The sequence below is a fragment of the Chenopodium quinoa genome, unplaced genomic scaffold (assembly GCF_001683475.1).
Source record: "Chenopodium quinoa cultivar QQ74 unplaced genomic scaffold, ASM168347v1, whole genome shotgun sequence".
NCBI lineage: Eukaryota > Viridiplantae > Streptophyta > Magnoliopsida > Caryophyllales > Amaranthaceae > Chenopodium > Chenopodium quinoa.
Window position 1 is genome coordinate 3,530,358 of NW_018744626.1, and position 115,357 is coordinate 3,645,714.

Here is a 115,357-nt window from a genome sequence, read left to right on the forward strand (position 1 = left end):
TTATCTTTCAATTTTCTGCTTTGTCATCTTAACTTTTTAGAAATTGATTTTATTGCTTGTATAGCAAGTAAAATGAGACAGAATAAGATATAATTGTTGATTGATTTGATGGTAAATTTTGTACTCACGTTGATAATTACAAGGTTGTAGCCTTGCAAGTTGCAATACAAATGCTTTGCAAGGTACTTTTTGGGGAATACGGAGTAACAATTTCATTTAAAAAAAAAAAACTAGTTCTTTCTAGTAAGTACCTAACCTAAATGTACATTTGTTAGCATATCGAACGATTAAGTACTTTGACTTGAATACTTTTGAATTGAAACTTTGATTGATGATGAGCTTGTTTGTCTCTTCATGAATAATTTGAATTTCATACGGTTAACATATTGAAGAGTTCGTTGCAATTGAGTCATATTTTCCTCTAAACCTAGGATATGCAATTGAACAAATTACGATTTCAATTTAGAACAAATACAAATTTATGAGCTAGCCTTAGGCTCGGACTTGAGTTTTTACAATTTTGTTAAACAACCCCAATTTCGATCTCCCAAAAAATCATTTTTAAATTAGGAAAATCCCAAAGTAAATGATAGAAACTAAACCCAAAAAATAAAAATAAAAATAAAAATAAAAATAAAAATAAAAAAAAAAGTTGGACAAAGTTTAATGGTTTATTGTGAGTTTAGTATTGTACAATCATATTTTTCCATGTTTTAAATTATGTGTAAATAAACACATCATTGAATTAGAGTTTAGCATCAACAGATCAGTTGGCTCATGATCGAGCTTGCTTAATACCTTTCATTCAATATTCATATATAAAGTAACAGTTATAAAACTACAACTAGTGTTGAGGCAAATTGCCGTTTATCTTACTAAAAATTAATAATGATGCAAGATTGCAAGATATAAAAACAAGGCATAAATGTATTCACAAGCTGCGGTGTGTTCGTTTAAAACTAAAGTATGTAACTACTTCATAAAATCATAGCAGATTTTTTTTTTTTTTAAATATGAATAAACTAATTTGCTATGAAAAAAATGAGTAGGCCGGTGTTGGTGGTAGGCGAAGATGTTGTATGTAAGGAGCAGAGCAAGAAAAAGAATCGAATCTGTTATTTAATTCTTCATACACAATTAAATAATTTATAGATAAGACCATTAACACATTAGTGTTTATTTTTTTTTATTACTCCCTCTGTTTTTTTTTTTTTTTTTTTTTACTTGCATCAGTTTGACCGGTATATTTGTCGAGACACAACTTTGACCATTAATATCTTTAATTGTTAATTAGTAAAAAATTATATTATGAATCTAGACATTATAAAGAATCTAATAATATATCATATAATAACATTTATTTATTTTATAGAGGTGAAAAAATTAAGTCAACCATGGTTTATGAATAATGCAAAAATCAAAGTGATGTATTTTTAAAAAAAAAACAGAAAAAGTACCTTTTTGCAGTTTTTTATATGAGTAATTTGATTCTACCTACAACCAAGCAAAGCTTGTTTAGTGTTGAAAAATATTGCACATTTTAACTTAAAGGCTGAAAGCAAGTTTAATCTCCACTAGGAAAATTTTAAGGGTGGGTTGTAGACTTGTGGGTATCGCTTACCTTTTCTCCTTACTCTCAAATTGTCTATCTCACAAATAATAGACCAAAAAAGTTTAAGAGTTAAAGTTTGTTTGGTCAGGTCATGGTCATTTTCCTTACACTTTAATAAATAAAAAATAATAAAAAAAAAAAGTCATTATGATTCGATTTATTGTTATTCTGTTATTCAAATGAAAACTATAGCAAAGCAAATATTCAACTAAGGGCCTGTTCTCATTGACTGAACTCAGCTGGACTGAACCGAACTGAATTGAGCTGAACTGAACTGAACTGAACTGAATTGAAATGAATATTTTATAAAAGAAGGAAATTAGGAGCTGGACTGAACTGAACTGAACTGAACTGAGCTGAACTGAACTGAATTGAATTTCAACGTAAGAGAACAGGCCCTAAGTTATATACTACGTAGTATGAGAAAAAACAGCTAGTAAACATTCAACCTTGTAAAATTAATGTTCTTATATAGTATATAAGCTTATATTTGTAGGGATTAACTCCTCCATATAAGATCCCGCTTATATATCTTATCCTTTCATCATGTTTCTAAACATTTGATAAGCTAAGATTAGAATACAAAAATCACGATAACGAAGTAGGTTTAAGTATGTCATTCATATTACGTACTAAAGAAAACCATATATGTAAATGAGACTTGCAAGTTATTTATACAATAAAGCAATCACCTTTGAAAATACAAAACTATCACAACCTCACAATATAAATATTCTTAGTAAAAAATCACCTCAAATATCTTATTAAAATTGCCAATATATATATGATTTAATGTGATTTCCTTTTCATAAAAAGAAAAATAAAAGAAGAAAAAGAAATAAAAATTAATGGTGGACGTCGATATCAGCAGTAGCATCCATACATAAATTGATAGGGCAAACACTTTGAATGTGACTTAAAAATGCGCAATAGTTCGTCGCATCTATAGCTTAACTTATTATTGCGTAACCCAACTACCTTCTGATTTCTCCAAAGGATAGCTCACCTTTTAATTAAACTATTTAAGCATGTCTCTTCTTCATCATCTTCCACCTTACTTTTCTTATAATCTTATTTGTTATGTACACGTACCAACTTATTATTATTTTTAATTTTATTTTGGACTGAAATACTATTTGAACATAAATTTAAATACGAATTTAAAGTGTAGACAAATTGAATCACCACCTTTCACAATAACTTTATTCAACTCTAATTTACATTCTAACAGGTCGAACTGCACGTATAGTAGGTGTCTTTATGTTTTTTTGTTTGAAAAATATATGAAGTAGATTTTTTATGTCAAATGAGGGACATAGACTGAATGATGGTTGAAATATCATGATTGGTTCCTTAATTTTTTTTTTTACAATATTTACCAATGATAGATAAACGATTACCCGCCGAAAATTGATACTTTAATTTATACCATATCAAAGGATCAACTCAACTGAAAAATGAAGTTTTTGGTTAATATTCCACAATTGAATTCATAATAATATTCTATCATATATATTAGTTAACGTTTCTTGATCAACAAAATATTAAGCATTTACTTCACTAGTATTTACTCTTTAGTTGACAATTAGTTTGTTAATTGACATAAGGTAAGATACAAGTTATTATTTTAATTGAAGTATAAAATTCTCAAGTCGACCAAGTAAACAAGAAATAATAATTTGATACGTTGTTAATTTGTTTGAAAATCAAGGTAGTTGGTTATCCTAGCTAAATTACTAATTATAACATAATTTATACATCTTTATAAATTTTTAAACACACGTGTAAGCTGTAAGGGTGACTAGGTAAGATGTAGCATATTTGTGGCTACAAATGGATGTACATGTCATCTTATTTATTTTAAACCAAGGTTGACTTGGAGTATTTAATTAACCTTTATACTCCGCAATACAATAGAAATTACAATATGTCATTAGAAAGACTTATCTTTTCTCAAGAAATTAAATCTAGAATAAGCTTGGTTAATACGGAAAAGGGCCAATATTAATCTATGAGGCCACACTAATTGCCACTTAATGAAATAATTAGCATTGTTTTAATTAAGATACAATTATATGACAATGTGAGATATGTATGGGAACCTATCAAGTTCAATCCCTTTCAAAAATTTGCAAAATAAGTCCTCTAGAAATAAGATTTGTAGCTGTTTAGACTATTATAAGCTCGAGACCATCCGAATTATGTGTTAACCATCTCTCTTTTCTATGAGTAGTATATAATGCGGAAGTTTCGAAACTGTTGATCATTTGTTTCGAGACTGTCCATTTGTCTCCTCTCTCTGGGGTTCGGTTCATCACTTTTTGTCTCTTCCGATGGCTCGGGATAAGCGGTTCTCCGTCTGGTTTGTTGAACTGGTGGTTTTCTTGCAAGTTTCGAAATCATGGGAGATTTTGGTCTATCTGTTTTCTTTCCTTTGGGCTATTTGGATTGCTCGGAATCATAAGGTATTTCGTCAAGCTGTGATTTCTCCGGATTTGGTTCTCTTCTTTATGCAAGATTGGGTTTCTCGAAGCATGGCTGCGTTTGATTTCAAAACTTCTATCCGTTTATCTAGTTCTCGTTCTACTACTTCTCCAAGTCCAGTTCCTCTCTCTCTTTGTCTTAATGGTTCTGTTGGGTTAGATTATGATATTACTTTGATTTTTGATGGTGCTTTCAAGTCACAGGATCAAACTGCAGGAGCGGGTTGGATTTTTAGATACACTACTTCAGATTTGATCATCGGAAGGGGTTCAAGAGCATTTTTCTCTTCCTCTGCTGTTCACTCAGAATTACAGGCTTGTCTTTGGGCTCTTCGAATAGCTGAACGACGGGGGTTTTGTCGGATTTTGATTTACACGGACTGCTCGAGTTTGGTATCTTTTCTTCAAGGTAAAAGTAGTGTGGACATTTCCTGCTTATGGCTTCTACAAGATGTTAAGGATGTCATCTCCAGACTTTCGGCCTGCGAACTTCGCAAGGTTCCTCGTCAGTGGGTTGCTCCAGCTCATTGGTTGGCTACCAAAGCTCGACAGCGCCTTTTTTTGTTTTGGTCTTTTTAAGTTTTCTGTTTCTTGGTTTTGTTTGAAGTAGTTTTTTCTCAGCTTGTCTTGTCAAAAAAAAAATATATATATATATATAAATAATGCGGAAGTTAAGATTGGTGTCAATCCCTAACCTAGTACTCGTATCGTTATACTTTGTATTATAATTGTAAAAAAGAGAACGTATTCCGTATAATGAAAAACTTTCACACGATTCATGTACATTGTTAGTCGCACGTTACAATACAAATAATCACCGAATAATTTCATGTCAATTGGTTTTGGAGCACACGACTAAAGATGGTACAAATTGACTCTGTAAATTCATTAATATTCCAAATTCTTCTTAATGGGGAACAGGATACTAAAGGAGCCGTTTAGCAAAGATATTAATAAAAGTTAATCATAAAACACAACCATAAAGTATATATAAATATATAATCCAGCTAATCTTAGCATCAACCTCGAGATCATTAATTCTAATTTAACATCAAAAGCTATGGATCAGATATTATATTTGATTATCTAACCTTTTCTGCAAGTAAGCAAGCAATCTTGATTAATTAAAATATATAAATAAGCAATCTTATTTAATCACATACTTAACTTTAAGGTAAAGTTCAGTGAGCTCAAAAAAAGAAAATCAAAAGATAAGAGAGTCAATCCCCTCCAACAAAAGCAAGATTACATAAAAGGGGATCACCAAAAGATGGTAATAATTCCAAAAAAAAAAAAGAAAAAAAAAAGACAATTTTTCAAACCACAATTGAAGAGGGGTGCAAATGATTGAATTCTTAAGTGAGTTGCACACTCTCTCAACTTATCATGATATATATGTGGTATGAATATATCATATATATATGTATAGTATTTATAAGTAGATTTATTACATTTTCAGGTTGATATCCCAGTATGGCCAGAAGAGAGGAGAAGGTTGATCATCTCCAGGAAGCCCATAGTTGTTGCAAGAGCTGGTGGCAGGCGGGCCGGGATAATCGACATCCCCGATCTTCAAGAAGACATGGGAAGAAGGCAGAAGGCTCTTGCTCAAGTAGTCTTCATCATCTTGAGATATATCAGAGTGGTCTGCTTCAAAAGCATAGGAATCACCAGGCTCGCCGAAGGGAGAGTGGCTAACATCCACATAGTGTGGGCTATCAGAGTCGATTATATCGCTCTTACCAGAGCTCAGGTCTTCCTGTTTGCAGCCAAAGACTGGTGCAAGGTGATCCTCACTCTCAGAAGCAGATTCAATAACGGGTTCTTCTTGGACTGTTTTGGATGCTGCGTATGTTTTGGGTGATTCGGGTTGATCTCCCTCCGTTTTCTCCTTCAGAAGCAGCTTGTCTGTCAGATTAACAACCTGCAATCAATGACAGCAATGAAAAAAGTTATTATCATTCATAGTGTTAACTGCTAATCATGTCAAATTAAATTCCGAAAGGAAAGCTTAATTTAGTTGTGGATTGAACTTGGGTAGCAACTTATCATAACTAAACTTAGTTACCTCAAACTTATTGTAAAGTTGATCATACGAATCTTGCAAGAAAATATCTAGCTAAGAATATGTCAAGGTTAACAGGATTAGATACCTCAGCTTGAAGTTTCTCCTTTTCCTGAAGAAGATTCTCATAATCAGCCTTCAGGTTGTTAAAGTTGGACTGCAAACTGTCAAAATCTTTCTCTAGTTGCTTAGTCTTCCACCTAGCTCTTCGGTTCTGGAACCAAATAGCAACTTGCCGCGGCTGCAAGCCAAGGTCCTTGGCTAGCTGAACTTTCCTCTCAGGTTCAAGCTTGTTCTCAACCTCGAAGCTCTTTTCCAAGAACTGGACTTGCTCAACTGTCAGTCGCCGTTTCTTCTCTGGCTGATGAAAGTAATCGTCGTAATCCTCATCACCATTCTCTTCTTGATCATATGTGCAAAAGAATGGCCTCTCTGACCTTTTTCCTCCACAAACATCTTCGAAACTAACCATGGAGCTCGAACCTAATAATAAACATCATCACAAATAATATGAATTCAGTCATTCAGATCACATCTCAATAATTCCATATATGGTCCATCAAAACAAATTGGCCCATTTTTGGTGTAGTATGACAAAGTGGGAGCACAACTACCTTTCCAAAAATAGCCTATTGCTAATAATTATCAAACAACAAACCACAAATATAAAACACTCAAACAAAGGTAATGATCAAATTCCAAGCATATTGGGGGGCGGCACTAAAGACATGAGATCGAATTCCGTCTATTCATAATAATTATGTACACACACAACCCAAAGTTGACCAAGTTCCTTACTAAATTTAACTTTTTTTAAGGACTAAAATTGATCAGATAAACAAGATGTTGACTTTCGAAGAACAAGTACAGTATGAGAAATAACGTGACATAAATCAAACCCCCGAGACAAGAAAATTTCAGAGAAAGTATATAAAATTAAATAAAACTAATAATAACTCAGTAAACAGCTCAGAAGCAGGAACAAAAAGCAGAGCATCATTGTTATCTTTCTGCCATAAAGCATCATAGATCAGGTTTTTGTTCCCTTAATCCAAAATAGTCATACAACAATCAAATAGATCATAATTAACAATATCATAATCTTGATTTAATAAAAATAAACAGACCCATCTCATTAAAAAACTCAAAAAATCAGATCCAGAAAATAAAAAAATCAAAATCAATCAAAACTCTCATACAGGCATTTCAACAAACAGTTGGAAGGCAAAGGAGAAAGAAGATATACCCAGAAAATTAGAGGTAGACCCAGAAATGAAAAGTGATTCGGGAGACTGAGAAGAACGAGGTAGCCTCGGATTAAACAGCAAAGAAGCTCCAACACCAACACCGCCGGAAGAACCACCACCAAAGACCCTTCCAACACCGGCGCCCGCCATAACTTCTGCCTTCTAAGTAAGAATTTAGCTAAAAAACTTGGGAATTCTAAGAAACCATGATCGATTAATTAAAGGGTTCTAAGATGAATCTGGAAATTTCAATTTGATGGGGGGAAGAAGAAGAAGATGAAGATGAAGGGATTTTCAGAGCTTATGACGGAAAAAGCTGGTTATGATGAGTTCAGTGATGTGGGAAGTGTGAGAACCCGGAATTCGCACCCCCATCACTCAGTACAAGGAGCTTCAAAATGGAGGAGAGAGAAAATCAGTTGAATTTCTGTAAAAGTTGTGATTTTTCTGGGGAAAAAATGAAGAACAGAGCAAAAGGAAGAAGAAGAAAGAAGAAAGAAAAAAGGAGGTGTTTTGATTATGTTGAAATTTTTGGGTATTTGATTGGAAGATAGGAAGGGGGGATTATAAATTAAAATAGTACGTCAAAAAAAATTAAAAAAGATGTGGGGGCCATTTATTTTTGGCTAGGGGGAGTGGACGTGGTTTGATTGAAATGACAATTTTGCCCTTTGATTGAATCATTGGGAGGAGAGAGAAAGAGTGGAATAATTAAGGGGTGAAAATTTCTGTCCATATGACTCATTAGATTCTTTTTATTCTCCCTTTTTTTGAAGGGTATTCCTTAATTGGTAAGGTTAGGGTTTACTTGGGTGAGTTGGGACCCTATTAATATCATGTTAAGGTCAAGTCGTATCGAATCAAGTTGGGTTGGATTAGATTAGATTGGATTAAATGTTAGGGCATGTTCTGTTCACCTTAAAAAAAAATATTAAGTAAAATAATTTTATTTCAATAAAAATAAGATCAGTTCAGTAAAATTAATTTCAGTTCAGTAAAAATAATTTTAGTTCAGTAAAAATAAGTTCAGTTCAGTAAAATTCAGTTTTCTTAAAGAAGAATTATAATAGAAAATCAGCAAAAATAATTTCAGTTAAGCAAAAATATTTTCAATTCAGTAAAATTAATTTAAGTTCAGCAAAAATAATTTCAATTCAGTAAAAATAATTTTAGTTTAGCAAAATTAAGGTGAAGATAGGGCCTTAATTACGATTGTGAGTCCTGACCTTAGATTTTGTTAAATTAACAATTTTAACATGTTATTGTTGGTGTGAAAATTGGAGAGTAAAGATATAGGAGAGATTCGCTGGTTTGAATTTTGTCACATGGAAATTTATTTTGAAGTTATTGTGGTTCATCAATTTTATTTTATTTTATTTTTTTTAGGAAAATGGAAACTAATAATTCCACCTTTGCTATTTCTGCTCAAAACAATCCCACCTTTTTAAAATCTGGAAACAATCTTACCTTTGACCTCCATCTGCTCAAAACAAGCCTTTTAACGATTTGTGAAATTAGTAACCGGTTTCAGAAAGTGGCTTGCCATGTGTCACCTTATGATTGGTTTTTTAAAAAAAAATAACTAAAAAAATGTCTTCATCCCTCTTCCCCAATTACCTCCCCTTCGGATCTTTTAAAAAAAAAAAAAAAAATTACCTCCTTGCCGGAGCTTTCCCCTCCCCCTGTCGAACCTAGCTACCCTGCTGGAGCTCCTCCCCTCCTCCTGACGGTCCCAGCCGCCCTTCCCCATCCTTGCCAGCCCTGCTTCCTTCCCCGCTGGCAAAGTCCCACCCTTTTTTCCCATCAATGAATAACACCTTACCTCTAACTTCTTTCTGTTGATGAACGGAAGCCCCAACCCCTAACCCCGTTTCCCAGTGACGATTAACCCCAACCCCTAACCCCTTCCCTATGAGTCTATGACAAACAACAACCCTTTCCCCAAACCCCTTTGCTGTTAACTTTCATCAATACAGATTACTTTTACTTTAAAAAAAATAAATAAATAATTGGAAAATGTTTTGTCATTTGTGCAATTTGATTAATGGGTATGAATCTTATTGTTTTTGTTCATGATAAAATTAGCAAATTGAAATTTTATAGTCTTTTGTTTTGTGAAAATCGATGAAGTCCTGGGTTCAGGTGAGGGAGTATGGTAGGGGGGTTTGTCGGACTAAATGAAGTGGGTTAAGTTTTGTAGGCGAGGTTAAGACACTACTAGAAAACAGGTAAATAGCGATGGACTGCTTCCGACGGACCTATTTTTCCGTCGGAAAAGTCGAAAATTCCGACGGATTTCTTTTCCGTCGGATATTTCCGACGAATTTAAGAATTTCGTCAGAAGTCCGTTGGAAATTTGCGACTGAAAATAATTCCGTCGGAAAGTACCATTTCCGACGAACTTTCCGTCGGAATAATAATTTTTTTAAAAAAAATATCCAAAAACCCTACCCTATCTTTTTCCGCCTCTTATTTCTCTTTCCCCCTACTCTTATTTCCGCCTCTTATTTCTCTTTCCCTTCTCTCTCATCTCTTCTCATTTCTGGTTTTCCTTCAACCCTATTTCTCTCTCATTTCCTCTCCTCTTCTCTTCTCATTTCTCTTTTCCCTCATAAATTCGTGGTGTGCAATTCACGATACTTGGTACAGAGATTAATTTTCTTGATTAAATCCTTCAAGATCTTCAACTTATTGTCAATTTGTCATCATAAATCTCTTTCGTATCAGAGTATTCATCATTATCAGCCACGTATTTCCTCAAAAATTCATCGAATCCGCCTTCTTCACCTTCAGATCTTTCAAATTCTTGAAGATCTGCATCGTATGTTCTACGCTCAGCCACCAGTGATTCAGAATTTCAACCCGCAACAACAATGACGACCGCCACAACATCAACCCGCAACAACAACGACGACCGCCACAACATTAACCCGCAACAACACCAACCCGCAACAACAACGACACAACAATTACAAAGTCGACAACCACCGTCTCGAGCCACCCACTCTCAAGGTTTTTGTTTTGTAGATCTAGTTTTAATTTAGGTTAGATTGTAGATCTAGTTACTTTTTTGTAATTGTTATGTAAATTTATGAATTTTATTAAATAATTGTATATGAATTTTTCGATTTTGTTGTTAATTTTTAGATTTATGGGCTAATTTTTTTTTTTGGTGTTAATTTTCAATTTTGGGGGATTTTCGTTTTGTTGGGGTTTGATTTTCGCGTTTATGGGTTTAATTTTCGTTTTTTGGTGTTTAATTTGCTGGGTTTGTGGTGGTGGTGTGTGGTGTTAAATTTACTGGGTTTGTGGTGGTGGTGTGTGGTGTTTAATTTACTGAGTTTGTGGTGGTGGTGTTTAATTTACTAGGTTTGTGTCGGTTGTGGTGGGATAAGGGTTTGTGGTTGGGGTCGGTGTGCGGTGGTGGTTCTGGGTGGAGGCTGGTGGTTCCGGGTGGGGGTGGTGGTTCTAGGTGGAGGCTGGTTGTTCTGGGTAGGGGTGCAGTTTTTTTTTGTTTTTTTAATAGAATTTTCGAAGGAATTTCCGTCGGAATTTTCCGGCGGAATCATATTCGTCGGGAATTTCCGACGGACTTCCCGGCCAGAATATGCCGTCCGACAGAAATAATTCCGTCGGAAAACCCTTTTCCGGCGAAAATTCCGTCGGAATAGGTCATTTTTACGACAACACATATTGCGACAACCGCTTCCGACGGAAAACGGGGGGTTTCCGACGGAAAATGGGGTGTTTCTGATGGAAATTTTCCGTCGGAATTCAGCTGTTTTCTAGTAGTGAGATTTTGTACTTTTGTGGTTGGATCAGGTGGTGGTGTAGTGGTCTTGATGACTGATGAGGTGGTGGTTATGCAAGGGTGGTGGTCGTCTAGGTTTTTTTCCATGGAAGAGGTGGTCTAGGTGGGGATGTAGGAGGAGAAAGATAGAATATTTTTTTTATTACTAGGTTAACAAGTTATAGGTAAATAGAACTGTTTTGAGCATATAAGGGTCAAAACACTTTAAAAGTGAGGAGAAAGGGTAAAGAATCTCCATCCTCAAATTGTCTCTAGTGGAGATTGAACTCCCAACCTCAAGGTTGGAAAGGTGACAATCCTTACAACTAGGGGTGTGCAGGAATGGACCTGGACCGGAAAACCGACCGGGACCGGACCAGAATTGGACCGGACTGGCCCTAACCGGTTGATTCCAGTTCAGTCTTCGGTCCTCACAAATTAGGGATTCCGGGTTTCCGGTCCGGTCCGGGTAAAAACCGGAATATTCCGGTCCGGACCGGAATGTGTATTTTTGTAATTTTTTGGGTGAAAATTTTAAATTTTATGTTTAAATTTCTAAAAAATATAGGTACAAAACTTGTAATTTATAAATTCTAGGTGTAAAATAGGAAAACACGCAAACAAAAACAAGACGTTAAAAATATATGTATATATTAAGATACTAAAATGGAAAAAAAAATAAAAAAATAATGTAACCGGTCCATTCTGGTCCAAAACCGGACCGAACCGGAATAAAAAGGTCTAGACCGGAACCCGGACCGGTTGATTACGGTCCGGTCCCGGTCCCCAATAAAACTCGATTCCGGGTTCCGGTCTATTCCGGTCCCGATCCGGTCCGGTCCGGTTTTGGACCGGTGCACAGCCCTACTTACAACTAGACAAGGCTTAGCTTGGTATAAACTATTTCTTTTTTATAAAAGAAAATTTGTAAGTAAATTACAAATTGCAATCTAAAGAGTAGTACACTATGCTAACTTGTTAATTGAATACATCCCCATTTTCTATCCAAAAATAAAAGCCTTAGAATGATTTCACTCGTTTTCTTTTTCATTCCTCTCTCCAAATCTTTCTTCCCAATTTCTTTGATCTAAGCTATTCTCACACAAAAACTTATCCGACGTAGTCTCATAAATTTTCAATTGTTTGACCGACCTTCTCACGGTTTTGTTTGGAGGATAATGCATTTTCTGATGAGATTATTTGGTTGAATTTCCAAAACACAATCATCTATAAACAAATTAGGTGGTGCAATTGCCAAATATCTGTTTCCATTTTTCTAGATTATGGGCCTGTTTTTTTCAGCTTATTTTCAGTTCAGTTCAGTTCAGCTTCAATAAGTTCAATTCAATAAGTTCAATTCAATCCAGTTTATTTCAGTTCATTTATTAATTTCCTTCTCTCATAAAATATTCAGTTCAGTTCACTTCAGTTCTTAATTTCCTTCTCTCATAAAATATTCAGTTCAATTCAGTTCAGTTCATTTTAGCTCCAATTAGTTCAGTACAATGAATTAGAACATGCCCTATGTGTAATTCGATAGCAAAGCTTATTGTGGTATTCCATTCTCAGCTACAAGGAGGATTCTAACTACCCAAAAAAACCCAATTGAACAACGAAATAACTATGACATTATTTTCTACGAGTAGTAGTTTTGGTAAGAAATGGGAAAGATGATCCATTCACGAATTACAAATTTTTATATGTAGCTAGTCATACCGTGTGATCGGGGTTACTTGAGTTACTTAGTTAGGGGTTACTCGGTCAGGGGTTATTTCAAGGATTCGGTCAGGGGTTGCTAGGTCAAAGTTTACTTGAGAGGTTCTTAGTTAGAGGTTACTTGAGGCGTTTGATCAAGAGTTACTCGAGCTGTTACTTGGTCAGGGGTTACTCGAGCAAGAGTAACTCAAGTAACCCTTGGTTGATAACTCGAATAATCCTGGCCACATGATTTCACGATTAGTTATACTCTTTATACGAGAATTTAGAAATTTCAGTGCATGGGAGTGATAGCTCAGTGGAGCCACTCTCCTTTTTCATGGCTTAGACCCGGGATCGAGCCATACTCTAGGCACTCTCAATCATAGATTGCTCCTACTGTGATAGGAAGGTCTGTGGGGCTCCGCTTAGCTTAAAAAAATAAATAAATAGAAATTTCAATACAAACAGCCGCAGTTAGCAATGTGAGTTCTTTAAGTGATTACATTTGTCAAAATTAACATTTACTACCAGCCAAAGAGCCATCTATCATATTTACTACCCATTTTTAAAAAAATTTATATTACTACCACCCAAAATCACATAATTAAAATTTCACTACCACTTAACGGAATCCGTTAAGGTTCCGTTAAGTTTATTCAAAAAAAAAAAAAAAAAGATTTTTCAATAAAAATTAACCCAACCAACCCTCCCTTCAACTGCCACCCCTTCTCCCCCCCTGTCGGCGACCGATGGTGTAATCCCCCGTATTTTTAAATATTTTATAAATGAAATTTTATTTTATTTATAATATTTATTTGTACTTTTCCGGAATTTAATTACAAAAGTTTCAAATTATTAATATTGGTCGAAAATTATTTTAGCACAAACTATTTTATGAACCTACGTTCTACAATTCATGATCATACAAACAAAGCCTAGTCCATTTCATTTACCCAATTGGCCCATTAATTTTATGAGGCCCAATCCTCTTACTTACCCTACAACATTCTCTCCTATAAATACTCCATTAATCCCTAAAAATTTCCCACACAAAAGGTTAGTCTTATTTTCTTTCTCCTGAGTTTTATTAATTTGTGTAATTATAATTATTGATTTGTGGGTTTTGATTTTATTGTTTGAAATTAATTTAATTAGTATCAAATTGTATTTTGATGATTAAACTTTATAATTTCAGATTTTATAAATGTCATAATTTTCAAATTTTGTAAATTTTATAACCTAGGGTTTTTAATTATTGAAAATCATGATTTTAGGGTTTTTTTATGAACAATTGATTTAGGGATTTTATAGTAATGATGTTTTGAAAATTTGGTGATTATAAGTACTGATTAGTTTAACTTAATTGCTGATTATTTTGAACACGTAGATTCGTGTTTTAATTTTTAGATTTTCGTTCGTTAATATTAATCCCGTTTTAATACCGATCAGATTCTGAACTCATCTAATTTTGATAAAAAAAAAGTAGTGTTTTCCATGTGAAAACAACGTTTTAAAAAAGACTAATTACCTTTGGTAGTGAGCACCACCCTTTCGTGGCCAAACTCAGCCTCTAAATATGATTTTCGGGCAGTTTTTTATTTTAACGAAGTTTTTTATACTTAAAATATTATCCTTGAGTTTGATTAATAAAATTAATTATGTTTAAAGTTAATTAAGCATAAATATATTTTTTTATTGAAGTTTTAAGTGCTAGAAATAGTTCATAAGTACTACTTTTGATGTTTTATAAAGAGGGTTTAATCACCCATTAAAAAGGGAGATTATTAGAGGTTTTTAAATAATTTTAAGATTTTTATTAAACTTTAAACTTGTTGTAATTTCATGTATAAGAGTGTATTTTAAGGTTTTTATGAAGAAAACTTAAAGAACTATATATAAGCCTTTAATTTTAACTAAAGGGAGGGTTTTAAAGTGTTGTTTGATTTGGATTTTGAAGGTTTTAAAGTAAGTTAGTGTTGCTGTAAATTTGACTGATTGGGTATTGATTGAGATGTTATTGTTTGGTTTAGGAGAGGAGTTTATTGAAGGTGATTTCTAGTTTTTAAGTGGCCAACCGAATTGTTTACACGAGGTACGTACATGTCTACTTCGTTGTAAGTAGTATCATGTTTAGGTACCAAAGAAAAGAACTTAGTTTCATGATTAGAGAATACTTGGATGAAAATTGTTTGGTTATACATTTAATTAATTCACGTGCTTATATTTATGAGACATGTTTTGGTGAATTGATTATGTTTGTATGGAATTATGGATGCAAGCATGTTGAATTATATTGGATTAATTGTTTGTATGGAATGTTGATACAAGCATAATTTTATTAGATTGGTTTGTCAACCACATTTGGATTATTAAAGGATTGGAATTGAATGGTTAAGTGGAATGAATTTATTAATTATTCCACAAGGTTGTTATTTATTTTATTACTCAATCATGACTTGTTAGTATGTTGAGTAAAGGTGGATTAAGCCGAAATGGCTAGGTGAGTTGACTATGTTCAACAATTTGGATAATTTGGAAGTTTAATGAAATTAAAAGTCAATTTGTGATGTGATCACCCTTGTTCTAAATAAGATTAAAAGTAAATTGATGTATGATTTTTATGTATGGTCTATTTGATTGAGTCGGCTATTAATTAAAATTGTAATCACGTAAAGTGAAACATGGATGAGCAATAAAACTCTGGAAAGCGTGCACTTCTAGAGTATTGAAAATTATGGGTTGGGGTACACGGTGGTTTCCCGTGGCTTTCCGAGGCTTGTTTGATCAGCATGTCCTCTTCTCTTTTGGTATTTACATTTTAATTTTATAATGAAAGTTAGATGGGATCCTAGACTAACTTTTTGAGAATGGAGTCGCGCCCATTCTTACATCGCGCTAAACTTTTATTTTAAATGGTCATTTGGGACCAAAATGATTTGGTGGATTGGACAACCTCGTCTATTGCTTACTCCAAATTAAATTAATTAAATTAAATATAAAGAGTCAAGTGTTTGGAATTGATTAGCAAGTATGTTGAGTCGATTGAATTGTTTAAGTGTGGAGTCTTGATTAATGAATTCGAGTTGTATATTTATTTACTTTAACTCGTTGAGCATGTTAGATTTTGTGAGTTGTAGCTTGTATGTACTCAGCTTTGCTGATTGCGTGCTTTTGTGTGTTTTCTTTTGGTCATGGCTTTCGCCTTTCAATAACCCTGTGATGATCCAATTATTAAACTTGTATTATTGGGGAGCAGTATTGCACAGGTTAGCTTGATGATGTGAAGTTCGGTGATTTGACATACGCATTGTCAAGGGATTGGTGTGATTGAGAGTATTCGTTCTTTGTGTTAAACTTATTTATGTTTTACTATTCTAATTATGTTTTGGGATTTTGATTATTGGTTTTTAAATAAGGGTCTTTATGGTTCCAATTTGTAAGCTTTGACTTATTGATTTTCTAAATTATATTATTTTAATATTTAAGTTGGATTTCCGCTGCAATACTTTGATAAAGCCTTAACGTTTTAACACGTGGCGATAACATGCCAATGGTTCTCCTCTATTTTTATTTAAAGTAAGTGGTTTGGAAAAAGGGAGAATTATTGGGGTGTTACAGGCGGCCGGCACCGAGAGCTTCGGCCAGCGCGAACCCACTCCCCTCCCTCTCCCCCACCCCTACGCAGCCAACGAACCCCCCTTCCCTTTCCCCGTTCTCGCTGCCCAACCCCCACCCCGAATTGAATTACTTCCATTAATTCCGGTGTTTTCGACCTCGATTCCTAGCACTGAAGCGTCGAAAATGGATCGAAGAGCCATTGAAGTGATTTGATAGAAAATTTTGATTGAAATTAAATCACAATTGAAGCAATTAGGGTTTTGAAAAGGGAGGAAATTTTTGTGCGGCGATGGTTGTTTACGGTTGACGGAAATGGAGTCCAAGAATTATCTTGCATCAATGGGGGCATTCATCTTAGCTTGTATCAATAGCAACGACGTGTATTCAGCTTCAATTGATGGTGGTGCGGGGCTGCTGGTGGAGCGAAGCTTCTTGCGGTGGCGCTCGCTGCAGTGTTGTGGTGGGGGTTGAAGTGTGGGCTGAGCTTGGTGATGTTGGAGAGAGCAGGGGATCGGAGTTGTGGTGGTTCGACATTGTGGGTGACGGTGTGAATGGAAGGGTCGGGGCAGCAAGTACGGGAAAAGGGAGGGGGTTGGTTGCGTAGGTGGGGGAAAGGGAGGGGGTGGGGTCGCGCCGGCGCCGGTAGGGGGGAGGGGGTGACAGTTGAGGGGACGGGTGGCAGTGAAGTGGAGGGGTGGCTGCAAGGTGGTTGAACGGTGGCTAAACCCAACTAACGGATTTAGTAACAGTCTTAGTCTTTGGTAGTGAAATATATATTTTAGGGATTTGCATTGTGTGGTAGCAAAATAAAATATTTTTTTAAATGGGTAATAAATCTGATACGGGGTGCTTTCGGTGGTAGTAAATGTCAATTTTTCCTTTAAGTTTTTTGTGACAAAATTTCCCAATTTCCTCTGTAAATTTCATAATATTTCACTACTAATATTCCTTTAATATATGCTCAACAAAAAAACTACTTTAATATCCTTTCATACCATATTATGTTTTACTCTTATTTGCAATTATCATAGACATCTTGATCTTTGTGAAAACAAAAAGAGTAACCATTAAATGGAAATAAATGGAATACAAAAGTAATTGCCAAGCAAATTTAAAAGTAAAAAAAGCATAGTCAAAGCATGGAGCCAGTTAGACCTATGTAGCTGATGATAAATTGAGGTAATGGCCTAAAATGAATTTTAAGTGTAATTTTAAGCACATTTTATATGTTAAATACCTATATTTGTATAAAAGTAAATATTATAAAAAGTTGATATTGTAAAAGTATCTTATAATACGAATTCAGTGAGATCCCACATGACCATAGTTTGATTAATGTATAAAACAAGAGTGATAAATAGTGCAAAGTTCCAATTGTTACAATATCATTGAAACGGAGGATATATGAAAAATAAATATATAATCTCCATAGGAACCCAATCTCATCTCCAAAGAGCATATATTTTTATTATCGTCCATTACCACTAGAGAGGAGGTATTGTGAATTTGTGAGAATGGAAATTTAGAAGAGAATTGGACACTTTAGGGCGGTTTAATTTTCTGAGTGGTCATGGACTCATGGGAATGATCATGAAATTTTTATTACAATTATGTATTACCGATTTACCAAAAAGATATTATGGGATTTCACTAAGGACTTGTTCTAATTTACTAAGCTGAGTTAAGCTGATCTGAACTGAATTGTTTATGAGAGAAGAACATTAGAAATTAAACCGCAGTGAGCTGAACTGAAATTAAGCTGAAGAGAACAATTCTTAAGATTATCCACTTATTAAAAAGTAAGATGAAAAATCCAACTCTATTTGATCAAGGGCAAATATGTCATTTGAGGCAAAGTCTAGAATTGAGATTGACAACGAGGCAACAGGCTGAGTTAGACTAAACAAAGGAATCTGTCCAAATCAGTCACTATCATTCGTTCAAGTGGTGGGCTCATGATAAGTTCATTTATGGGCCCAACCTTTTTCTTGGGTCACTGTACTTGGTTTACCATTTTTTTGGTTTACTTCTAGATTAAGCCAGCTAGATCCAGCCCACTGTGTTGGGCTATTGACCCCTCACCCGATAAGCCCAACTTGGAGTATAAAATACACTTACCCATAAAGTCAAAAACAAATCCAATTCAACCTCTCATTAATTATAACATAAATTACTGAACTAATGTTGTTATTGTCGTAATTATGAATATTGTGATTTATGGATAAGAAAGATAATTTACGTGTTTGTTAATAAGTTAGGATATAAATTTAAGAGAGGCTAGAGGCGAGTCTAATACTATCTCCATTAAATGTTATATGCAACTTTGGAATCTCACAAATATTGTAATATCTAAAGTTGTACATGACATTTAACGAGGTAGTTTATACGAATTCTTTTTTTTTAAAAAATTTACCTGATAACTTTTGTGAACCTGTCTGGCTATCTACCTTTTCTGAGGTCCATATGTCCAACATAAGTTTGTGAAAGGGTAACTTCCAAAATAGATATCAACTAATGGTTTGATCAATAATTGATAATTAGTGGAATTTCTACCCCATTAAGATTTAGGGATCAAATTCAACTACAGCACTATTGGAGAATGGAGAGCGTCTTCTCTATTTATGTCATGGGTTGGGCATTCCCACTTTGTTAGAATTTGGGCTTGTATATGAAGCCCAATGAGAACTTTTCAAACATAGAATTAATAGCAATTTATTTGATTGGTGTTCTAAAAACCACACACAATTTTGGTTTTAGGATTGGGCTTTGTGCGTTGATATTCAAGCTAACACAAACTTTAGAGCTATTAAAAACGAGGATGCCCTAGTTTCTCATGGTGAGAAACAAATTTTGTTTTTCACATGGCATTTTCGTAAATAAACCAACAACTTTATTCAACTGTGGAGCCACATTAATGAAAAAATTGTTGATTTATTCACGAAAATGCCCCATGAGAAACAAAATTCGTTTCTCACCATGAGAAACACGGAATTTCCCATTAAAAACTGACTCGCTTCAAGATACAAGTACTCAGAAATCCGTTTTTAAATATTTGCATTACTTTAATTTATGCACTATTCACATACTCTATTATAAAATGAATAAAAATGTCACTCCGTATTATGTATTACTATGTCCTTGGATTTGTTACGAAATCTATTTTCATCATTTTTTTAACAAATATTTATTAATACACAGTTAGAGATATTAATAATCAAAGTTATATCTCGTCAATTAGGCAGGCTAAAGTGATGACTATGAGTATACACAGTTAGAGATATTAATAGTCAAGTCCTAATTGAAGTAACTTGTACACCTACTATAAGTATATGACTATCGGAACTCAAGAGGGCTAGTGATACTAGAAAAACTCCATGTTAAGTTGTGAGGCTAATATAGCGTGTGTTTGACAACAACTTTTGAAGAAGATTTAGTGTTTATTGTTTAGTTAGAATAATTACTACTTAATCCGAATTGTAGTGTTTTGCCAAGTAGTGATGATTTATATTTAAATACGTGTTTCATAAAAGCTAATAAAACTATCTTGTGAAGTATGTCTGTCAAAAGCTACTAAAAATCCCTTTAAACTATCACCATTAAAATTTATTCTAATTTGCCATTTCAACTACTAGTTTGTATCAAACATCTTGACAAAACAACTGCTTTGACGTTTATCTATAATAGCTAAATAGCAGGTTTTCAAAAAAAAAAAAATTAATAGCTAAATAGCAGACGACTAACTTGTACACCCACAACTATCAACTAGTAAAACAAGTAATTTAGCCCGACACTCCTATAATTGCAAAATGCTAATGATATATTATGTCTAAATATTTATTGTTCAGTTGTTAACAATTTAACATGGATCTTCATAATCTTTTTAGGAGATACATTACAAACTTGTAAGAAACCAATTTCTATTCTAGTCTGAATTTGAAAAATAATAAATGAATAAGCGTTGCCATGAATTTTAAGAAATAAAGTGAAGAAGCGTTACTATGAATACTGACATGAATGTATCATTGTTCGTTGCCAATTGAATAGGATGTTAAGTTCATCCTCAGTTGAAATAAGGTAAAAACATCCTCAGTTGATGCCTTACCCAAATGTTACATTAAAACCTGTTGTACTGTACTAGTACATTATGCCACAAATGCAATTGTTTAATTAGCAAGCTATCTATCATCAAATTCATAAATTTTAAGAAATTGATTCTAAACTTAATATTTAAGGAGGTACATGAATCATGAATGTTCTAGAGTCACTGATATGCACACCACTGTAAATGGCACAAAGTGTGGGACAGTCCACAAATATGGGATTTGTGCGATTCTTATTGTTGATTTTATATTGGGATACAATTTGCAACTTTCTCCTTTGATATTGTTGATCCTTCACACTCTAATTTAATTATGTGGCAAGATTGATGGATGGGGTGTTCTCTACATAATACTATTGTCATATATGCATGTATTATAGCTTTGCCCTAATAACCATATTATAATTTTGGTTGAATATAATTTCCATTTTGATAAAAAAAAAATTGCAGATATGGAGATTAAAATAAATCAAGGAAATATGAGGTAGTAATTTCTACCACAGTTAACAAATATAAGGTGGTAGAAATAAATAAAAAAAAAAGTATAAAGACTGTAGAAGCTAAATATATCCCTAGTTCGGTTAGTTGTAGAATTATATGGTTGAAATTAATCATATCTTCATTTATTGAATGATTTTGTATACTTGTATTTGCTAATCTAAATTTATGAAAATTCTACAGTAGTCATCTTTAAATATATTATAATAGAATATTAAGATCAAAGCAAGATGTTAGATAAATTCAATTTCATTATTACTAGTATCAATGTATATATTTGTTAATTATACAAATATCAACCCCCACCCGCAACCACTCCCCACCTCGACTCTCATTGATCACCTTCTTGAAGTTGGTTAAAACTCGCTAATTAGTTAAACATCACGTACTCCCAAATCTTTTCTTCAACCCCTTTGTCCTTGAGATAGTATATGGACCACTATGAAATAACAAGCAAGCTAAGATAGATACTTTGAGTGTTTAAACCACAATATATGGTTCAAAGAACAAAGAATTGAATGGGACTATGGAAATATCCCATGCCATTGGCAATAAACTTTCATGGACAACAGTTTATAAATAAATTGACCAAAAATAAAAATATATATCGACTGAAATTTGTAATAGGCCAGGGAACATAATTCAGTGGTTGCAACTTGCAAGATTTGCGTACTAAGGTCGGTGCATCAACTTGCATTGGTGAGTAAAGTGACAACACTAAATTTGGTCTACGTAACTTACTTATAATTATGCATGTACGTACCCTACAATTTAAATTTATAGATCACTAATTTTTTTATGAATATTTCTTCATTTGTTTTTAGGCTATTTGCACTAGAAATATACAAGTATAGTTGAATTATAAGTTTTTTGAAATATTATATAAATAATGTGTCTATATGACTATATATGTTGATTTTTTTTTTCCCCTCTAAAATGATGTTGATGGTTTGTTTTTATAAATTAAAGATTGAAGGAACTAAACCTTAGGGTTTCATTTATTGCGTGCCTGCGATATTTTATTCATATAAAAATGATTATTTAAAAAATTTATCAATATCGTATCATGTGAAAACTAACCTTACATCTTTGAAACAAACACTTAATATGTGTTGGTCATATAAAATTCAATAAGTGAGGCATATAATTCATCAAGTAGAGAGATATCATGCATCCATGCAATAATTAAGGCTTAACTCACGTAATAATGATTCTTAGCTCAAATCTCATAGGTCTAAAGTTCGAAATTTATCAAGTGAGGATGTTTGGGGCAAGAATCAATCTCATTACATTTCCCCCTAGCTACATCAAATGCTTGGTCCGCATGTACTAGACCAAGAAATTGTGACGTTAAGGTTAAGATATGTTCGAACTCTGCTTCTCTAGTTTTCCTTATTAAACATAAATTTTATAAAATAGAGAAGATATCAATAGAACCCTAGCCTCTTGTAAAACCAGCATGATTTAATCACTAGTTTGCAACGTTAGCCTATATCAATATAGATTGTGATATGTTTCAAAAAAAAAAAAAAAAAAAAAAAAACACCTATAGATTGTGATAAGAATTCCAATTGTTAGCCTAGATACATCTAACATCTGATGTAACATAGATCCAGAATAAGGAATTCATCACATATTCACATGGTATGATGCTAATTGCTAAGGTACCAATAGTTTCTAAAAGGTGAAAAATTCTCTTTCAAGTCTTTCAGCATCATATTCCCCACCATTTTACAATTTGTGCAACAAGATAAGCTTCATGTATATCTTCAAAGGTTCCAAATTTTTTTGTAAGTATTTTCTGGATCATTTTTTTTGGTTTATTTGAATCCCTAAATACTCCGTTTAATTTTTACCCTAATACCAGATGAATCAGGTAATCACAATCAAGACAAGCACCTCATTTTTGTAAAAACACATTTTTGTCTGCCTACCAATTAACTCCTAACTACTCAAATGAACATACATTACTTTGTACATTGTATACATATATTTTTTTTTTTGGTATAGTATATAGAAAGCAGATAATGAGAATCGATCACAGAACATATGAAATCGGAAGAAAAACTCTAAGTAACTAAGTTATCCCTCATTATCATTATGTACATACTATATTGCAGACATTTAATCATCTATGTTGTGTAGGTGGTTAACAGTTGGCCACTCAAAACATAATCAATAACATAGAATTTAAAAAACACAAATTAATATTCTTAGTAGGAAGTGTTGGAACCCAATGTGTATCACTTGTGAGTGTCCCACATTGGAGAAAGAGGAGAGGTGGCTCCACTTTATAAGGTAAAGGAGTAACTCCTACTGTTGCCAATTGGTTTTAGTATGGAAGTTCCAAAGCCTTGTTTGTAGACCAAACTCTCATCCTCTTTATTTGGGTTGTCCAGACCCATTTCATATTGTTTCGAAATTTAATATGGTATCAGAGCCCGGGTTGTCCAGGCCCACTTCATATTGTTTCGAAATTTAACAGGAAGAATTTTAACAAAAAGAGTAGAGATGCAAAATGATGTGAATAAGATGAGAATTCATATTATCCAACCAAATTTGAGGTTGAAGTTGAAGATTGAAGGAACAAGTATAAGTGATCATAGTGATGTACTTTTGAATATAACGGAAAGCAAATAAAATTTAACTCATTGGGAGAACGTGGCTGAGTCTTATACGAGGAAATGAAGTATCGAGGTAGATTGATGATGGATTGATTTAGACTATAGTGACTCACTTCTAGAAATAGTACCACCATTTCGTTTCTTAATATTCTTACACTTATGCTATGCTAATTTCAATTTACTTGAGTTGATATTAATTTATTTCAAAATTAATCAGGTCATAATAGATCAGACTATATCTTCATATTTGTTTTTATTTATCGTTGAATATCTTTATTTTCATAGTAATAATAAAAATAACTATGTCATCATATTTATCGCTGAATATCTTTATTTTCATAACAGATCAGATAATATCTTCTAATTTGTTTTTGCAATTATTCCCAAAAAAAAAAACTACAAATTGTAAACTAATTCAAATTCTATTATCTTTGATATAAAAAATGATATATATTGCTATAATGGCTACATATAATAAGAAGCTAAAAGTGACAATAATAAATGAAATAAAACATAATTTTTTTTACATCAATTAAACATAATTTTAAGGAGTGATTTTCTCATAAAATTCTAAATTAATACTACAAGTTTTAAAAATGTATATGTGCTGATTTAGTTAGTGGCAGAAAGAATGACCGTACCTATTGATAAACGGGCCTGGACTTGTGAAGTGGACTCTCTTTTGGTTTGCGGGTGCGGCCTAGACCCGTATTTAACAGAGTTAGGCCTATGGTATGGGACTTCTAATGGCTTGAGTATATTGTCAGGCCCATGGTTTGGAACCTTTATTGGCATTAAGTATTCTGGGCCAAATTGAATTGGATTAAGTGATTCTTGAGTTAAAGGGATCTTACATGTGAGGGGAAGTGTTGAAGTGTATCCTATCAAATAACACATGTAAGTATCTCATATTGAGAAAAGAAGAGAGAGTTAAGCAATTTATAAAGCTAAAAAGCTATTCCCCTGATCCCCTCATTGTCATATGGTTTTGAGGTGAAACCTCCTTGATCATGTAAAGTAGACGACACTTATGACGGGTGTGGCCCATGTCCGTTTATCAACTAGCTACTAATATTGTTTGAAATATATAGACTTTCCAAACCCTTTCAATAAAAATAAAAATATATCCAAATAACACATGTAAGTATCCCCCACACTTTAGTTATAAGGCTAAGAGAATCCTCCTCCTATTGCCTTATGGTTTTGGAATGGAATTTCCTCCACTCTTGTGAAGTGAACACTCTCTCTTGATTGCAGGTGTGGCCCAAACCCGTATTTAACAAATATACATAAAAGTTATCCATCTCTCCTCTTCTTGACGACGCCAATGTGCATGGGACACCTATCCCTGTAGTCATTGCATAATTGCAATGTAGAATAATTAATGAGCAGATGATGAATTAGTAGGCTGAAAATTGTGAATGGGAGCTTGGCTGGAAATTAAATGTGTGAAAGCTACAAGAGTTACCACGGCGGTGCAGTTTTCTATCCTGCCCGTATAAACCATATCAAATTAACATACTCCGACATTTTTTCTGGTCGAATCATCCAAACAAATCATTCCATCGTTTTCAGGTAAGTGTTAGTGTTAACAAATTGTTTTGAGGAAAATGTACAAATTCCATAGAAGTGGTCCTTTGATTACTCACAAATTTACGTGAATGTGATGGAGAAATACAAGCAAACTTAAGCTTTTAAGCAATTAGAAATATTTTTTCCTAGATAATAATAGCTAATATAATGTATACAAGTATTGTATTCTTTTAAAAATAAAACAGTATACTCTATTACATATAAGTTTATTACTTAGTTTATAATGAGTTAATATTAGAAACACTCATAACAGTGTTACAACCAATTAGGATATGTTCCGCAAAATATAGATGTGAAGGTAGCTGTAGCTGTGGAGATAACTGTGAGTTGTGTATGTAGCTGTTAGCTGTCAACAAGCTGTTAGCTGTGAAAAAAGATAATCTAGGTATGATTGTTCGGTAAAGTAGTGGTTGACTAGCTGTTACATTTAAAAATCAATATTTTATTTTTAAAACTATACATTAAATTCTCAAAAGCTACTTCAAAAGCTACCTCTAACTTCAAAAGCTAATAATCCTAACTTTTAATAAAAGCTACTTGAACCATTACTTTGCCAAACACTCACATTTTTTGTTGAGTAATGATTTGACTTGGTCAAACCACCAAAAGCTACCTAAAAGCTACTCAAAAGCTAGCGCCGAACACGCCCTTAGTCTAAACATCTAATCTATATCTATAATTATAACCTCCCTATGGCCGCTTCTCAACATGCTCCCAGTCCCCCTGAATTAACTGATCAATTGATCAGATCGAATAAAAAACCTAAACGAAAAATAACTCATGAAATTTTTGGGGAAAATGTTGAGGAATCAGATCAACCCATGGAGGTTGAAAATGTTATCCTAAATGGCCAAAAGCTAAGCATCCCATTCCCTGCATTGAATGCGCAAAACCATCATGCTGCTCCAAATGGTTTAGCCATACACCAGAGATCTTTTAGAGATTTGCTGCGTAATACTCAACTGGAAAATCATGCTGGAATCCAATTTGAAGTGGAAGAAGAGGAGGAGGTATCTGATGATGATGAACCTCCGGATGATGTGATCGATAGTGAACATTGTCTTGTCATCCTCCTTACAAAAGCAGAGAAAAGTGCAATGCGTAAGCCATGGAGGAATACTCTTATAATCAGAATGTTTGATGGCAGTTTGGGATACATGGGTCTAATGAAAAGACTTAAGAAAAAATGGCAATTGAAAGGGGACTTGAATTTGACAGATATTGGATGCAAGTACTTTATTGCCAGATTTTCGAATGCTGATGATTACAATCATGTATTAACCCAAGGTCCCTGGTTAATTGATGATAAATACCTTACTATAAGGAAGTGGACACCGAATTTTATCCATGAAGAGGCCTCAATTAATGTTTTAACTGTTTGGGTTCGAATTCCGAATTTATCAGTTGAATATTTTGATAAAGAGTTTCTAAAGAAAATTGGGGCAAAAATTGGGAGGGTAATTCGAGTTGATCGTTCAACTGCCTATGCTGAAAGAGGCCAATTTACAAGATTGAGTGTTGAAATTGATCTGTCAAAGCCTTTGCTAGCAAAATTCTGGTTAAAAGGAAAAATATGGAGAATTCAATACGAAGGTATAAAAATGGTGTGCTACAAGTGTGGAGTGATGGGGCACTCTGAAGATCATTGCCTTCAAAACTCCCTAAATGATCAAATGATGGTTGATGATATCAACGAGCAATTAGATGAGGTTGTTCTTGAAAAAACAGTTCCTGTTGTTAGACCTGAAGAGCAAGATGCCTATGGGGACTGGATGCTCGTCAAGAAACCTGGTCGGAAAGGGACTCCGAGGCCTGAAAAAGCAGGACAACCGGTGGGCAAGGGTAACGATGGAAATTCAAAGGATCAAGGTCAAAGATCAAGAACTGATTTACATAGAAAAAAAGGAAATTCTGGTGGAGGGTCTAGATTTGAAGCGCTAAATCAGCAGGATATTGAGGAGAATCTTTTGAATGAAACTAGTAATGCTAAAGTTGTGCAAGTAGTAGATATCACAAAGGATACTAGTGAGATAGCTGAACAAGATCATGAAAATCTTTCTAAGAATAATGAGATTTATATGGAAACAGCAAAATTAGGAGAAGAATCACAAAATCCTCTAGATAATTTTCAAAAAAATCTATCCTTTGCTTTTGGAAAAGATAAATCAAGGGATATCTCCCAAAATAAAGAAAATATTTATTTTAACAAAAATAAAAATAAAAAAAGATGCACCTAGAAGCCAAAAACAGAAAGAAGCAGTAAAGACTCCTCTTGCTCCACTCACCAACATCGAAGCAAACGTAGAAGCCACAAAAAATACCCCGAGCCTAAACACAGAAAAACAAAAGCCCTTATACAATATACACTCAAAGAGAATTGTATAGAAGTAGAGCAGGAGGTTTTTTCAGAGGAAACACAGAATGCAGGAGCATATTCCAGATTTTATGTTACCCCAAATGTCGAATGTAGTCAAGCTAGCAGTGCCACCAGAAATGGGGAAACCGATGGAGATTCCTTACATGGGTATAACAAACCCCCTGATCCATGTGATGGAAGTCAATATCGAGTCTTGGAGGGAACCAATTCCGGAGCCAATGGAATTGGTAATCACTTTGAAAATTCCAGTTGAGGTTAACCGAATCCTCAATATGATTCGTGCTGCTTATGTAAGTTCTTTACCTCAAATTCCTGTTTCTATGAATGATACTATTCCGAAGTTAGCTCCAAATAGTCCCCCCATTACCAGCATGATATGGAATGTACAGGGTGCGGGGAGTAGAGAGTTTATTTTTGCCTTAAAGGATGTAGTAAATACAAACAGACCTATGGTTCTAGCTCTGGTCGAAACCCATATGGGTGGACATCAGGCGACCAAAATTGCAAATATTTTGGGATATTCTGGTCACACTAGAGTCGATTATGAGGGCTTTAGTGGTGGTATCTGGATATACTGGAAAGCTGAATTAGTTACGGTAGAGCCAATTATTAAACACAGGCAATATATTACTATGGATATTAAGAGGGTGGGAGAAACCCCTTGGTATTTTACAGCCGTTTATGCTAGTCCAGATCCTACTAAAAGAACTGAACTTTGGCAGCAATTAAAAGATTTTGCAGTAAACAATAATAAACCATGATTATTAGCTGGAGACTTTAATGAGACTCGGTTTTCGTGGGAAAGAAGTTCGAGCTGCCATGAGACCTTTAGACGCTCTGCTATTTTTAATGAATGGGTTCAAGACTTAGACCTGTTAGAAGTCGAATTCAGCGGCCCCTCTCACACTTGAGCTAGAGGAAATTCTGTCAATACTAGAATAAGTGCTAGACTCGATCGTGCCCTTTGTAATAGTGAATGGAGTTTAAAGTTTGCAAATGCTGCCTCTCGCAATCTCCCTGCTATCCACTCAGACCATTTCCCTGTACTTATATCGCCTAATGGCTTTGCTCCAATCTCGAATGTCAATAAACCCTTTAAATTTCAAGCTGCTTGGTTGACTCACGAAAATTTCAGAGAATTTATGGAAGAAAATTGGGATAAAGAAGCGCCTCTCATCCCTCATCTAAAAAGACTTGCTGATAATTTGCAGGACTGGAATAAATTGGTTTTCCATAATATCTTTAGAAAAAAAAAAGGATTCTAAATGCTCGAATTGCAGGAGTTCAAAAGAGCTTGGCACAACAAAAATCCAGAGATTTGATTAAATTAGAATCGAAATTGCGAAAGGAGCTTGATGAAGTTCTCGAACAAGAGGAAATTCTATGGTACCAAAAGTCGAGGGTTGATTGGATTCGAGAGGGAGATAAAAATACTACCTTCTTCAATCTAAGTACTATTGCTCGTAGATGGAGGAATAAGATTAATGCTATTAAAGAAAATCAGAATGGAGATTGGGTACATGATTTGGATCGAATAAAGGAGGTTATTGTCAACTACTTCCAAAATTTGTTCACTGCCGAGGGTGCCATTGAAGAAGGGATCCTGCCCACTGATATCTTTCCTGAGTTTACTACAAGGGACTGGAACACCTTATCCCGCCCTTTTACTAAGTGTGAAATTGACAAGGCTCTTGATGAAATGGGTGCTCTAAAAGCGCCTGGTCCCGACGGCTTTCAAGTTTTATTTTTCCAAAAACATTGGGATTTGGTTGCTAATAATGTATATGATGTTACTCTAAAGGCTCTCGAGGTAAAGGGTCTTCTAGAACATTTGAATGAAACCTTCTTAGTCCTTATTCCAAAGGTGGATGCCCCAGAACTAGCTTCTCAATTTCGGTCCATCAGTCTTTGTAATGTGGTGTATAAGATAATTACAAATACCATCGTCAATAGAATTAAACCAATGATGCCTCACCTCACTTCTAGTACTCAGACTAGTTTTGTTCCCGGAAGACAGATTACAGACAATATTGTAATTGTTCAAGAGGTTTTGCATACTATGAAGAATAAGCAAGGTTCAAATGGCATGATGGCAATTAAAATAGATTTTGAGAAAGCTTATGATAGACTCCGGTGGGAATTTATCCATGATACCCTCCTTGAAGTAAAATTCCCACCACTGATCATTGAAGTTATTATGGAATGTATTACTTCTACTTCTATGAGAGTTCTCTGGAATAGAGAACCTACTCAATCTTTTAAACCGGGAAGGGGTATTCGCCAAGGAGACCCTCTCTCTCCGTACCTTTTTGTGCTATGTATGGAGCGGCTCAACCAAGTTATTGAAGAATCGATCATTAATAACAAATGGAAGCCAATTAAAGCAAGTAGGAGTGGTCCCAAGCTCTCGAACCTCTGCTTTGCTGATGATCTAATTTTATTTGCAGAAGCCACTTTAGAACAAGCAAATATAATTAAAGGGTGTTTGAACAATTTTTGTGCAGCATATGGTCAGAAGGTGAGCAATGCCAAATCCCGTATTTTTTTCTCACCAAATATGGAGTCAACCTCAAAAAATGTAATAGCAAGTGCCTTACAAATGGAGATAACAGATGATTTTGGTACTTATCTAGGCATGCCTACGATAACTAGCAGGGTTACAAAGGATACTTTTGCCTACTTATGTGAAAAAGTTGACAGAAGATTATCCGGTTGGAGATCTAAATACCTATCTCTTGCAGGAAGAATTACCTTAGCAAAGTCTTCTATTTCCACAATTAGTTCGTATGCAATGCAGACAGCAAAGATCCCAAGGTATATATGTGATGATATTGACAAAAAAGTTCGCAAGTTCATATGGGGGGGCAATGAAGACCAACGCAAAATTCACCTCATATCGTGGGAAACTTTGCAACTCAATAAAAATCAAGGTGGCCTGGGTATGAGATCTTCGAGAGAAATGAATGATGCCTTCCTTACTAAACTTGGTTGGAGGGTTTTGACGGAACCACACTCCTTGTGTTCAAGTGTTTTGAGAGCTAAATATTGCAAGAGGCGATGTGACATTGACATGTTTGAAACAAAGAGCAATATTTCTAATGTTTGGAGGGGTATTACAGAAAATGTGAAGGTCTTAGGACTTGGAGCCCGAGTGGCCATTGGACATGGAAACAGAACGTTATTTTGGGAACATAAGTGGGCTTGTTCGGACAAACTTAGAGAACTTGCCACAGCTCCTATCCCACAGGAACTAGAGGGGGCAACGGTTGAGGAGCTTTGGGATAAGGAGACATGGTGGAAGTGGGATCTTTTTGGTGACCTTCTGCCAGAACATACTCTCAAAGAAATTGCAGCTCACCAAGTTCGAGATGACCCTTCGATGGGTGATTTATTGTATTGAGGTGGCGGTGCTAACGGAAAATTTACTATTAAATCTGTGCTACAAATTATTCGAGGGGAGGTGAATGTGCCGTTGGATGGAAGTTGGGAGCTAGTATGGAGTATTCGAGTTTAGCAACGAATAAAAGTTCTATTATGGCTTGTGTTGCACGATAGACTCATGACTAATGAAAACAGATTTAAGAGAAATCTAACGGATGATCCTAAATGCAAAGCATGCCCTAAACATGATGAAACTATGCTCCATATGCTAAGAGATTGCAAGGTAACACGGGATATTTGGAGACAAGTTGGGGGTCCTGCCAACTCTCCTCAATTTCGAACAGGCTCTTTGAAACAGTGGATAGTGCGAAATATTAAAATTCAAGAGAGGAAGGAACTATCACCAGAAATTTGGCCAACATATTTTGCTTTGGTTATATGATGGACTTGGAGATGGAGAAATAATGTTGTCCATGATCGTGACGATGAAAATCCTATTGATATAAGAGCTTTTTTATTAGCAAAATTTGAAGAAACTTGGAGAGCTGTAGGGGATTTCGAAAGCCACCCAAATGCAACATCGAGACAACGTACTGAAGCTTATATTCGATGGCTACCCCTCCTGTTGGATGGCTGGTTTTAAATACGGATGGAGCAGCAAAAGGGGTCCCTGGTCATGCTGGAGGAGGTGGCTTAATTCGTGATGCAACGGGTAAGTTAGCTTACGCTTTCTCTTTGAACCTTGGGGTATGTAATGCTTTTAAAGCTGAAGCGAGAGCTCTCGAATATGGACTAGAACTGGCAGCAAGATTACAACCTGGTAAACTTCAAGTGCAACTTGATAGCCAAGCTTTGGTGCTAGCTCTTCAAGGCAACCAGACGCATGTTTGCGATTCTACGCATATTATTTCAAAATGTTAACAAATGCTCGAAGATGTGAAGTGGCAGGTTCAAGTACACCATATATACAGAGAAGCAAATAGAGCTGCAGATTGGCTGGCTAATCAAGGAGTCAATCAGAACAACCCTACAGTGTTGATTCAAGTCCCCCCTCTAGCATTAGGGAGAATTTTACATGATGATGTAGTAGGTGTGGCTATGCCACGTTTAATTCCTCCTTAGTTTTATTCTGTTTTGTTTCTTTTCTGGGGCTTTGCCCCTCGTGAGCACCAAAAAAAAAATAAAAAATCTATATCTATAATTAGTATTTAAAAAACACAAACCACAAAATCTTTCCCATGACACATGTCATCACAAGTCACTCATTACCCCATATGTCACATGTCACCTCCCTTAACATTTGTGTTTAAGTCACCTCCCTTAATAATTAACCCAAATAACAACCCATGCATCGAACAGGTCAAAAGACTAGTTTGAGTTAATACAGATACCAATACAACCACATCTTCACAATCAGCTAATTGTTAATTTCATTTCTCTATTAATTAATATCCCCCATTATTGAATTGGACTCACTTCTTACCTCAAAAGTCTCCCAAACAAATTCAAAATAGATTAATTAGGACATGTTCAGCAATATATAGCTGTGAAGATAGCTGTAGTTGTGGAGATAGCTGTGAGATGTGTATGTAGCTGTTAGCTGTGAAAAAAGATAATTTAGGTATGATTGTTCGGTAAAGTAATGGTTGACTAGCTGTTACATTTAAGAATCAATATTTTATTTTTAAAACTATACATTAAATTTTCAAAAGCTACCTCTAATTTTAAAAGCTAATTATATTAGCTTTTAATAAAAGTTACCTCCACCACTAAAAGTTACTTGAACCATTACTTTGCCAAACACTCACATTTTTTGTTGAGTAGTGATTTGACTTGGTCAAACCACTAAAAGCTACCTAAAGCTACTTAAAAGAGAGCCGAACACGCCCTAAGGTACTAATATCTAGGATGTAATTGAGACTCAATCATAATCTATACTTGATTGGCTAAGATATATACTAAGCTAGCATCACAAAAACCCCAAGTATTATTATTCAAGATAAACATTAGCTTAATATTTTTGAAGATTAGCTTTAAGTAAGTGGCCGTACCACTACTAATTGTGTGGGGACTAAGGATAAAGAGTAAAAGACGTGGGACATTGATAAAAAAAATAAAAGGACAGTTTCCTACTTCACAATTAATTTTTAAATTACCAATAGTTTTGAAGCATTTAAGCACACGCCTAGGCCACTTGCATTTGTCTGTTCATAATTCGTCTCAGAAATCTTACACACTCTTTTATTTATGATCACCCCAATTTTAATCTACGAAAATTTAGCTGACAAGGCCAACATCACCCATTGATCTACGGCAATCAACTAACACCACGTACTACTTCCCCACCTTATAAGTCACATTTACCTAATCTCGCAAATGTTAATTACTACTCCCTCTGTCCCATAATATAATTATTGTTTGTGTTTTTTCACGGTATTTTAGAAATAGGAGGAGAAAATGATAAAATACATTATTAAAAGTGAAAAAAATACAATCATAGACAAAGTAAGAGAGAGAAAGTGAAAAAAAAAGTACAAAATATGTACAAAATTTAAGGGTAAATTAACAAGTATAATGAATAAAGTTAAAAAAGTGAGGGTATAATAGATTTTACATATTATCCAAAATTAGAAACAAAAACAACATTTTGGATCTCCAAGATAAGAAAAATAAGAATTATATTATGGGACAAAGGGAGTAGTATTTAAATGGGTTGAATCATTAAACGGGATATCAAAGATAAGTAATAATAATGCCATCTACATTATTTATCGTTTATTTGTCACTTTCTCTACAACAATTTTATGACCTCAATTCTTAAACAAGTTTCCAAAAAGAGGAGTTCAATTCTGAAGCCGATTAGAATAATACATTTCCTAATTGAGCAAATTAAACAAGCTAATACGGGATTAGACTAAAAAAGGACTTTGTTTGGATTCAACGTACGTGATCTTAATAATGGGACAACGTGATTCTCCATTAAGCTTAATTAATTAGACAGGACCAAGTAACTCATTCTCTTTTGGTTTACTAGTTTCTAGTATTCTCTTATTCCGATATAACAAAAGATAAGGACTTACATCCTAGATAGAGACTTGCAACATATGTACAAATCGGGAAAGATAGATTAGGCTAAAAAGCAATTGGCATAGATTCAATCATCATTAATGATTTATACCACTTGCATTGATGCAAAACATATGTCAAACTAGATCAACGAACCTAATTTGAATTGGGATCGAGTTTGAATTGGGATCGAGCTAAACTGAGATTGATAGAGCTAAACTAAATCGGATCGGCTTGATAGACAAGTGAATCGATTTATTACTTTGGCATGTATTTTATGAGCTTATACAACGTAATTGTTTTAATTATCTTCAGAGTAATTTTATTAATCAATGGCCCTTTCTTGACATAATTTTACTCGAATTGGCTAGAATTATACGGAGTATAAAAATATATCTAAATGACTCATCATCTCAATACGACATGTCCGACAATTTGCTTGTCATATCTACTCAAAAGGATATGTACTGTTTACTTATTACTATTCACAATAATGACATGCATGGTTAGTTAAAGCCTTTATAAAAATTAAACATTTAATTAAAACACTAAAATATCAAAACAAAGATAAAAACCTAATATTTTAGTTAAGGACTTAGATAATATTTCTTGTACAATATTTTTTCAACATTTTTTTTAATAGATGAGTAGACTTTTGTAACACAAAGATTGGTAGGCGAAAAGGTCCAAGAGAAGGAATGTCAAGTCTTTTTCTTGGACTCTAGATCTTTCTCTATAATTCATTATTATGAGATTTATGACTCATGTATGTTTCTATATATTCTCATCTTCACCCCAACACTCGTTCACAATATAGTGAACAAAGCTCACAGTCTAAAACCTTCATATATAATCTAACAGCTCTAACATACAACAAACTTGTGACACTATGGTGGGTTTATCCGTTTATGATCTTAAACACGTCTTTAATTACATTCGAAAAATCGATTAGGCATGCTTGTTCTGTTAATATGTCTAGCTAACCTATGTGATGCATACGTATATTATGTAGGAAGAAGCATACGGCGAGCTAATCACATGGGAAGGTTATGTAGATTGGAAGAACAAACCAGCCATTAAAGGTCGTCATGGTGGAATTCTTGCAACATTTTTTGTGTTAGGTTCGTATTTTTTCTTGCTTAATTATCTAACTGTCTATTATACATTCGGATGCAAGTGACATCCAATTTGCAAATGAACTTAACCAATGCGTTGTTTGTTGCTTGTGATTGTCGATCTTGTTACAACCATTAGTTGTGGAGGTACTCGAGAACCTTGCATACTTGGCAAACGCGAGTAATCTAGTGATTTACCTGTCAAAGTATATGCACTTCTCTCCATCCAGATCGTCCATCATTGTAACAAACTTCATGGGCACGGCGTTTCTTCTAGCACTTCTCGGTGGCTTCTTGTCCGATGCTTACTTCACCACATATCAAGTGTTCTTCATTAGTGCTGTAATCGAGTTTATGGTAAGTAGGAATAAAATTAATCTTAATAGATTTTTTATTTTTTCAAAATGCATGTATACTTAATAGTTCAACCATATATTATACTATTTCAACAAGAAAATTGCATCAAATGAATGTTACTACACATGGGATGACTAAGACATGAAAGTAACTTGTAGCATTCTAAAGACTTAATTAAATGTTTGAAATGTGATTATAATTTTATGTTACTATCTCATTAATAACACTTAAACAATAGAAATGGTTCATTAAGTTATTATTACATCTATCACAATTCACAAACAAGAACAAAAGTATTGTCTTAGCTTAAAGTAAGAATTAAGGAAGCTCAATCAACTATTATTACTTGTGCAGGGTCTTTTGATACTCACTATCCAAGCTCATATAGAGTCCTTGCAACCACCACCGTGTCCGCCGACCAAATCGAGCAACGAATCATGCCGTGAAGTCACAGGTGGGAAAGCAGCCGTGCTATTTATAGGCCTATATTTGATAGCACTTGGTGTAGGAGGGATCAAAGGTTCGCTTCCACCACACGGAGCCGAGCAGTTTGATGAGAATACTAAAGAAGGAAGGAAGAAAAGATCAACATTTTTTAACTACTATGTTTTCTGTCTTTCTTGTGGTGCTTTAGTTGCTGTAACCTTTGTGGTGTGGATTGAGGATAACATTGGCTGGCAATGGGGATTCGGAATTTCGACTTTAACTATATTGCTCGCTATACCGATCTTTCTACTTGGATCCACTACTTACAGGATCAAAGTTCCTGCAGGAAGCCCTTTGACAATCATCTTCAAGGTAACTTGTATAGCCTCCTTTTTTTTTCCAACAAGATCGAGTAACACTGTAACAGTGCGTATATCTGAACCTCTCTAGACCCTACCTTTTATGTAACGGGTTATTATAGTGAAGAACAACATTACATATTTAGACATCTAACATGTTAGGTGTCTTATTACAATCTTACATTACCAAGTACGAATAAAGTATGTGTTAAATTGAAACTACTCTTAGAAGTGTGTAGTATAGGTTGAAGTGAGGTCATTGAAGGAGAAAAAAAAAACTCCCTTATAGGTAACTGATTAACAGTTAGTCGTTTAGCCTTATTCACGTGTAAGCAAGCTCATATAATCGTTTCTCATTGTGATTAGGTTTTGACAGCAGCAATTTGCAACAAGCTCTTCCCAAGGAAACCAAGCAATGCTGTCATGAACATGGAAACAAGCCCTCGAATTACAGCTACCGATGAGATACAAACTTCAACAGCAACCGCGACAACAACAGCAACCGCGACAACAACAGAAACATCTGAACTTAAGTTCCTAAACCAGGCAGTAACAAACAATCCAGTCCATCAGACACTAGACTGCTCAAAAAAACAAGTAGAAGATGTTAAAATTGTCATGAAAACCATCCCTATTTTCGCTTCCACTATAATGCTAAACTGCTGCCTAGCTCAACTCTCAACCTTCTCAATCCAACAAGCCGCGACAATGAACACTAAACTCGGCTCCTTAATAGTCCCACCGGCCTCTCTTCCAGTATTCCCGGTTGTCTTCATACTAATACTCGCGCCTCTATACAACCACATCATACTCCCACTAGCAAGAAAACTGACAAAAACCGAAATGGGAATAACTCATCTACAGAGGATTGGAATAGGGCTAATTATGTCCATTGTTGCAATGGCAGTTGCAGCACTAGTCGAGACAAAAAGAAAGAAAGTTGCAGCTCAACGAGGTTTACTAGACTCATCTGAGCCACTACCCGTAACATTTCTATGGATCGCGCTACAATTCTTATTTCTAGGCTCTGCTGATCTTTTTAGCCTAGCAGGTTTGTTGGAGTTTTTCTTTACTGAGGCTCCTAGAAGTATGAAATCATTGGCTACATCTTTCTCCTGGGCATCATTAGCAATCGGGTACTATCTAAGCTCGGTGTTAGTAGCTGTTGTTAATCGAATCACAGGAGTTTCCGGTCACACCCCCTGGCTTAAGGGAAGCAACCTCAATCATTATCACTTAGAAAGGTTTTACTGGATGATGTGTGTGTTAAGTGGTGTGAACTTCTTGAACTACTTGTTTTGGGCTAGACGATACAAGTATCGATCCATGAATCATGGCTAGTCGTATATGATCGATTTGTAGCAGTTCAAATTTAATGTGATTTAATTCATCTTGGAAGGTATTATGTTGTAGTTATTAATATAATGTAGGAAGTTCTTGAGATTTTTAAGCATGCATGTTGTACTGATTATTAAGACAGTTATGCATGTAAAGTATATACGAGTACAAGGGTGGTTTTGAGCATGTGCAGAGTGGTCAATTGCACAGGGACTCTAAATGAAACTAATCTAAAAGAGTCCGATTTTTTAATTTAGTAACATATTTTCCTCAACAAAATGATTTTACGGCTCAGTTTAACAAAATTACTCCGATATTTTCAGTGTTAGCATTTGTAACCCCGTCTTTGACATCAAATTTTAGAATGTTATGACACATCTAATATTCGAGTTTATTACCACTTCATAAATAATAAATAATTACGTAGTACAATATATTTTTTTTTTTTTTTTTTATTTCGAATGGGTTCTATCGATTTATACGTGCAGTCGGTCCATGAAAATACTTTCTCCGTTAAATATAAACTGTCATATGAAAGCTTATTACGAGTATTAATTACGGACATTGGTCACATCAGTATAAATCCGGTATCCGGCCAAAAAAAATAAATAAATCTGTATTAATTTGTGAGGTGAGTTCATGCATATGGGGGACAGTATTTAGTCTACATCATGCAAGCATCATCCAGCGAAGTAACAGCTGCACCTTCAATTCTATGATCGAATATCGTCAGCACTAAAATTGATTTCGAAAACTCATATTAATTTTTGCTAGTTATTAGGCAACCGCCATAGTAAATGATATTGTTACTCTCCCATTTTCTAATTGACTTTGCTACCCTAGGCTTCCTAATTCATGTGAGGGTAGGGGACACGAGCAAGCCCCGGTTTATTTCCGTGATAAACAAAATATGTAAATCAACGGAAAACTTGTAAAGTTTTATGTGAAATGATGTGTTCAACGATTTAATTACAAATTCGCAACTTGATTTGTGTTCCAAATTTATCAAGGTGAAACAACTTATAGATTTAAACAGGGGACATGTCGTGATTAATGAATGAAATTTTTTGATGAGTTGCATTTCTCTCTCACAAAAACAAAAATGAAGAATATTTTTATGAAAATATTTGTAAGTTATTTAATTAATAGACTTTATGTTATACAACAAGGGGATGTAGCTCAGATGGTAGAGCGCTCGCTTAGCATGCGAGAGGTACGGGGATCGATACCCCGCATCTCCACAATTTTTCCCATTTTTTTGGCTTCAAAGCAAGCCAGCCGAAGATTTTTCCATTCAATTTAAGACAATTTGACAACAAGAACCCTGAAGATAACAAGATTACATCAAAACATAAATTATTTTTTTTTTTGACGGGACATCAAAACATAAGTTAGAGCTTGAAAAATTCGACATCAAGATGTGCAATTGGGCAACAAACTTAAAGCTGACAACTTCTTAATCTGTAGTATGATCTCTCCTTTTGCTGTTACTTGTTCTATGTTTCAATGAAGTGCAAGGAGTTTTCAGTGACAGTCTACGATACTTGAGCACTTATAATGTAGTATTTCTTAAGCACTTGTAAAATAAAGGAACCCAACATGCTTCAATATGACAATATGTACAGAACCATACCATAACAACCTTAGCAATGGTCACAGGAAGGCAGGAACATGTTCCGAGAAGCCAAGTGCATTGTCTCGCTCTTTGACTATCTACTATGGTATGGCACTGATGAGCAATACGCCAATACTATCCCTGAGAGGTACTTAGATTCAGCTCCACCCTCAGTTCTCTTAAATCTGTAAGATTATATTTACCTCTGTCCGTGTCATTGGCTGCCACCCTCAGTTTAGTAACTGAAATTTAAGGGAAGTGGTTAGAACAAGAGAATTTTCTTTTTAACATTTCAGAGACTGAAACCAAGACATCAGGTTTCCCTTGCACAGTAATAATTGTAACAGGAGAAAAACAATGCTATTATATGTGAAAAGTTACATGCTCATATCTTATAAAAGTGCAAAACTAATAAAGCCAAATATCCAATTCATACAATCAACTACTGCTCTTGCAATTTCATAAAATCATCCAAATTGAGTTCAGTACAATGACTTGAAATTCTAGTGAAATTGAAATTTAGCAACTTAAACAGAGATTTCTAATTAGAATAAAGCGTAAATTATTCATTATACCATCAAAAACATAGGCCTGAAAGTCTGAAACTGAGATACAGTCAGTTTGTAGAAAGCATCGTTTGCCTTATCAGCTAGGGCATGGAACTGTATAGATTCAACCACATAGACAAATACTTTGTCCTGCAAAAACGGACCACATTTGTACATCATCTTAGTAGTCAATGCTACCGCCAAGTACTGACATGGAATGAATTACTTGAATGAACCTAAAACATCGCATATAAATGTTTGAAATTGATAGGAGTGCAAAATGGACAGACGTGAACAAATTGTGACTGCTGCAACAATCAAAAGGGAAGGCCTTCAGGGTACAAAGCATCTATTCATAGACAATGAAACTTAGGCACTCGCCTATCAATCATACATCATATTTCTTTATCAGCTTGATTAAAAATTTAAATGATGAAAAAACAATGCAATTATAAGCCAATTCAATTTATGTAAAATCTGAAGGATCAGTTTTGTCCACTCACCAGAGATGGTGCATGCTACGCCCATGCCCATGAAACCCAGGACCATATCTTTAGAGTGTCCAAAAGCCCAAGAACAATGGACTGAGTTAGAAGCCACAACAATCAAAGCCACCGAGGTCATGGATCAAACTAAAGCTTTTGAACTTTAAAACTTTCAAAAAGCCCAACCCGAAAGCTTGGTTTGCACCCCCAACTCCCAAACTGAAGATTAATGTTGATGCTTCTTCCTGTATTGCCACAGAATTACTGGTATAGCAGCTATATGCACGATCACACCGGACAATGGATACAAGGAAACACAGCAAATTAAATTTCCCATTTTCAATCTATCCTGCACAGTTAGTTTACTTTAACCGCTGATTATGCTTTCAAGAACAAGCAAACATGACCTTGTATAAGTGTATAATAATATACAGCATTACATCAGTACATGTACTTTTTTCCCCTGCTAAGTAGTGTACAACTTATCATCTGCAATATCAATAGAATGCGACTCTTTGAAGTTTTAAGACTGCGAAAGTTAAAATAAAATGCTTAGAATACGACCTTAGCTAGGTAACTCAATGAACAACTGAACACTACAAAATACTCCAATAGCTGTAAAGTGGACAAATTGAATTGCTAAATTCCTTCATCTAAAGACAAGTTACATTATTTCTCTAGTAATTTTAAGTTTGTTTTATACTTTGTGTTTCTTTTGCCTCTCATATTCTTACTTTGCATAGATCCCATACTTCTATATACTTCATCCTTCATACACCATAACACATTATTAAACACCATAAATTAACACAAACGTCATTGCAAATGATATCCCTTGCCACCAAGGCCGCGGCCGGGAGGTCCATTGTGGCAATACTGAGAAATTGGATAATCTAAAGAACAACTTCATCAATATAATATAAACAAAATAAATAATTATATTATAAACAAGGTTAAGTAGCAGTCAAATACTAGCAAACCCTAATTCATGAACATCCAGAAAAGTAAGCAATAACCCTGTTTTATAATAATCATATTGGGTACTATAAGCACCATAATCAAATCCAAAGTTGAAAGAGGAATTTCGACAAACAGTTGGCGTGCATCAATAAATTTTACTCAGAATTGGTATAAATCAAACTCAAGCTGACATCTGAATTGCGAATGAGTGAGAATGGAAATGGTGACAGCATTACCGACTACCGAGAGTTCATTTGTTGCTTTTCTGAATCAGATTGGTTCTATGTGTTGATAGTATTTTGGGGTGAGTTCAGATTTTTTTTTTTTTTTTTTTCTTACAAAATTAGGTTTTAATGGAAAATAATTTGACTCCCAAAAACTCACTGTTTCGTAATTACGCATAGAGATGTCAATGGGCCGGGTCGGGGCGGATGTTGGCCTTCCCATCCCCATCCCTACCTAAAATTTTCATCCCCATCCCCGTCCCCATCCCCACGGCGGGTCCAAAATTCATCCTCATCCCCACGGCGGGTACAATTCCAAAATCATCCCCGTCTCACCCCCACTTAGATATCCATCTCCATTTAATCCCCACCTAAGACCCGCCTAATCTCCACCTCCCAATACACAATCTAACATATTTAATATTACGTATAAATTACAACAAATAAAATTATTATTAATATTACTCACTTTTTTTAGTTATAAAATTAGTGTATTACAAATTATTATATCTACTATTTTATTTTACATTTTTTATATATATAAAATAGTATAAAAGTATATAATTTTGTTTTATAAAATATATAGATGTGGGTGTGAGGTGGGGTAAGGCGGGTACGAAGTGGGGCAGGTAGAGCGGGGCGGGTACAATGTAAAATCCACCCCCGCCCCATCACCCATGGCGGGTATGATTTTTATTAATTGGTATTCTGTGCACCATGGTGCACAGTAAACTACATGCTCCAGCCCAACACGCGGCCCAATTAACACAACCCAAATAAAAAACACGCCCAACCCAAACATTATGTTTTCAATTTTTTTTTTTTAAAAATAACCGTTCTAATATTGCTAATGAACCGCCACATTATTTTTTTAATCATTTTAAAACATTCTCTCTCTTCTCATAAATTATAAACTTTCATCTCATAAATTAATTTGCATTTCTCTCTCCTCATTTCATTTTTCTCAATCAACTCTAAATTTCTCTCTCTAAAAACTACTGCAATTCCATGGCGAATGAAGAAGATTCACCGAAATCACCTTCAAAAAGGTGAACATCAATCAAATAACTTTGATTTTGATTGAATTTTGATAAATTTGTTAAATTATTGTTGTTTTAATTATTTGAAATGTTAAATCATCGATATAATTTTGTTTTTTTTTGTTTTTTTTTTGTTTTTTTTTGTAGAAAATCAAAACAAAGTACGTCTAGTGGTGAAGACGAACACATGTAAGTGATTTATTGTTCAAATTACCAACAAAATGAGTAATTTAAACCCTGATTTTTAAAATTAAAAATTAATTTGAAACAAAATTATGTTGAAAGGACATTAAGTCAGTTGTTCAATGTGAAAACACCAAAAAAGAAGAAATTAGAAGATATAGAAGGAAGTCCATCAAAAAGGTATATTTTGAATTTTTAATTCATATATTTTCTGTTTAATGTGAATATATGTTATTTTTTTGAAGGATAATTCCAAATAATCAACTGAAAACCCCACAATTGTGTATTTATGTTTGTATATTTGCTTGCATGTTTATCAATTTAAATTATGTATTGATATGTTTTTGAACAACACTTCATACTCTTTTGAACAACTAACAATAAATAACAAAATGACTGAGAAGCTGAAGCTAGGAAAATACTTGTTCCCTAACAACATGATAATCAAAAGTGTTGAAAGTCTTATTGGAAAAAGAAAGAATGATGATTCCAATTTGAGTGAAGATGAGGCTTTCTTTCTTGAAGGCTATTGATCAGATTGAAAGAGAGTATTTGGAAAAAAAGGAAGCTGAGAAAAAAGAAACAGAAAGAAGAGAAGCTGAGAAAAAAAAAACAAAAAGAGAGAACAAGAGCATGGGGAAAACAGAAGGTAGGGGAGGATTATAACATGGATAGTGCTTTTGATTTGGGAATTGATGAACCTCCAACACCACCAACAAATGTTCAAACTGGAGGAAGTAAAAGTCCTATTGTAGGTGGTGCTCCTCCTATGGCAAGTGGAGATCAAAGGGAAGAAAGTACTGGTGCTGGGAAAAGTACTCTTTACCTAACACTTACCATAGGTAGAGGAGAGAAAGGTCCTGAAAAAGAAGTGGCAAAAAGTGGTGATAAAGGAAAGGCAAAGCAGGTGACTTTTGAAATGCCAGAACTTGATGCACATGGAAAGTCATCACATATGCCTTTTGAAGACATGTTTGATGATGCCACTGACTTTTCCAATATATTTACAACCAATGATGCAACACTTGATGATATTTTGACGAACCCGCTTTCAAGGACTTTCAATATCAAGGGTAATGTCATTCTATCTGAACATATATATGTAATTTTTTGGGCAGTAGAGTAGAAAATAAAAGGTGAAAGATATGTAAATATTTTGGAAGTAATGTAATGAATCTGTAATTTTTTGGGCAACTAGGATAGAAGCTAATAAAGTCAGCATAAATATTTTGGATGAAATCAGAACAAGTACAAATATAAATGTATTTATGAAGTATTGAATAATATATTTCCTATATTAATTTTCTGTGTTCAAATAATTATATTTATATGCTCATATGTCTTTTTTGTATGTTCAAATGTACAGATCTAAAGAAGAAGCAGGAAAAGAAAAAGGAGTTTCTGAAAAATCAGTGGGGTAACTGTATAAAACATATATATTCGATCAAAGTTCATTAGCAATTCATATACAGTTCAATTTCATAAATGTATAGTTCAAAAAAACTAACAATACTTTTATATTGTTACATTAGACCAAAAACAAAACAGGATGTTGATGCAAACAAAAGACCATGAAGAGAAGTTACAAAATTGCCGGCTTGTCTAAAATCCCCATTCATGATTAAATATGTGGATTTGTTCAAATATGTTAGTGCAATGCAAGCACCTTTATCTGATTATGCATTCAGTGAAGGTCCTAATGAGTAAGTTTCTAATATAATTTCATTGTTCAAAAATTAATTTACTGTGTTCAGATATTTATTTATATAGTTCAAATAATAAAATGAAGCTTAACTTAGTTTGTTATATTTTTTTTCTTGTATTGGCAGTGAAGTATTGTACCATGATGGAGAAAATAGTGTCAACAGGGAAGAAATGAAGACACTTGGAACAGATGAAGAGGTCGACAATGCAGTTATTGATGCTTTGGCTCATATTCTGAATACCAAAGGCAAAAAACATAGCATTTACTTCTCCACAATGACATACGTAAGAAAATATATATTTAATATTCTTAAATAAACCATATTTAATATTTTTCTACAAACTGTTCAGTTATTTTGTTCAGTGTTCATTATTTTTGTAATTACTGTTCATTATTTGAATGGTTAATTGCAGTTGATTGTGTGCACAGACATGGGTAAAAGTGTGAACACCACAAAAGAAGTAAGACATGAGAAGTTTGCAGAAAGACTGAACTATGAAATGACAAATAGTGGTATCACCAACATAAAAAAATATAGGGAATTCTTTTTTCCTGTTCCTGCATTTAAGCACTTCTACTTGCTATGTATCAACATATACAATGGAACAATTGATTTGATTGACAACAGGAAGCTTCCAATGAATGTCAAAGAATCTACCAAATATGAAGATAATCCTCAAAAAATGGTAAAGTACTAAATTATTTTTTGTTCAATTTGTTCTTAGACTGTGTTCAGTAAATTGAGTTGAGATGTTCAAAAAGTATGTTATTATGTTTTACAGCTAGAAGCTTTAGCATATTTTATGCGAACAAAAGATTATACAGGAAGTGATATTGCTAGAGTCTTAAGTTTCAAGACTAATTTGATCAAGATGAAATGGAGAAGCAATTTGGATCATAAAAATTGTGGTGTTTATGTGATGAAACATATGGAAACATACACAACAGAGCCTTTGGTAGAATGGAATTGTGATTTGAAAGCAAATAATGTGAGTTTCAAAAATATTGTTCAAATGTTTTCTTTTTATGTTCAAGACATTTTATATAGTGTTCATAATTATATAATTTCGAGGTGCATGTTCAGGTTGATCAAATAAGGAAGCTTAGAGTGCAATATTGTTCCGAAATAATATTAAGCCGCACCAAAAAAGAAGGATATAGAGTGAAAATGGCAGCAAGAAGAAGAATGGAAGAGAATTAATATTTAGGTTTATTGACATTTCAAGAGACAGTGATTTTATGTAATTTGTTTGAATTTGAAGTTTGATGAAGACAAATGTTTTTTGAATTTTTAATTTGGATTGAGATTGACATAAGTATGTAATATTTGTAGTAAATGTTGACATTAAACTTGTGTTCAAATATTAAACTGTAGTAGTTCATTTTATAAAATATGTTTGTCAATATTTATTTTGATTAAAAAATTAAAACAATAAAATTATAATGCAAAATTTTTCATATATATTGAAAATTAATAAGCATTTTAATGTTATTACATATTGTAAACCTATGAAAAAGTGTTCAAATATATTGAAAACCTACGAATTACTTGTCTTGTCAAACATTGATAACATTGCATCATAATTTGAAACATTAGAATATCCAGAAGCACGAGACCCTTCATTCCTTGCATTGCGACCAGCATCAAAATACTAAAAACACAAAAATTAAAAGAACGATAAAAAAAAACAAAAAACCAAAAATCATACAAAAAAACAATAATACAAAATAAAGAAGAAAATGTTCACACTTACTTGAGCCCATTTACTAGTTTCATATCGAAAACTTCTGTTATGATTCACTTCAGATACTTTCCTTTTTTTAGCCTGAGAAACACTTGAGACCTAAAATAAAAATATATACTTCAAATTATAATATAATACGTTTAAATTAAATTAAAGAAAGTTCAGTAAAAAAGCTACAATTTTTGCAGAAGACTGAGAACCAGTTGCTGGAAAATTAGTTGAAGCTTGATGACCATGAACCTAGAGAAAATCAAGGTTAGTTCAGAATTTAAGGAAAATAGTTCAAAAAATACATTTATCAGTTCAATATAAAAATTACATTTGATAAAGATGGCTGAGTAGCTCTTGAGAAAGATTTTGTATTTTTAGCTTGACATCCACATACCTAAAAACGTATATTATAAACACACACATGTTAATAAATTATCTTTAAAAAATGTCAAGAACGTTAAGAGTAAAGAGGTTAAATTTACAGAGGAAGGCTGAGCATTTGTTCTTGGAATGGTTTTTGAAGCTTTTGATGCTGATGGCTGAGAAGAATTAGGACCTGGAAAATTATTAGATAATTGACCTTCAAAAACCTACAAAAATAACAAAAGATCAGTAATAAAAAAAAAAAAGAAGTTCAAAATATATATAAGAAAAATCAAGAAAAACATACATTTCTTGAAGAAGACTGTGCAACACTCGCTGGAAAATTAGTTGAAGCTTGAAAACCAAAAACCTACAGAAAATTAAAGATAGTTCAGAATCTAAACAGAAAAGTTCAAGAAAAACCTTAAAAAGTTCAGCAAAAAAATTACATTTGATAAAGGTGGCTTAGTTGTTGGAAAAAAATTTGAAGCTTTTGATGAGGATGCATGAGAAGAATTAGTTGAAGCTTGATGACCAAAAACCTACAGAAAATTCAAGTTAATTTAGAATAATAATAACACAAATTCAAGAAAAACTTAAAAAAGTTCAATAAAAAAATTACATTTGAAAAAGGTGAAGGAGTAGATCTTGACATATTTCTAGAGGAAGGCTGAACATTATTTGTTGAAAAGGTATTTGAAGCTTTTGATGAGGATGGCTGAGAAGAATTAGAGCTTGGAAAATTGTTGGATGATTCACCTTCAAACACCTACAAAATTTACAAGTTCAAAATATAATAAAAAAAAGTTCAAAAGAATAACAACAAAAGTTCAAAAAAAAAATATTACATTAGCTGAAAATTGCTGAGTAGATTTAGTTGAAGGGTTACTATTTTTGAATCCTTTTCCATTTGAAGCTTGAGAACCAGTTCTGAACCCGTCACCAAAAACCTAAAAATAAAAATGAAATTAACATATATAATACAAAACAATTCAAAAAAGAAAATTAAAATATTCAAAAAATACTTACATTTGCTGATGATGAATGAGAAGCATTGGTAGTAGCTTTACTATTTTTACTTTGAACATTCTTTTTCTTAGAAAGTACAGAGAGATTTGGTCCTTGTGTTGTTGGATGTGTATAAACCAAAGGATCTCCATCATCATCTAAAACCTACAAAATTTTAGAAAATTATAAACTATTCAATAAAAAAAAAAGAAGTTCAAATAAAAATAAAAGAGGTTCAAAATTACCTCAACAACCAATTTTTGGACAGTAGCTCTGGCTTCATCTTTGTATTTATCTACTTTCTTTTTCCAACTCTTAGCTTTATGACATGCTTTCTCAACAGTACTTTTTGGCCTGTAGTTTCTCTCACCCTTTTTTCTAGCTATTTTTGAATTGTTTATGAACCCTTCTTCATCACCTTCTTCTTTAGCTTCTTCACCAACTTCAACATCATCAACATGAATTGGACCCATCACACTTTCCACCTTTTCACGTAACATTTGAAAAGTATACTCAACTTCATTTCTTGCTAAAAGATCTTCTTGACATGATGTCACTAACTGAACATACTTCCTAACCATTTGAACTCTCCAAACAGCAGAAGGAACAACTTTAACATCTTCACATGTCTCTTCATCAGACACATGACTACACATAGCCTTCTTAGTCCACCTCTTCACTATATATTGTTCTGGTATTTTTTGCACACAATGAATATTATATACGAAGAGAGTGTCCACATAACAACCCCATCTCACTCCAATACTTACAAGTGCAATTGATATTAAAAGTGAATTTCTCATAAGTAACTTCATGCCTTATAATGTCCTTATTTGGCCTCCAAACATAATAAAAAATAGTCTCATAATCTTCATGCTTTCGCTCTTGACAACATGAAATACCTTTCGCAAATTGATCCTCAAATACCACATACACAGAAATAGTATAAATCTCCCTAGCGTGTATGAGTAAACGAACATTAGCTACTGCAAGATGACGGTTACCCCTCAAAAAACGGAAATCTTGCTTACTTTCTTTACTCCTCCACTCTGATATAACATCAAGAAAGGTACTGTAAAAGTCACTCAAACCATCTGTTTTATTCAATCTATTGGAAACAGAATGATTTGTTGTTTCACTCCTTTGGGATGACAAAACTCCACCCGAAAAATAATCTTTTGAATAAGCAGGACACCCTTTCTCTTTAATATCATACAAGTGATTTAACCAATCATTTTCTGAACACTTGTATTTTGTCATCATTCTATTAAAAAAAACAACAAATCAATAAACAAAATGATAATATAGTTGTTCAAATTACAGAAACAAAAGTTCAAAACATAAATAATACTATTCACATACACTTGTTAAACAAGAAAAGTAAAAATGTTGAAAATAAATAATAAATAGTTCATATTTCTAGAAAGGTTCAAAACTTAATACATTTAATTCAAATATATAAAATTAATGTTCAAAAAGAAACAAATCAGGATAAATTCAATAAAATTAAGTCCGCAAATATGTAAATGTAATAGTTCAGATATCAAATAAAAAAGTTCAAAACATAAACTAAAAGGTTCAAATAATATTAAAGAAAGCTTACCTTGGCCAGTAATGTTCAAATTCAGTAGGACTTTCACAGTACTTAAGCAAATAATCGAATACTTCTGGAAACCCTTTTAATATTCATTCTGAGTCCTCCTATGTTGGTCTTTGAATTCTCACCAAGGTGCCAAGTGCACAAACGGTGCCGAGTGCTTGGAAAAATTTGTCGAATTGCTGCAGCAATTGAAGGGGCTTGATCAGTCATTAAGGTTATGGGGTCTCGACATCCTCCCATAGATCTCATAAAAGCCTCAAACAACCATACAAAACTGCTGGTCTTTTCATCAAGAACAAAACCCATTCCAAACATGACATTATTACAATGATGATTCATACCAACAAAAGGGGCACAAATCATGCCATATTTGTTAGTTCTATAGGTGGTATCGAACACCATCAAATCACCAAAAGCTTCATAATCCCTTTGCATTCTTCCATCCCTCCAAAATACACTACAAAGGACATGATTTCCATCAACCTCAAACTCATAATAAAAGTCACTCTCTTTGGCTTGTCTTGCAGCAAAAGACTTGTTCAAAGCATTACAATCACCACCTTCTAATCTACCGACTTTTTCAGTAGCTAAAGCGTTGTAAACATCAGTAACAGTGTAGCATAGATTAGGAGATCCACCAACTTCTTTCCTTAAAGCACGAAGAGAATCCGTAACCCTAACCCCACTACCCTTCATAGTACTTATGAACTAAAAATGCTCACCTTGAATTTTCCTTTGAGACCTAAGGAGATGTCTTTTCTCAACAGGTATCATAGCATGATTGTGATCCATATTGTGTTTAACATCAGTCCAAACTCCTTTCTCATCAATAACAAAATCAATTTAAGCTTCACAACATGTACGGTAATCCAACTTAGAATCTTTCCTAGGCACCTTGGAAGAAGTATCCTTCAAACCAGCATTTGGACATACATAATTTCTGCCTCTCCAAACACTTGAAGTACCAACATATCGAAGTTTCCCTTTCCTAATACTAAATCCATGCCGAAATGCATAATCATTATACATTTCATATGCCTCCGCATCACTGTTGACTTGTTTCCACTGCAATTCAGACTTTTCACTTTCCTTATAAACAACTTCATACTTATAAACTGCAATAAACAAACAAAATGCATAACAAAAATTATTATAGTTCAAAATAAAAGAACAAAGTTCAAATAAAAGGATAAGATGTTCATAATTACTTGTACAATTCTATATTAAAATATATATAAAATCAAAGGTTCAATATAATAAAATAAAGATTCAAAAAATAACATGACAGTGTTCATAATATATTTAAAATACTAATAATACGACTAATACGAATTATAAACAAATAATATTCATTAAATTCATCAAAAAATGATAAAATTCATCACAAATTAATAAAATACAATAAGAACTCAAAATATCTTAAACAAATTCTAGAAGCTAATCGTAAATTGATCAATAATTTAATTAGTTCATCAATTAATAAATTGAATAATACAACTAATTAAACCTAAATATTATGCAATGTTCAAAATCATATAAAAATTCATAAATCAGAAATCAAATTCAAAACACTTTGAACAAAATCATATTATGCAATATTATCTGGACATAAATTGTTCAGCAAGAAATCAAAAGAGGCGAAAGTTCAAAATCAAGAATTAATGAACAGATTAATCAAAAAATGATGAAAATCAACACAAAATATTATAATACTACTGCAGAATCATATTAATCAAAATCTAATAAAAAATTACAGAAGATTAAAAATAATAGATCAATAATGTGATTAGTTCATCAATAAATCAATAGAAAATACAACTAATTAAAACTAAAAATTATTCAATGTTCAGAATCATATTCAAGAAAATAACAAACCTAATAACTATAAAATAAAAAAATCACAATCTCATCTCAAATATAAGCAACTAAATAAAACCTAATTATACAATGAATTAAAAACAAACGATAATTATAACTTCAAATAATTAGCAATAATTAAAAGTTGCTCAAAAATCACATTGAAAAAACCTAATTAATGAAAATTAATCAAATTCAGAAATCTTACCTCCACTATCAAGAACTTCAGGCACAGAAATCAAATCCATGGCAAAAAAAGAGCAATCAACAATGGTGAGAAGAGCACTGAATTAATCGAAAAGAGAAAGTAACTGAGAGAGAAAATTGATGAGAGAAAACTAGAGGAGAGAGAAAATCAACGAGAGAAAATTTTGAATGATAATTGAAAAGGAAAAATGGAGAAATAAGGAAAGGATTGAAAAAGGAAAGAACGCGGGAAATACGTTGCAAAAATAAGGAAACAAACAGCTAGGAAGAAGCAGCTACGTGGCAGCGCCCTATTGGTGGTGCACGTAGTTCTGTGTGCATAAGGGTGCATATTATAATTTGCGTGATTTTTATCCTCATCCCCGCCCCACCACCCACCAAACCAAGACCCATCCCCGCCCCACTGGGGCGGGCTGACATCCCTAATTACACAACACCTTCCTTTTGAGTTCATTTCATAATATCGTTACACTTTATTATTTGATAACGATCCAAGTATAAGTTTCATATGATTATGTATCATATCCATTATCCAATATTACAATTATTAGTTATGTAATAGAGGGAATATAAGATTTAAACTTCCTACTATTCATTTTAGGTACTAAGTAATGCTCTTAAGCTTTCGCCTCTTTTGACAAATTATTAGTTAAAAAATCTACTTAAATATTACTTTTAAGTTTTCGGCACTCTTTTAGTCTTTCCAACTCACTTGCATAAAATAATTAGTCAACTATAAGGAGTAATTTTTATTTCAATTGAGATGTCGACTAACACTTTATGCACCTTAGTAGCTTCCCTACTTTATCTTATCTCATCTTACTCCACTTTGTATAATTGTTTGGGTTCTAGCAAATAACATTATGTTAATATCCTCATTATACCACTTTGATTGGTTTATTCAACTCTAATCAACAATTATCAAAACTCCACTACATACAATTTCCCTATTTACTAAATGGATAGGTTTTTTTATTTTATTTTATTTTTTTTTTATTTTTTTTTGGAAAAAAGTCTAAAATTAGAAAGTTAGTAAATGTTCAAGAACCAACTATATCACGCCACGTGTAATAAAACACTGAAAATATAGATAGACCTTCTGCAACATGATTGGCTGGTGTCATCTAGAGAAAGATTACAGTATGTGGGTGTGAGGAATACACAAGATCATTGAATTTTGAAAGATTAAAAAAGAAAAGAAAACAAATTGAGGCAATAATTTGATCAACAATCTTTGAAGCAAAGATGGCAGCAATAGCAAACATTGCTGCTGCTTCAACTTCCTATTTTGGAAAGTCTGTAAAATATGCTCAACCTCCATTTTCTCTCTCCTCTACCTCTCCTAGAAATCTCACAATCCTTGCTATGGCATCACAGAAGAAGGTAATTATTACTTTATTTTTATTTTTATTATGTTATGCTTAATTTCATGTTCTTTATACAAGTATTAATTTTGCAGGGTTTTCTTGATTAATTTTATGTTATACTTAGTATAATCTAGTTTTACCTAGATTAATTCTCAATTTTCAATAGTATAAGGCCTTAAGGGTTTGATTACATACTAATCATGTAATGGTACAAGTATAATTAAGGGCCATATTGATTTGTTTTTCCTTGCTTTCTTGTCTTTGTATTTACGTGTTTTCATAAATCATGATAAAGTTAGCAAGTTGTTACATAAGAATAGTGATTGAATCTCGTTGACATCACTCTAAACGAAATTTTTATTATACACCTATTAAAGATTGCATTACACTTTACATCTCCTTTGAGAATGCGAATTTTATTGCAGCTAGTCGGATTTTTTTTTTTGTTATTATAACTAGAAATTTTGGTTTTTGTGACATTAAAGAAAGTTTATCGAACATAGCTTAGTTATAACTTAGGAGAACATGATTATTTAAATTATATTGTACTTATTACCATAAGAACAATTTAATTAAATTTACATTGAAGATTTTGTTGAATTCTATTGCTTAACTAGAAGTACTTTATTAAAATTAATTATACATTGGGTAGAAGCAACTTTTTGAAACTTTATGTACTTAAACAGGTGAACAAGTATGATCCAAAATGGAAAAAACAATGGTTTGGAGCAGGACTATTTTTCGAAGGCAGTGAAGAGGTACAAGTAGATGTATTCAAGAAGATAGAGAATCGAAAAGTTCTTAGCAATGTTGAGAAAGCTGGATTACTATCAAAGGCAGAGGATCTTGGATTTACACTATCTTCCATTGAGAAACTAGGGGTGCTATCAAAGGCAGAGGATTTGGGGTTATTGAGTTTATTGGAGAATTTCGCTAGTTTGTCTCCTGCGGCCTTAGCATCCGCGTCATTGCCCTTGCTAGTAGCCGCGATTGCAGCTGTTGTTCTTATCCCGGATGACTCTACTGCCCTTGTGGCGACTCAAGCCGTGGTTGCTGGCACTCTTTTTGCTGGGGCTGCAGGGTTGTTTATTGGGTCTGTGGTTTTGGATGGGTTACAAGAAGCTGATTGAGTTGTTATTGTGTTTGTATCATTGTATGTATATGATGAATATGTTGTTAGTGCATGGTTGGAGTTATAGATTAGAGGGAGAAGTGTGACAATTTGGTTAAAAAAAAACAAGAACATGTTTGTTTGAGAATTTTTGTGCATTTGTAAGCAAGAATTAGGACTCTTGACTACTATGGATTGAATTTATATGTATGAATTTTGGACAACATATATAGAGGATATTTGAAGGTTTATGGTAGGTTTGCAAGTTTGCACACTATTGAAAATGCATCTTGTTTTTTGTAATGACATTTATAAAGCTCTGGAACTCATCATATTATATGGTTTTAGCCCAACAACTTGGAGTAGATTGATGTCATTTTTAGCTTGTAAGTTGTAACTTTTAAATTTAACATACTCAATACTAAATAAGGTGCACATCAAAAGTTTAAAATTTACTCTATTAACGTTTTAGGACTTGTTCACTCTAGCTTAATTTCAGTTCAATTCAGCTCCTAATTTTCTTCTCTCATAAAATATTTATTTCAGCTCTATTCTTCTTCACCTCAGTTCAATAAATGTGAACATACCATTAGAATCATTTTGACCCTTTAAAGTTTAATTAAAGGTAAAAAAATGACAAATATTATCAAAATAACACAATTATTTATGTTGTGTCATGCAAACCGAATTGTTAATCCTTAAGCGCCATAAATTTGTACTCCGTTAATAAGGAAAGTGGTCTCTCCCTTTATTTGCTGTGATAATCTTCTTGAGTCATTTCAATTGTACGTTAAACCCTAAACACTTCCTTCCTTCCCTAAACAATCAAAACTCAATCGCAATTTCGATTTCTCAGCGAGGTACGCTCTTAATTCACTGCTGTTCTTCATGATTTTGGAATTCAGATGCTAATTTGAGTTTATTTTCCTGCAATTTAGTCCAACTCTGTGTAAAATCTATTGATGCATGCCAACTGTTTGTCAAAATTCCTCTTCTAATTTGGATTTTAATTATGATCCTCATACTACTACTACCCAATCTTATTTTTACAGTGTAGGGTTTAATTTATTGGATTATGGTGTATTTTTTAGTCTTCAAGAATTATGAATTTGCGATATGATTAGGTCTTTTAAGATTGATCGACGAATTTATTTCTTGATCAACAATTAGGGTGTATATTTTACTCTTCAAGGATTGTGTATGAGTTATGATTATGACTGTTTGTTCCATCTGAATTGCCCCTATTGATCTGTGTTTTGAAAATTTGTGAATGAATTTGAATACCCTTCTGCATAAAAGATTGTGTTTAACAATGACTGTGTTAAGAATCGCATTATCCCCGTGGTTGCCGACGAAAGAAAGGGAATGTACAATGATGATTATGATAAGCAATGCATGTTTAATAGGGCTTGGGAGCAAAGGGTATGAGGAAGTCCCGGTTTATGTGATCGAGTTCGGGGTATAAAAGTATGGGGTCAATGACTCAATGGACTCAATTCTAAGTAAAAATAAAAAAGCAGAATGGAGAAAAAACTTGAATTACTGGAGAGAGATAGACGTTGGAAATTATCAAGTCGAGTTGTCCCTATAAAGTTAATGGAAGTTTGGAATTATGATATTGTAGTGCACTTTGTAGTGTTAGCTATACAATCTGTTTTCTTATGTTGTATGCAGTTGTCAATCAAAGTTGTCTTAAATCGTTTGCTTCCCTGCTGTAGTCTGGTGCTTTCTTCTATCGTTTTCACTCTTATTTGAACTTTGAAGGTATTTTAAGTTATCTGGGTCATATTGTTGGTTTGTTTATATTGTAATTTTCGTAGTCTTACTACAATTGATATGGTTTATGCTACATTTTCGTGATATCTCTGTATGGTAAGATGATACACTTGGCATAAGTTTTAAGTAAATAAAGAAATAAAGATAAACAGATGTGATTATACTGGGTCCTTGTGCATATTAGTTCTTGAAAGCATAACCAGCAGTTCAACGAAACCAATTGTGCAGGATAGACTGAAAATGGGCAACTTATTTTGCTGTGCACAAGTTGGGCAATCAAAAGTTGCTATTAAGGAGAATTTTGGCAGATTTTCTGAGGTACTTGAGCCAGGATGCCACTTTGTTCCTTGGATTTTCGGGAGTAGCATTGCTGGATATCTTACACTGAGGTTGCAACAATTAGATGTGAAAAGTGAGACAAAAACTAATGTTGGTATGAACAAAACTGTATCTTCTTAATTTAGCAGAGATCGAGTCAATGGGCTTGTGTGCAATATTCTTTTATTCAATCAAGCTGATAAAGAAATATGTTTTGATAAGTTGAATGCTTAGGTTTCAATACCAATGAATAGAAGTTATAACTCTTAGGTGCCCTGGCTTATTTTGCAGCATTCACTTTTTGCTCAGTTGATGAGATGTTTAAAGGTCATTTTAGTAATCTGTTCAACGTCTGTACATTTCTGTAGCATTTATTGATGAGATCATGTATAATTGAGGCTATTTTTTTGTGCAGGACAATGTGTTTGTCAATGTCGTTGCCTCTATACAGTACCGTGCCCTGGCTGATAAGGCAAGTGATGCTTTCTACAAACTAACCAATACAAGATCTCAGATTCAGGCCTATGTCTATGATGGTATAATAAATTTAACTATTTTATGCTATAATAAATCTTTCTGTTCTAGTTGCTGAATTTCAACCTAACTACAATCTGTCCATCCTTTTTCTATTTCCTAGTTATTCGAGCCAGTGTCCCAAAACTCAATTTGGATGATGTCTTTGAGCAAAAGGATGAAATAGCAAGAGCAGTGGAGGACGAACTACAGAAGGTTATTTTGGCTACAGTAATTGATGTCTAATTTTGCTTTTCCTCCCTTCTATATCCAACTCTAATGTGTCCTTTATCCAAACAGGCAATGTCTTCTTATGGTTACGAGATCGTCCAAACACTCATTGTCGATATTGAACCAGATAAGCATGTCAAACACGCAATGAATGAGATCAATGCTGGTAATTATCCTCTTTCTGTTTGAGCTATCCATTGTAGTACAGTAGAACAGCTTCTGTATTGGGTAGTGTATCATCATCTAGCAGTATAAAACCATTGGTTGAAATCTGGTAGGCAATATATGTTTCCTGATACGTCAGATTGCTAGGCAAAGGAAGTAGTCATGACTACAGGCATCTTGCTAATGCTTCACATCTATAAGTTGTTTTTGACAATTTCAGTTATTTTTATGAGCTCATCATTTTTCACAAATGTTAGCATAGTTTTTCTCCCATCCCAATTTTTGTTGTGGGAGAGTGAAGGATCAATGATGTTCTTAGTTCAGTTGCTGAAAAATATTAGGCAAAATAAATTCTCATTCTTGCTATAATCACTTCCCAATTTTTAGCTGCAAGACTGAGGGTGGCTGCCAATGAGAAAGCAGAGGCCGAAAAAATCTTACAGATTAAGAGAGCTGAGGGTGAAGCTGAATCCAAGTACCTCTCGGGAATGGGTATTGCTCGTCAGCGTCAGGCCATTGTAGATGGTCTAAGAGACAGTGTGCTTGGCTTTTCAGAAAATGTTCCTGGGACCAGTGCTAAGGATGTCATGGATATGGTTTTAGTCACCCAATATTTCGACACCATGAAGGACATTGGAGCATCATCATCTAAATCTTCAACAGTCTTCATTCCGCATGGACCTGGTGCAGTTCGTGATGTGGCTTCTCAAATTCGCAATGGGCTTCTCCAGGCTCAAAATATGCATCAATGATGGCCAGAAAAGTAAAAAAAGTAAAGTTCTAACTTGTCAGAAAGTGTGGAAGGTATTCTGATCTGAATATTGTGCATAATTTGTTCATATTGCTTCAATGCTCTTAGTTAATCATAGGAGTATATGGGAATGATAGCTAAAATTGTTGATATGACCTGGCTATTTGCTGAAGTTTTTTTTCCTTGTTTTCTCGTACTTAATGAAACAATTTATACATATACAATTTGGTAATAACTTCATTTATCTCCAATAGTAATTTTTTGCCTGCTTTTATGATTGCCATATTATTATGATTTTGAAGGCTAAATAAGGATTGTAGTTAGCACTGTTAGCCGCTGCTATTTTTTATTTTTATTTTATTATTTTTTTTAATCCAATTTTGGCAGAATTAGATCTCTTAACACAGTTTCTACAAATCTCAAAGGTGGAAAAATATAGAGGGACAATGGCATGCTAGCCTGGGCTGGGGTTTCGTTCGAGGAACGGAAATTTTATTAAATATCATCATAAAATGTCACTGAAAATTTCTGTGCAGTATAGATACATTATACAAGTACTATCTGATAGCTAAAGGGGAGGGAGAATATACTACAGTATAAATTTCAAAAATTGTCAGCTTTAGAGGGTAACTCGTTTGTAATTTATTAGTCTTGTTTGAGATCAGGATCATCTTCCTTGTTTGGGTTAGCAACTGCATTCTTTTCAGCTTCTTCAATGGATTTCAGGATCTCCTCTCTCTTAGCTGCCAGATCGCGCATCTTAGTGTCGATTTTCTCGAGCTTGAGCTTAAGTTTCGATGGATCCTTCTTATCTTCAGGGTTCTTTTTCTTCTTCTCTTTTCCACCACCCTTTTCTTTGCTGTGTTCTTGATTATTATCACCTTTTTCCTTGCTTTCCTTGTCTTTCTTCTTCTTTTCTTTAACTTTCTCTTCGACTTTTTCTTCGACTTTCTCACATTCTTTTCCCTCCCCGTCTTGGTGCTTCTGCTTAATCTCCTCCTCTGTTCCTCCCATGATTATGAAAAATGAAAGTATATTATATAATTCTTGTAGATTTTCCTGGTTGATTTACTTATCTTTGGAATTAGATTCGAAAATAAAAATCCTCTTGTTTATTATGTATAAGTTGTTATTCTTTTTATAGGCTAACACCTATTTTTAGCTTTTCATGAAGTACAAATTAATCAATGGCCTGAGAAGAGGTTTTTTTCCTGAAAATGTGAATGCCCATTGGTTTGAACTTTGAAGTACATTGTGGAATGCAATTTGGTCAATCTTTTTGTAGGCAAAATAATAAAGGGCTTAAGGAACGATATTATCGCCTTATCGGAAATTCTTTTAATTGTACTATTTTTAAAACGGCTTGGACCCTTTCTTTTTATTACAATGTTGTTACTAGAGTAGTAGAGTGTTAACGACATTCTATTCTTAGGGGGTGTTTGGTTCATGGAGTCTAGTTATGTAAATGAGTTTAGAATTACTTTGTGATTGGTTTATGATTTTAAGAATACTATCTCAATCAAAGCATAAGGGGAGGTGGGTTTATTCATACCAATACTTTTAGGTATCAAATAAAAGAAAAAAAAATACTTTATACTTCATCTTGAATCAACCCAAACATATAGCAAGAATCAAGTTCTAAACCCATAACATTATGATTTCATTCCTGATTCTAACCGTATGCCATATCATTTTACGAATCAAACCCCCATAAATTGTAAAATTCTACTCATGTATCAATTAAAGGCCAGAGTTCAATGCCTCGAACAATAAGACCACTCTTCCAACCGATGCCTTGAACCTCATTCAGTGTCATCTCCAATACCATCTGTTCAGCCGCAGCCTTAGCACTAGAATCAAAATGGAATATGCCCATCTCGATCTCCATCCATCCATCAACTCTTTCCTCTGGAAGCTCATCAGGATCTCTACGCAAACTTCGTCCTGAATCTCCTGATGCCGCCTTCAGATAGAATTTGTTAAAGACAACTCCATGATGGTTGTAATTATTTGCCAGTCCTTCAGAATTTGCAAATACAGACACCATAACTGGTATTAGGGATGGCAATATTAAGTGGATATCCACAAACCCGCTCCACCCGCTATAAATATATGGACGAAAACCCGAATTAAATGGATGAAAAGTGGGTGACGGATGAAGCGGGTGATGGATCGGATCGGATGTGGATGATACTTTTTTCATCCGCTAACCATCCACCCACCCATTTAACATATATTAGATTTTTTAATTTAAGAATTTTAATAATAAAATATGAAATGTGCAAGAAAATTACTTATTTTTTATGTTGCAAATTAATTTTTCAAACATATATTGTTATTGTTTCATTTTTAATTAATAAAATAAAAAAAGTTATTGTACAAATAACCGAATTTAGAGTTTATGTGAGTTTTTTTTCCATTTTAATACTTATCCATTAATCATCCGCTCCACCCGTTTCATTCGCGGATGATGGACGGACGGATATGGATGATGGGTGAAGCGGATGATGGATGGAGCGATTAAAGTAATCAATGGATGCGGGTGAAGCTCCACCCGATCCGAATCCGATCCATTGCCATCTCTAACTGGTATATGTTCAAATCTATAAGCATGATTGTCATCTGCATCTGTCTTGAACACAAAATACACGGCGTATGTTGTATCTGGCGATAGGAATTTGGTGTGTATTCTTCCTTTTATTTCTAGACGACATTCATCATAGTCTGTATAGAGCTCAACAATCTCTAAGGACCTACAAAAAGATCATGCATTCTCATTAAGAGGCACTTTATCTAAGAGTGATCATACATTAACATATATACAGAGTAGTCGCATACGTATTAGAGTCTAAGACTATGCTCTGTTCCCTTAATTTTTACTATAAGGGATAATCAAGTATAGTACAATTTACAATTAAAATGAATTAAGATAAGTTCAGTTAAAAATAGAATATTGTGTATTTGCATATGTAGAAACTAGAATGAGAAGAAGAAAAACCTTGATCTCGGTACATATTTCCAGTGTTGATGGGTGCCTCCCCAAGCTATATTCAGAGCCCTTGCACCAAGCCTGTAGGATTTCTTTCCAGTCTATAAATCCAAGGAAATCTCTATGTTATGCAGCCAAAAATTAACATGTACAGAGTAAATCAGTATATTACCAAGTGGAGTAATAAAATTGTGCTACGTGACTAAAATTCGGCTCATGACTCAACATGACCAAAGAATTAGTAAAACTTATTACGGAGTATCTTTTACCACGTGTATACATTACGGAGTATTTTTTCCCCAAATAAACGTGTTGGAAAATAATAACATGGTACTAGGATCAATTAAATTTTGTTGAATGGACCCCACCTGACTGACTATGATTACAAATTTGCAAGTAGTTTCAACCTAAAAGTTACAACTCTTACAAGTTCAATTATTTGGAAATACGGGATTCTCTTTTATCCATATGTAATAGTCAAAAGGAAAAAAATATATGCAGTCTTAAAAACGGTATATAAGAAGCTAAAAATGAAAAGAAAAGAAAATGAATAAATATTTACATCACCAATTTACTCGTGAATTGTCGATAAATTTTCAACTTAATACTAAAAGGGAAATATATTAAATACTTATATGCTGCATATAACATTACCCTAGTCAAAATTATCTCTATTAATATCATCTTCAAAAAAAAAAAAACTTAATTTTTTAGAAATTTTATACGTGTTTAATTTAATATAAAATTGCTACCTCATACAAAGACCAATCAGAAAGCGGAAATATAAGAGTAATTAATAATCAGGTGTAGAAATTGAAAATCCAAAAATTCAGATATTCAAAACTTATCCAAAAACTAATTAAAATGCAAAAAAAAACAAAAAAAAATAAAATCCTTTTATTAGATTCCTATTTCTAACATTTATACATCACATAATAAGAAAAGTAGGAATCTAATTAAGGAATGAAAGGAGTAGTAATTACCTTAGAGCAATCATTGTTCAAGAGTATAGGAGATCGGCAAAGGCGAAAATAGAGTTCCTTTTTTGAAACAATTTGTTCTTGTTGTTGTCGTTGACCATGTACAAGCTGTGTGAACGATTGGTCGTCGATGAAGTGATCACAGTTTAAGGGAATAAACTTCTCCCAAGCTAAATCGGATTCGGAGGCGGCTAAAAACTGCTTTGACACCGCCGATGATCGGATGACATCGGTGGGCGTCGTCAAAGAAAGGATTTGCGAAAGACATTCTTCAGGTAAGTCTATGAAGCTTGTACTTGACAAAGACATGTTTTTAAGATTTTTGGGGTTTTTGCCTTTTTAAGGGGATTAACAAGAAATGAAGTTAAGGAAAAAGGAGGGAATAAATGAACCAAGTCTTATTTTAATTGCTCTTATGCCTCTTAAGTCGAGTCAGCAGCCCCCGCTTGGGTCTTTTTTTTTTTTTTTTTTTTTTTTTGGTGGTCTTTAGAGTTTAGAAGAGTTTTACACCCATCCATAATTAACCCACGACCAAAATTGTCGACATGACTAATCAACTAACGTAATTCATTAATTAAAAAGGTTCACATAAAATAGTTGTATCTTGTATGTGGTCCCTAAAGCCTAAATTCAACAGTTTTAATGAATAGTTTTATTTATTTATTTATTCTATTTTGAGGAGGATGAATAGTTTTGACAATTACGATATAATTTAGGTGAAAACAAAACAAAATTTCATGTGCTGTCGAGGTTACTCGATCAGTCATGGTTACTGGTCAGAGGTTATTTAGTTAGACAGTGAGACAGGTCATATTATGTATGTGTCAGTCTGTCAGACAACGCATGGCCAAACAAACAACACACTTTTTAAACATACATAGTCTATTCATATGTTTACATTGACTCTATATTTTATTTTTATTAATTTATAAAAACACTGTAATATATTTTTGGATTAGTCGTCTTTATATATATATTTTCATTAGATCAAGCTTTTACAGTTGTTAATATATATAATTATAAATATTATGGTCAAAGTTGTGAATCGGCTTGTGTACTGATCAAAGTGTTGTGATTAATATAAAACGAATAGAATATATTTTTATATGCTCTTAATCTAATGACGACCAAAGTTCAACCTTGAAAATCAAAAGTGCCTTATCAAGTTCTCCATGATTGATATTGATACATTCCCTCTATTCCCTTTTTCTTTGTCCCATTTGACTTTTCACGGTGTTCAAGACAATTTTTAAAACGTACATAACTTCATATCTATATGCGTAAAAACTATAAAAGCTAGATATATATTGATAAAATATACAATAAGATGAATCTAACAAGACTTTCGATTAATATAAACTTATGGTCAAAAATTTTAAAGTTTGACCTAGGCTATTCATTTGCAATGGGGAAAAAACCGGAGACAGAGGGAATATTATCAAATCTAAACATCATTTATAAATTAATTTAAATATTGTATCAACACACAATATTAACTAGTGTGACAGCATGATATGTTGATTGGGCTTTAAAATTAACATGGGCCGGACTTGACATGACATTTTCAATACATGTTAGAGCATTAAGCTTCATTAGGCTGAGTAGGGCTTACACAACCTAGTTTGTGCGAAAACCTCAACTTTATTCATTAAAACGATCATAAATTAAAGAACCAAAATCCAATACTTGTTCCATAATATATCAACCCAAGTTACCCAACATAATGTCATAACATCATCAAATAAATGGTGATGACAATAATGTACCACTTACAAACCAACAACCATTCTATGCAATAAAGCTAATAATCAATCCAAAGGACGAAGCTCAAAGCCATAAACAATAATTCCACTCTTCCAAATAAGTTGTTTAGTTTGCTTAATCCTCATCTCCAACACTTTCCTTTCATTCGAACCATTATTTTCACCAACACGATACTTGCTCATCTCTACCTCTAGCCATCCATCATTTCGTTGAGCCGGCCACTGATCGTCGGACCTCGTCGCAGCTCTCGAATACGACGCTACCTTGAGGTAGAAATTCTTGACGGGGGGTCCATTATTATCATCAGTGGATGGGTCTTCTTCATTAGCCTCGATCACAGACGCCTCGACGGGTGTACGTTCAAAGCCGTAGCAACGGCCGATAGCAGGATGCTCCTTGTACACAAAGTAGACACCATAAGTTGTGTTTGGCGAGAGGTATTTGGTGTGGAAATTTCCAATTATATCTAGCCAACATACGGTGATCAGTGATGCAACTTCCGGGAACCTATAATTTTAATAAAACATGTTACAATACTTACAAATCTTTCAAATTAGACCCCATTCTATTTACCTTAATTTTGCTGAGCTGAAATTATTTTTACTAAACTGAAATTATTTTTGCTGAACTTAAATTATTTTTACTGAACTTAAATTAATTTTACTGAACTTAAATTATTTTTGTTGAACTAAAATTATTTTTTACTGATTTTCTATTATAATTTTTCTTTACAAAAATTGATTTTTACTGAACTGAACTTATTTTTACTGAACTGAAATTAATTTTACTGAACTGAACTTATTTTTAATGAACTGAAATTATTTTTCCTTAATATTATTTTTTAAGGTGAAGAGAACAGGGTCTTATTGATATGTATAGTACTAGCTCATATTTATATGTTTTCAAGTTTTTGTTTTGTTTTTTTTTTTTTTTTTTTGTTGTTGTTGTTGTTGTAGGAATTTAATTTTAAGTGTGACAAATTTCTAAATTATCTAAAATCTTGCATAGCAACCATAATAAATACGGAGTATTAATTTATTATTGTCAATTATTCAACTGGTAATTGTACCTTATAACGTATCTTAAGCTTTTATTTAGTAACTACTAGTTTTGATTTATAAAATATGATATAAAAATAGTAAATTGAAATAGAGTTAATTGAAATTAAATAACTTATGTAACACTTTTTTATTTTAATTTGAATTTAATAATGTCTATTCTTTAAATTTTTGTAATAGATTTTTTTATATATAAAAAAAAAACAACAGAAGAGCATTTTGGATGGCAAATTTTTCATAAAATCATGCCAAGTGTCCATTCGGTGATTACTTTAGTATATAGTATACATATAGATAAATATTATAAAAAGTTAATATTATGAAAATTCGAGAGAAATATAACAAGATACCAAATGATAATACCTTTTTCTAATATAAAATTCACAAAAGAAGATAATCAAAGAAAAATATGTGTGAATAGTGTAATTAAAATTACGAACATTGCGACTAAAAAAGAACCGGGGAAGTATAATAAAGTACATTATACATAGAGAACTTGTTGAATTGACTACCTTATATTTTGATGATTGACTTACGTAAAACAAACTCCGACTAATGATGTTTAAAAGAGTCTTGGTTAAGCAGAAGATTCAGGTTTGAAGTAATATGTTCCGGAGTAGGAACAACAAAGTTTGGAAGACTTGATGATGAATGCAAGCTTTCAAGATGTCCTCATATCTCTATATACTTAGTTACTCAGTGTATGAACTTAAGAAACAAAAGTGTTGGAAGGAACTAAGAAGAAACATGAAGTTCCTGAAGGAACCTGAAGTTCCTGAAGGAACTTGACGATTAACGGATGACTCAGAAAAGTTTTTAACAGTTTTCAAAATCCTTAATTTAAGGAAGAGATAAAATCAGTTTGAAAATATTGGGATAAAATCAGTTGAAAAGATTTATTTTATAAATAAATAAAATCTAAATAATTCTTTAATTTAAAAGATAAATTTATTTTAAATTAATTAATTGTTTAAATATCTTTTTAATAAATAAATATTTATCTTTTTAATAAATGTTCTTTTAAACTGATTTTTGACTTGGTAAAATTCTGTTTGCTTAAAAACAGGATGCACGTTGGATTTGGGAGTCAAGTTAGTGAAATCATGGTTCTCAACTTCCTCTACTTACATCCCAACTTCCCAGTATAGGTGAACGTGGGATTGAGGGGGAAGTAGGAACATGATGGAAGCTTGGATAATCTCCCTATAAAAACAGATCAACGTTAAGTTTTGAAAGTGTGGAAAAACAATCTTAAGTATTCTGAGCATAGAGTTTCAAAGTGTTTAAAAGAGAAGTTCCTTCCATCCTTAGTCTCTTAAGTTCTTTAGAAAATACTTGTAATCATTGTGTAATTGGGTTTGGGTTGTGAGAGTTGTAAAGTGTGAGATTTGAGAGAGTTGTTTACACTGTACAAGTGATTCGGAGTAGAATCACAAAGTGTGAGAAACTGTGATTGAGGGATCACAGTTGGGTAACTTGAGTTCCTCACGGAACTTGAGTCTAGGCAACGTATTAGTGATTGTAAATCATTTTTACATAGTGCATTTATTCATTGCCTATCTCAGTGTCTTTTCTCTTAGTAGTAGATTTAATTCCGCAAAATTTACCATAGTCTACATACACTACAATTCACCCCCCCCCTCTTGTAGTATACATTGTTCTATCAATTGGTATCAGAGCAAGGAACTCGGAAAAGAAGGAAGCCCTGTCGAGTCAAGTTCCTGGAGGAACAATGTCAAAGGACGAGAGACTAGCTGAAGGTTACTCTACACAAAGACCACCACTCTTCAATGGGAAGTACTATGCCTATTGGAAGACAAGGATGGAGATGTTCATACAGTCCGAGAATTATCAAGTCTGGCGAGCTATCGAAGTAGGAGATTACGAGGTAACCAAGACCAATGCAGAAAATGAGGTAATTCCTAAACCTATCTCTGAATATGATAGAAATGACTTTGAGAAGAAAGAGATTAATGCTACTGCTAAAAAACTCCTAGTTTGGGGTTTAGGGCCAGATGAACACACTCGTGTTATGGGATGTAAAACAGCAAAAGAAATATGGGATTTACTAGAAATAACCCACGAAGGAACTCATGAAGTCAAACGTTCTAAAATTGATATACTGCTTTCTAAATATGAACGTTTTGAAATGGGTTCAAAAGAAACTATTCAAGAAATGTTTACTCGTTTTAAAAATATTACTAATGAATTAATTTCTCTTGGTAGAGTTGTTCCTATGGATGAACAGGTACGCAAAATTCTAAGAAGCCTTCCTGAAGATGAACGGTGGAGAGCCAAAGTGGCTGCTTTGCAGGAATCAAAGGACTTTACAACCTTTAACCTTGAACAACTTGCAGGTTCCTTGATAACTCATGAGCTTCACCTATCAAACAAAAGTCAAGAAAGCTCAAAAAGCCGAGGAATCGCTTTAAAAGTTGCCCAACCAAGTGATGAGGATTCCGAATCTGGAGAGGAAGAAGCTGCCATGCTAGTCAGGAAGTTAAAAAAGTTGTACCGCAACAAAAGGTTTGGTGACCAAAAGAAAAGGAACTTCAAGAAGAACCAATACTCCAAGGAAACAGGAGGTTGCCACAAATGTGGGAACACAGATCACTTCATCAAGGAATGCCCTCTCTGGGAATCAGAAAAAGGAAAAGGCAAAATGAAGGAACACGGAAAATCTAATACTCCTAACTTTTCAAAATCTGATTACAGGAAAGCCATGATAGCTGCGTGGGGAGACACAAGTTCTGAGGATGAAGAAGAATCCACGGAAGAAGAAACTGCAAACCTGTGTTTGATGGCTAAACACAGTGAAAGGTCAAAGGAGGTCGTAGTGAGGGGGAACAACCAATGGTACCTCGATAGTGGTTGTTCCAAGCACATGACAGGAGATGAATCAAGATTTCTCTCACTGACGGCCTATACAGGAGGAACTGTGACCTTTGGTGATAATAAGAAAGGCAGCATTGTTGCCGTAGGAAAAGTTGGAAGGTCAAGTTCCCAAGCTATTGATAACGTTTTTTTAGTCGAGGGCCTCAAACACAGCTTATTAAGCATATCACAATTTTGTGATAAAGGAAACTCAGTAAGTTTTGATTCTGAAAAATGTAGCATCATTCAGAATGACACTGGGAAAGTTTTGCTGGAAGGAACTCGGAAAGGGAACACTTATACAGTGGATCTCAATACAGTTCCGAGGAACAACTTAACTTGCCTCAGTGTCATTGAGGATGATCCTTTACTGTGGCATAAACGTTTTGGTCATGCAAGTTTCTCTTTGATTGATAAATTAAGAACAAGGAACTTGGTAGAGGGACTTCCTTCAATCAAGTTCCTATGTGACAAAATTTGTGATGCTTGTGTGAAAGGAAAACAGGTCAGATCATCCTTTAAATCCAAGAAAATGGTGAGTTCCACGAAACCTTTAGAGTTAATTCATATGGATTTGTGTGGTCCTATGAGGATTCAAAGTAGAAGTGGAAAGAAGTATGTCTTAGTAATTGTTGATGATTATTCTAGATTCACATGGGTAATTTTTATGTCTAGCAAAGATGAGACTTTTGATGAGTTTGTCACATTTTTCAGGAGAATTCAAAAGTCCACCGGACATCAACTGATACACCTTAGATCTGATCATGGCACTGAATTTGAGAATTTTAAATTTGATGATTTATGCAGGGAACAAGGCTTAAGTCATAATTTCTCAGCTCCAAGAACTCCACAGCAAAATGGAGTTGTGGAAAGGAAGAACAGAACCTTAGAAGACATGGCTCGAACCATGTTAATAGCCAGCGATCTTCCAAGGAACTTCTGGGCAGAAGCCGTGAATACAGCCTGTTATATTATAAATCGTGTCATGCTAAGGCCTATATTAAATAAGACACCCTATGAACTTATGAAAGGCAGAAAACCGAATATATCTCATCTGAGAGCATTTGGTTGTAAATGTTTTGCGCATAATAATGGTAAAAGGAACATAGGGAAATTCGATGAAAGAAGTGATGAAGCCGTATTTCTCGGATATGCTACTAACAGTAAAGCGTATAGAGTTTACAATAAACGCACTATGTGTGTTGAGGAAAGTGTGCATGTTATATTTGATGAAACTAATCCACTTCCATGTACACAGGAACATGAGGACTATGACTTTGAAATTGGTCTAGTACGTCCTCAAGAACAAGAAGAAGATGCAATAATTCCAAATAAGCAGCCAACTCGATTAAATGAAAATCATGAAAATCCAGAGAAGGAACTCGACATACAGACTGAAGTTCCTTCGAGAGAACAGCCTCAGAATGAAGAACCTGCCGAGGAACCAATAACACAAGAGGAAATCACTGAAGAAGAAGCAACAGGCTCAGGAAATCAGAATAGTCGAGTTCCTATCCAAACCTTCCAGCCCAAACCTTGGAAGCACCAAAAGTCACACCCACTGGACAAAATTATCAGTGACTTATGCAAAGGAACTCAGACTAGATCGCAAATGAGGAACTTCTGTGCCTTCAATGCTTTTCTATCTACTTTGGAACCTCGCAACCACAAAGAAGCCTTAGAAGACCCTGACTGGATTATAGCCATGCAAGAGGAACTCAATGAATTCGAAAGAAATCAGGTATGGCATCCTGAACCTAAGCCACTAGATAAAAAGGTCATAGGCTTAAAATGGGTCTTTCGAAACAAACTTGATGAATATGGTACAATTGTACGAAATAAGGCTAGGTTGGTTGTAAAGGGATATAACCAATAGGAGGGTATTGATTTTGAGGAAACATTTGCTCCTGTTGCTAGACTTGAGGCTATTAGAATTTTAATATCTTTTGCTGCTTTTATGGGTTTTAAACTGTATCAGATGGACGTAAAGTGTGGGTTTTTGAATGGTTTATTAAAAGAAACAGTTTACGTCGATCAACCCCCTGGATTCGAGAATCCAAATTTTCCAAACCATGTTTTTAAACTTGATAAGACTCTCTACGAACTAAAACAAGCTCCAAGAGCATGGTATGAAAGATTGTCTAAGTTCCTTTTGGAAAATGATTTTAAACGAGGAAAAATTGATAAAACTTTGTTTTTAAAATCTAAAGGAACTCATCTTTTAGTTGTACAGATCTATGTTGATGATATTATATTTGGTGCAACTAACGAATCTTTGTGCAAGTACTTTGCTGACTTGATGTGTAGTGAGTTCCAAATGAGCATGATGGGGGAACTCAATTTCTTTTTAGGACTGCAGATCAAACAAACAGAATCAGGAATATTTATACATCAGCAAAAATATGTCAAGAAACTCCTGAAAAAGTATAACCTTGACAACGCAAAGACTAACCACACTCCTATGGGAACTAACTCTAGATTAGACGAAGATCCCTCAGGAACTTGTGTGGACCAGACAATGTACAGAGGTATGATTGGTTCCTTATTATATTTAACTGCAAGTAGACCTGACATTTCTTTTAGTGTTGGTCTTTGTGCTAGGTTCCAATCAAATCCAAAAGAGTCGCATCTAACTGCCGTAAAAAGAATACTGAGATATCTTAAAGGAACGGCAGACTTGAGTTTATTCTACCCACTAAGTGATACATTCGATCTCAAAGGATTTGCTGATGCAGATTATGCCGGAGACTTAGTAAATCGCAAGAGCACGTCAGGTATGGTTCAATTCTTAGGCTCTTGTCCAGTTTCTTGGAGTTCCAAGAAACAAAACATTGTTGCTCTATCCACTGCTGAAGCAGAATATGTAGCTGCTGCTGCATGTTGCTCCCAATTAATATGGATAAAGCAACAGTTGCGTGATTTTGGCATAATTTTAGAATGTGTTCCTATATACTGTGATAATACTAGTGCTATTTGCATCTCAAAAGATCCAGTACATCATTCACGTGTAAAGCATATTCATGTTAGGCATCACTTTCTAAAAGACAATGTGGAAAAAGGCTCTATTAAATTAGAATTTGTACAAACTGAATATCAAATTGCTGACATTCTAACAAAGCCTTTGAGTAGAGAAAAATTCGAAAAGATGCGATTGGAACTCGGAATGATAAAGCTGAATTGAGCAGTTCTTCTTGGAACCCCAAGGTATGTCTTAGTGAAACGACTAAGCATTGCTATATATAACCTTGGTGTGAAAAACATAATCTCGAATCTTGCAATGAACAAGCATGTAATTCTAATGAGTGTGTGATCATGTGATTATGTCAATAAAGAAGACAAATTAAGCCATATTATTTTCCAAGTTTTTTTTTAAAAGCTCTGTACAGGTCAACCAGTATTTTACTCTGAAGTAACTTACTGGCATTTTTATTTATCTTTAAATTTTTAATTTTATCTTTTTTCATCTTATAAATTCCAAAACAACAAAAAGATTTTTTTTCTCAATTAGATTTTATCTTATTTTTATTTTTCTTTTTATTGTCAATAAATCACACAACCTTTCAACCTCCCCACTAACACGCTTTCCCACATTCACTCCCACATTCACTTCACCTAAACCGTCCCTTCACCACACCCCTTAAACCGTCACTTTTTACAAACCCTTCAACTTCATCACCTATCATCACCCGTCACTCCCCACAAACCCCTCCTCACCTTCACGTTCCCACCAACCTCCATTTATACACTTCTCCTACTTTCTCAAAATTCACCCAACCATGAAAACCAACATAAATTCCAACCCCTTAGAACGACGATCCGGACGGAACTCACCATCAAAACCCGTCCCTCCAACTATGATAATCCCTTCCTCCTCTCACGCACCAAAATGCAAGGCTACTCAACCCAAGGAAAAACCAGAAAAAACTAAGGCCCGTCGCACCAAAGCCCGGCAAACCTGAAACGACAAATTCTTACTTGGGTATGCAATTGATCACTCATGGTGCACGGATTGTAAGTTTTCCGAAATTTTAGAGTTGTTGGATTATCAAAATTGGATATATTTGTTGGATGTATGTTCAAAGTTTCCAATTTATCCTACATTAATGGATGAATTTTGCTCCTCTTTTGTTTGCGTTGATGGTGTATGTAGTGCTACGGTTGGTGGTGTGAATATTGAGTTTGATGCAGGTTATTTGGCCAAATTGTTTAAAACCCCAAATATTGGATATAGAACCTATGTCAAAAACAAATCCAAAAACACCGTAGATGGCCACAATGAAACCGAAATTGTCACATTTATTGGTGGAAACCCGAAAGTTACTACAACTAACCACAATGCCTTAACTCCTTTGCATAAACTATTGTTCAACATCATTTGGAGAGGAATTCTTCCTCGTTCCCAAAAACGCAGCACTGTAACCCTGTTAGATGCATCCCTTATCTTCTGTCTAGCAAAGAAAGTTAGCATTAACTTTCCTGCCTTAATGATAGCCCACCTAGACCACTGAATTCCCGACCTACACATACCCTATGGTTCCCTTTTGACAGTGGTGTTTCAGGATTTGAAAGTTCCTTTGCCACAAACCGAGACATACATTCTCAAACCTGAACACATCCTTCAAGAAAAATCATTGTTAAAGCTGAAATTAAAAGTGGTGAATGGGAATGTTTGTTTTGCATCTAATGTGCAAAGTGATTCCGAGGGGGAACACAGTGAGGGGGAAGGAGACAAGAAAGAGGAAAATCGTGAGGAAAATAAAAATGCAATTGGAGAGAAAGAACCAGAGAAGGATTGTGAAGAAGAGGTAGAAGAAGTTAAGAGTGATGGGGTAGTAGAGAGTGCAAATGAGGAGGAAGAAGAGGATGATCAAGAGAATGAGAAGGAGGAAGAGGATGCTCAGGAGGCATTACTGCAAGAGTTACTTCAGGAAGTTGGGGGTTCTGTCAAACACACCCCTATACCAGGCAGACGAAGGAGGAGTGTCAGACTTGCTTCATCCAAACCCAAACCCCTGCATTCTGAGCTTGTCATTGTTGAGTTGGATGAAGAATCAACTAAAGTTTCTGAAGGAACTTCCACCCAAGTTCCTCCGGGCCCCTCCTCTTCTGTTCCAGAGGGAACTCCATCACCACCTAAAATTCCATCCCCTGCTCACCACACCATACCTTCTCCCCTTGCTTCCCAGCCTTGTACTTCTGGTTTTGGATTCAGCGCTTTTAGCTCTGGTCCAAGTCTCTTGCAAATCCAGGAGGAACTTCAGCATTTGTCCACTACACTTACACAGAGTATAACTACCCTTACCTCTAAAGTGGATCACTTGGCTACTACAGTTGAGGGGCTGCAAACTCAGATGATTTCTCTGGAAAATAAAATCAATGCTCATATGGACTCCTCATCCCAGGAAGTCAAAGCTACGGTGAAGGAACAGTGCTACAAGACCATTCTCAAGGCAATCAAAGATGTTCCTTTACCATGAAGCTCCTACCACTTCCACTCTCTGCCAAACATACCTACCCCACTGTCTCTTGTGATTTATGAACAATGTTCTTCTGTTCAGTTTTTCTTTTGTTAATTTTGGATCTTTTTTGGTTTGTTTTATAGATTTTGTTTTGATTCGGTTTGAAATCAATTGGCTTGATTTGTTTTTTAATTTGATATTCTCATTCTGGTTGCATATGAACTGTGTGCGCATGCTTAATCGTTCATGAATTCAGATTTACTACTCCCTCCGTAGTTTAGTACTATATATAGCATGCTCTTTCTATCATTTTGATAATGTCAAAAGGGGGAAGAGAAGAACAAACTCAGAAAGCTGGACTCAAACCGATTCCTCTTCAAGTCTTCATCGTTTAAGCAAAGGTATAAATCTCATAATTTATTACTTTGTAGAATGATGCAGACTTCTTAATACTTAGTTTATTTTTTTCTGTTAGTTTACTGTTAATAGTTCCGAAATTTGCCTGGATGATTATTTTGTTTTAACCGAGTTTGTTTTTGTTTGTCATCATCAAAAAGGGGGAATATTGTTGAATTGACTACCTTATATTTTGATGATTGACTTACGTAAAACAAACTCCGACTAATGATGTTTAAAAGAGTCTTGGTTAAGCAGAAGATTCAGGTTTGAAGTAATATGTTCCGGAGTAGGAACAACAAAGTTTGGAAGACTTGATGATGAATGCAAGCTTTCAAGATGTCCTCATATCTCTATATACTTAGTTACTCAGTGTATGAACTTAAGAAACAAAAGTGTTGGAAGGAACTAAGAAGAAACATGAAGTTCCTGAAGGAACCTGAAGTTCCTGAAGGAACTTGACGATTAACGGATGACTCAGAAAAGTTTTTAACAGTTTTCAAAATCCTTAATTTAAGGAAGAGATAAAATCAGTTTGAAAATATTGGGATAAAATCAGTTGAAAAGATTTATTTTATAAATAAATAAAATCTAAATAATTCTTTAATTTAAAAGATAAATTTATTTTAAATTAATTAATTGTTTAAATATCTTTTTAATAAATAAATATTTATCTTTTTAATAAATGTTCTTTTAAACTGATTTTTGACTTGGTAAAATTCTGTTTGCTTAAAAACAGGATGCACGTTGGATTTGGGAGTCAAGTTAGTGAAATCATGGTTCTCAACTTCCTCTACTTACATCCCAACTTCCCAGTATAGGTGAACGTGGGATTGAGGGGGAAGTAGGAACATGATGGAAGCTTGGATAATCTCCCTATAAAAACAGATCAACGTTAAGTTTTGAAAGTGTGGAAAAACAATCTTAAGTATTCTGAGCATAGAGTTTCAAAGTGTTTAAAAGAGAAGTTCCTTCCATCCTTAGTCTCTTAAGTTCTTTAGAAAATACTTGTAATCATTGTGTAATTGGGTTTGGGTTGTGAGAGTTGTAAAGTGTGAGATTTGAGAGAGTTGTTTACACTGTACAAGTGATTCGGAGTAGAATCACAAAGTGTGAGAAACTGTGATTGAGGGATCACAGTTGGGTAACTTGAGTTCCTCACGGAACTTGAGTCTAGGCAACGTATTAGTGATTGTAAATCATTTTTACATAGTGCATTTATTCATTGCCTATCTCAGTGTCTTTTCTCTTAGTAGTAGATTTAATTCCGCAAAATTTACCATAGTCTACATACACTACAATTCACCCCCCCTCTTGTAGTATACATTGTTCTATCAGAACTGACTATAGATTTAATATGTAGAAAGAAAGAAAGAAAAACCTTGATTCAGGGATGTATTTCCAGCTCCAGTAAATACGGGTGTGTCCCCAAGCAATCTTCAACTTCCTGGCACCGAGCATGAAGATTTTCTTCCCAGTACAATCATCCAAGGCAAAGCTCTAAATAATACAGCGTAATTTAACATGAATATATTACCAAGTGGTAGGAAAAAACACAAATTATGTCTGTAACAAACTAATAGTAACTAGCTAGTAGGAAACAACTTAACAACACAAATTTGAAATAACTGGTATATTATTGCAACTAACTAACCCTAAAAAAAATGCTCTCTGCAAAGCCAATTCTTGTGAGAGAGAAAGCACCCACGGAAATAAATCTCAATCAAATGCTATCTACTGAGGAACGAGACTTGCTTGCTCGTTCATCAAAAAAAACAAAACGAAAAATTAATCAATTAAATGTCAACAATGTAAACAATCCTGAGAAGACTATGCAGAATGGTGAAGGAATGGGGCATTTCCCTCCACTACAACACCAAACTACATCGTTTAGAGAGATATGGTGGCCACAAATAGCCATGGATGTATTCAAGGAATGCAACCACTACTGGAAGAGGAAGATGAAACCTCTGATGATGATGAACCTCCAAAGGGAATTGAAGATGATCCAAAGTGTCCTATTATTCTGTTATCCAAAGAAGAAAATAAGCGCCTCAGGCAACCGTGGAAACATACCCTAATAATCAAAATGTTCAATAGCAAAATTGGATATATGTCTTTAATGAAACGGCTGAAGCGCAAATGGGAATTGAAGGGTGGTTTGGCCATGACTACTTCATCGCTCGTTTCTCTAGTATCGATGACTACAATCATGTACTCACTCAGGGTCCATGGATGCTTGACGACAACTATCTTACAATCCGTAAGTGGTTACCCAATTTCATCCCGGATGATGCTCCAATGAGGTTCCTCACAGCCTGGGTTCGCATACCAAATCTCTGTGTGGAATATTTTGACAAAGAATTTCTACAGAAAGTTGGTGGGAAGATTGGCAAAGTCATAAGAATCGACAATAATATAGCAATGGCCCAACGAGGACAATTTACTAGATTAAGTGTGGAACTTGATCTTACTAAACCATTGCTCTTGAAATTCTGGCTAAAAGGGAAAGTTTGGAAGATTCAATATGAAGGCCTACGTATGATCTGCTTCAACTGTGGGAAAATTGGTCATCAAGGGGATAAATGTGAGTCCATGGCTCATACTGAAGAAGAGAGTAGCTTTGTTCCAGAGACTCTAATTCCTTCGAAAGATGCAGTTATTCCTACAGTGGAACAACATGACTACGGGTCTTGGATGTTAGTAAAAAAAACCTCCGCCTAGGAAAAAACCAGCTAAACCTGATAAGGTGCAAGCAGTATCGAACAAGGATGGTCAGCCTAAGGGGGTCAATCAGGGACCAGCCGTGGCAGTCAAGGAGTCAAAGGCAGGCAAAAACGGGTCAAGGTACGCGATTTTAGAGGAGCACAATGAGGATGAAAATATGGAAACAGGAAATTTGCATAACCAAATTAATGAAGATTTGGTAGTAAATCTTGGAGATAACTCTGCTGGGGTAGAAAACGTTATCAATTTGGAAAATTCTCCCAATATTGATGATATTAAATTACCTAAGACTCCTTTTTCCATGGGAAAATCAAATCAAAATCCCAAAATTAGTGGACAATTTATGGGAAGCCAATACACAGAAGCCAATACAAGAAGCAAACACAGAAGCTATCGCCATCGAACCACAAACTACCACCCTTAAGCTACAAAATTTGTCCCAAATTTCCCCCCTTGTCACTCATGTCTCTCCCACCGCCAACCCCAATTCAACTTCGGATTCCCCCGGAGAAGATACTATGTGGGAACCTGCCAACGGAAAGACCGTATCTCTACATTCTCGACCCCCTGATTCACAAGATGGAGGTGGAGATTCATTCATGGGCGGTGTCGATGCTAATGACCCCAGAACTGATGGTGACCTTGAGGTTACCATGGAGGATTAAACAAGCTTTTAATGATCTATTAAGAGCTTATGCAGCCAAGTTCCCTCAATCTAGTAGTTTAATGAATAATACCCATCATATGATATAAGGTACTGGAAATAAAGAATTTCTCTCTGTTCTTCGAGAAATTGTTCGAATTAATAAACCCATTGTTCTTGCACTGGTTGAAACACACATGGGAGGAGATCATGCTGATAGAGTTGCTAATATCCTTGGGTACAATGGACATACTCGTGTCGATGCTCAAGGTTTTAGTGGAGGAATATGGGTGTATTGGAAGCCGGAATTAGTCACTGTAGATCCGATTGAACAAGCAAACCAATATATCACGATGCAAATCACTAAGGTTGGTGAAGAACCTTGGTATTTTTCTGCAATATATGCTAGCCCCGATCCTTCAAAAAGAACGGAGTTATGGGATGCACTCTCGGACTTTGCTAATAGAAACAATAAACCTTGGCTCTTAGCGGGTGACTTCAATGAAACGCGCTTTGGATGGGAAAGAAATTCTAGTTGCCCTGACACCACTAGAAGAAGTCACAAATTTAATGCTTGGGTGCATGAAAATAATCTGATTGAAATTGAATTTTCCGGCCCTGCTCACACATGGGCTAGAGGAAATTCAGTGGAAACAAGAAGGAGTGCTAGACTTGATCGTGCTCTGTGTTCGGGTGAATGGGGTATGCGTTTTGACAAAGCTCAAGTCCGACACTTACCTGCGTTGCAATCTGACCAAAAGAAGCTTTCGTTTGAAAGAAACTCTAGTCTGATCAAGCTGGAATCGAAACTTCGAAGAGAACTAGACACGGTACTTAATCAGGAAGAGCTCCTTTGGTACCAGAAATCGAGAGTCGAATGGTTAAAAAACGGAGACCGCAACACTACGTTCTTCCATCTAAGCACGATCGTTCGAAGGTGGAGAAATAATGTTGTAGCTATAAAAAATAGTGACAATCAGTGGGTACATGACAAAGCTGAAGTCAAGGCACTTGTTGTGAATTATTTTACATCGCTCTTTATAGATGAAGGCGAAGATGTGGAATATCAAATACCTTCAGGGGTGAGCACGCCTATTGCGCACGAAGATTGGTGCAAATTGGTCAGACCTTTCACTAAGAGTGATATCGACCTTGCTATTAATACAATGGGCTCACTTAAAGCACCGGGACCTAATGGGTTTCAAGCGCTGTTTTATCAGAAAAATTGGGATTTAGTGGCACCCAATGTTTATTTCATGGCCTTGTGTTAGAATCCAACTCCTTTTGATGTATTAGATTCCATTTAAGTGATTTCCTAGAGTTTAGGTTATGTTTTCTTAGCTTGAGGTCCCATTATTGTGTTACTGTCAGATCAGTGTTCACTAGGGATTCTCCTTGTATGTCATTTAAAGCTCTTTAGAGGGCGAATGATTAATGAAATCTTAAAGCCTTCTACCAAGTTTTGCCTTGCTTTTATGCTTGTTTGTTGTTAGACCTTTATAGATATTGTGTCTTACTTGCATATTAGCTCCCCTCCAACCCAACTTGATGCGCTAAGGATTCGTGGTTCGGACCCGCTTGTGCCCGCTTTGAAGTATCGGTCGTCACAAGCCCCGACCACCCGCACTCCGTCGCCCAGATAGACGTGAGTGCTCCTGAGATTCTATTGCTCGCTTGTGTTGCTTTGTGCTCATAAGCCCCTCTTCCGCTCAAGGCTAGCGTTCTTGCCGCCAAAAGGCTAGAGCGCGCCGCACGTTTCGGGGTCCAAACTCCCGGACCGTGACAGCTGGTATCAGAGCCGAGGCTCAAACCTCGTCGCAAGCAACCCGTGTAGGCACCAAGGAGGGCTACACGAAGATGGAATTCGTAGAAGAAAGGCTCGCTTGGCTCGAGGAGAAGGCGGACAAATGGGCCGAGCTCCAAGTCATTGTACACGAGCAAGCCGAGCAAATTGTGAAATTGATGGCTGACAGAGATGCCCTCCGCGAACAATTGCAATTTGTTCAAGGAAAAGCCGACGAAGCACTTGAGAAATGTGCTACCTTAACGCGCGCTGTGGGCAGAGACGCACTGGGTGTTGGTGCGGCGAAGATAAAGCCGCCCAAACCTCGCGACTACAGTGGCGCTAGAGATGCGAAAGAAGTTGATAACTTTCTCTTCGACATGGAGCAGTACTTCCGAATATGTCAACTAAGTGACGATCAGAAGGTGGGTACTGCCATCATGTACTTGTCCGAAGATGCTAAGCTGTGGTGGCGCACCAAGCACGCAGACATCGAAGCAGGAAGGATCAAGATTGATACATGGGCGGAGTTCAAAGAGGAACTCAAAGAACAATTCTACCCCGTCAACACAGCGTTTGTTGCACGGATGAAGTTGCAAGAGTGCCGCCAGAAGGGTTCTCTTCGCAACTATGTTAAGGAATACTCGGCGATAATGTTGGACATCACAGACATGAATGAGAAAGATCGTGTGTTCAACTTTGTCAACGGGCTAAAGGAATGGGCGCAGCGAGAGATTTTGAGGCAGAATATTGATACCCTCGCTGCTGCTATGTGTGCTGCTGAGAGATTGATGAACTACTCAGTCGGGAAGGGTCGTCAATTCGAGAAGGATTCAAGTGGGACGTCAACACGCTCTAACAGTTCGTCTCCAAGCTCTCCAAAGGGTACAGAGAACGGCTCACGAGTATCGTCCAACACCATTAATACATATCATAGAAGAAGTGGAGGAGGTGATGCCCAGAGACAAACATCTACCCCCTCCCACTACTCAGGAAACTCGTGGGCCGACGCATCCTCGGAAAACACAAGGGCAATAAACTGCATACTTTGTCGAGGTCCACACAAATGGTGGGATTGCGAGCATAAAGAAGAACTTGACAAGATCCAAAAGAGATTGTCATCCATGTCCGTTCAGGAGGCCACAAAAGAGACTAGCAGCGATGAGGAGCCCACATATAGGATGGGTTCCATACGACGCCTGAGTGCTATGAGAATGATAGCACCTCAAGAAGAACCAGAAGTCCGATATCTTTCGGCAATGCGAGTGATGGAGCCTGAGAAGAAGGCAACATCGAAGAAACAAGCTCGCACCAAAAAACCCAGAGAAGCGGGAGATGAAACCCATGGAGTTGGCAACATCCCAGATACACACCCGCCAAAACCAGAATCAGTCACAAGGTTCGAAGCAAAGAGCGACGAGCCCAGAGACACCAAAGAGACACCAAAGAAGAACCTCCCAAGAGGGAGGAAAAACAGTGGTTGAGCAAACAACGCAGGGCGCATGCAAGGGATTACAAAGAAAATGGTCACCCAAGAGGCACCAGCCACAACTTGAAGCTCTCCACCACAGTCTCAAGGAAGCAGCTCCCCAACAGATGATGGTGGAAGCAACTGTCCCCCTTAATTCAACAGATTCCCCTCCCAGGAGGAAATTTAGAGATGAAGCTCTCAACAAGATGTTCGAGCCGAGCGACTCCAGAGACAAGCTCCTCGTCAACAAAGAAGATCCAGCTCAAGAGTCAGATAAGATTCCAGAAGATAGCCGCACCAACGGCGCATCCGAAAATTGAGATAGTTTAGGGTTTTCTAATTTTGATTGTAACTTTTGTAAGTCGACGAGGTCGTCGACAGCTTAAGTGGGGGAGGATGTTAGAATCCAACTCCTTTTGATGTATTAGATTCCATTTAAGTGCTTTCCTAGAGTTTAGGTTATGTTTTCTTAGCTTGAGGTCCCATTATTGTGTTACTGTCAGATCAGTGTTCACTAGGGATTCTCCTTGTATGTCATTTAAAGCTCTTTAGAGGGCGAATGATTAATGAAATCTTAAAGCCTTCTACCAAGTTTTGCCTTGCTTTTATGCTTGTTTGTTGTTAGACCTTTATAGATATTGTGTCTTACTTGCATATTAGCTCCCCTCCAACCCAACTTGATGCGCTAAGGACTCGTGGTTCGGACCCGCTTGTGCCCGCTTTGAAGTATCGGCCGTCACAAGCCCCGACCACCCGCACTCCGTCGCCCAGATAGACGTGAGTGCTCCTGAGATTCTATTGCCCGCTTGTGTTGCTTTGTGCTCACAAGCCCCTCTTCTGCTCAAGGCTAGCGTTCTTGCCGCCAAAAGGCTAGAGCACGCCGCACGTTTCGGGGTCCAAACTCCCGGACCGTGACACCTTGGCTGCTCTCGAAGGCAGGGGCTTACCGGAGTCAGTTAATGAAACTTTCCTTGTTCTTCTTCCGAAAACAGAAAACCCTGAAATTCCTGCCCAATTTCGTCCTATTGGACTTTGTAATGTAGCCTATAAGATCATTACTAAGGCCATAGTGAACCGAATTAAGCCCGTGCTTCCCAAAATAATTGCAAATTCTCAAGCAAGCTTTGTCCCGGGTAGACAAATTACTGACAATATTGTCATAGTTCAAGAAGTTCTTCATACAATGAAACGCAAGCAAGGAGGAAAAGGGTATATGACTATCAAAATTGATTTTGAGAAGGCATATGATTGCTTGAAATGGTCCTTCATTAGAGATACTTTGCTTGATATGAATTTCCCACTCTTATTAGTTGAGGTTATAATGCAATGTGTCACCTCACCTTCAATGAGAGTCCTATGGAATGGGGAAAAATCGGAGGTGTTCTATCCTTCGAGAGGAATTCGTCAAGGAGATCCCCTTTCTCCATATTTATTTGTGTTATATATGTATGGAACGCTTGAACCAAGTAATTGAAGAAGCTTTGTCCCTCAACAAGTGGAGGCCGATTTTTGCAAGTCGTGGAGGGCCTGCCTTGACAAATTTATTTTTTGCCGACGACTTGATTTTGTTCGCTGAAGCTTCTCCAGAACAAGCAGCCGTGGTAAAAGATTGCCTTGAAAGATTTTGTAAGGCATCTGGACAACGAGTGAGCCTCCCAAAATCGAGAGTTTATTACTCTCCCAATGTAACCGTATCTGAGCAGTGCAATATCAATACGGTACTAGGGATGGAAAGCACAGAAGATCTGGGTTTCTACTTAGGTATGCCCACTCTCACAAACCGTGTGTCGAGGGAAACTTTTTCTCACTTATGTGAGAAAATTGATCGAAGATTATCGAGGTGGAAGACCAAGTACCTTTCTTTGGCAGGCCGAATCACCTTAGTAAAATCTACAATTTCAACCATGGCCAATTATTCTATGCAAACCGCAAAAATCCCTCGGTCAGTTTGCGATGACATTGACAAAAGAACGAGAAGGTTCATTTGGGGAGGGACCGAGGAAAAAAGAAGTGTTCACCTCCTTTCGTGGGATACCCTTCAATTACCTAGAGACAAAGGCGGGATAGGTATGAAGTCTGCAAGACAATCTAACTCGGCCTTCTTAACCAAACTTGGTTGGAGAGTCCTCACCGAGCCTAATTCTCTATGGGCAAGAGTCCTACGTTTCAAATATTGTCATGGAAGGTGTGACATTGACATGTTCACCCAATCTTCAAACATGTCAAATGTATGGAAAGGTATCACCGAGAATGCTGGATGGTTGAAACAGGGCTCAAAGGTTGCAATAGGAAATGGTCGAACTACCCTTTTTTGGGACCACTGCTGGGCCTCGGATGCACCCTTAAGAGATGATGCTACTGCGATTATCCCAATCGAATTAGATGGAGAAATTGTACAGGAAATGTGGGACAGTGACTACTGCGATTATCCCAATCGAATTAGATGGAGCAATTGTACAGGAAATGTGGGACAGTGACTTGGGTTGGAAGTGGGAGCTGTTTGCACACCTTCTGCCGAATGCTATCTTACAACTAATAGCAGCACATAAAATCATCGAAGATCCAGAAGCAGGGGATTTGCGGTTTTGGAAGGGTTCTTCGAAGGGTAAATTCTTGATCAAAAGTGCATTGCAAATTATGAAAATCCAGGATAACATAATTAAACATCCTAAATGGAATTTGGCATGGCAAGCTCCTGTACAACAAAGGGTTCGTAGCTTCCTTTGGTTGTGTCTTCTTGATAGATTGCTTTGCAATATAAATCGATTCAAGAGACAACTAACTGATGATCCTCGTTGCCAAGTTTGCAATGAAAATGATGAAGAATCAATCCTTCATATGTTGAGAGATTGCCCCAAGGCACGAAGTGTTTAGAGGAATGTAGGTAACAATGCTCTCACCCCTTCCTTCTTCACTGGCTCATTCGAAGAATGGTTCCTTCGCAATATGGACAACTCGGAAGACTCTCATTCGGAAAAGGTGGCAGACTTGCTTTGCAACTTCTCTCTAGTGGATTTGGAGATGGAGAAACAACATCACGTTTGGAAGAGGAGATGGTGTTCCAACCGACACAGGGGCATTTATTAAAGACAGAGTTGAGGAAACTTTGATGGCTTTGACAGTTTATCCTATTGGTGGCAATATTCTGGGAAAAAAGCCAAGACACGAAATCTTTGTGAGATGGATTGCTCCACCTCCCAATTGGTTCGCACTGAATATCGATGGAGCAACGAAGGGTTCTCCAGAACAAGCTGGGGGAGGAGGGGTAATCCGTAATGCTGCTGGTCAATTTATGCAAGGATTTACAACCAGATTTGGAGTATGTAATTCCTACAGGGCTGAACTGTTGGCGCTTGAAATTGGGCTTCAGATGGCAGTTGACAGAGGCATTGACAAGCTAGTTCTGCAAATGGATAACCAGGCGTGCATTGAAGCAATCAAAGAAGCAAAACATCAAGGAGGCGAGTGTTATCACGTCTTGAACAATTGTCGTAATCTTTTAAAATATTTTTGTAATGTAGTAGTTAATCACTGTTTTAGGGAGGGAAATAAAGTGGCCGATCGTCTAGCTAATCTAGGGGTGGTCGTTGAAGAAAAAGTAACTTATTTTGATGTTCCTCCACTCGAAATAAGGAACTTACTCTGGGAGGACTTAGTCGGGGTTACCTCACCTCGTTTTGTTAGATAGTTTTTTTCTCTTTTGTTTGTGTGTGTCGGGTTTTACCCTCTTCAGCATCAAAAAAAAAAACTAACCCTAAAAAAAATTGTTGTCTCTTGCCTAATTTTATAGTATCATTTAATAAAATAGTTAAATATGTGTATTTATGGAAACGTTAAAGAAATTTTATTCTTTTAGTCCTTTTATCACTTCTATGTACATAAAAAACAACCGATTGTTTTCTCAAAAAAAAAAAAAAAAAAAAAAAAACAACCGGTTGTTTGAAATGACCGGTCTCTTATTGCAACTAATCTTAAATTTTTTTTAGTCACTAAATCTAAAAAGTGTGTATTTGACTTTTTGAGAACGACAAAAAGATATATTATCTTCACTAATTTTTTTTTACTTCATTTATTAATTTTATGGATATCATAACAGTATAACTGGTTATTTAAAACAATCGGTCTCTTATTGCAACAAATATTTTTTTTAAAAAAAAATCTTTGAATGAATCTGAGTAATTTATTTAAGCCTTTGAAGTAGAGAAACTTAGAGAGAATAATTAAATAAGTGTTTTTCCCCTACTCTTCCTCCTTTTATTTTCTTACCCCATATTTCTTACAAAATTATACTTATTTATTCTATATCACCAAGAATACACTTAAATAAATTAGCTAGGTTGTTTCAAAAATTAATAAATAAATAAGTAAATAAATTAGCTAGGGTGTCTATTTGATCAATGTTTGGTTTTAATTTACGTCATATTCGATCCACATTAAAATTCAATTTTAAAAACTTTAATCCAATCCAATTCAATCCAATTAAAATTTTGTAATGTGGATCCAACCCGAAACCTGATTTCAAATAAACATCCATTATTTTCATTTCAATTGCTCTTATTTAATAATAATGGAATTAAAAAAATAAACAAGTTATTAAAAATTGGATGGCCTATATGGCTTCATAATACCTTAGGGAGGATTTAGGATGTTTAATTGGGTTAGCTAGCTTGTTGTGATTTCTATGCATCCAGTGTCACTATTTTTAGTTAACTTAAAAATAATTTTTGATTTGTAGCAATTAAAGAATTTGGATTTTTGATTTATATAGATCTATACCCCTTTAATTCGATTTGATCTGATTTTGAATTTTTATTAAATAAAGGCCAATCTAATCCAATACAATTTTTCAAAACTTGGATTTTGATTGTCCAATTTACCTTGAGGGATTTGATGACCGAGTTCTTCTAAGCTTTTGGAATTGATAATAAAAATTAAAAAAAAAGTGTTTTGTTCAATTTTTATTTTGCACATATATAGTGATATTCAGTAGTTGAGCATAACGATTGAATTTTGGGAGAGTGGGATTTATACTGTGCATGTATCTCAGTTGTACTCCGTACAATTTAAACTATTTTCACCCATTATTCTTCTAGTTGTGCATAACAAGGTTTTAATATGATGACAGAATATACATGAAAACGGCGGAAACAGAGGAATGTTCTCATATTTCTAGGTTAATTTTTCATTCATTCTCCCTTGATCACAAGGCATTAGACTACCAGCATATATATATGGTCCTCTGAACTTCCAAAGCATGACATATGTCCACTAGATCAACTTAGGAAAAGGCAAACAAGAAACAAACAGCTAGAAACAGACAAAAAAGAAAGCTGGAGCAGCTGGCAAGTATACAGCACAACATTAGGCACCAATTACTACTACTACCCTTCAATACTCCCCCTCAAGAGGAGAGGAAAGGGACTGAACTCCAAGCTTGCTAAGGAGACTCTGTTGTTGAGCTGCAGGTAAGACCTTTGTAAACACATCAGCAATCTGATTTCCACTTGAAATATAGGTGGGTTGTACCGTTCCATCCTTAACTTTATCTCGAATGAAATGACAGTCAATCTCAACATGTTTAGTCCTCTCATGTTGTACAGGATTAGCATCTATGGACAACGCTTCCTTTTTGTCACAAAAGACTGGTATACTCCCATACACCTTGATTCCCAGTTCTTTTATCAGTTGTTTCATCCACATAACTTCACATATGGTCAAGGCCATTGATCTATACTCTGCTTCTGCTGTAGAACGAGCAACAACTCCTTGTTTCTTTACTTTCCATGAGACAGGAGAATCACCGAGTAGAATGCAATAGCCAGTAGTAGATTTTCTAGTAATAGGACATCCTGCCCAATCACTATCACAATATGCCTTCAATTCAGCTCCAGTATTGGAAGCAAGAAGAATTCCCTGATCTCTAGATCCTGATAAGTACCTTAGTACTCTTTTTGCTGCCTGAAAATGAGCTGAAGTAGGTGAGTGCATGAACTGACTCAGAGTATGCACAGTAAAGACAATATCAGGTCTAGTAATAGTAAGATAGATAAGTTTCCCTATGAGCCTTTGGTACATTTTTGGATGCTCTAGAGGAGTCCCTATATTAAGAGTGAGCTTAACATGACAGTCCATTGGAAGACGAAGGGGCTTGCAATTGGTGAGATTGTACTCACTCAAAATATCCTTGACATATTTTCTCTTGCTGTGCTGGGTGAAGAGAGTGTAGTCTGATTTGGACTGTATGTATCCATTCCCTATCAAAGCTGCACTGAGCTTAGCATACCACTGTCTAGGAGCCTGTTTTAGCCCATAGAGAGATTTGGTCAGTTTGCATACCTTCTTACTAGCATCAGCTTCCCCTGAGAATTCAGTTCCAAATCTGAAGCCCTTACCAAGATACCCAGGTGGCATCTTCATATATACAGTTTCTGTCAAGTCTCCATGGAGAAAGGCATTCTTTACATCCATTTGATGTACATCCCATTCTTTAATAGCAGCAATAGCCAATAATGACCTTACATTAGTCATTTTTGCAACTGGGCAAATGTTTCTTGGTAATCAACACTAAATTTCTGATTATTTCCCAAGACAACAAGTCTAGACTTGTGCCTCTCTATTTTTCCAGATTTAGGATTGTATTTGGTTGTATAAATCCACTTGCAGCCAATAGCCTGTTTTCCTTTGGGCAGAGTAGTTATTTCCCAAGTGTTGTTCTCTTCCAGAGCATCTAACTCCTCATTCATTGCCTGTCTCCAATGTGAGTGAGCAACTGCATCTGTGAAATGCACAGGATCTTTTTCTTTTTCTTGAGAAGCCATCATACAAAAATATTCTGATGTAACAGGTGCATGAGTAACCTGTTTCACTGCTTCCACATAGGTCATATTCCCCATCTTATAATCCTTATGCCACACAGGAGTTTTATGATCTCTTCCTGACTTTCTTACAGGGACTGCCCTCTCTTGTTCACTGTCAAGCTGTTCATTATATCTAGGTTCTGTGTTTGGCATAGGTTCAGGTTCAGGTTCATTTTGAGTGGTGTTAGTGTTTGGGTCAGGGGTGTTTATACTGGTTTGGTTGTGCACATCATAGTCATCAATCCATGGTTTCTGTGAGGGATTAACTGGTGTTTTTTCTTTTGGAAAAGCAGTGTACATTAGATGATAAGGATAAACATTTTCATAGAATCTCACATCTCTTGACACAAACATCTTCTCACTCATTAAGTTCAGGAGTTTGTATCCTTTTTTATTTTGAGGATACCCCAAAAAGATACATGGTACTCCTCTGGCTTCAAATTTATCATTTTTCCTCTCTGGGTTAGATGCCATAGCAAGACATCCAAAAACTCTCATTTGTCATAATGAGGTTTCTTCTCATACAGAACTTCATAAGGTGTCTTATTTTTCAAGATCACAATAGGCAATCTATTTGTTATATACACAGCAGCATGAACACAATCACCCCAAAACTTCAAGGGAAGACCTGCCTGGAATCTTAATGCTCTTGCCATTTCTAGAATATTCATGTGCTTTCTCTCAACCCTTCCATTCTGCTGAGGCCTATCCACACAAGAGGTTTGATGAATAATCCCAAGCTTCTCAAAGAATGGTCTACAATTCTGATCATCAAACTCTAGAGCATTATCACTCCTCATGATCTTCACTTTTTTGTTGTGTTGAGTTCTCACCATGTTAACAAAGTTCTCTATCACCTGGAAAGCATCTGATTTTTGCACCAAAAGATTGATCCAGGTTGCCCTTGAATGATCATCAACTAAAGTCAGAAAATACTTGTATTTTCCTTTAGTTGCAACTTTATAAGGACCCCATGTATCCAAGTGAACAAGCTTAAACTGTTCTCTGGCTCTTGAGTCACTCAAATTATATGGCAATTTAGTGAATTTTGCAAGAGGACAGGTTAGGCAAACATTTGTACTTCCAGTATTCATACCCTTCAGTCCAGGTATTTTCTCGATTCTTGCCATGGGAGCATGGCCCAGTCTATGATGCCACAGGGTTCTGGTACTCAGAATAGGAGCTTCCTGTACCACTGTTGGTACTTCTCTGTATGCATTTGTGTTCAGAGCTGCTGTTTCACTTTTACTGCATACACTATTCTTCTCAATCTCTTTCTTAATCTCTTGCAACACACTCTCTATTGGAGCATTCTTAAGATAATACAGACCATTTTTCATCACTCCAACCCCTTTCACCACACTGGTCTTCAGCTCTTCTATAATGCAATACTTAGTATAGAATAATACCTTGCACTCGTAATCTTGAAGAAGGTTATTTACAGATAACAAATTATGCTTAAAAGAGGGAACATAAAGTACATTTTTAAGCAACAATTCATTCTCAAGTTTCACATTACCAACATGACTAATACTAGCAGTTTGCCCATTTGGTAAGTTAATTTTAGGTTCTGTGAAACTTCTTACAAGATTAATCATTCCATCTAAGCACCCAGTCATGTGGTCAGAAGCACCAGAGTCAATAATCCAGCTATTTGAAATGGACTCAGCAAAGTGACATGATACCATACCTGCATATCCTGTCTCAAGTTCATCATCTGTATCTGGTCCTGCTGCTTTTGATGATGCCGGTATCATGCGTAACATAGATTCTATTTGCTGCATTGTGTATTGGTTGGTTGAGCTGGCACTGCTCATCCCAGACTCACTCTGAGTAGTGCTTTGAACATTTGCTGCAGATCTGCTCACTCCTTGCCTGTTCTTGCTCCATTTGGGATTTCCATTGACACTCCTACCTCTATCCCTTTGAGGATGTGTCTTGGATTTTGGATGTCCAGATGGATATCCAATCACTTCCCAGCACTTTACAGTGGGGTGCCCCTTTTTTCCACATACTGTGCAAGCTCCCCCTGTCCCTTTACTGAACATAGCTAGGCTTTCATATTCTTCCTTAACCTGAGTAAGGATGGTTCTCTGTGATTCTTCCTTCTCTAGGAAGCTACAAGAAGTCTCAACAGATGGCAGAACTTTCATCATAAGAATCTGACTCCTTTGTGCTCCATATGCTTCCTCTAATCCATTCAGAAACTGGAAAAGTTTCTGCTCGTCTTTCTGCTTCTCTATTGTTGTGAGAAAAGCAGAAAATTTAACACTCATTGTTGAGATAGGAGGCAGAGTAGTAGGAGATTCCAACTCCTCCCATATAGCCTTCATATGAGTATAATACTCACTGATAGACTTGTTCAGTTGTTTGGTCTCATACAACTCCTTGTTGAGTTTGTATTTTCTAGACCCATTTATGAGTGAGAACCTCCTCTCCAACTGGATCCAGATTTGTTCAGCATTATCCACATACAAGATGGACTTCCTGATTGATTCTGAGACTGACCCCAAAATCCATGAGATTATCATGTTGTTACATGTATCCCATGCTTCTGCTTTTACACTGTCGGAAGTGTCTTTCTTCTGAGTTCCCGTCACAAACCCAGTTTTCTTCTTGATGCCAAAGCAATCTCCATAGATCTCTTCCATGACCTGAAGTTAGAAGAGCCTTGAAGTTTCTCAATGGACTGAAAATTATTTCCATCAGAGGGGTGCAAATACAGTGGACTCGTAACATCTATTGTTGTAGCCATTAGACTTTCTCACCAAAAATCAAGACTTTTATGAACAAACTCAATAGTATTTAGCAGATCTTTAGACAGAAAACACAAAGGAATAAAAAAGATAGAATTTTTTGAATTTTTCTTAGGCAAAAATGAGCCTATGGCTTTGATACCATGATGACAGAATATACATGAAAACGGCGGAAACAGAGGAATGTTCTCATATTTCTAGGTTAATCTTTCATTCATTCTCCCTTGATCACAAGGCATTAGACTACCAACATATATATATGGTCCTCTGACCTTACAAAGCATGACATCTGTCCACTAGATCAACTTAGGAAAAGGCAAACAAGAAACAAACAGCTAGAAACAGACAAAAAAGAAAGCTGGAGCAGCTGGCAGAGTATACAGCACAACATTAGGCACCAATTACTACTACTACCCTTCAATATAATAAGACTTTGTTATGTTATTTTTTGTAGTAAAATTGATCTCTAACTAAATAGAACTCGACTGGATTGGTCTTATAATAATTTATTAACATGACTCATTTCATAGCCTTTTTCACGTGGCTTTTCTCACTTATATTAGTGACTGTAAATTAAACACTTGGATCAACAACTAAATGTGCTATGTGTATTAAATAAATGAGAGGATTTACCAACATGAGCATTGTTGTTCAAGAGTATAGGATTCTGGCAGAGATATAAAAAGAGAGCCTTCTTGTTTTTTAATACTTGTTCATCAATTTGGGTTGATGAATGAGAGATAAAGTCATGACAATCAGATGGAATAAACTTCTCCCAAACATAGTTTGATTTCGAGGCAGATAAAAACTGCCTCGAAACCATTGATGATCGGATAACATCTTTCGGTGTTGTTAATGTAAGTATATGTGAGACATTTCACAGCAAGATCTGCTAAGTTCATATGATGCATGTTTTTTTAGGAGGTTACAAATTTACAGGGAAATGGGATTAGGAAACAATAATGTGACTTTGCTTGCTTCTTATACAACCCTCTAGTCACGTTTAACTTCTTTTGTTTTTTGAAACGTTGATAGGAAAGGTGTGAAAAAGCATGTAAGGTGACAACTCTGTTTGTTGTATAATTGTAACGTTTTTGATATCCAACCTAAGCATATACTACTGTACTATACATGTGGGCTTGAAGGCAGATATAGCCCAACACAATAATTCACTGAGGTCAAATGCATCTTATACAATTAATACAAGAATCCCAATATTCCCAAGTAGAAACTTGCAAATTAATTACGTAGTATCACAATCACTGTAAATCAGCATTATTTGGGAAAGACAATCAACCCCAAATTCACTAAAAAGAAAAAGAAAATTTCCACTCGCACAATCACTGTAATCACACATAATTTGGGGAAAATAAACAATTTGCTTATCAGTTTATCAGCAAGTGATTATAAATGAAACTAAAGTAAGAAATTTTTTAAAGTACGGAATACTTTCTTTCTGGATAATATTATCATTTCTCCGGTATACAAGTTTAAGTTTTTAGACACGTGCATTAACACGGGCACAAACTAGTCTAATTAATATGGAGTCAGTATTCGGAGTAATTAATGACCATTGTTTAACTTATACGGAGTAGTGATTAATGAGTTCACACAATATTCATAGAAAAATTTAGAAATAATAATCCCAACTTTCCTCGATTTTGGAAGAATAAGCCCAACTTTCGATTATTCTGGAATAATTCGAACTTTAGGGGTCTTCTTTTTTCTTCAATCCCAAATACCGGTTACTGGTTGAATGAGTTGATTTTATTTTTTTTTTTGTTTAAGTGACATGTGTTGCGATTTAATTGGTTAAAATACAAAAAAAAAAACCCACCCATTTTGAAACCCAGCCAGTTCGGCAACCCGCCCAGCCAGCCACCTCCCTCGCCGACCGCCTTCTCTCCCCCACCAGCAGAGTAGCCGCTCCGGCGTCCGCTCTACACCACCGTCCCCAAAACCCTACGCAACTACCAATAAAACTCCTCCCTGAAAACCCAACCCCGACCACCAATAAAACCCAAACCCAGATTCAGCCACCAGCTAAACCCCAAAAACCACCGGCTGCTGCTATTACCCGCCCCCCTGCGCCGCTGATTCCCCTCCTTTCCGCCGGTTTCCCTTCCTTATGAGCCGGTGTTGCGATCCCCCAACCTCCCTCCTTCTCCCTTTCTCGTTTTCCGGCAACCACTCTTTCCCTTGAAATTAAATTTCTTCCTCCTCTATTCGAAACCCCTTCAAACCACCTCCCCTACCCTCGAAAATCACCAAAAACCCATCCCCCACCATCGAAAACTCTAGCCGCTAGGGTTTCGAGGTAGTGGGAGGAGCAATTTGGGATTTTTGGCAGTGGGGAAGGGTTTCATTGGTGGTTATGTGGGGTTGTGGGAGGGGGTTTCGGGGAGGGGGGGAAACGTCGATTCGACGGTCCTACGTGGCAAGGGGTGATGTGGCGGTTCTGTGTGGGAGGGGAGACGCGACGGCGTACGACTGGTGGAGGAAGTGGTGGCGAAGGCGGCATAGGCTAGTGGGGGAATGGAGGCTGTTGTTTTTTTTTTTTTTTTTTTTTTGTATTTGTTTTTTTTTATTTATTTTTTAAAGTTTTTGACCAATCAAGACTTGACATGTGTCAAGTGACCTGAAATAATAGGTCATTGACTTTCGTTGACCGGTTTGGGATTGAAGAAAAAGAGGAACCCCCAAAGTTCGGATTATTCTGGAATAATCCAAAGTTGGGATTATTTGAACAAAATCGATGAAAGTTGGGATTATTATGTCTAATTTTTCCATATTAATATCAAAAAATCATTTAAAATTACTTTAATAATGTAAGTATTATCGCAAGAATTACCATCCAAAACACTAAAAACAATTCTTGTTCCAAGCTGCTGTACAAACTGAAGATGATCATAAATCATCACATCCATTAAGTAAAAAACGTAGAATTGAAATTGCACATTTAGTGTTGATTAAATTAAATAATGCATTACAATAAAAAAAAAAAAAAAAAAAAAAAAAAAAAAAAAAAAAAAAAAAAAAAAAAAACCATCCTTTCCTTTAAAAATCAATCCAAAGGACGAAGTTCAATGCCTTGAACAAGAACACCACTCTTCCATCTAAGGTCTTCAACCTCCATGAGTGCCATCTCCAACACCACCCTTTCGTCAAACGCCTCAACACCGGAACCAACATCATACCTCCCCATCTCTATCTCCATCCATCCGTCACCTCTTTCCACTGGCAATTCATCGCCATCCAACCAACATGTAGGTTCATCAAACTCTTGTTCCCCAAGATAGTAGTCATTAGCAACTACACTATGATCTTCATTACTTTTGGATTGTTCTTCTTGATCAAATTCTAGTACAGATGCCTTAACTGGTCCATAAAACCCGGCGAAAGAATGCACAACCTTCTGGAACACAAAATACACGCCATAAGTTGTATCTGAGGAGAGGAATTTGATTGGTATTCGCCCTTTAATATCAAGCCAACATACAGAATTCAGCTGAGCAGTCTCTGGAAACCTACAAAATTGACAATATATATGTAATCAACCCCCTTAAATTGTTTCATGTAGCCGATCCCACTTATGGGATTAAAGGTTTGATTGATTCAAAGAAAGAGCGAAAGAAAAACCTCGATTCAGGGATGAATCTCCAACTCCAGTATGCAGGGGTGTCTCCCCACGAGATCATCAGCATTCTAGCACCAAGCATGTAGCATTTTTTCCCACTACTTTTGTCCAAGGCAAAACTCTATATTATGCAACAAAATTGTTACAAGTCTACATATAGAGATGTATAGTTTATCAAGGAATAATAGCACAAGAAATATGAAGATTGAAAATGGATCAAGGAAAAGACTATTACCTAGTTCTATATAAGTACTTCGATTTGTTATAAGTTCAAAGCTAAGAATTAGAAAATGAACATAAAGCTTTAAAAAAAAATTAAAAAAAAAAAAAAAAAAATTCACCAACATTTACAAGATCATTTTAATATACTCCTTCCTCTGTCTCTAAATACTTTTTCATTTGGAGTCTGAAAATTACATGTTTATTAATGCTTTTTTATACATTAAAACTTGTTTTACCATAAGTGAAATACTTTTCCCTATAAATAAACTTGTTCACTATGCATAAAAGTATGTTCCCATAAGTTTTTTTTCAACATGAGTATGGGAGACGGAGGGAGTAGCTTGTAGGACGGACTATGGAATATTGATTTAATGAGCACATTATATAGACATGTATAAAATGTGCCCAAGGGTGAATTAATTATTCATACAAGATCGTAATTAATATTTCCTCTATTTCTTTTCTATTGTTACATCTTAACTTTGATGATAAACGTTTTAAAACTTTGACTATAAGTGCATTATAACAAACACCAATAAATCATATTATTTTGAAATGAATTTTTAAAATATCAACTTCTTAGAATTTTACTCAAATCATATTAAATAATAAATCAAAGATGTTTATTGAAGACTGTTAATAATTAAGATCAAAATGAAAGGAGTATAAAATATTGATTTTCTCACTTTTTATTCACATATTTTTGGGTAAAAGTGTTTATTTTACGTTGGTTTTATTAAACTCCATAAATATAAAAAATATTTACCTACTAGTACTACCTATAAAAGTATAAATAGAAAACTTACCCCAATCTAATGAAAACTACGATCTACAAATCAAATTAAAAAAAAAAAAAAAGAAGATCATCTGAGTTTTATTGTTGAAGAGTATAGGAGATTGACAAAGAGAGAAAAAGAGATCTTTTTTAGAAGCAAATTGCTGTTGATCAATTGGAATTGACGATTGAGATAAGAAGTAATGATAATCGGACGGCAGAAATTTGTTCCAAATGGCATCGGATTTCGACGCCAATAAAAACTCCGTCGAAACGGCTGATGATCGGGCGACATCCCTCGGCGAAGTCAACGATAATATGTGCGAAAGACATCCAACAAGTAAGTCTAATAAGTTTGTACAAGACATGTCTATTTTTGGGAAGTTACTCAATTTCAGAGATTTTGTTTGTGATAGTTTGCTTGCTTTCATTCTCCCCGCCTACTAGTCGGTTGTAGACTTGTAGTGTTGTACTCCGTCAACGTTTTTTTGTTTTCGTTTTGTTTTTTTTTTTTTTTTTTTTTTTTTGAAAAAAGTTTAAAAAAATTCAAAAATGGGCCTTACTTGTTAGCTAGTGGGTTGTGTTGAGTCACTTGTGTGCCAAATTTGGATACTCCCCGAGTCCACTGTGTTTCGGAATAATTGATATACTATTTCCGTTAAATTTTAGCTGCAACAAAGGGTATTTTTTTTTGAAGTAATCGTTTGAAATATTTCTTTGTTGCAATTAAAAATTAATGGAGGTAGTATTATCTTGGACACGGTAGTTTTCATATTACTATGTGAAAGCTATAAAATGAGTAATTAATTTAAATTAGAAAATCTAGTTTATGTGATTAATACATAGTGGATACGCACGAGTCACGTCCGTGGAATGACATGTGCGAATAGCTGTGTTAAGGTGTAAATTAGGGTTGTGCGTGATGATGTTAGTTTGAATAATTGGGTTGAATTCGGTTAGGCTCTGATTAGGAAGGGTTGTGTGTAAAAGTGTCCTATCAACTTGTATCATTTAAAAGACTAACAATTATTTTGAAGGAATAAAAGACTAACAATTTAAGGACAAAAAAAAAAAAAAAAAAAAAAAGAGAGAATACCAATGTGAGGCCTGAATATTATTAACAATTCAAAAAATATATATATCATATATGTGCCACAGACCTATAGTACACCAGCCCATCATAAAAATAGTGCTAAGCCCAATACCCTATATTCTTACGGGCTTATTTAAAATGTACTAGAACGATTTCGTTTCCGATTCCAGTTTAATTTGGTTAAGCTTAAGATTTATTAATTAGAATTTTTTTTTTATTTGTAGTTTGATTTGGTATGCTTTGTTTTCCTTTTTAATTTATTCCAATTTTCCTCAATTCACTTGTTATTATTGAACTTTATGTATTTGTACACTTATATAAAACAAAACACATATGACTTTGTGCTCAAATTAATTATTTTTTTTTTTTTCGCTCAAATTATAGTTGGTATTACTAGAGTATAATCCATTTGTAATATGTTATATAGGTGATTGGTAAATTAAGTATAAATCTTCCCATTAAACTGAAGTTAAATATGTTAATAGTGAGTTTTAATTCAGAGATATTTTTATCAATTTAATGCAAATACTAATTAAGATTTCCAATTATTAAAAACTATTTTATAAAAAGCTAGCACCTTTAAATTAGGATTACCTCGGATAAAAGAATAATGCTTTAACGTAGCATGGTATGTCAAGAAACACAATGGTGATTGGCAAGAGACAAGGAGGTGAAAAGGAACAAGAAAAAAGTGCCTTTAATTTGGTGCTTCTTATTCTTGAGCTCAACATCACATCTTCCCACCCCTTTTCTTCTCCGGAATCTCTCTTTTGCTTTGGCTCTACAAACTTTGCTTTTTTAGCAAGTTTAAATTGATGCCATTAAGCTAATTATTAAGCTAATTCTATCACATACGTACGTGTATATGACAATTGTCGCCCTATAAAATTTTTCCAAACTATAATATATTCGGTAATTGACATTCATTAATAATAAACTGATTCTATAAGCCATTTTAAAACGAGTTAAAGACAAATCAACAAACACATCATGGTGCTCATTGAGTCATTGCATCTACAAAATTATTATTTAGTGAAAGTGTATTGACAATGGTAGTTGTTTCGGATGAAAACAATGGGGCCTTGCCGAAGGCCCGTTGAAGTGGCTGAAAACTGGTCCGGTCCAATTGATGCTAGGCCGAAGGTTTCCTGCACAACTAAAACACGTAAACTGGCCTCAGGGGTGGATCCGAGGAAGACCCCTCCGATGCCGAAGTCAAACAGTGTTTAGAGAGAAAAAACTATGCAAGAGATTTAATGCTTGAGGCTTTGTTGTGTTGTTCTCCACAAATGAATGAATTGAAGGCTTTTATACCTTTGCACATGATGAGAGAAGAGCAATTGGGCCTTTACATAGTCATGGGCTGACCATGGCAATTCGGACCAAAGGACTCTTGGTTGACTTGGCTTGATTGGAGGCTCGGGCCTTGACCTTGGAATATGAAGTCATTTAGTGACCAGGCCCAATAAGATAATTGGACCTAAATACATGACTAGGCCCAATTAGATAAATTGGACCCAAACAACTTGCCCCCCAGACCCGATTTGGAAGGATGACGGGTCGGGTTTGAATCCAATAAGAAATGGAGGGAAGTAAATGATTTAATTAAATCAAAAGATTTAAATTTTTAAACAGTTATTAATTAAATAACTGTAATTTGGATAATTAATAGGAAGTGGAGTGGATGGTGGGCGGTTAATCAAGAGAGAGAGTGTTTAACGGTTAATTAAGGAGGCATTTAAGAGAAATTTGAACTTTTCGACCTTTGGGATTCTCCTTCCTAGAATTATAAGGTCTGATTCGCATTTCAACTTCATTTCTTCACCAACTCATACTCAAATTCTCGCGCAAACCCATTTTCGCTCTGAATTTCCAACGTACCATTTTTGAATCCAAGTTCGAGACTCAAATCCATCGCTTCCACTGATTTGACCGGCGTATTCCGGCCAATTTGAAGGTAATTTTCTCCGAGCTTTTTCGATTTTCTTGCCCTTTTTTAGGGAAATTCTTCTTCTCCCTTCTTTCCTTCTCTGAATTTGATTATGGCTCGAGAAAGGAGGCGTCAGCCAGGTCGACGGGGTCAGGCTAGGGATCCCCGTGACCGCGCCGACGTTTGGAACGGGGAACGAGCCGGTGAAGACCCGGAAAGGGGGATTCCGGCAGTTCCTTTAAACGCCGCGCCGCCTCAGCAGGACGCCAAGGCCGGCGAGGCGGAGCAACCTGAGCCGAGAGAACAGGCTGGGCAGGCTGAATATTTGCCCCCTGTGCTCTGGGACCTGCTTCCTGGGCATGCTGAATGGCAGGACGCCGAGGCCCAGGACACCATGGTGAGAAATACCCCATACTCATGGTGGGTTCGGCATGCCGAAACCTACCGATTCGCCGAGCAAATTGAGTTGCACTACGACATTTTTGAAGAGGATGGGCATTGGTGCCGTATGCCCTCGCCGACTGACAGGATTCACCGTCCCCCTCCTGGGTATGTAGGGGTGTACACTCGGCAATTGCAATACGGGCTTCGGTTTCCTTTGGATCCCTTCGTCTGGGACATTTTAATAAAGTACAGGATCTCCCTGTGCCAATTAACACCCGTTATCATTCGGCGGGTGATGACTTATCTCTGGGTGTGTCGGTTTTTTGCTGTTGAACCGAATTTGCACTGCTTCCGAAAGATGCATCAGCTAGTGCAGAACCTCCAGAGCGTGTACGGCCAACACGGGTCTTCAGGCTGGTGGCGAATAGAGAGTCGCCCCCTAATATCTGACTATGTGGCCGAACGACTCCTCGGATAAGGATTGGAGGGGTCAATGGGTCTGGGTGAGAGTTCCCGCTGATCCGGAGCATCCATATTTTTTCGGGGCTCCCCGATACCTCTCCAGGACTGATCCGAACATGCAAGACTTGGGTCCTGAGGACCTTGATGCCACTAGCCACCCGAGTTATGAGCGAATGAGCTTCTTCGGGAAGCAGATAACCCCGGGGGAGTTGGCCGAATGAGAACTCTCCCGGCCAGATGGCTTCCGGATAACCATTACATCTTCAAGAGAAGATGTTGGCAGTTGTCGGCCTCAGCCGAAAGTACAAGGGTGGTAAGTATGTTCGGCTGGGGCCGAGGACTTTAACTTAATCAATTTTGATTTGTCTTTGATGCTTATTCCCTTAGTCTAACCTTCATCTGTTCTTTTCAGAGCTGAGCGAAGCTACCTCGGGAATTGACTATAACCGGCTCGGGGTGAACGCTGAAAGGGTCATTCTAGACCGGGCTCCAGCAATTACAGCTCCGAAGAACCGTCCGCTGCATCTGCACGAAACGGGTCTTCAAATTGAAGCCGCTGCCGAATACACCAAGCAGAAGCCTTGGTGGGAGAAGCGAGATCCCCTTCGGCCTTTATTACTTGAGGAAGCACAGGCTGCTCAGACAGCAGCTGACGTGTCCCGAGTAATCAACTCCTTGGAAGGAGGTGTTGGGACGTCTGGTGCTGCTGAGAGGGATATCCCTGCACCTGGAGTTCAGCCGAGGGTTCCAGTAAGTTCCTGACTTGCTTGTTTTTTTTTTTTTTTTTTACTCATACTTTGCTGCCCCCCCTTTCAGCAGTTTGAGGAAGGGAGCGGAAGAAGAGAAGGAAAGGCGCCTGCTCGTTCTGAAGATCCATCTTCGTCAGAATCTGAAGAAATGGACGAGCAACCCTTAGCAAAGAGAAGGAGGAGGTTGGCCGTGCTGGGGCCTCGGCAGTTTCAGATGGGGATGAGGCCTACCAGGGGCATCCTCATATGGGAGCCTGATGAAGGTAGACGCTCGTCGAGGGCTCCCCCTCCGCTGGAAGCTTCGCGTCCTCAAACCCCCCCTCCACCTCCCGAAACTCAAGAGATGGAGGTGGACCAAGAACCCCTGATCCGAAGGGGAGGGTTCAGGGACACCCTGCTGAAGAATCTGAGAAGCCGATTGCTAAAGGCTTCTCAGATGATATTGATAGGGAGGTTGACGCTTTTCTTCGTCAACCTGATCTGGGGGAGGAAGCAGAGAAGGTCGTTGCTGCCGACCCTGGTGGAGACCAACTAGGCTCCGCCGAAGAAGGTCATGCTGAGCCTGAGAAGATTCAGGAGGTTCCCTCTTCTTCCTTCTCCTCATTCCAGACGCTGAACTCTGGAGATTTGGGTTTCTCGGCCCCCCGTATCACAGTCCCAGAACCTGTTTGGGAACGAATTTGGGGTAGAATCGTGAAGGGGCTGCAGGCTACTTCGGCGACTTGACTAGCATGTCCGAAGTGGACCGAGCAAGGGTGTGGTCGCTGAAGGCCACGGCTGGGATGGGAGAATCCAGCCGAAGGGTCCCTGACCCTGCAAGAGACAACCAGCGTTTGCTGATGCAGGTACTTAACCTTTTAGTTGCTTTGCTTTCACTCAGCTCTTCTCCTCCTTTCTGGCGTTTTCCCTTTTTTATTACTTTATTTATTTCAACTGATGTGCTCCTGTAAGGAGGTTGTGCACAATCAGACTCTTACTGTAGAGTTGATTGACACCCTCCAAGACAAGCTGGAGCATGCCTGGGAGGAGGCAAAAATTGCCCGGGAGGAGGCGAAGCTTGCTGAGCTGAAGCAGCAGGCTGCTGAAGAGAAGCAGCAGCAGAGCGAAGAGTATGAAAAGAGGGCTGCTGAAGCCATTCAAACCTTCTGCTCGGCTATGGAGAAGGAAGTTTTTCCCCCCCGCTGATGGAAGGGGAGAATCAGCGGGGGAAAAACTTCCTTCAGGAGCAAATGGGAGTGGACATCTCCAAATTTAAAGCTGCCATCGAGATCCGAATTCAAGAAGGAGCTGCTGCACAAGCTGAAGTGCAGCGGAAGCTGGAAGCTCTTAAAGCCAGCAGGATGGCTACTGAAGAGGCTCTACAGGCTAGGGATGTTCACCTTTCTGCTGCCCAAGCTGCTGTTGAGAGCCAAGACCAGAAGCTGAAGGAGTTGGAAGATCAGCTGAGAGTCAAAGGAGATGAGCTGACCCAGGTCAAAACCAAAGCTTCCAACGTCCAGCTGGAGCTTAATGAGCAGAAGACTTCTTCCTCCAAACTCTCAGAAGAGTTAGAAAAATCTAAAAAGGATTTGGAGGAGAGTCAAAAGAAGTTGGATGATGCTGAAGCCCTACTCCAAGTCCGCCTTTACACCCAAGAAGAATATGAGATGGGCTACTTTAATGGGTTTAAGGTGGCTCGGAGGTTGGCTCTCCATGCTGAGCCTTCGCTGGATTGGTCCAAGTGTGCGCTTTGGGCTCAGGACCCCGAAGATCCGCACATGCTGTATGCCACTCCTGCTGAGCATGAGATCCTTCAGGCTGAACAAGCCGAGGAGGAAGCTGAGCGGCAGGAGTTGGAGGCTGAACAGCGAGCTGCTGAAGCTCAGGCAAGGGCCCAACCTGCCTCCTCTGCTGCTGGAACCGAGACTGCCCCGAGGCTTGGCCCGGCTGATCAGCCTGATCCTCCAACTGAAGCATAGGAAATCGGGCAGTCGTCTTCAGAATCTTGCGGATCAACATGAGCTTAACTTCAGACTCGCCGCTATCTGAACTTCTTTTTGCCTTATCTTTTTGCTTCAGCTTGCCTTGATGTACAAACAGTTTATTTTTGTTTCTGTACGTATTTCGGCAGCTGTTATTTTCCACTTGTGGGCGGCTGCCGATATAATCTTTAATTTATTTGAACTTGTAGCTCACTTTCTGAGCATGAGTCATTAATCTGATGTTCCTTTCTTCAACTGCTTTGTCTTATTTTGAATGTTTTACTGTTTCTGAGCTTGAGAAATTCTCGCAAAAATTTGCTAAGTACAAAGCTTCCGGCTTGAAGAATTTTGCTGAACATAAACTTGCACTGGTAGTGCGTCTTGCCCCCCCCCCCCAAAAAAAAATCTGAAGATTCAAGTCTTTGGATTACTGAGCTGGGTTTTGTTTCTCTATCTTTTTAAAAATGGATATCCGAAACACAGGGCCAACTGAAGGCAATGCTTCGGATAATGGCTTTTGGGGATACAAGGCTCATTTAAGGCAATATCCCAGACTGAACTACAAGTCTTTGGAGAACAAGTCTTACTGAAGTTTGACTTCAGCTGAAAGACCGGAGTTCTTTAAAAAGACAAGTTTGTCAGCAATCTGAAACCCAGTTACCCGGAGGCGAAGGTTTCAGACGAGGCTGAATAAACAATTTCCAACAGTTGCTGTTATCCTTGATTTTCTGTTTATCTTTAAAAAATGGATATCCGAAACACAGGGCCAACTGAAGGCAATGTTTCGGATAATGGCTTTCTGGGATACAAGGCTCAGTTAAGTTATCGAATTGCCTCCCATGATCGAAGACAAATACTCTCGGGAAGCCGAAACGAGTGATGATATTCTGCCAGATAAATTTTCTGACAGTTTGCTCTGTAATGTTCGAGGCTGCTTCGGCCTCGATCCACTTACTGAAATAGTCAACATCGACTATCAGCCATTTTTTCTGGTACACAACATCTGGAAATGGTCCCAGTATATCCAGTCCCCATTGGGCAAACGGGAGTGGATGAAGGATCGGCTGAAGATCCCTAGCTGGCTGATGGATAACTGGTGCGAATTTTTGACATTTTTCGCATTTCCGGACCAGCTCCTTAGCATCTGAGATCATGGTGGGCCAGTAATATCCGGCCCTCAATGCCTTGTGGGCTAAGGTCCTTCCCCCGATGTGGTTCCCGCAGATGCCGAGGTGAATCTCCCGTAGGATATAATCTGCATCTGTTGGTCCTACGCATTTCAGCAATGGGGCTGAGAAGGACTTTTTCAGAAGCTCCCCCCTGAAGACAATGAACCTTGAGCTGGTTCTCTTCAGCTTGGAGGCCAAAATTCTATCTTCGGGAATCTCTCCCCGAAGCTTGAAAGCTAGGATGGGGTCCATCCAGCTAGGCTCTGGGTCAGCGCAGCACACTTCAGGTGCTTCGTCGACACTTCTTTCTCGACGCACTTCCACATATACAGATCTGTTCAGCTCAGTGAGAGTTGAACTGGCAAGTTTGGAGAGTGCATCGGCTTGAGTATTCTGACCCCTTGGGATCAGCTGAAACTCAAAAGTTCTCAGCTTTGCAATGACTGATTTGATCTTGGCAAGATAGGCTATCCTGGAGGGCTCTTTGGCCTCGTAGCTTCCACTGATCTGATATGCAACTAGCTGAGAGTCTGTTTTCAGGCAGACATGCTCAGCTTCCAGGGATTGTTGCCTCATATTCAGCTTCGTTGTTCGAAGCCTTGAAAGAAAATTTTAGTGCATACTCAAAGGATTTGCCTTCGGGAGAGGTTATCACTACCCCTGCCCCCGAACCATTTACGGTGGAGGATCCATCCGTAAACACGGTCCAGACTTTCCTTTCATTGTCTAGCGTCTCTTGGTACGAGCATTCAGCCAAGAAATCCGCTAGAGCTTGAGCCTTGATGGCAGCCCTCGGCTGGTAGCTGATGCTGAATTCGGTGAGCTCAAAAGCCCACTTGGCCAGCCTACTAAATTTTTCAACTTTGCCGAGAACTTTTTCCAGCGGCTGATCAGTTAAGACCACTATCTGATGACAATCAAAATAGGGTCTCAGCTTCCGAGTAGCTACCACTATTGCAAAAGCGACTTTCTCGAGTAGAGGGTAGCGAGTCTCGGCATCCGTCAGCGTGTGGCTGACGAAGTAGATCGGTTGCTGAATTTTGTTTTCTTCCCTCAGCAGCACTGCACTGATGGTGGCTGGGCTGACAGCCACGTACAGATACAAAGCTTCTCCCTCTGCTGGGCTAGCCAGCGTTGGGAGTTGAGCCAGATGCTCCCGAAGCTGCTTGAAGGCTTCTTTTTGCTCTTCCTCCCAAACGAGCTCTTTTGTTTTCGGGAGTTTCAGGGCTTTGAAGAAAGGTAACCCCTTATCCGAAGCTCTGAAAATGAACCTCGAGAGGGCTGCCATTCTTTCGGTGAGCCGCTGAACATCCCGTTTTGTTTTCGGCTCAGGAAGGTCAAGCGCTGCTTTGACTTTGGAGGGATTGGCATCAATCCCCCTCTTGCTGACCATGAACCCAAGGAATTTCCCCGACTTCACGCCGAAGACACATTTCTTCGGATTCAGCTTCATTTGATGCTTTCTTAAGGTGGCGAAGGTTTCAGCCAGGTCCTTAACATGGTCCTCAGATTTTTTGCTTTTGACGATCGAATCGTCAACATAGACTTCCATGTTTCGGCCCTTTTGATCGGCGAAAACTTGATCCACCAGCCTTTGATAGGTTGCCCCCGTATTTTTCAATCCGAAGGGCATCATTTTATAATTGTACACCCCGGTGTTCGTGACGAATGCCGTCTTTGCTCGATCGTCGGGGTGCATGAAGATCTGATGATACCCCGAGAATACGTCCATGAAACTAAGCAAGGCATGGCCACTTGTCGAGTCGACTAGCTGGTCGATCCTCGGCAAGGGATAGAAATCCTTCGGACAAGCCTTATTTAGGTCCGTGAAGTCAACGCACATCCTCCAGGTACCATTGGCCTTCTGAACCATCACCACATTTGCCAGCCATTCTGGATATTGACAAGGCTCGATGAAGCCTGCCTCCAGCAACTTTTTGACCTCGGCTGCGATGTCTCGGTTCTTATTAGTGGAGTAATTCCGCTTCTTTTGCTTAATTGGTCGACACGTTGGGTCAACATTAAGCTTATGGGAGATGAGGTCTGGACTTATCCCGGGCATATCAGCTGCCGAGAAAGCAAACACATCTATGTTGTCCCGAAGGAGCTGAATAAGTTCACAACGGGTGTTCGGATCAAGGTCCATCCCGATTGTTACACATTTCTCAGCGTCTCCTTCGGTCAACTCGACCGTTTCAGTCTGCTGGTCCGTGTCCATTGCTGATGGATTGGACTCTTCACAATCTGGCCTGCTGTCTATGTCAGCAGGCGTCCCAGACTTTTTGTTCTTTGGCTGGCTCTCTAAGTCTTTCGGCTCGGATGAAGAGATAGCCTTTTCCCTTTCTGGCCCTTTTTATCTGGGCACAGAACCTTGGGCCGAAGCACTTAGGCCTTTCGGCTTTTTTGTGCTGGGCTCTCTTTCTTTTTCTTTCTCCTCCTCATCCTTGTCATCGTCATCTGGGCGACTAGTGGATGGCTTGAGGTAGTTGCACCTTCGGGCGTCCTTTTGGCTGCCCTGGATCCTTTCGGGGAAGCTGGCGTCTGAGACATAAATCATCAGCTGGTGATAAGTTGAGACGACCCCTTGGATCTCGTGAATTATGGGTCTCCCCAAAATCACGTTGTACACTGAAGGAGCGTCAATGACAAAAAATTCAGTCATGACATTCCTGGCTGCCTCATCGCAGCCGATGGTGACAGGAAGTGTCACCTTCCCATCTGGATAAGTTGAAGCCCCATTGAATCCGGACACCGGGTAGGGTACCGGCGTAAGGTGCTTGGGCTTCAGCTTGATTTGATTGTAGGCCTTTCGGAACAGAATGTTTGCTCCGCTGCCACCGTCAACAAGGACCTTGTTGACGTCGTGGTTGGACACCGTGGCGATGATCACCAACGGATCCTCGTGAGGGAACGTTACCCCCCGGCAGTCGGCGGCTGTGAACGTCATGTTCGGCACCGGCGACTGGGGAGGCTGAATGTCAGCGTTGTTCACCTGGTGGGTCAGAGCCCTAAGGTGCCGCATGTGCTCCCTCCGAGAGCATATTCCTCCCGAGATGACATTGATTGGAGAGAATTTTCCCTCCGCACTTTTGCTGTTCTTCCGGGGGAAGTCGAGGTCTTGCCGAGAGTCCTTTGCTGACTTCTCTGCCTCCTTTTTCTCGCGGTGATCCGCGATGTATTTTTTCAAGTATCCCTTCCGGACCATGTCCTCGATCTGGTCCTTCAGCTGGATACACTCCTCAGTGTTATGTCCCGGAGATTCGTGGAACTCGCACCACTGATTTTTATTTTTTCGCTGATACCACTCTGGGAGTGGTCTCGGCTTTCGGTAACTCTGTTCTTCCTTCGTCACGTTGTAAATTTTGGTGCGTGGAAGAGAGAGCGAAGTGTAGGACTCGTATCTGCCTGTGTATGAGGCAAATTTTTCCTTTTTCGGCTCGTTGGCCGAAGATTGTTCCGAGGCCTTGGCCTTTCCCTTTGTCCTCTGGCCTTGGCCTTCAGACAAGGGTGTTTGTTTTTTCTTCCCTCCCCCAGATTGAGGTTGGGTTTTTGTTTTGTTCCACTCTTCGGCTCGGATGAATTTATCCGAGGCGTTCAGGGCTTCCTCCAAGGTCTGCGGGGTATGCATGACCATGAAGTCTAGGAACTTCCCAGGCTGAAGGACATTCTACATTGCAAAAACGGCTAGCCCCTGGTCCAGCTGAGAGACGCTGGATGACTCGTTGCTGAAATGGGTCAGATAGTCTCGGAGGCTTTCGGTCTCCCCCTGTTGCAGACCCATGAGTTCTGCAGTAGTCTTCTCTCGGCGGTTTGCCGTGGAAAACTTGCTCCTAAATTTGGAGGACAGATCATCCCACCCTATTATAGATCCTTGCTTCACTCCCTTGGAGATCCATGCTTGCGCGACCCCCTTGAGAGTGGTTAGGAAATATTTGCACCAAGTCGCTTCGGACCTGGGGCAAAGATGCATATGAGCCTCATACGAGGCAATGTGGTCCTTCGGATCCGAAGTCCCATCATATGTGATGTGCGAAGGTATTTTGACCGTGGGCACGTGCTCTTCCAGTATCCATTGCTCGAATGGGGAACTGGTGGGTAGCATAACGGCCTTGCCCTTATTCCTGGCCGAAGGGACCGCTCTCCGCCCTCTTAGAGAGGTAGGAGTGGTTTTCGTCCCTGGCTGGGAAGTCTGGGCCTCGGCTGCAGGGAACGAGAGGCGACTGTGCACGCTCGGTTCCTTGCCGCCGAGTCGGTCGAGGACGCTTTGGCGAACGGTCTCAGGTTGTTCTCGGCGAGCAGATTCTGGCCGAGAAGCTGAGCTGATGCTCTTATGCGTTTCTGGTCGGGAGGTTGAGGATCCTCTGAAAAATTGAGGGTTCTTTTTCCTCTCTCTTTCAGTTCTCCAGGTATCGTCTTCCCACTTTTCCAGTTCCCGGAAGGAAGGAGGTTTCCCACCATCATGGTCTAGCTTCCTCCGCTGATGCTGGGTATGCGGAGGAGTTCGATCGCGAGGTGGAGGCATATTTTGTGCCCTCATTGCCTCCATGAGCACTGCCAGCGCTCTCGCCACCTCCTCCGAGCTGGGCCCCGTCAAAGGGGTCCTCGGCTGAGTGTGGGAATGAGAGCGGACGGTCGATGGTTGGCTTTGGGGCACTGAGTGAGTCCTATGATCGGACTGGCCTCTGCTAGACCGAGAGGGACTCGGCCTATGATGAGAGTTGTGAATTACGGGAGAAAGGGAATCCTCCCTGTATGATCCTCCCCCCGAACTGGCACCCTTGGGAGAGTTCCAGTCCGGTGAGGGTGATGGTGTAGGAGTTTTAGGCTTTTCGCCTGCTCCTTGACGGAGGATTTTGCTCTTGCGGTTCTTAGCCATTGCTACTAAGATGATTGCAAGATGATTTTGATTAGAGATTTGGCTTAAAGATTTTTGAAAGTCTTCCCCACAGACGGCGCCAAATTGTTTCGGATGAAAACAATGGGGCCTTGCCGAAGGCCCGTTGAAGTGGCTGAAGACTGGTCCGGTCCAATTGATGCTGGGCCGAAGGTTTCCTGCACAACTAAAACACGTAAACTGGCCTCGGGGGTGGATCCGAGGAAGACCCCTCCGATGCCGAAGTCAAACAGTGTTTAGAGAGAAAAAGCTATGCAAGAGATTTAATGCTTGAGGCTTTGTTGTGTTGTTCTCCACAAATGAATGAATTGAAGGCTTTTATACCTTTGCACATGATGAGAGGAGAGCAATTGGGCCTTTACATAGTCATGGGCTGACCATGGCAATTCGGACCAAAGGACTCTTGGTTGACTTGGCTTGATTGGAGGCTCGGGCCTTGACCTTGGAATATGAAGTCATTTAGTGACCAGACCCAATAAGATAATTGGACCTAAATACATGACTAGGCCCAATTAGATAAATTGGACCCAAACAGTAGTGTTTGTAATCACATATTATATATTATGCTTTATTGTTGAACAAAGCTTGATAACATCACACTTAATAAGGACAAGACAGAAAGATCTTGTTTTTCGATGTATTTGCAAAACTTACTCCAACAATACTTTGTATGTATTAAGGGGCTATACAATGTGAGGATCAAAATTAACTAGAGGCATATAAAAATTAAATCATCAAAACGCAACCGAGAATACTAAACATGATACTTGCTCTGTTACTCATGTTCTTGGGAGCGCGAGGAGGAGGCTGTCCTCCACGCGCTAGCGCGTGACAACCACATGCCGTGTTATACACGACTATGCCATTAACACGTTAACAAGTACATTTGTTCTGATGCTCACATATATAAGCTTGATAAAATGGATCCTTAAGCTAATAGAAGAAGGCAAAGTAAAATGGACTTTAATACTACTTTGTATAATAGTGAAAAGTGCTCTTTATAATTAATATTGGCCTTTAACACAGGGTCTCACGTAATGGAAGTGGGTGTAATGGGGCATCAATGCATCATATCTTTATGCTTCCAGCCTTGATATCTTGATAAAGTAAATAAAGGTTGATTGCTTCATTGCTTGCATCTTTGAAATGGAAATTCAAAAATTTTCAGAATGTATTTCTAAAACATTGTACAAATATCTATTCTAGTTTAATTTACATATAATAAACGCTACACAGTCTACTCGTTTTATAACCAAATTACCATATAACATTGATTAAACATTACGCAACGTATATACAAGAAAACATTCACAACATTATAAGCCCGAACGCCTTCATAAATGATACTCATACAAATCTTTTACTCCTAGTAGTAATTAATACATTCAAATGTTAGTGGAAACTATAAAGTAATAAGTACAATTAAAATATTAAATCTCTATATTCATACTATAGAGACAATACAACACCAATCTCCCTGGCATCCAAAAATTTGCCCCCACTTTTTTGTTCTTCATCTCCTAATTTCAATCCTTTTGTCAGGCAATCAATTTCAATCCCCAAACAAACAAAAGTCCTTTTTTTGACCCGTTTTTTCAACCCACTTTCTCCTCTCCCAATGTACATTTAGTACCCTATATTATTTGGAGACCCAAACCCTTTTCAAACCCACATACTTTTTATTTTCCCCCTCAAAAAGTCTCCTTTTTTTCCCTATAAATCAAAATAAATTGCATTTTTCTATAGTTATAAATATTTTTCTAAGCAAAAGATTTGGAAAAAAGTGAGAAAAAATGTTAATAAATGTCTAGATTAATCGATCAGACAAACTTGGTAGCCTTCTAAAGAAGTTTAGACTAGTTGAAGGCATTGGTTCTCTAAACATGGGATGCCTCAAAAAATAAAACCCAAGTGCTACGGCAACCATTTTTGGGGGTACTGCATATAATGTTATTGTTATCATAAAACATACCCCTATAAATAGTTTTGTAGCCCTCGGGTCACGCCAACTTACTAATGCTTGGACTCGCTCGCCTTGGGTCGCTAAATCCCCCAGCACGGTTTGAACCCGGGCTGCCAAGATCCGCAACCGATCATATCGAACACGGATCAAGTCTGGTGGGGTTGAACTTGGGACCGTGTCAAATTCTTCATCGAGGTCATCTGGGTCAACGGTTTCCGCTTGAGATAATCGGGTATCCATACCCGCGGGTATTTTGGGTCGAAACCGGTAATACCATATTCCAATTAGGAAAACATAGAGGAATCCGGTTGGGACTATTAAGTCAGGATACCAAACTAGGACCAAATAAAGAATGTGAACCAATATCGTGGTTAATGGGTTCCTCCATCTTCTAATATGGTTTAACCACTTGGCTAACCCGATTGCCCAAGCGAGTACGGCTACGATCCGAAACCAATTAGCTTTGCTTTTCCTCATGCTCCAAGTATGTGAGTCTGCATCTAGCATGTACCTGACTACTTCAGGCCCAAGTGGTGGCTCGGAACGGGCTAGCCAAGCTGCTACCATCTTAGTAGCAGCCCCGCGAAGAGCCTCTTGCTGAGCCACCCCAAGTGGTCGTAGATAATGCATCCGCGGAAGAAGAGGCTGCCCATAGATACCACACGTATCCGGCAACAAAGACGGGCAAACGAATCGAACCGCCAATTCAATCTCACCCATTTTCTTAAGCCCGGTTCGTAGCAACACCAAAAGAGGATAAGAATTAGTATACACCTTGTTACTCTCCAATGTAGACACCCGAATACGAACCTTACCAATCCGATAGTCCGGCTTCTCCTCCCCCGGGTCAGTAAACATCCGCCAATTATCAAATACTCCGATCGTTAACACGGTACACGGGTCATAAACCTGCCACGTGTACTGCTCGTTCCACCTCGGATCAAAACTATCCGTAACCGTCCGGGTCCGAACCCATTTCTTACCATACTTAGCCACACAATAAGCATCAGTAGACCCCTTACCCGGACCCTTAGTCTTCATCGGTAGTAACCCACGTGCCCCAAGAACACCAAGCTCTAAAACACCAATAGGAGGCTTCCACAACTGCTTCGCCGTCGGGCGGTAATCGCTACACACGTGAGCAGCCTCATCAAGCACGTGATACCCACCTTCTAAACATAACCTCAATAAAACCCTCCCACAATAGGGCCCATCACCACCTCCACCACCACCCCCACTACCACCCTCCAAATTAACCCATTTTGCAGCCACGTGTCGCTCATCGATTCGCTGCTCGATTGACCCCACAGGAATAATAGCGTGGCCTAAAAGCATAGGATCCTTACTAGTCCTATTTTCAACTAACAAAATCAACTGCTCCTCCAAAGGCTCCCCTGCAATTAAAATCAAGTCCTCATTAAAATGCACCGCGGCTCCACCGTGTGCACTCATTGACCCACGTCTCGTTCGCAACGATTGAAACCCCAATTGCGCTTTAACCCGAATCTCGGGTGCCGTCAATGGAGGGAGGTTCGGCGGAATGTGAAGGTCTTGAGCCTCGATCACAGTCACCCGGAGGTACCATAGCTTCGGGGATTGGTACACCTTAGCACGAGTGTAGGAAACACTTGGCTGCTGCGGAGGTGCATCGGATGTCCACGCTTCAGGGAACGCGTCGTCAGCTTGGGTCCCTAACCAGACCGCAAGCTGCACGTCCCCTGAAATGCCCTCCCCTCCCTCTAGACGATACCATTGCGGGGCTAGCGGACTATCAGGCGGGTCCCGCACTGGCACGTCTGAGAGGTCGAAACAGACCCCTCCTAAGAATCTCTCCGTTGCCGAGTCCCATATCGAGATTTCGAGGGTCCCGGCAACGGAGGGTGAGGGAGAGGAGATTGCAAAAACCTCCTGCCATTCCGGGTTCTCGGGTGGTTCACCCGGGCGATAGGTAGCAGGTTTTGTACGCAGTGGTGGTTGAGTTGAGTTTGTGCGTATCTTGATATATGGATTCTCATTAGGTGTTAACCCACGAGCCTTTACGATTCGAACAAAGAGGTATTGCATTGGCTCAACTAAGTCGAATGCTGATATCTTCTCTGTTTCAGGAACAAATTTACCTGATATTACTCTAGGAGCAAACTCACCGGGAGCGGCTCGTTTATGAGCCGCTGCCATTCGTCTAATAATCTCAGGTGGAGGACCTTGCATTTCCGGCGTAGGATGGTGGTGGTGTGGGTGGTATTGTTCTTGTTGTGGTGGCGGGTATCCGTCATGATGGTGGTGGACAATCGTTTCGGTTGTCGCACCACCTTGAGGACCATGACCTTCTTCCACAACCATCCCTTGAGGTGGAGGACCATGACCTTGAGGGTAAGGACCATTTCCAGAAGCTTCCATTGCGGCTTCGGTTGGCATTGGTTGAACAACCTCAACCGCTCTGCCTTGCTCTACTTCTTCCCTTCTTTGTTCGGGTTGGACCTCCGCCATCTCAGGAGGGGGAGGTCCACCTCCACCCCCACCTCCTCCGCATTCGCCTTGCTGCGGAGGAGGTACCTCAATAACATCATCAAAGTAATAAATTCTCAACCCAAGCTCCCCTTTAATCCAACTAAACACACTCTTCTTTTCCAAAGGAAAATACACTAACCCTTCATCACCACGCCTAGAAAATTGTGACCCATACAACTTCACCCTCCCTAGGAAATGACTCTTCCTACCTGCACCCGAAGGCGACATACGCTTATCATGATACACCTCAGCATTAAGCTCCTCGAAATCCATCGTATTCGGGTCCGAAACAATGAAGTCCAAGGGCTCATTCCAAGTCGGGTTAAGGTCCCGGTACTTGGTAGTAGTCCTCTTTCGTTGCCCATCAAAATCGACCACCACATATGGGCTTGAACTCCCTTGACCATCCTTAGGGAGCAAGTCTCGAGCATCGATCACCTCGACGATTAATCTTCGTACGAGTCTTTGCTCGATGACATTTGCTCCCTGAGGGTCATTCGTAGTTTGAGGTGGTGGTGGTGGTGAGCTCATCACTTCATTGTAATGAACTTATGATGCCCTCTTTTTTGTAAGGTTAGACAAGATTGCCGTTGATAGCGGGGAGAAAAAAATAAAGCACACAATATTTTCTTTTTAGGAATAAGTGTATTTGGGTGGTAATAATTCTAGTAGTGGTGTTTTGTTTTTGTTTAATTATTTATGAGTTCCTGTTTTTCTGGACTTTGGGTTTCAAATAAGTGTATAAGCGTGTTCAGATTTGAGGGAATGTTTTTTTGGGTTATTATTTTACCTTCAGATTCTATTCTTTTCTTCAAGGTTTTGTTTGTCTATTGGTATTTGGGCCTTTTAATTCATTTATATTTACTGTACTTATTTATTTATGTATAGTTATTTAATTTTTATTTATAATAATTCAGGTTCCCTCCTTTTTGGTTTTGTTATCAGCTTCCTTCCCTTTGATTATGGTTTAATGATTTGCTAAATCTGTCTTTTATAGTACACTCTGTTGGGTTTCTGTCTGTATTTTATTTATGTAATCCTAAAATGAAGGTTAAGAAGATTAAAAGCAGATCGCGATATTAAATGTACTTATGTAATAGTAGTGTAAACGATAACAGTACATATAATGTTATTTGGATTATGTAACAATAAGGTTCAGGGGAGGTCTAGATGTACGCGATCTTAGTGCTAATTATGGAGTAATAAGGACTCGAAGCTGGTAGAGTAACGCGATTAGCAAGATTCTTTGTTTAATATATTTGTTCTCCTGATGCAGTAAGAAAGAATTTGGGAAAGATTGAAGATTACACAACTAGGAAGTGATATGGTATAGGAAAAGGTTCAGATGCCCTGTATGTGCAATTGTGCAAAGCATATGATTCCACCTCAAAATCTTAAGGCTATGAGTAAGCTTGATATCATCTTTTTTATTTTATGATTTTGTGAAAAGCAACCCTTAAAGATTTTTAATAAAGGGGTTTTTTTTCTAAGTGCAAAAGGCATCTCCTTTTATTTTTGTCATAGATATGTTCTAATATTCTTCTGAAAGAAACTTATCATTGTCAAATACCTTAACTTTTTCTTGATTATGTTTTTGGCCTTTGAATTGTATCACGTCATGACAATTCGATTTTTTTTGCAATAAGCTTAAGATGCCCCCATCTGCCTTTACTGTTCCGCGTTGAATTTTCATTGATACTCTTGAGCATGAACAAATTTATGACCAACTGTGTTAAATGTGCTTCTAAGTCCTATATGTATGTCCCAAAACAATATATAGTCATGTCTAATGGATTTAGAAGCTTCTTTGTTAATAATCAGTGTTGTTCTTAAACTGGTAACGCGTTCTCTGTGTATTCTGTCAATTTCTCCCTGCAGTAAGTAACAAAAATAGCAACTTCAGTTGAGTTTTCTGTAGGCTAAAATATGCATAAATTAAGTTGAGAAACAATTACTAAGAAGATAATTTACATCATGTATTATACAAATATCTAGGATTATAATCTATTCTTTTCATCTCAACTCCCAAAGAAGCTTCTTCATTTTCTGATGATCCAAAAATAAGGACACCTTTTTCCTGTAGTGGATTTTTGAAGATTTCAGAACTGTTTATTGAGAATCAGATACTCCTAATATTGATAAATTAAAATTGTGTTTTGTTTCTTACATCAATATCGAATATTGATTGATTTTTTGAAGCATGTACTCCGTATATCTTTTCTTTCCATTGTCTTAACAGCTAGCTAAAATTCCATACAAAGGGACTGTTGTACTGTCATACACGAATTAAGATGAATGATATAAAACTTCCATTACATTATTCAGTAGCAACATAGAAAGAGATGGTTTGTCATTACATTCATTAGCACCACTTCATTTATACTTGGGATATGTCTTATGCTCTAATGTTGTATGTATAACTTCATTTGTTAGACAATTACAATATGAATCCGAAAATATATAAGGTCTAATAAACACATGTTGATCATTGTTCATGCGAACAATCAATACAATTTATAAAGAAGCAGAACAGAAACAGAATTATTAAGTTGGTGATGGGTGCATTTTGTGAGACAGTAACATCCCAAGTGTAAATGATATAATGGATGCTAAAAGAATCCCTTTGTTCTCAGCAATCTTTACTAGTACAGATGTCTTTGAACTTTTTTCCTCTCCTGAACTCGGCCCTTGATCACCGTCTTTCTGTTCTATCTCTTTCGTCTTCTTCTCATTGCTGCCTGTAGTAGATATTTTTTTCGGCTCATTGGTGTCACTGCCTGGTGCAAGGCTCTGATTAGCATTAGCTTCTTCAATATCCGCCCCCATGGTACCGTTACTTGAAGCAGGGCTCTCAGTTTTTGTCTTAGATTCTACCGGTTCATCATCCATTCCCTTTTCCGTTTTGTTGTTAGAAGCAGGACTCTTGCTTGGAACTACAGCAGAATTGTTGATATCTGTATCTTTTTTTTTTATCTGTGTTGATGTTTTTGGTTGAAGCTCCATCTGCACTACTTGGTTTGCTCGTTCCATTTTTCGCCGCCTTTGGGATACGTACTCTTAGTGTACCACCCTCGAATATCATTTCTCCGTTCTCAACATCTCCATCCTCTGGCACATTGAAGGTCTTTTTAAAATGCTCTTGTTTTTCATCATCTACCTTTCTCCTTCCACTAACTTCTATGATCCCAGGTTCGTCGAAATTCAGCTTGATATCGTCTTTCTCAAAACCTTCAAACAAAACAAACATTTCCAAAAAGCTTATCATGAATTATACAAGTACGTAAATGTAATTTATTAAATTGTGACCATCTCATGCAATTCAAGTTAACTATATATATGTAATATGTTCTAGCAATAACAAGTTTATTTGATTGACAATTGACATGATTGTGCACATGTGTAAATTAAAGTGCTTGAAATCGTCCAACCTGGAAGATCAACAAGGAGGCAATGAAATCCAGGAAAGTCATTAGTCCACCCTGAAGATGGGTTGATTTCTTCATCTACCCGACCACGGCGAGGAACGGCTATCTTAGATGTAGTCCATCTTCTTCGTGGAAAATCTGCCATATTTTGAAGTGTTGAAGGAATCCTTAGAAACAACTGCGATTTTATGTCTGTTTTGTATTTTGAATTGTATGATTGCGATGGATGTGTTAATGTTATATACTCGTCGTACTAATACTAAATATAGAAATCATAGGCAAGGGAGAAAAGTGTTTGGGTGCACTTTTAAACATGCAAGTTTTTAATTAAGAGAAGTCTTTACTTGTGGTTTTATACATTGCTTTATACCAAGATTTGGGTTTGAATACTGAAATGTATTGCAAAGGAAAAGGAATTCTTTGCTTTCAAACTTCTTGTAACAACTTCTTTCTTCAGCTAATTATCAACACATGCATGCATTTCACCTGATTTTTGAAAAATAATAGATTAGTCTTATGAACATCTTTGACATCTGATGTATACAATTATGTGATAATATTTTTTCTTCGTTGCCTCCAATTTGGCTTGGTGACTTGGTGTAACGAGTTTATCCTAATAGTAATCATGTTGCAATAAGTTCAAAATTCATATGAGCAATTATTAGTAAAAACTCTAATATATGTTGCAAAATTTTCAGATGAGCCATTAATTAACACATATAGTTAAAGAAAATCAGTATTTTATTATCCGTCAAATTAATAAACAAGGATATCTTAATTTCTCATAAATATATTGGTTCACCCTACGTGTGCTACTATTATTGAGTTATTGACTATTGAGTGTAAATAATTTGCAGCTAAATTATATAGTCAAGTTTAAGGAAAATTTCTGTAGAATAGAGTTAGATTATTGGATTAT

At 36.8% G+C, this 115,357-nt stretch overlaps 12 protein-coding genes, 1 long non-coding RNA gene, 1 other non-coding gene and 1 pseudogene across 21 annotated transcripts; 7 read left to right on the forward strand and 8 right to left on the reverse strand.

Annotated features, from left to right (window-relative positions):
• Positions 1 to 5,294: 5,294 nt before the first annotated feature.
• LOC110700532 (homeobox-leucine zipper protein HAT5-like) lies at positions 5,295 to 7,966 on the reverse strand. Its single transcript, XM_021878084.1, has 3 exons — positions 7,407 to 7,966; positions 6,249 to 6,643; positions 5,295 to 6,019 (listed from the first exon to the last, which is right to left on the reverse strand). Exons 1-3 carry the CDS (start codon positions 7,555 to 7,557, stop codon positions 5,543 to 5,545), a joined length of 1,023 nt encoding a protein of 340 aa, XP_021733776.1. The 5' UTR covers positions 7,558 to 7,966; the 3' UTR covers positions 5,295 to 5,542.
• Positions 7,967 to 34,837: 26,871 nt separating this feature from the next.
• Positions 34,838 to 37,932, forward strand: LOC110700533 (protein NRT1/ PTR FAMILY 4.6-like). Its single transcript, XM_021878085.1, has 5 exons — positions 34,838 to 35,043; positions 35,164 to 35,272; positions 35,406 to 35,623; positions 35,978 to 36,421; positions 36,775 to 37,932. The coding sequence occupies exons 1-5, from the start codon at positions 35,041 to 35,043 to the stop codon at positions 37,747 to 37,749; spliced, it is 1,749 nt and encodes a 582-aa protein (XP_021733777.1). The 5' UTR covers positions 34,838 to 35,040; the 3' UTR covers positions 37,750 to 37,932.
• An 877-nt stretch (positions 37,933 to 38,809) lies between these two features.
• On the reverse strand, positions 38,810 to 49,635 carry LOC110700534 (cell wall protein RBR3-like). 4 transcript variants are annotated; one of them, XR_002507231.1, is made up of 14 exons: positions 49,217 to 49,635; positions 47,859 to 48,877; positions 47,635 to 47,778; positions 47,454 to 47,555; positions 47,228 to 47,374; positions 47,055 to 47,147; positions 46,913 to 46,975; positions 46,725 to 46,832; positions 46,571 to 46,636; positions 46,429 to 46,491; positions 46,261 to 46,350; positions 40,413 to 40,743; positions 39,937 to 40,059; positions 38,810 to 39,603 (listed from the first exon to the last, which is right to left on the reverse strand). XR_002507231.1 is itself a non-coding variant. In XM_021878086.1 (12 exons), exons 2-12 carry the CDS (start codon positions 48,426 to 48,428, stop codon positions 46,045 to 46,047), a joined length of 1,560 nt encoding a protein of 519 aa, XP_021733778.1. In that variant the 5' UTR covers positions 48,429 to 48,877; positions 49,217 to 49,635; the 3' UTR covers positions 45,948 to 46,044. The 4 variants fall into 4 exon arrangements, 1 of the variants encoding a protein (XP_021733778.1); XR_002507232.1 differs by lacking the exon at positions 39,937 to 40,059 and having other exon boundaries at positions 38,811 to 39,603; positions 40,413 to 40,670; XR_002507230.1 differs by lacking the exon at positions 39,937 to 40,059 and having other exon boundaries at positions 38,811 to 39,603.
• On the forward strand, positions 38,915 to 38,987 carry TRNAA-AGC. The gene has a single exon. It is a non-coding gene; the product is annotated as a tRNA-Ala (tRNA).
• Positions 42,173 to 44,102, forward strand: LOC110700536. Of its 2 annotated transcripts, XR_002507233.1 has the most exons (3): positions 42,173 to 42,627; positions 42,766 to 42,807; positions 42,904 to 44,102. XR_002507233.1 is itself a non-coding variant. In XM_021878088.1 (2 exons), exon 2 carries the CDS (start codon positions 43,469 to 43,471, stop codon positions 43,925 to 43,927), a length of 459 nt encoding a protein of 152 aa, XP_021733780.1. In that variant the 5' UTR covers positions 42,173 to 42,627; positions 42,766 to 43,468; the 3' UTR covers positions 43,928 to 44,100. The 2 variants fall into 2 exon arrangements, 1 of the variants encoding a protein (XP_021733780.1); XM_021878088.1 differs by having other exon boundaries at positions 42,766 to 44,100.
• Positions 44,161 to 45,730, forward strand: LOC110700535. The gene is made up of 5 exons (XM_021878087.1): positions 44,161 to 44,504; positions 44,631 to 44,790; positions 44,920 to 45,192; positions 45,289 to 45,495; positions 45,591 to 45,730. The coding sequence occupies exons 1-5, from the start codon at positions 44,419 to 44,421 to the stop codon at positions 45,705 to 45,707; spliced, it is 843 nt and encodes a 280-aa protein (XP_021733779.1). The 5' UTR covers positions 44,161 to 44,418; the 3' UTR covers positions 45,708 to 45,730.
• A 2,772-nt stretch (positions 49,636 to 52,407) lies between the features above and the next one.
• LOC110700537 lies at positions 52,408 to 54,011 on the forward strand. The gene is made up of 2 exons (XM_021878089.1): positions 52,408 to 52,660; positions 53,331 to 54,011. The coding sequence occupies exons 1-2, from the start codon at positions 52,523 to 52,525 to the stop codon at positions 53,772 to 53,774; spliced, it is 582 nt and encodes a 193-aa protein (XP_021733781.1). The 5' UTR covers positions 52,408 to 52,522; the 3' UTR covers positions 53,775 to 54,011.
• A 462-nt stretch (positions 54,012 to 54,473) lies between these two features.
• LOC110700539 (hypersensitive-induced response protein 1-like) lies at positions 54,474 to 57,890 on the forward strand. 3 transcript variants are annotated; one of them, XM_021878094.1, is made up of 6 exons: positions 54,474 to 54,615; positions 55,760 to 55,960; positions 56,265 to 56,385; positions 56,487 to 56,578; positions 56,663 to 56,759; positions 57,146 to 57,890. In XM_021878094.1, exons 2-6 carry the CDS (start codon positions 55,772 to 55,774, stop codon positions 57,508 to 57,510), a joined length of 864 nt encoding a protein of 287 aa, XP_021733786.1. In that variant the 5' UTR covers positions 54,474 to 54,615; positions 55,760 to 55,771; the 3' UTR covers positions 57,511 to 57,890. The 3 variants fall into 3 exon arrangements, with proteins under 3 accessions (XP_021733786.1, XP_021733785.1, XP_021733784.1); XM_021878093.1 differs by having other exon boundaries at positions 54,475 to 54,615; positions 55,765 to 55,849; XM_021878092.1 differs by having other exon boundaries at positions 54,476 to 54,615; positions 55,760 to 55,849.
• Positions 57,891 to 57,984: 94 nt separating this feature from the next.
• Positions 57,985 to 62,388, reverse strand: LOC110700538 (putative F-box protein PP2-B12). 2 transcript variants are annotated; one of them, XM_021878090.1, is made up of 4 exons: positions 61,482 to 62,388; positions 60,508 to 60,599; positions 60,096 to 60,262; positions 57,985 to 59,558 (listed from the first exon to the last, which is right to left on the reverse strand). In XM_021878090.1, exons 1-4 carry the CDS (start codon positions 61,785 to 61,787, stop codon positions 59,239 to 59,241), a joined length of 885 nt encoding a protein of 294 aa, XP_021733782.1. In that variant the 5' UTR covers positions 61,788 to 62,388; the 3' UTR covers positions 57,985 to 59,238. The 2 variants fall into 2 exon arrangements, with proteins under 2 accessions (XP_021733782.1, XP_021733783.1); XM_021878091.1 differs by having other exon boundaries at positions 60,508 to 60,579; positions 61,482 to 61,623.
• On the reverse strand, positions 58,155 to 58,523 carry LOC110700895 (protein PXR1-like). The gene has a single exon (XM_021878476.1). It carries the CDS (start codon positions 58,521 to 58,523, stop codon positions 58,155 to 58,157), a length of 369 nt encoding a protein of 122 aa, XP_021734168.1.
• An 865-nt stretch (positions 62,389 to 63,253) lies between the features above and the next one.
• On the reverse strand, positions 63,254 to 90,177 carry LOC110700540 (annotated as a pseudogene).
• Positions 90,178 to 91,814: 1,637 nt separating this feature from the next.
• LOC110700542 (putative F-box protein PP2-B12) lies at positions 91,815 to 96,200 on the reverse strand. Its single transcript, XM_021878096.1, has 3 exons — positions 93,995 to 96,200; positions 92,906 to 93,026; positions 91,815 to 92,793 (listed from the first exon to the last, which is right to left on the reverse strand). The coding sequence occupies exons 1-3, from the start codon at positions 94,329 to 94,331 to the stop codon at positions 92,331 to 92,333; spliced, it is 921 nt and encodes a 306-aa protein (XP_021733788.1). The 5' UTR covers positions 94,332 to 96,200; the 3' UTR covers positions 91,815 to 92,330.
• Positions 94,133 to 112,503, forward strand: LOC110700543. The gene is made up of 2 exons (XR_002507234.1): positions 94,133 to 94,240; positions 112,290 to 112,503. It is a non-coding gene; the product is annotated as an uncharacterized LOC110700543 (long non-coding RNA).
• LOC110700541 (protein QUIRKY-like) lies at positions 107,838 to 112,253 on the reverse strand. The gene has a single exon (XM_021878095.1). The coding sequence runs from the start codon at positions 111,542 to 111,544 to the stop codon at positions 108,350 to 108,352; it is 3,195 nt and encodes a 1,064-aa protein (XP_021733787.1). The 5' UTR covers positions 111,545 to 112,253; the 3' UTR covers positions 107,838 to 108,349.
• Positions 112,504 to 113,299: 796 nt separating the features above from the next.
• LOC110700544 (18.1 kDa class I heat shock protein-like) lies at positions 113,300 to 114,895 on the reverse strand. Its single transcript, XM_021878097.1, has 2 exons — positions 114,442 to 114,895; positions 113,300 to 114,241 (listed from the first exon to the last, which is right to left on the reverse strand). The coding sequence occupies exons 1-2, from the start codon at positions 114,581 to 114,583 to the stop codon at positions 113,922 to 113,924; spliced, it is 462 nt and encodes a 153-aa protein (XP_021733789.1). The 5' UTR covers positions 114,584 to 114,895; the 3' UTR covers positions 113,300 to 113,921.
• Between the last annotated feature and the right edge of the window lie 462 nt (positions 114,896 to 115,357).

Excerpts from the sequence above, each read along its gene's own strand:
- LOC110700532 (XM_021878084.1), bottom strand. The coding sequence starts at position 7,557 with ATGGCGGGCGCCGGTGTTGGAAGGGTCTTTGGTGGTGGTTCTTCCGGC. Across the intron at positions 6,644-7,406 it reads GTCTACCTCTAATTTTCTGG|GTTCGAGCTCCATGGTTAGT; the intron begins GTATATCTTCTT and ends GTTTATTATTAG. Across the intron at positions 6,020-6,248 it reads AGGAGAAACTTCAAGCTGAG|GTTGTTAATCTGACAGACAA; the intron begins GTATCTAATCCT and ends CATTGATTGCAG.
- LOC110700533 (XM_021878085.1), top strand. Across the intron at positions 35,273-35,405 it reads TGCAACATTTTTTGTGTTAG|TTGTGGAGGTACTCGAGAAC; the intron begins GTTCGTATTTTT and ends TACAACCATTAG. Across the intron at positions 36,422-36,774 it reads CTTTGACAATCATCTTCAAG|GTTTTGACAGCAGCAATTTG; the intron begins GTAACTTGTATA and ends CATTGTGATTAG.
- LOC110700536 (XM_021878088.1), top strand. The coding sequence starts at position 43,469 with ATGGATAGTGCTTTTGATTTGGGAATTGATGAACCTCCAACACCACCA.
- LOC110700535 (XM_021878087.1), top strand. The coding sequence starts at position 44,419 with ATGATTAAATATGTGGATTTGTTCAAATATGTTAGTGCAATGCAAGCA. Across the intron at positions 44,505-44,630 it reads TTCAGTGAAGGTCCTAATGA|TGAAGTATTGTACCATGATG; the intron begins GTAAGTTTCTAA and ends TTGTATTGGCAG. Across the intron at positions 44,791-44,919 it reads ACTTCTCCACAATGACATAC|TTGATTGTGTGCACAGACAT; the intron begins GTAAGAAAATAT and ends GGTTAATTGCAG.
- LOC110700534 (XM_021878086.1), bottom strand. The coding sequence starts at position 48,428 with ATGAAGTTACTTATGAGAAATTCACTTTTAATATCAATTGCACTTGTA. Across the intron at positions 46,976-47,054 it reads CTAAGCCACCTTTATCAAAT|GTTTTTGGTTTTCAAGCTTC; the intron begins GTAATTTTTTTG and ends AATTTTCTGTAG. Across the intron at positions 46,833-46,912 it reads CACAGTCTTCTTCAAGAAAT|GTTTTTGAAGGTCAATTATC; the intron begins GTATGTTTTTCT and ends TTATTTTTGTAG.
- LOC110700537 (XM_021878089.1), top strand. The coding sequence starts at position 52,523 with ATGGCAGCAATAGCAAACATTGCTGCTGCTTCAACTTCCTATTTTGGA. Across the intron at positions 52,661-53,330 it reads CTATGGCATCACAGAAGAAG|GTGAACAAGTATGATCCAAA; the intron begins GTAATTATTACT and ends GTACTTAAACAG.
- LOC110700539 (XM_021878094.1), top strand. The coding sequence starts at position 55,772 with ATGGGCAACTTATTTTGCTGTGCACAAGTTGGGCAATCAAAAGTTGCT. Across the intron at positions 55,961-56,264 it reads AAAGTGAGACAAAAACTAAT|GACAATGTGTTTGTCAATGT; the intron begins GTTGGTATGAAC and ends TTTTTTGTGCAG. Across the intron at positions 56,760-57,145 it reads AATGAATGAGATCAATGCTG|CTGCAAGACTGAGGGTGGCT; the intron begins GTAATTATCCTC and ends CCCAATTTTTAG.
- LOC110700895 (XM_021878476.1), bottom strand. The coding sequence starts at position 58,523 with ATGGGAGGAACAGAGGAGGAGATTAAGCAGAAGCACCAAGACGGGGAG.
- LOC110700538 (XM_021878090.1), bottom strand. The coding sequence starts at position 61,787 with ATGTCTTTGTCAAGTACAAGCTTCATAGACTTACCTGAAGAATGTCTT. Across the intron at positions 60,600-61,481 it reads TGAACAATGATTGCTCTAAG|ACTGGAAAGAAATCCTACAG; the intron begins GTAATTACTACT and ends TTGGATTTATAG. Across the intron at positions 59,559-60,095 it reads TAGATTTGAACATATACCAG|TTATGGTGTCTGTATTTGCA; the intron begins TTAGAGATGGCA and ends CCCTAATACCAG.
- LOC110700542 (XM_021878096.1), bottom strand. The coding sequence starts at position 94,331 with ATGAAAGCAAGCAAACTATCACAAACAAAATCTCTGAAATTGAGTAAC. Across the intron at positions 93,027-93,994 it reads ACTCTTCAACAATAAAACTC|AGAGTTTTGCCTTGGACAAA; the intron begins AGATGATCTTCT and ends GTTGCATAATAT. Across the intron at positions 92,794-92,905 it reads AGATTCATCCCTGAATCGAG|GTTTCCAGAGACTGCTCAGC; the intron begins GTTTTTCTTTCG and ends TCAATTTTGTAG.
- LOC110700541 (XM_021878095.1), bottom strand. The coding sequence starts at position 111,544 with ATGAGCTCACCACCACCACCACCTCAAACTACGAATGACCCTCAGGGA.
- LOC110700544 (XM_021878097.1), bottom strand. The coding sequence starts at position 114,583 with ATGGCAGATTTTCCACGAAGAAGATGGACTACATCTAAGATAGCCGTT. Across the intron at positions 114,242-114,441 it reads CCTCCTTGTTGATCTTCCAG|GTTTTGAGAAAGACGATATC; the intron begins GTTGGACGATTT and ends TTTTGTTTGAAG.